The sequence below is a fragment of the Heptranchias perlo genome, chromosome 29 (genome assembly GCF_035084215.1).
Source record: "Heptranchias perlo isolate sHepPer1 chromosome 29, sHepPer1.hap1, whole genome shotgun sequence".
In the NCBI taxonomy this organism is placed as follows: domain Eukaryota; kingdom Metazoa; phylum Chordata; class Chondrichthyes; order Hexanchiformes; family Hexanchidae; genus Heptranchias; species Heptranchias perlo.
This window is the reverse complement of record NC_090353.1, coordinates 24,998,600-25,120,495: the sequence shown is the minus strand read 5'-3', so window position 1 is coordinate 25,120,495 and position 121,896 is coordinate 24,998,600. Positions and strand designations below refer to the sequence as shown.

General features: G+C 42.6%; 1 protein-coding gene across 3 annotated transcripts; it reads right to left on the bottom strand.

Annotated features, from left to right (window-relative positions):
- Positions 1-301: 301 nt before the first annotated feature.
- LOC137299520 (alpha/beta hydrolase domain-containing protein 17B-like) lies at positions 302-117,174 on the bottom strand. Of its 3 annotated transcripts, none has more exons than XR_010957912.1 (6): positions 116,636-117,174; positions 87,731-87,925; positions 69,444-69,623; positions 58,183-58,528; positions 40,934-41,019; positions 302-900 (listed from the first exon to the last, which is right to left on the bottom strand). XR_010957912.1 is itself a non-coding variant. In XM_067968325.1 (4 exons), the coding sequence occupies exons 1-4, from the start codon at positions 116,905-116,907 to the stop codon at positions 58,300-58,302; spliced, it is 876 nt and encodes a 291-aa protein (XP_067824426.1). In that variant the 5' UTR covers positions 116,908-117,174; the 3' UTR covers positions 54,946-58,299. The 3 variants fall into 3 exon arrangements, 1 of the variants encoding a protein (XP_067824426.1); XR_010957911.1 differs by lacking the exon at positions 302-900 and adding an exon at positions 35,187-36,189; XM_067968325.1 differs by lacking the exons at positions 302-900; positions 40,934-41,019 and having other exon boundaries at positions 54,946-58,528.
- Between the last annotated feature and the right edge of the window lie 4,722 nt (positions 117,175-121,896).

Genomic DNA, 121,896 nt, shown 5'->3' with positions numbered 1-121,896 from the left:
TGGTTAAACTCTAGTTGCACCTTGTGCATGCCTGGGAGTCCCTAAGCCTTCACACTGCCAACCTGCACTTGAGCTCTCTGGATTTAGGTAAGTGGGATTTGCGCATAAAGGGAGACAGTATGCATTCCATATTGGGCACATGGGGACATATGTCAGACACCCAATTGGCCAAAAGAATCTTTTCTGGCTGTCTGCACAGGACAGTGATATAGTTTTTTATTCATTGTCGTGAATGAGGAAGTTTAAACAGCCAGAAACAAAGTTGCAAAGCATGACTTTAAAAACAGTCGCACACGTAGGGTTGTTTTTTCATTTGTGCGTTTACTAGGAAAGCCAGCCCACACTCTGAATCTCGGTAACATTGCAGAGCACTTTTTAAATGTGTTTCCCTACACAGCAGTCATCGTTCTCCAAAAGAAACTCGTGTGTGAAAGAAAGCATTTTGAGATGCTTTGATGTTAAGAGGTGCTATATAAATAAAAACCCCTTTACCTATACTGTAAAGAGAAGCCATAAATTGCTATCAAAATTCTACTACCTCCTTTTTTCCTTCTAAGGCCAACGTATAACTGATAAGCATCAGTCTGAAGGGAAGGGGATGGAAACAAGTCTAGCGATAGAACACTGGACTCCCATTCATAAGCTCTGGTTTGATTCCTTGCTTTGGCGCATTTCTGTACAGGTTTCACTGGTTCTCTGGTGGGATTCTAGATTGATTGCTTCATTGATTGCTTCACAGTGGTAGAAAGTTCTAGCTTGTCAGAGGGGTGGGGGAAGGTGCAGTAACCGGCACAGTCATCCATCCAAACTTGATAAAACACAACTCCTGCCTGTTGATGCAGAGTGAAACACTGATAGTGGCTCTGGAAACATTCATGGTGGTCCATCTCCCTCATTCTCCTGGCAGAGAAGTTGAAAGGGGATAAGAACAAAACAAACCGTGAAAATAAAGCAGGGGAATTTTACAAAAAGAAAACTGGCTCCAACCACTCTCAGATGGTTTATATGCTTTCTAAACTCAGTTTAAACATGATAAGATGTTTGTAATTCTGGATTGATAACAGGTTATATTAGGATAACCCATAAGCCCATAAAGTTTAAGGCTGCTGTAAACAGATAACATGATGTGTAGTTTGTCTGTACCTCACAATATATTTTTCAACAATAATACAGCAGAATTCCTAATCCAACAAAATAAAAAATGCGCAAGTTTAATTCACTATAGGTGGCGCTTGCTGATGGCATGGGCGTGGGGGAAGTGAAGGAAAGATTTTAAACTATAGGAAGTAAAAACAAAGTGTTGGAAATACACTGCAAGTCTGTCAGCACCTAAGAGACAGGTTTATATTTCAAATGGAACACTGCATCACAGGTGGTATCATCAATGGCCAAGCCCCTTGTTTGCAAATCCCTCTATGGCCTCACCCCGCCTTATCTCTGTAACCTCCTCCAGCCCTACAACCCTCCGAGATCTATGTGCTCCTCCAATTCTAGTCTCTTGCGCATCCCCGATTTTCATTGCTCCACCATTGGAGGCTGTGCCTTCAGCTGCCTAGGCTCCAAGCTCTGGAATTCCCTCCCTAAACCGCTCTGGCTCTCTACCTCTCTCTCCTCCTTTAAGGTGCTCCTTAAAACCTACCTCCTTGACCAAAACCTGTCCTAATATCTCTTTTTGTGGCTTGGTGTCAAATTTTGTTTGATAACGCTCTTAGTAAAACATCCCAAGGTGCTTCACATGTTAAAGGCACTATATAAATGCAAATTGTTGTTTTTTATAGAACTGACCAGAACGAAGAAGAGAGGAGAGAAGAGGGGTTGCATGACGCAGTTTTGGTGTTTAAGCCTTTAGGTTTGTTTATTCGTGCATCTACTGACTGTAATGGTAACCCGTTGTTCCTGGGCTCCCGCAATGGTTCAGAGAGTTTTTCCAGTAGCTGAACTAATCAGGCCAGCATAGTTCCAGCTTTGATCCTTGGTCAGTACTGTAACTCTCCTCAGATTGGTTGGCAGTAGAGTTGCTACAATTAACCTCAGTGCAACTGGGAGGACTAAATAAATCAAGATGTGGAGATGCCGGTGATGGACTGGGGTTGACAATTGTAAACAATTTTACAACACCAAGTTATAGTCCAGCAATTTTATTTTAAATTCACAAGCTTTCGGAGACTTCCTCCTTCCTCAGGTAAACATTTACCTGAGGAAGGAGGAAGTCTCCGAAAGCTTGTAAATAAATCAAGGTTCCCACTACTGTTTGCACTCCATTCACTGCACTGGAAGTTCACATGTGTGGATGTTGGGTGAGGACAGGTTTGAGTATGGGCTATGATGCCCTTTGCAGCTGAATAGCCTGCCAGCACTCACTGTCAAGGCTCACACATGTATAAGCGCTTTTAAATTGTGCAAGATCCATGCTAGTGTCGCTCGGTTCCCACAGCGTGGGTCCCATGCAGCCAGAGGTCGCTAATACTGGCTGCTGTTCTTAGCGGGTCTCCCAAGTTGTTGGTCTAAGTGAGTCCAGGTAGTTTTACATTTGGCTTGCAACCAGTTGCATGAGACTCATGTTTGGGGAACCCAGGGGCACTAGAGCAAAGCACCTTAAAACAGCCACTTGGGTGAGATTCCAGTACCCCAGGAGAGGAAGGGAGAAAAATTGTGTCCCTTTGACATTTTCGAGAATATAGTTCTAGATACTTAGCTGTTTTCCATTGTAATTTGTTATGGTTTTGTATTTTTTTTGTAAGTACAGTAGTCTGCATATCTAGTCAGAAAGATCCCACTGCAGCAGATAGGAGGCTTCACTCTAAAACAGAGGCCTGCACATTTTACTCTTTAACCTGACTGAACACTTTCAAACAACTTTCCAGATGTTTTAGGTCTGAAGTGAGTTTACTGTAGATATTTTTGATATTTGTTTGGATTATTATATGTTGTAAATCCAACACAACAATAAAAACTGACTTTTGACTCTAGTTCTGCAGGAATCCTCCTTTATGGCTCGATCCAATCCTGAACATCAAGCTGTGCACTTGTCAGGCTCACCCAGCAGTTCAGTGGTTAGATGCCAAGCTTGATCACTGGTCTGTTCTGAGTTAGCTGATCTCAGCCAGGACATTGGTAAGGGTGTTGCAATATTTAGTCTGTGTCCCTGGGCTAGACAGGGGCAAAAACAACAACCAATCAGCCAGAGTTCTCACTTCTGATTGCTGTCCAGTGACCTCTGTTGGAGTGTGAGAGCGTGTGTGAGAGTGCACGAGCATATTTCAGGTTGGCTTTGGTCACAAGATCACCCGATAAGTACAGATGAGGAATAACATTCAACCTATCCTAGCTCATCCACCTAGAATAAAAAACGCTTGTATTCCCTTCATCACATCCTTTGCCTCTTGAATGAATCTAAAGTTTTTGCCTCCACAATCCTACCTAGAAGGCCTTTTCAAATGTTCAGCATTCTTTGCATGAAGAATCTTTTCCTGACACCTATCCAAAATAGTCTTTTCATCTGTTTTAGCCTATGCCTGTTTTAATATTGGCTTACCTTGAAGTAGTGCACTGATTTATCTCATCTACCAGTATATTGTCTGTGGTTGATCAATTTAATGGGTTTTTTTTATAAACCCAGATAGTGACAGAGTTCACAGATTTTAGAAACTCATGCCACAAAGCCACCTAGTAGCCAGAGCCTGCAACTACATTGTTATAGTTGACATTGCAAAATTGAATGTAAAATGTTGACAGAAATGCATGCCCAAAATTTATGACAACAGGAAGTGAGGTTTGTGGACAGGGAGTGTGCACCCTCTGCAAGACTTCTTAATACAATATAGATACTGTTTAATCATTTTCTATATTGATCTTGAAACATTTGCCTGAGGAAGGAGAAAATCTCCGAAAGCTTGTGAATTTAAAATAAAATTGCTGGACTATAACTTGGTGTTGTAAAATTGTTTACAATTTTCTATATTGGTACAAGGTCCCCTCACAGTTATGTCTTTTCAAGGCTAAAGACCCCCAATTTCTTCAAACAGGGTACTTGCTAGTTTTAGCATGACACCTTCCAACATATACAATTTAACATTCTATTTGCTTTGTTTATTACTGCTGCACAGTGATTTGACATGTTAAATCTATCACTTCCAGATTTCTTTCAACTTCACCTTTAACTATTTCTACACCATGCATAGCATATTTATGACACGTTTTGTTTCAGTTATATTTGTTTGTATTAGATATTTTCTGCCACGGATTTTGCCATTTGTAAATTTTATCTATGTCTTTTTGTACATCATTGGCTGCTTCCTATGACATGACTGCTTCCCTTCTTAATTTGGTACCATCTGCAAGCTTAACTAGTCTGCACTTGGTTTCTGAATTTAATGTGTTAACACAGGTTGAGGAACAGTAGGCCCCAGCACTGATCCCTGGGGCACCTCACTCAGCACTTCCTCCTCATGTTCAAATCACTCCCCTAACTAATACTCACTTCCTCTCCATCTTGACATAACTCCCTAACAATTATTCACTTCCTCTCCATCTTGACACCACTCCCCTAACAAATACTCACTGCTTCTTTCCTTCAGGCAATTCCTCATCCACATTGAGGTTTTACTTTAAATTCTCACTGGTTTTAGTTTCAGTAGCAGCCTTTCATCAGGTACTTTATTGAAGAATTTTGGAATTCTAAATTTAAAAAAAGACCTGCTTTTATATAGTGCCTTATCACGCCACTCAGAATTGTCTGAAAGCACTTCACATACAATGAATTACTATTCGAATGTAGTGACTGTTGCTGACCAAGCAAAGACAGCAGCCATTTTGTGTGCAGCATACATAACAACAGTAACTTTACCTCAGAAAAGTAACTGATTGTAAAGCTCAGCGAGGATGTGATAAGGTGCTACATAAATGTAAGTTCTTTCTTTCCTATCACGGCAAGACTGTACAAACATCAACGAGATGAATGATCAGTTAATCTGTTTTTGGTGGTGATGCTCGAGGGAATAATGTTGGCCAGGGCATCGGGAGAAGTGTCTGCACATCTTCAAATAGTGCCACGGGGTCTTTAAGAGCGGCTTTTTCCACCAATGTTTACTTGGAATGTCACTTCCTCAGAAAAGTCAATGATTTTGGCAGCATCTTCCCCTTCTCAAGCCACGGTAGCTGTTATTTACTAGAATGACTTCATTAGAGAGTAAAATCGTATGGGGTGTAAAACGGACATTTAACCTGAACCCACCCTGCTTCCGCCAGGTGGGGTAGGTTAACATCGGGGCTATAGTAAAATAAAGGCAGTTTGGTCAACACATGAAAAGTTGGTGATTTGTCATAACTTTTACTATAATTTCCATGGTTCTTGACATTTTTACCATGACTAATCCTTGATCTTCCCAAACCTTTATCAAGATAAAATGACACCCCTAGACATGGGAATTTGCAAATCAGTATCCTCAGGATTGAGGTGATAGGGAAGGGGGGCAATGTTCCTGGACAATCAAACTGCTTTTACATTGCTGGTCGGGTCCTGGAAGAATGACCTAAGTGTGTCACTTTCCCATATTTTGTGCTGGAGATATGCAGCTGGTTTCTATATAGATTGCCTGTAAACTGGAACATGTGGTACATGAGCAGACTGACTGTGAGTGGCCAATGTGAAGTACTCATGCCATGATGTCTAATTACATACTAAAGTCATAATGTTGTGTCATGACAAGGAAACTGTGCGATAGTTGGAACAGTACATTTACTGGGGCCAGGTAGACTGGTGGCAGTTGGGGAGACCAACTGGCCTTAACAGATTTGGGAAGCTTTGGGGGTTGACATCAGTTGCAGAAGACCCATATGTCAGGATCTATCAGTATAAAAGCAGCTTAAAGATAACCCATTTCTGAACAGCACAATGTATACAGTTAGGAAGCTGCAAATTCAGCACTTATTGTCATTGGTTTAAAAGCAAGACAATTTGACAAGCCAAATCCTATTTTCTTGCATTGGAAATAGACCATAACTGATTTCTTATCATGAAAGTATTTAGAGGTTTTTTTTTAAAAAAGGGCTCAGCACTTACTTTACTTGGAAAGTGATCAGGGATGTGTTATGACAGAAGGTAGGGATTTCAGAATGGTTCCATCTGATAACTCTGCATTCCTAAGTAGAAAGTGTTGTGAACTGTGTAAGTTTTTGATCCATCTCCTGGTTACAAGGATCAGACACATCCCTCTCCTTCACCTCTATGAGACTACTAGAGACCCCGATGATAACTTCAGTTATGTGGAGAGCCTAGAGAAGCTGGATTATTCTCCTTAGAGCAGAGAAGGTTAAGGGGAGATTTGATAGAGGTGTTCAAAATTATGAACGGTTTTGATAGAGTAAATAAGGAGAAACTGTTTCCACTGGCAGAAGGGTCGGTAACCAGAGGACACAGATTTAAAGGTAATTGGCAAAAGAGCCAGAGGTGAGAGGAAGAGAATTTTTTTAACGCAGCGAGTTATTATGATCTGGAATGCACTGCCTGAAAGGGCAGTGGAAGCAGATTCAATTGTAACTTAAAAGGGAATTGGATAAATATTTGATGGGGAGAAAATTGCAGGGCTTTCGGGAAAGACCAGGGGAGTAGGAATAATTGTATAGCTCTTTCAAAGAGCCAGCACAGGCACGATGGGCCAAATGGCCTCCTTCTGTGCTGTGTGATTCTATGAATTAGATGATTAGCAATTCGACCACATCCACCACACACTACCAACAGGGATATGGACACATACACATCATTACATGGTTAGTAATTGCAGGCATACTTCCTGCTCCTCCCCCTGCCCCCACACAAAGAGATGAACAGGGTTGCACTTTTCATTGGATCACTTCACCCATGAGATCGGCAGGAGCTCAGACACATAAGCATCAAACCACAATGAGAACCAGACACAAACTATTAAACCACCAGTGGAAGTATTCTTTTATGTAAATCTACTTATCTTTGCAATAACTCATAGCCACTGACACCCTCTAAACAAAGGCTTGATAATTCTAGCACACAGCACTGTTTCTGCAGGGGACACTTTGTCTATCTGTACGTGCATCAACCTTACACTTGTTTGATTTTTTTTAAAAGGGACAGGCACATTCAAACCTAGACTGGTCTGAACTGTGCCAAATTCAGAACTTTGCAAATAAATTCACTTTGGACCAGTTCAGATATTCAATTCAGATCTGTTTGCCTATCCTTATTGTTCACCAGCAGCAATGCAATGATCAGCCCCATCTTTGTGTTAAACCTTTTTAAGTCATGTTGGTGACTCTAAACTATAACATACCAGGATTTCAGTAATAAAAATATTTTTGCAGAAATATTTTCAGTATATTATTGTAAAGATACCATTCATTCTTTTAATATATTTATATGTATATTGTAAAGGATACCCACCATCAGTGACAATAGTTTAACTAAGTGGCTCCAATGATATAATGGACCACTAGTGAAACACAAGCAGTTTATCAATATCAGCAGGACTCCAAAGGCTGATTTACTGCCGTTACCTCCCCATAATCTAATCTTCCAAACCTCAATGTACATTTCAACTTATTTATTGCCAATATTTTTCTTCCTACATTACAACACTTCAAAAGTACTTCATTGGCTGTAAAGCGCTTTGGGACATCTTGAGGTCATGAAAGGAGCTGTATAAATGCAAGTCTTTCTTCTTTATATAAGGAGAGCACACTGAACATATGATAAAGGTGAAAGAGTATTAAAGATGCCAGTGATGTGGGACATGAAAGTGCGGCCTTTGTGATTTTATACTTTGTTATCTAGTTGCACATTATTAGCATATAAACTATATAGAAAATGCTGAACATGCTTGATTTTTTTGGGCTAACACCAAGCATAGTGTTTCTTTATGACTTCCCTTCCTAACTTACACCCAACTATGTTATACTTTGTACTCTAATTATTTTTAAAAATTATTTAAATGTGGAAAGAGTTAACAAGTTTTGAATTTCAATACAAATACCTCTTCTTGAATGCAAGTTGTCAAGAAAGTCCCCATGAAGCCATTGTGGCTTTATCTCATCATACACTCTTCTGCTTCTCATATAAGCCTTCACATTCTTTCAGGGTTTGTTTTGAAAGTGTTCTATTTCTATTGCATGTTGTAATCAATCCTCATCTGGCTGCCTCTCTCATTTAACTGCTGTTCATTTCCACAAACTGAGCCTTTTGAAGCACCAACATAATGTTATCCCTGAATTTGCTACAACCTCATATTCCCCATCTCTGGGTTACCTGTCAACTATGGCTCATTGTTGAACATTGATGATCCTCCCTAGTACTAATCCTCACACAGAGAATTAAGAAGCAATCATTGATTGCAGCAATAAATGCTTCGTGGGGGGACTCCAATCTCCTGTGCTTGTAACAATTTTTCCTCCACATGTGGCCACTTACATTTTAATTGTAGCAGCAATCCTTTAGGGGCTGCTGGAACACACAGTTTCCTCTGCTGGCATCCTTCAGGTCAGTTCCTAGCACCAGGCCCAATACGGGACATGAACTCACCGTGAATAATTGATTAGGGCAGGCCCAGAAAATCTTGGGACTTGACAAATATTGGTGTTGATCTGTTTATTTTAAATGGGTTAGTGCCTCCATTACATGAAGGAATTGGATGTGAACGTTTTAAGCATTTTTATGCTAATATTCAAAGGGCCTAATTTCAAGATATATGTTTTTAAAAAGTTTTTTTTTACAATTTTCTCCCCCTCCCTCCTGAAGGTGCTGATTTTCACCGTGGTACAGGTCTATGAGTGCTCGGTACCCTCTGTCATGTTGGGCAAGCAACCATGTTCAATGTGCAACTCAGGCAGTGAGTGTTGACAGACTATTCAAACATTGGAGGCATCACAGCTGAGCCTGATCCTATCCTCATCCAATGTTCACACCACACACACACACAAAATCAAGCAGAGGCCACTGGATAGTGATCAGGAGCAGGAATCCTGGCTGATTTTCCCCTAGAGCCCCTGATGCAAATTATGGTGCCCCAGCTGCTGTCTTGGCTCAGATTAAATAGCGGAACTCCACTGGGGCAGGAGCTGGGGTGCTACGATTGAATAATTGATTAGGGCAGGCCCAGAAAACCTTGGGACATGACAAACATTGCTGTTGATCTGTTTATTTTAAATGGGTTAATGCCTCTATTACATAGGTTGGGGGTGAGAGGGAAGAGGAGAAAAAAAAACAACCAAAGTTCCTGCTTTTTATCACTATATAATGATCGGTGCTGGGTGTACCCATGTAGACTTTGGGGGAGAACAGGAATAAGTTTGACTCTGATGCCCTCCACAGTTGAATAGCAAGATTATGAACATATTAGTCAGATAATTAGTAATTTATGGTAATCAGGTAAGTGGCTGAAGTAAATTGAAACATCTGGTTAGTAGAGAATATTTATCAAACAGAAACTGGCACATTCAATCCGGTTGGGTTTTAAAGGGAGATTTTATGAATTTATACAATTGTGCAGAGTTCCAGGTGCAAATCGGGAATTCAGGCTGGAAGGTCAGCAAGTCGCACAGGATTTTCTGTCCGCTAATTTTAGGGAACAGAAAATCTTGCGGAACTCACTGGCCTTGGCACCCGAACTCCTAATATATGCGCTGTCTGCACATGATGACCCTTGCCAGGAGTACAAATTCATAAAATCCTCTCTGTGGTGTAAGTTTGAGCAGCATAAAAACCTGTGCTGTTTATGAATATTTTTGACTGATTGGACACAACCATATAAATAGGAATGTCACACACGTGAGGTCATATTCCCCTATTAACTCTGTGAATTTATTCCATGCGTAGCGGAGTCATAGAGACCAGAAAGGTCCCAGGTCCAATTCTGGGTCTGTGTTGCATTTTCTGTTCTCTAATGGGTCAGCAATGGCTTCATTATCCCAGCATCAAAGAGTTCCTGCTGCTGCTCGATATCCAGCGACCCCTGCTGGAAACGAGCATGTGTGGGTGCTTTGTTGTGATGCCCCCGGTGATAGAAGAGCCTACTAATATCGTCATGTCTTATACACCAATAATGGCTACTGTGACGAGTTAGCAGAGGGCAATCGTCGCCAGTGAAATCATACCCGAGCAAGGAGTCATCACCTTCAGGGAAGGGGAGAAAACAAATAACATTTCAGTAAGGGAGTTACATTAAGAATGCATGAGATTTGATGAAATGAGTTTTTCAAATCTTATACTCCAAAGTTCTCCCCCCCCCAACCCCCCCAGAGTGCTGGGGACTGTGTGTGCACTGTGTTGTTGAACACTGACAAACACATTAGTGGGTCTCCAAGATTTTTTACTTGGATCAGGATTTTAATAGGCTGTACATTACAAGCAATTGGCACCCTTCGATTCAATTCGGCACCTGACTCCGCTGACAAATATTCCATCAGAGCCCTGTAGGGTTGCCAATCCTCTCGGATTGTACTGGGGTCTCCCGGATTTACAGATTAATCACTGCTGAGAGCAACCTGGGAGGAAAAATCATAGAGGGATTTTCTTCTCCTGTTTCACTCTAGCTGGACTCACAAACAGCAGGGCCGCAACACATCTGCGCTCTAACCAGTAAAACCCGTGATGGATAGTGCGGTTTCAGGAGTGCAGAGAATTGTGGGTATTATAGCCACCATAATTGGCTGATTGCCACAAGGATTAGCGTGTCGCTTGATTAATGGCATGATGAAACCTCCCTGAATACAGTCCAGCCAGAGTTGGAAACGCTACTACTCTATATGTCGTGTTACTTCTACTGATGAGCCCTGGGCCATCCCATCTGTCTCTTTCCATCTCACCCTAATTATTGTCAAGCTATTGTGTGCTGTAACCTGTGTAAATGCAATATTATATTGCCGCAGATTAAATTAGACAATGGCCTGACAATTACCAGTGTTGTAGGAACCCCTAATAGTGGATCAATTTTATACACATAAGCATAGTGTTTGGATTATATATTCCAGTGGGACTGAATGGAAAGTAATTGGAACAGAGTAATTGTACGTTTGGATTTGGGTTAGGCTCAGACTGGGTGTGTACAGTAGGTGGAAAGAGAAGAACTCACAGAATGAGGCTTTCAGTCAATCTGTCCTCCTCGAGTGCCCACTGTGGAACCACAGGTTCATTATTGTGAATGGATTAGAGTGTTGCGAATCTTTACATGTGGTTCAGGTAGTTTTTTCTCCTTTTAAAAAAAAATCCCTTGATCCTCCTGACCCCAGCATCAAGGAGATTAGGAAGAAATAGTAGCTTTAGACTTACATTTGATTGCTGTTAGGAAAGTGGCAACTGTAAAAATCACACTTTTTTGATCTCTCGTCGGAATAATACTGATGTTAGGCTAACTGGTCCGTAATTCCCTGTTTTTTCTCTCCCTCCTTTTTTAAATAGTGGGGTTACATTTGCCACCCTCCAATCTGTAGGAACTGTTCCAGAGTCTATAGAGTTTTGGAAGATGATCACCAATGCATCCAGTATTTCCAGGGCCACTTCCTTTAGTACTCTGGGCTGTAGATTATCAGGCCCTGGAGATTTGTTAGCCTTTAGCCCCATTAATTTCCCTAGCACTATTTTTTTACTAATACTGGTTTCCTTCAGTTCCTCCCTCTCACTAGACCCTTGGTTCCCTAACATTTCTGGCAGGTTATTTGTGTCCTCCTTTGTGAAGACAGAATCAAAGTATGTGTTTAATTGTTCTGCCATTTCTTTGTTCCCCATTATAATTTCCCCCATTTCTGACTGTAAGGGACCTACATTTGTCTTCACTAATCTTTTTCTCTTGACATATTTATAGAAGCTTTTACAGTCAGTTTTTATGTTCCCTGCTAGTTTACTCTCATACTCTATTTTTCCCCTCTTAATCAATCTCTTTGTCCTCCTTTGCTGAATTCTGAACTACTCCCAATCCTCAGGCTTGCCGCTTTTTCTGGCAATTTTATATGCCTCCTCTTTGGATCTAATACTATCCCTAATTTCTTTTGTAAGCCACGGTTGAGCCACCTTTCTTGTTTTATTTTTGTGCCAGACAGGAATGAAAGAGGAATGGGTTCAGCTGTCATGTTGTCCACAATCAGATAGTCTGCAGGCACTCAGTGTCAAAAATCACACATGAATAATAGTCCCTTGGGTGGGGCATCAGAGGGTGACTGTTGCCCATGGAATTGATCCCCAGAGAGGGAGAAATTGGAAAGTTAAAAAAAATCATATTAAACGAAAAATTTACGGGGCTATGGGGAAAAGCAGAGGCATGGGACTAATTAGATAGCTCTGTAAAAGAACCGGCACACGCACAATGGGCTGAATGGTCTACTTCAGTGCTGTAAGATTCTATGATTCTATAAATGTAAATAATAAATATTAATTTGGTGGTGTCAGCTTGTATTCAATGTAGGAAAATAACATTTCTATTTTGTACTACAATGCATGGCATTGCACTTTGCTGTGTCCAGATGATAACATGTAAACACTACAAAATAAATTTGACCTACGTTTTGTCAGTCTTATTTAATTAAAGATGACTATTCATGAGGTGTCAGTGTCAGAATTCTCAATGTACTGTGGTAGAGTATAGGTTTGCAGCAATGATTACTTAACACAGTGGGTTTCTGTTCTCAACTGTGCCATCAAGGAAAATATCAGAGGTTAAGTACTTCCCCACAGCGGGGGAAAGTCATAATGAGTCACCCTTAACCACTACCATGCAAACAGACTATCCAACTTCATTTGAGAATGACCTCCATTTTCTTACTAGCCTATTTGATCTCAGAAAAGCAGAGAGAAAATTTGAATCAGACAGAACAGGGAGACTGAGCTTGTCTGGACCAGGGCATGCAGGAGAAGAAATTTAATTTTAAAAATAAGAAAAAACATTGAAAATAATTTCTAAAATAGGAAACTAAAAATAAAGGTAGAAAATAAAACAATGGTGATGTGATTGGTCAGTGGTGTCACATGATTAGCATCAACCAATTCTGTGATCTGATTGGACTGTGTATCACATGGTTAGCAGAACCCAATCAACAACATTATAGGCTCATTACACTTTTACAGACTTGCTGACAAACATATTACAGACCCAATTTTAAAAAAATATTGGGAGAAGATTTCACTGTTAGTTGTGTGTAACAAAAGTTGCACATGAATAATGGCCACTTGGGTGGGGTACCAGAACGGTTTGCGATTTTGTAACAAATTGCATGCCGAGGGAATCTTTCCACATAATTAGAAAGATAATCGTTACCTCATAAATTAGTTTACTGGGCTGTTGAGCAAAACAGAAAAAATTTAGAGTTAATGTTAACCCAAAAGATATTATTTTTCTGACCTTTACCTAGAAAATCCAGCATGCATTGCTTGTGATTTTCTGGCCGTTTAAATTAATGGTTGGAAAATAATGCACAGCGCATACCTGAATTTCTGATCCGTACTGGCAGGAGGCAGGGCTCCCCACCAGCAGTGCATATCAGAAAAGTACCCCAGAAGCTACTGGGACCTGAAGCAATTCTTGAATCTGCAACAAATTTGGCATTGTTTCATTTCTTTGGCACTTAGCTGAGTCTTCAACCTCATAAATGTTTTTCAGATTGGGAGCATTCAGCTTAAAAACAGGATTGGCAGAGGCTTGACAGCAGGTCTCATGCCTTCCCCTTCGCTGGGGTGTGGCATGTCAGAGGGAAGGATTTAATACTTAGACTGTCAGCAGCGCCTTGGAAGTGACAGTCTCGCAGGACAGCCTTCTTTAGAAAAATTTTCAACTTACACACCATTATATTGGGATAAGCACTGATACTGCAGCAATAAAGCTATGTAAATTGTCAGGAGTAACCTTACTCCTGTAACATTAATTATACAAAATTAAACACTTTAAATACATTTTTTATTTACAAATTAAAACACTTTATTTCTGCTTATCATGTTATTCTTCTCTCCCATTGTCTCTTCTTCCTAATTCTTTTCATGGCTTTATTTTAACTTTGCTTTTTTTCTATCCAATCTAAGCTATAATAACCTTTTATTCTCAAAAATAACTTTAAAACTTTTCCTAACTTTTTCTGTCTCTTGGCTCGCACTATCTATTTTGAAGGTAGGGTGATTTCTAAAAATAATTTAAAGATCAAGCTGGCAATTTTTATGATGTGGCCACACATCAAACCAGGAAAGCTAGTTGCTGAACAAATAAATTAATCAGTAACCCTCAGAGCCCAATCATATCATGGCAAGCTAATTTATCCATGGCACAGTAAGGGTTAAGAAAAGCTGAACAGTTAGGGGAAAAAGACTATTTACAAAAGGAAGTTTTTTTTTATTACGCTTCTATGAAGCACCTTGGGATATTTTTCTACGTTAAAGGCACTATATAAATGCAAGTTGTTGTTACCTTGTGTCCTTTGTTGAATTTACAACACAGTATAAAATAATTTTGATAAGGTAAATATGGAAAAACGATTTCCACTGTGACTTGAGGGCATAGATTTAAGAACATCACCAAAAGAGCAAAGAGAGAGGTTAGGAGAATTTTCTTTTATACAGGGGGTTATGAGAACATTGACTGCCCTATCAGTGGTGGAAGCTGAATCAATGATAACTTTTAAGATGGAGGTGGATAAATATTTGAAAAATAAAGATTTACAAGGGGTTTGGGGAAAGGGCAGGGGAATGGGACTAAGTGAATAACTTTTTGCAGCAGCCAGCATAGGTGCGAAGGGCTGAATGGCCTCTTCTGTGCCAGAAAACTCTGTGATTCTATGATAGTTGTGCTGGGATACTGCATTGCTCTCCTCCATTGGAGGCGGCAGAATGAAAACAGCTTAATTTTTCCCAGCGGATCAGGGAGATTCAGTGCCCAAAGGACGAAAGGAAAATACAAAAACACAGCACCCGTTTGGGTAACTTTCAATAAATGAACACATATATCTGACAGTAAACAATGTTCAGCAATTACTCGAGCCCAAACTAGTCTGGACTCAAGATGCCAAAAGCAGGCAAATCAGGTCTCAGAAAATTAATACCTTTGTTTGAAATTTATTTAGTGCAATCCCTGATATGGCCTCACAGGATTTACCCACAGCAGCTGACAGATGGTAAAGACATTTACTAATCTATAGAGGGAAGAGTGGGTAAAAGTTCATTGTTTGTGCTGTTCACTGTGGTTACAGCAGAAAGATAATGACAGTATTTTTGTGGCTGATGATTACTCAACCCATCTGCCATTTATAATACAGGTAGCAGACTTCAGGGCTGTTTAACTAGGGAATCAAATTCAGTTTCAATTAATGTGATTCCAATTAAATTCCTCCTGTTCCACAGTCTATCCCCTCAAATCATTCACAATGTACATTTGGGTATAATCTGATTTGGAAAGAAAAAATTGAATCCTTTTGTTAGAACAGACAGAATTTAAAGAAACAGTAATCATGTTATAAGCTGTATTTAAAAGCATGAAATATATGGACACAGAAAAGATATGGACTGAGTGTTATACTCTCTTAATCACAGCAAGTGGTGAAGGATGAAGCCCTGACTAAGCAGCCTATCTACCTTAGCTTTGCCTTCCGTCTGATCTAACAGTTTCTCTGTGTTGGTGCCGTTTAACAATATTTGAAGATCTAATCAGCAAATGCAAATGAAAACGATTTCAATGTGTTTGACTTTTAAATTTTGGTTAAATGTATTAATTTATTTGATCTCCTTTATCATTGCTGCAGTGTGCAGCAAGATGGACTGGGTTATGTAGTTCTGCCAGTTTCTGTCTAAAGGCACTTTGCACTATATGAGTATAGCCAACTGAAGCCCTGCCAGTCTTCTGCTGTTGGCTACATTTCACAGGGTGGAGAAAGATGCGTTGGTATCTGTCCCGGTTTATCCCAAACAGTTCGGTAACACAGGACCCTGTGGTCTACGGACTGTTCCCCGGGGCGCACTCAGAGACAGATATCACCTGCAGCTGGAAGACCATCTACTTGGTGAAGGAGGCCCTTTGGTCCACCCGAAACAGGCTGGTCTTCCAGCTGAAGGAGCTGTCCACGATCGAGTGTTGCCACCTGGCACACTCCAAGGTGCAGGAGTACATGCTGTAAAACGCACTGCGGTGAGGTGCGACCTGCGCAAAGTCTCCATGGAGAAAGACCACCATTTAGAGCCCTCCCGCTATTGTAAACTGAAGGGCTGGAATCAGGGAAAAACCCCCTCGGGCAGAATGTAAAATGAACATAACGAAATGTACTGTATCTGTAACCGGTAACGACTGTAATGCAAGGAGGCACCCTAGGGTGCCATGAACTGTATTTACAATGTATGGTGCGTAACTATTGATTGTTCTGGGACTGTTGATTTTTCTGTATGTACCGTTGCAAATTGTATGACCTGTATTGCATTGTATGTACCTTTACAAATTTTATGAATAAAGTTTATTTTGAAATATAAAACAAACACTGCTGTTCCATTGAAACATGGATCTACAATTCTGCTGTTGGGATGACAGGGCTGGTTTTAAACTGCTTTTATATTGAGAATGGGTCAGGAGCAGTGGCAATTGGGAGGGGGATGGGGGCATGGGGAGCGGCGATCGAGTTCTCGATGTGGGGTCAGGGGGAACACTCCTGCTTCTCCCAGCTCCACATTCAGGTAAGTTACTTACCATCTTTGTTGCAGGTGATCGTTAGGGCTGGTTTCCCTGGGCAAATCAATCTTACAAAAGGGGACCTCAATGAGTGATAGGCCCCTTAATTGCACATGCAAAGGCCCTAGCTTATTTCGAGCGTGGGTAGAGGATACCTCTTCTTTGTCCTTATCCAATATAGAGGGTGGCACACTTCTCGCCGGAAATATGTGCACGCTTCCTGCCGCCATATTGGGGCCTTAGCAGTCCGAGTAGTGCCCGGATGATAGGCGCTGCTAGGACTAATTTCTAGACCAAAGTGCCTCCTGAGAAAGGGGTTTGAAGTGACTCAGTCAAGAAATCTTTAAGGATTAAAAAGATTATTTTGAACTGATTGAAATATGAGGATCAAGGTGTGGACTTGATTCATAAGTTGCTTTTATATTGGGTTGCTAGGACCCATTATGGGTATCCGGATACCGGGCTTAGTGGGGTCTAAATCTAACATTATTGCTCCCATTTTATGGGCCCAAAACAGACTCAACAATAATAAAATGTAGCAGGCAGAGGCCTGCGCTCAAAATTCAGGGGCATTTGGGCTCCTCCTGGCTCCACAAAACAACTATGGGCCGCTGCTGGCCTCCCACCTGATTACCTACCCCTCCTCCCAGACTTCCTGTGAGGTAAAATTGGTAAGGCCCCCGACAGCTGAGCTGCACTTGATTGCCTGCAGCTGGCCTGAATTATTATGATGAGGCCTGAGGACAAATTTAGTTCCGTCCTCTGGCCTCTCCATTCTGGTGTACCATCGGAATCACGCCGGTTTGGGGCACTAACAAATTTAGGCCCCAGTAAACCCAGTCAGTTTGCTTTGACATTTACCACCAGGTGCGTGAAACACCGGTTTCCGCAGCCAATAGCATTTCACTAAACGCAATATAAATTCAGTAATAGAGGCCTGTGATTCTAGGGCCCTTTCACCATTGCACAAGGACCAAGGACCCTTGGTCTTCAAGGAGCAGTTCTGTAATATGAAGGCAGCATAAACATCACTGATTTTCACTTTCTCTTGCCTTTGCGATCATTTGAGCACAGAACATTTCCATAAGCTTAGTCAAATGAATGGAATAATTAACCCAGAGGAAATGTTCTACACCCGAGTGATTTTATAAACACCATCATGTTCATTGTAAAACACATAATTTTACCTCACCCTCATAAAATAAGGATTCATTGAATTAATGAACCTGAGCTAATAATGCATTATCAGGAACATGGCTAGTGGAATTAATATTTTAATTCGACAGATCCCAATGAAACTACAACACAATGTATTTAATGTTTTTCATCTTACAAACCATTCAGTGAGCAAGATTCAGCCCGATAACCCGTTCTTAGGGCTCAGCCATTTCTACTCATAAACCACCTGCCAGGCAGCCAGGACGCATGTGATATACAAGGTGAGTTGTTTGCCACCCAATGGTTTCCCCCTGTGGGGCTCATTTGAGATCAGGCCCTAATAATGTGGAAAATTGTGGGTACAACCTTAGTTTCTACTATTCTTTGGCACAGTGTATACCAATGTTCTGTGCCAAATCTCATCTTCAATACACTAGGGCTAAATATTATGAGTGCGTGCTCCCGATATGGAGCCTTGCTCATTGGGAGGGCAGATCAGACAGTCGGGTGCTGAGATCAGTGCACCTGATATGTGACCCTCTTGATTTCTCAGTTATTAATTTTGGGTCTGCCTTAGATATTCTTTTGGGTACAGCAGTGATGGTCACTCCCATAAGTTAACCAAACTGACTATCCCTTTCCTAGGAGTATATTCTCTGTAGACACCTCATGCCACGCCCATGTGAATAGAGTTGTCCTCACCTTAATGGGTGTGAATATTTGTTGGCCATTTGGGACTAGATGATGAATTGTTTAACGTTCCCTGTCATTCAGGGATGAGACAATAGACCATTGTTGTATCAGCTTGAAATATGCTGTGAGTTGTGATTTCCCCAACACCCTGGGTCATCTGGCTTTAAAACATCTTGTTAATTCCTGCAGCCTGTGGCCTTTCCTTTTAAACTTGTGTAAATTCCCTTTGTTTTCAAACCCAACACTTAAACATAACTCAATCCCAAGAATAATTTCCATGGGGAAGAAAATGATTAAAACTCCTGAAACATGGCAGTCATATAACCTCGACTAGGCTCCTGAAGATGGCTGAAGGTTCTGCCACCAAGGGAAGGGAAACATGCAAGCGGAGAGAGCTGGAAGAATGGAGGATGCAGGCAGGAAGATAGGACTGAAGGAGGTTGCAGAGGTAGGAAGGGGCAAGACTGTGGAGGGATTTGAAGACAAATATCAGGATATTAAAATTGATGCATTGAGAGACAGGGAGCCATGATGGTCAGCAACAAACTACCAAAGATTAATAGTCAGGGTCTTTGGGAGCGGTACAGTGCAGCAGACTTGACAGTCACATCCCTTTAAATTTCACCTCAACTGCAATTTTCTAGTCCCACTACTAGGCTACTTCCTTGCACACATCGAAAGTTGCACCTAGAATTATAAATAAATTATAATAATGAGCTGATCATGGAAAACTGTTGCAAACAGCACACAAGAGGACATTATTTGTCTCCAGGACACCCCATCTGCGCTTGTTTTTGGGCACAGAAGATGCATACCAGACCATAAAGTTAGGTAAAAATCAGAAATCGGACAAGAAGTCACATATTACCATCAGTAGGGCACAGCCATGAATCCTGATTTCCGCCCATTTCAGGCTCTATTTAACTTTCCGGTTGCGCCTGGGAAGATCCTGTTCAAAGCAGACAGAAGCTTCATTCATTTATTCAAAAGGGGTTGTGGAAAACTACTGCAATATTCTGCAGCCAGCGAGCATGCTAGATGCTAAGTTCACAGCACGCACAGGAAACCTGGTGTCCAGAGTTGCTGGGGTGGACCTTCAGGTGGGAGATCAATTAAAATATTAAAAATTTAACAAGCAAGTGTTTTTTTTAAGCTATTTCTAGTGCCCTTTTGGAATTGTTTTCCATACTTTCAGGTTGTGCAGGTAATGCTACCCAATAAGTTTTCTGTGGCCTCCCGCTGACACCTGGGTCTTGAGCTAGCTCCTAAATTTGGTGACTTGGCCACAAGTTTTCTTTCTCCTCTTCCTCTCTGGTAGAAGCACTTTTCCTGCAATCAGAGCTTCTTCCAATGGCGCAGCCAAGATTATGAATTCACAATGTCAGGAATCATGGACATGAGCTCACATCTTACCATCAGTTGGGCAGGGCTAGGATTCCTGATACCCAGGGGCACCAACCTACAGTCACACAGCTGTCCATGTTTAAGCATTTTTTATTTTTCCAATTTTCTTTTCCTTTCTCCTGTGTTGACCTAGTTCTTCACTCAAGGTCATTTCATTATTCATCTGTGAGCTTAGACAGTGAGCTTTGGAAGGCTATATGATCAGGGGGTTGTAACACCTGAACTAGAATCCATGTCACACAATATCCGCACATATCTACATTCAGCAGATAGCGTTCAGAGACAGGCATCTCAGCTGGTGCCTTGCCTGAGGTTAGACAATTCAGCACAGACTAGGGATTGAACCTAAGATCTTTTGGTTTGTATAGCTCAGTATTACACCAGCTGCTGCCTTCAAGCATGTTCAAGACCCACCCTGGATCTAAGCACATAATCTATGCTGACAGTCCAGTGCAATACTGAGACAGTTGCTACCTTTTGGATGAGATGTTAAACGAAATCCCCGTCTGGTTCTGGTAGTTCAGGAGGAAATGAAAGCTCACATGGTAATAATGGAAGAGCAAGGAATTCTCATGGTGCCCTGATCAACATTTGTTCCTTAACCAGCACACAGGGAAAACAGATTAACTGGTCCTCCATCTCATTGCTATTTGTGGGATCTTTTAAGGGAAGAGTAAATAGCCATTGGAAGCTAAGGAAAATATAGGGTTACAGGGAGAGAGCAGGGCAGTGGGTAAGATAGCTGTCATAATTGTCTACATAATAACATTCATTGCACTTCAAAGTAATTCATTGTATGTGAAGGGCCTTGGGACGTTTCTAAAAGATGTGATAACATATTATATAAATGAAAGTCGTTCTTTTAGTAATAATTATAACAATCAATTCCTTAATGTTGGATTTGGAACTGCCCTCTTTATAATACCGTGTCTCAGCAGGAATGCTCCAGAGAAAATTCCCTTTTGCTTTATTTGGGAATACAAGAAACAAGGCAGATCAAATGCCATGTAAATGTACCAGACAATTCCTCTCCCATGTGTTATGTACAATGGGCAGAATGGATATGATGGTGAACCATGCACAGATCTCCATTTTGATCCTCCCCTCCTCCCACACACACACACAGCTAGGAATTAAAATTAGGACAACATTGGGTGGGAGCTTCTGTTTTGTTCTAACAGTGAAAAGAGGTTTTAAAAGTTTCCAGGTGATTCACTTTTGAAATGTGGCTTTGCACCTGGCTTCAGTTATTCTGCACCTGGTAGATAGGGTCCACATTGCTTGGCTTCAGTGCACTCAGCTTTCAGACGTGACTCCTGAGTTCTAACATTGTTTTTCATGTCGACCATCTTGGAGAGACCCCAGCAGTCAATTGGCAAGAGGGTTGATTTAGAGCACAGAAATCAGAGAGTCTACACTGACAGCTGGACAGGATTAGCACATTTTGATAATCCAAAACTGGCCAGTTGGAAGCAGAGAGGTGGTGCAGGCAGGACGTGGGATCGTGGCCTGAGAACTAATATTCAGCTTTACTGCTGGTGAAAATTAATTGAAAACTTCAATAACTAAAGCCTCTACTTGATGGACAGAGAAGAATAAAAATCAGACTTCTGTTTAAAAATCAGACTTTAGATTGTGTGATTTACACTTTAGAAATTTCAGACACAATTTAAAATTATGAAGAGAAGGAGGAGAGAGATTCGGAGAAATTTCTTTACACAGATGGTTAATGGAGCATGGGATACTTTGCATTAGGAAATAGTTGAGGCAGAAATTATTGCATCTTATAAAGGGAAGAGTAAATAGCCATTGAAAGCTAAGGAAAATATAAGGTTACAGGGGGAGAGGAGGGCAGTGGGTTTAGTTTTAGACTGTCTAACAAAGTGACAGCGCAATGGACCGAATGGCTTCCTTCTATGCTGTAAACTTCAATGGTTCTACAATACTCAAAAGCCAAAGTGTTCAAATGGAATAAGAAGGTACCCAACAGCTGAACATCAGGTCTTTCACATGGAGTCTTCTCCACCTCTTGCTATCAATTTAATCAGACTTGCAAAGCAACTACAGTCTGAGTCATGCTTACTTGACAAGATCACATTCAGCTCACAGTAGGATGATCCAAACAGGACACACTCCCAGCTGCATTTGCATTCCCAGTTCATGCACCATGCGGTATTAAATTACCAGCCTGATGGATGCACTGAGCTCGGAGTTGTTAGAAACTGCATGAAAACAAGAGATTCACATTAGGCGCTCATCTCCTGTTTCCTAGAAGTGCAGGATTTCACTTGGAACTAGGATTGCAAATATGGAGCTGTCACTGCCAAAATTAAAGATGGAGCTGTAAAGAAGTCCAGATGACTGCAGCCTGTTCTGGATACGCGAGCAACACAAACTAGTGCAAAGGCTGCCGATTCACACCTCACATCAGCATTAGGATGACAACAGTCACAGTTTGAAAGTTCATTAAAAGAGAATAGTTGGGCCCATTCCAGACCATTATCTATCTTATTACCCTCTCCATCACTCTGCAGTCTATCTTGATCTCCTAACATTATCCTCTCTTTATGCTAGTATCGGCATAACATTAAACCCTCACCTAATAACAGGTGTGTACAAACAAACTTTTGGAAAACGCACACTTTTACCTTACTGCTGCACTTGGGAGAGTGGTGCCACGTCAATTTCCCAGCACTAATCTCTCCATTTACTAAACTTGAGCACATAAACTAGATTGACACTCAGGACTGAGGGAGTGCTGCGTTGTGAGAGGTGGTATCTTTTTCGAACGAGATGTAATGTAAAGCTGGTGGCCTCTTGATGTCCTGTTACATATTAGACATTTCCAAACAGACCACTGACCAACTAGTGTGTTCAGGCAAGTAATAACTCTAACCACAGACAAATGGTCATCAAGTTGTACATTAAAGAGTCGCTACAATGCCAGATGATTAGGTTTCCCATCATTGATGACAACCTCTTGAGACCCAACATCATCAGAGACCCATATTTTTGTAGATCTCATGAGCTGCCGTCAATCGCATTATCTTAGTGGTCAGATTTGTTTCAGGAACGGCAGCATTGATGAACAGAAACAAGGGAGGGTGATGTATTGAGGTTGAGCGATTAATGGGCACCACTTTCTTAGGACCGATTATTTAATATAAAAACGCTAAATAGTTAATTCTTCAACAGCCCATAGGCCTCAGCTTGATGGAACAATCCTGTAAAGCCGGAAGCGGCACAGTGGGGGTTATACACTGTCATTACTCTATTCACCTGCCTCATAAACTAAAGCAGCAGGGCCCTCCGTTCCTGAACAGGAAACAAATTTCCAAAGGAATTTATACCTTGGCAACAATTATTTTTCTTCTAGAAATTGTGTTAGCCAGGGGAGAGAATGGCCACTTTTGTATGGCCACCGTGCAGGGCTATACTGCAACATGTAGGGTAGATCCACATTCTGGGAGCAGGGCATCCACTGAGAGTGCGGAATTACCCCCATGTCATAGCTCTACAAAAACAAACATACAGCAGAAATATACATATTATCAGCAGAACTCCTTTGGCATTGTTCCATACACGATTAGCAAGAAGCCAAGAGCTTCACAAAAGTTGGTACAACTGCCAAAACGCTAAGAAATCAGGAACAGCCTTGATATGTGAAAAAAAAGTTATACAGCCGGTGTAACTACAAGTGATAGGTATAATCAGCATTCTTTCATTTGTGTTGGAGGGATAAAAAACATAAGTACATGAAAGTATAAAAGGGGAAATCCAAATGTTGAAAGCACAAAATGGGTGGTCTGGAGGCATATTTCCCAGGGGAAAAAAATATTTTCCTTTTACATTAAAAATGATCCATCCATTTTAACAAAGGAAAAACAAAGTGACATTTGGAATTTCAACAGACCGACTAGAGAATTACTTACCCAAAAGTTACCTTAACTGTCACTCTGCCACATCCAACCCCTATCACCCAAGTTTACAAAGGCACTCCACCCCCTCCAGACCCAGTTCCCAGAGACACTACATCCTATCCACCCTTTCACACAGACAATCTTTTCTCCAACCTTACCACTTAATATTGTTACTCTTCTCCCATACCCGCTCTCTCATCTATTCAACCTGGCAATCATCCATTCCTCCAACCTAGTTAAGCTAGTACTTCTTCCACTTTTCCCCCATTCAAGCAGGAACTGCTACCCTCTCCCCATCTGGAGTTAATGCTGGCACTCTTCTTCCTCCCCCACCCCAAAAATACTGCTCCCAGCTTTTGCCCCTTTCCTTCTCTCCTTCATTACCATCTGTTTACCCCTTCTCTCTAGTGCTATCCATTTACCTCACCTTCACTTCCATTGATTTCCCCCTTTCATTTTCCCTTTATTTTTGTTAGGTAAAGGGTATTAAGGGATAGAACCAAGGCGGTAAATGGAGTTAAGATACGGATCAGCCATGATCTAATTGAATGGTGGAACACGCTCAAGGAGCTGAATGGCCTACCCCTGTTCCTATGTTCTCTTCTTTCTCCCCGTCACTACCCCATCCACTCACCCTCTTCCTCTGCCAACCACTCTTCCCCTCTTTCTCTGCCATTCACTCTCCCCTCACCATCCATTTCCCCTCTTTCCATTTCTCCATCCATGTCCCCTTCTACCAAGCATTCTGCCTCCTCTTCTTGCATTCTGTCCCCTTCTCCTTCCCATGCATTCTGCAACCCCCCCTCCTTCCCTTGGTATCCATCTCCTCCTGCCCACTCCTACCCTTTCAGCAGCTATTGGCCCGAACATTCCCTTAATACACTTAAAAGTGCTGATGGTCCTGATTGCCACTTCTGTATACTATAGACGGGCACTCCCATTCCGCAGGAAATCCCGTGATTTGAGTAGCGTGTTGATACTCACTGTCTGAACTCAAATCAAAAATGTCCCATTGAATGAAGCACTGGAGGGTAACTGGTATCTACGAAGCTGTACTGCAGCAGGAGAGGAGGACCGAAAATTGGGATTAAGTTACAAGACTGAAGAGATAATGAGAAAAGCAAACTCTGCTAACCTCAGGAGAGGAAAGACAAACCTGTAGCCATTTTCCAACTTTAGTAACTATCGAGGATAAGTACTGTAGCTTGGGAAAACATTTCTGAATTTATCAAAGGCAAGGAACAAACTTAAATAACTTGGAAGCTAAAACAGGAATAACACTGCTACCATGAATAAGATGAGCCAATGAGAATTCTAACCCACAAGGGAATACCATTTCCCTTCCTGCTTCTGACTAGAACTGTGCCTGACTTTAATGTTTTTTGTATTGAACAAACTCTTCCAACCCAGGAGAGAACAGTGTCTGCAGGTTAATGATCTTTCTGACATAAATCTGACATAAATCTCAATAATTTCTAAAGCCAGGAGAAAGCCATAATCAATATGGCGACAAAGGCTAAAACCCAACAAAGAGGCCCATCGTGGGAAAGAAGCAGGCTTCCAAAGGATAAATCCAAATCAAATCAAACCACCCCTCCCGACAACGATAGGTGCAACTAAAGGGGGGGGGGGGAGGTGGGAAGTAAAGTGGAAGTGCAACCACTAGGGGGCAATATGTTCCAAATCACAGAATTGTCCTGAGGCCTTCTCCAACTCTTTGGCCTAAATTTTAACCCTGAGCTGGAAAAACGGCTGGGGGGGGGATTTTTAAAAAAAATTCATTCATGGGATGTGGGCATCGCTGGCAAGGCCTGCATTTATTGCCCATCCCTAATTGCCCTTGAGAAGCCTTCTTGAACTGTGGCAGTCTGTATGGTGAAGGTACACACACAGTGCTGTTAGGTAGGGAGTTCCAGCATTTTGACTCTAATTGGAAACCTGAACATATGGGTTTCCCGGACATCCTTACGGTTTTGACGTAAGGACATCTTTTATTTATTTTTTGTCAGTTTCCTGCCCGACAGGACAGGCGATGAGGAAGGAAACAGATGCAAGAAGGTACATCATAGATGGGGCAGGGTGGTCAGGAATCATCGGGGTCCAGAGTCATCAGGGGGGGGGGGGGGGGTGGGGGAGGCGCTGCAGGTAAGCTTGTTGGGCCTGGGGAAAGCAGTCCTGCTCCTCCGGGCCCACAAGCTGTGTTATAAAGACACTTACCTGCTGTTTGGGCCTCCTCACCTCCTCTCACATGGCGTGAAGTAGAAGGTCCGGGAATCCCGGCCCCCAGGGGTTAAAAACAAAAAAGCTGTAAAAATGGAAGCCCGCAGCCTCCTTGAAAGCTTTTAGTGACCGACCCACCTCCTAGGAGCGGGCTGGTCGCCCGCCCCTCGTCCCACCTCCGTTAAAACCGGAAATGGGTGGGTTGGAGGTGGGTTTTAGATTTTAAAATTTTTTTTTACTGCCCCCCGCCTCCCCCCCCTGGCCCCGCCCCCAATACACCCATTTTTCTGAGTTACAATTTAGGCTTTTATTTACAACTGCTCCTCTGCCCACAGCCTCAAGAAAGCAATGGAGTGCAATCTTTCCCTTAAAAAAGAAAAACAAAAGGAATTAAACTAAGGAAAAAAGCTAGGGTGTAAGTGATTAAAAAAAAAACACTGATTAAATAATAAATAAATTGCAATAGTTACAGCAACACAAGTGCTTTTTTGTGTAGTATGACTAATCATTTAAGGATTTCTATATTTTGTAACCACAGCAATTTGACTGAGCTATTTCTCCAGAGACACCTGATGGGTAGGCAGGGAATTACAATGGTAGCACACACCACAATCTAATCATATCACCAGTGTTACAAGCTTCGCTCATAATAAGAGAGAAATTTGGAACATTCTAAACCCCTGAAAGAGGCTGTACATTAATAGACCTTTAACTGCTGGAATGAAAAAAAAAATTTTAAAAATGAAAAAACTCTGAAGGGGATAGAGGGAAAGAGAGAACCCGGGGGGGGGGGGGGGGGGGGGGTCAGAAAAAAAAGGGAGAGAACCACATACACACAGAGATGGAGAGAGAGTCACACATGAACAGGAGAAAATTGGAGCTCGAATTCATAAAATCTACCCTTGTATCCCAGCATGAACTGTTTCTTTCAGGAGAGAAGCGATTAGGAATGGGGAAAATAAAAAAACAGCTGTTAATTTTAATCCAAACCGTATGATAATTTTAACCTGACCTGTCCGGTGGGAAACTGATGGGATCATGTTGAATTCGGTTTTATACTGAGTCCAATTTTACTCTCCATTAACTTCAGGGGTGTGTAAAACCGGCCTCTGACCCGATCTATTAGTGTGTCGCCAGGCAAGAGGTTAAAATTACCACCTCAATGTTGTTTAAGAAAGATAAACGGAGCCAATTATATGCGATGAATAGGGAATGCTCACCCAATGGCTCAGTGGGTAACTGCACCATTAATGGTGTGCTATCGTGCAGACCAGGAAAGTCCCAGGTTTGAACCCTGCTCTGTATTTAGTTAGCTGATTTCAGCCAGGGCAGTGGTGGGTGTGCTACAGTTGGATTCAGTGTCCCTGGGCCTGCCCCACTTAGCATTCTTCAGCAGCCCCCAAAAAGTAAGTTTTTAAAACATTTTTATAATTTTTACAGTCCTCACAAACTCCACCTCTGTTGCCCGATCCAACCCCCCCTCCTAGAACCTTAAACTAAGGCCCCACCTCAGGTGGACGTAAAAGATCCCATGGCACTATTTTGAGGAAGAGCAAGAGAGTTCTCTCTGGTCTCCTGGCCAATATTTATTTCTCAACCAACATCACTAAAACAGATTATCTGGTCATTTATCTCATCGTTGTTTGTGGGACCTTGCTGTGCGCAAATTGTCTGCTGCATTTCTTACATTACAACAGTGACTAGACTTCAGAAGTACTTCATTGGTTGTAAAGGGCTTTGGGACGTCCTGAGGTTGTGAAAGACTCTATTTCAATGCAAGTCTTTCTTTTTTCTTACTCGAGGGCCTCTGCTGGTGGCCCAAAATTAATTTCTGGACCAGAAAACAGGTCCAGACTAATTTCTACCCTTCAATGTCCAGACACAGGGATGAAGATTAACCGCTTGGTCAAGGTATTGGGGAGCTGCCGATGCCCATGAAACTAGACTTCAACATGAGTTACATGAGGAGGGAGAAGTAAAACACCACTATTAGCAATTTTCTAGTGTTGGCTTCCCACCATGAATATTCTTGGTTTCCCCATCCTCCCACAGCTGGCTCACCCTTCCTCCCTGTTTTACCTGTATTAGCTTGGCTTCTTCTGTCCTATGAAAGACAAAATAAAAAGTGACAAAAATGCTAAAATAAATTTACTTGCATATGTATGCTCCAATCACAGCATGCTTCCAAATTCTCTTGATCCCCCATTTGCCAAAGATTCAGACTCTTACTGGGTTGGAGCTCCATGAGTGCTTGCTGCCGTCTGGTTCCTCAGCCAAGTGGCCAATCTTCATGTGTAAGTCTAGACATGGAATCCTGATCCTGTCCCATGCATTGGTGTTGTTGTAGTAGCAATAATAGGATCAACAATTTCAATAGTGTTTCTCATGTGTTGGAAGACATCTCAAAGTACTTTACATTAAGAAGGAAAAGGCTGTGCTCGCTCAGCAGGAGAGAAAAAAGAAAATGGAGAGGCTTGGAGTGAGGGCCGAAGGCATAGTTGAAGAACAGGGCTTTGAAAACAGAAGGGAGGTTACAAGATGAAGGGAACTGGGAAGGGAGTCCCAGAGGACAGGAACATAAAGGCTGATCAAGTGACCACCAATAGTGGAGCAGAGATGCAAGGGACAAGGATTGGCCAGTGTTAGAGGAACGCTCAACGCGTGCAGGGATGTCAGGCAGAAGGAATCATCAAGACATTGGTGGGGTGAGACCGCGAGTAACTTGAAAGCAAGGACAAGAATTTTGAAATCAGCGCACTGAAGCAGAGGGATCCATGGAGTTTGGAGAGGACATGGTGATGGGAGTGTGGACTGAGTGTGGGTGAAGACACAGTCTTGAGATGAAGACATGGGGACTAGGGTTTCTGCAGCAAAGGTTGGGACGGAGGCAAGGAATGTTGCAGATCTGAAAGAAAGTCATCTTGGTAATGGAACTGATGTGGGGGAGGAAGCTGAGCTTCTGGTTGAGTAGTACACCAAGGTTCCACACCTCCTGAGTCAGTTAAGGTGGCAGCTGGTGAGGTTGATGGAGTCAAGGACAGGGGCATGTAGTGGGTTATTGGGAGCCAAAGCCAAAGAGAAAAGCTTTTGTTTTGATACCATTAAGCTGAAGGAAATTTGGCTCATCGGGTTTTGACATCGAACAGGAAATTAAAGTGTAGCAACAGTATTTGGATCGATGGAAGAGGCAGAAAAATTGGGCCTGGTGTGCATCAGCATGCACATTTGATTTCCAGCAGGGTCCAATCGAAAGTGGAAACAGTGGCTGACTTCCTCCTCCCAAGCCAGTGCCTTGACGGCAAATGTAGTTCCCCAATTGCTGCCGTGCTGCGATCAGCTAAGTCAGTAAATCAAATCAATTTTTCCCTGCCAATAATCTATTCAACTTCAGGGGAAACTCAAGACCGATCCTCACTCAATGTTTACGTACATGCACTTCCAGCAGGGGACGTTGAAGAGGAACTTTAGCTAATTTTAACTTCTCCCTCGCCCAGGTTTGCAGGGCCAAATATTAGCCACTCTGTTTGAGATCAGCTAACTGAGCATGGACCAGGAATCAAACCTGGAACCTACAGCTCAGTGTCAGACTAGGTAGTGCATTTACCCATTGAACTGTGTGTGTTGGGGGGGGGGGGGAGGGGAGAGGCTTTTTTGTTTGCTTTAAAAGACAATCACTGATATTCCTAATGGAATTTAAGAAATGCCACAAAGAATGTCCTTACCTGTATTGTGTTCAGCGTTAATCCCACATAGAGCAGGAAAATGATGGGAGCATCATGGCAACTTGCATCAGGTAAAAATTGTAACATAGCTAACATGTGAAAACTGACCCTACAGCTTGTGCAGGCTGTTTTGGGTGAGTGGAGATTGTAGTTGTTGGGGTGGAGTCTGCAACATCTCAACAGAGGGATGAGAGATCCAAATGGAATTAAACCTGAAATGAAGGGAAACTGAATAAAACTCTGATTGTGTAGAGCGTTGAAAGAGGTTGCATCTTACATAACTGCTTCTGAATAAAGATTGGGCAGACTCAGAGCAAAAAATATATTTCATTTTTTTTAAATTTAGAAGCTAGACTGTCACAAACAGTTGATACAGTGGCCCTACTTATGGTTGCTAGGACACTTGTGAATCACATTTTATTGGCTGATTATTCTGATGACAACATTAATTTGGGTCTTGCTCAAAGGAAGCAGATGAAATTGCAGCATTTCTTTGTTACAAAAAGAATACTGATTTACATCAGAGATAATGACCAACTTTTTAAATAGAACAAAGTGTTCAAAGCTGGCCATTTGCCATAAAGCTTATTTAGAATTTCAGTAAAGTAACCCTTTGCATACTAGACATCTTCACCTCTTTCAAAACACTTTATCATTAAAAGAAACATACAGAAGTGACTGTTTAAGAGCGCATCTGATCCAAGCACCATAGACCGATTTCCCCTCCTTTAGTTTCTGTAGAACTTAATTTCTGTTAAAACAGGTATTTTGTTGCTTGTTGAGGTCAAAAGCAGGGCAAAGGAGTGTGCTCTTCACTTTTACACAGTTTTCTTATCCCATCAAGCATGGTACAATGAAACCTACACCTTGAAACCTACCTCCTTGGCCAAGCTTTTAGTCACCTATCCTAATATCCCTTTATGTGATTCAGTGTCAAATTTTGTCTGATAACGCTCCTGTGAAGCGCCTTTGGGACATTTTACTGCATTAAAGGCACTATATAAATGCAATTTGGTGGTGTTGTTTTAGTCTTTTCAAATCTGGTTGGTGTCTTGCTCCATGGGCTTTGGTTCTTCACCTTAGTTTCTCAATTAAAAAAAAATCGCCAGTGGCTCTTAATTTAAAAATGGTGAGAATCTTTAATCATGTTTATAATCCCCTGTTTTCTCAGAGCTTCTTGGAAGCCATTTTATGGGAGGGCAGTAACAAGCCATGTATCAGATTTACTCATCACCAACTGCATAATCCAGGTCCGTGTGAGGGGCTTTGACAAAACAGAGCTGTCATTAGCACAGATAGGCTGCTTGAAAGTAAAATGTCATACATTGCACAGTTCTTTCACATTTTCAAACATTTCATTTGGAGGTGTAGAGACAGTTTTCTTCAGTTGAAGCACTGACTGCATTTCCCACAGTAATACCAGCAGGAAATCACAGTTATACTGTTGACTCACACTGCTGAGGAAGGCAGAATTCCCTACACTTCAACATATTTATGAAACGCTAATTAGTGCCATCCAACAGCTACTGAGATTTATAATATACATAGAGAGCTGACAATGACAGTAAGCTCTTTTTAATCTTTAGAATTTGAGTGAATGGCTGCTGAGTTTTATTTTAAATTTTAATAAAGTTTAAAAGAGCAGACTACATTTCCTGTAGCCAGTGAACAGCACAAGTGAGGACTCAAGAGCATGTGGTCTCTCAATCACACCAAACATCAGTAATGCTAGACTGCATAATTGGCACTGGTGCAGTGCAAACGATTTCAACAGCAACAACTTGCATTTATTTAGCTGCTTTAACATAGAAAATGCCTCCTGTCACTTTAGAGATTGAGCAGATACCAAGCGAGAGATTTTCGCTCGCATCGCTGGGTGGAAGTAGGACGGTAACACCCCAAAACTTGTGGGGGAAAACTTACTGCCCCATTCCTGTTCTTGATCTGACCGACACCATCGTGAAAGAGTCCTACCACTAGGTGCCTGCCTGTCAGGCAGTAAGCCCCTTTGCCATTTGGGGAGACACCTGGATGGAACATGTGCCGTGCATGCTCCACCCAATTTTACCTGATGGCACAGCTGAAGCGGACCAAAAACTATAAGTTTCAAATTATTTTTGTGGGCCTGGAAGGGCAAAAGGAAGGAGGTACACAAGAGGCCAGACTCAGAGGACTGAAGTACATGGGCTAGAGACAGGGTGAGCTCATGGTGTGATTTATAAATGAAACAGCAATCAGATAAATAACCAGTTAATCAGTTTTGACGAAGGGTCATCGACCTGAAACGTTAACTCTGTTTCTTTGTCCACGGATGCTGCCTGACTTGCTGAGTATTTCCAGCATTTTCTGTTTTTAAACCAGTTAATCAGTTTTTTTGGTGGTATTGGTTGAGAGAGGAATTTTGGTCACCAGGAAAACTTCCTGCTGCTCTTCGGGTAGTGTAATGGGGTCTTTAACAATAACATATTTCTTCAGCCATTCCTCATGTTCAAATGAATCTTACAGCCCTTTATATGGAGAAGGAAAACAGTGAATAGCAACCAGGAGGGGAAAGTGAAAGTGCAGAAAGTTAGGATGGGACCAGGGGCACAGTCAAAGAAGACTTTGGAGGAGGTTTTTGAAAGCAGGGAGGGAGGTGACCGTGTGGAAGGATCTAGGGAGAGAGTTTCAGAGGATGGGGGCATAGTGGCTGAACGATTGGCCACCACTGGTGGAGTGGAAGGAGTGGTGGACAAGGACTAAGGCTGCGTCAGAGGAGCAGACAATGTCGGAACAAAGGACCGAAGGAGATCACTAAGGTAGGGTGCGGCCAAACCATGGAGGGATTTGAAAGTGAGGATGAGGATTTTAAAGTCAGTTCAATGGGGCCAAGGAAGCCAGCAAAGCTGCAAGAGGGTGGAGGTGAAGGGAGTGCGGGACTTTGAACAGGTGAGGATCCTGGCTGCGAAGGAGTTGTAATTTATGGAAAGTTGAAGCAGGGAGGCCGACTAGGAGAGCATTAGCAAAATACAAAAAATAATTTTCCTGTAGTTATTATGGCTCCCTGGCCAGCTACTGAGAGAAAATGTAGGTAAACTCACATAGAATTCCAAAACTCCGGCATAATGTCAGCTAGCAGCAGGTAATGTAACATACAGATCTGATGGCAAAAGGCTGCTATTAATCTCTCCACAGGAAACACTGGCTGGGAATATCCACACTGAAACTTCTCATGCTGAGCAAGTGAGGTAATAAAATTATTGAGTGGAAGGAACTACATAATAGGGGAATGTTCTGAACAGTAAAAAGAAGTTACCTGGAACCTAGCATTTCCCTTTTAATAAAAAGCAAGGTTGAGGCTCTGTGGCAAGTTTACTACGAGAAATGCATTGCTTTTATCCCTGCTGATGTGAGCCACAATGACGCCATCCGATCTTTCTGGTTCAGCCTCATTTTAATATTGTGGATGGTCTCCGGGTAATCTTTTGCATCCTACGTGGCGAGCTTGGGCTCGATATTAACCGCCCACCGACAACGGGTGGGAGAGAGTCAAGGGGGTGGTTAAACCATCAAATACGTGAAACGTGACCCTAACCCACCGTACAAACACCCACCACCTTTTTTCCAATGGCAGGTATCGGGGCATCTGCTATCCCGCTGTGGAGAGACGGGTCGGTCATTAACATTTTTAAATCAGGCTCCTAAAATACGATTGGGAACCTGATTTGGAATTAACGGCTGTTGCGTGGGTTTCCCGGGGATCAGGAAACTCGGCAGTGAAACCGAGGAGAGATTAAATAGCACTTTATCTGGGTGGTTAAAGGTCAGGAGGCCCGATCTGAATATAGGTTCAATGCTCGCAGCTGCTTTCTCAGTTCCCTCTGGGACACGGTTTGGCGAGAGTACCTTGTTGTAGAGTTTGGAGGTATTCACACGGAGAAGAGTAGGACGGGTGGCGCCATGGCTGCTTTTGATTGGACTTCAGACGAGGAAGAGAATGAGCATTATCAGTAGGAATGGCCTGCTGTGGAGGGAGCTGCAGGTAGACAACAGAGAGGGGAGCAACAGAGGAGTCGAGATCATAGGAGGCACTACCCACCTAACAGGGTCGACGAAGGCTCAGCTTCCTTGACCTATCAGAGGAGCAATGTTTTCAAAGGCTGTGATTGTCATGGCAGGTGGTTGCAAACATCTGCAGCCTCCTCGAAGACAACCTACTACCTTGCTGGACCTGGCGGCCATGCATTACCAGTGGCTGTGAAAGTCACTGCCGCCTTCAATTTCTTTGCTTCCAGTTCCTACTAAGGCTGTACCAGAGACACAGCGAGAGTCTCGCAATCGGCTGCACATAAATGCATAAGGCAGGTAATGGATGGATTGTTTGCCAAGACTGGGAGGTATGTAAACTTCCTGTGATGACTAAAGCCAGAATGAATGGGGACTCAGATTCATGTCTCTGCCTGCCCTCCCACAGATGCAGGGTGCCATCGACTGCACACACGTGGCAATCTGAGCACCACCAGATCAACCAGGAGCATTCATCAACTGCAAGGGATTTCATTCTATCAATGTTCAGCTCCACCAAAAAAGCTATTGAGATTAGATCAATTGAAAATTTCAAAACTGAGATTGATAGATTTTTGTTGGGCAAGGGTATTAAAAGTTATGGGTAGATGGAGTTAAGATACAGGTCAACCATGATCTAATGGAATGGTGGAACAAGCTCGAGGGGCTGAATGGCCTACTCCTGTTCTTATGTTCCTATATGTGCAACCACAAAAAACATTCATGCAGGTCTGCGCCAGATTCTCTGGGAGCTGCCATGATGCATTCATACTGCGGCAGTCCAACATTCTCGACCTGTTCGTACCTGGAACCAGCCTTAAAGGGTGGCTGCTAGGTGATAAAGGATACCCCCTTCAAACCTGGCTGATGACACCTCTGAAGAACCCCACCGTTGAATACCAGGAGCGGCACCACGCGAGCCATTTGTCAACAACACGTGTCATTGAGTAAGCCGGACAGGTCTGGAGGCTCCTTTCAGTGCTCACCAGCGACGGTCTCCAGAATAATCATGGTGTGCTGCGTTCTGCACAACATAACGCAGCAGCGAGGACTCGAGGAACAAACCCTTCAGCACTGCTGATCTGATGAGGATTCCAATGGCGAGGAGGAGGAAGATGGGGGGCACAATGCCAGACCAGCCAATCATATTGCTGCTCGAGGTGCCAGGGATGCCCCAATAGCTCAAAGGTTCAGTTAGTCACTCACACGGGACCAAAGTAACTATAACATCCCCACCCCCGCTTACACAAGCAGTCCTGTAACCATCCATCCACTCGTTCCACATGCACCAATTGGGCTCAGTCAATTCCACGTCTTCACATTCAGTACCAAACAAATGAAAAGCAGTGCGGCCACTCGCCATTCAAGAATGGGAAACACAGAAAAATTTAATGTGACTTAATAAATTAAATATATTAACAAATTTTCAAAAACACCCAAGTGCGTACCCTCTGTGAACTATAAAGCTTTTCTCATTCTTTGTCTGGCACTTCTAGAGGCAGAGGCAGGCTGCTCTGATTTTTGAGGTGCTCATGGCCGACAATCCTTGGGTGTTAGAGCCCCTGAAGGCCCCGCAAAAAACTGCTCCACCTACATCTGAGCCAGTGGGAGAGGAGGCAGCATGTTGGGTACTGGTTGAGGGGGGCAGGCCAACAGGTGAGACGTGCAAATGTTTTGGGAGGAGTCTGCATTTTCATCGCCCCTATCACCATCATCCCTCTCCTGGGCTAGCAGCACATCACTCCTGCCTCTCTGCGGAAGAGCAGCTTGGAGGAGATCAGTGACGCATTGGAAGCCCACGTCTAATCTGTCTGTCAGCCATGTTGCCCTTCAGAGTTTGCAAGGCCACTGTCTGGACCTGCAGGGACTGAATAGTGCACCACGATTCAAGTTCCATAGAGGAGGCCAGACTCCCAATGGAAGACTGTATTTTCATAAAGGCCTGCGACATCACTTCACAAATGTTTGAGCTGAACTCCTCCATCCTCTGGGTCATTGTGGTTAGTAAGCCAGGCAGGACTGCCAGTACCTCTCAATTGCTGCTGACTCTCCATCATTCTCCTTTTCATTGATGGCCCCCAGAGTTTGGCTTCTCTGTCCAGCTGAGCAGAGCTTGGAGAGGAGTGCATCCTCTGACATGGACTCTCCACAGCTGTCCCTATCACCACTCTCTGCCTCTCTGCTTGTGCTCATTTGTGAAGTGTGATTCACCTGGTGAGATCTCAGCTAATTCTCTAAGAGGACCCACTGATGTGCTCCTATTTGCACTGGTGCCTGGTATGCATGTGTCCTGTGACAGTGCACCCTCAGAAGGAATCAGCTCTTCTGAGGAATCCTTGTCATCAAAAGGCAGGGGTTGCTGTTCTTCATGTGACGGCCCTGAAAAAGAGAAGAGATGGATATGATTTAGTCATGGGAATGTAAAATGTTGAAATGCACATGATTAAGGTGATCATATTTCATTAAGTGCTGAAGTCAAGATGACTTTGTGTTGTAAAAGATGTGGGTCTGAGAGATTAATTCTGTCACCCTGCAGCAATGCACTACCAGTCTTGCCATCAGCGATGCTGAGGGTGGCAGAGATGCCACTTATCTCCAATGCCTCCTTTTCCACTGTGGTGAGCTTCACAATCTATGGGGGGTCCGCCTCCGGTCTTATCCCTCTCATTCTGTGCTCTCTTCTCCTGCAAGCGTGGCATAACAAACCTACGAGTGTCTGTAAGGCATGTGTGCATCCGCTGGCTGCAGTGCATTCGGTGAGGGTGACAATCAGGCAGATGCATCATGAGTGGCACTGGCATGCATTTGGGGAATGTTTCAACAGTGCCATTTGAGTACATGTGCTGAGAATCAGGGGATCTGACGTAGGTGGTGTCATATTACATGAGGATTGGGGTGAGTGGCAGTGATAGATGGAAGGTGGTGGATTTGGGGACGTGCATTGAAACAGAACGATGGGTGCTGCTAAAACTTAAGTTGGTGTGAGGAGTGATGTGAATGAAGTACACGTGACAAGACAGAGTGAAGGGGTGGGGGGGAAGTGGGTGGGTGGTGCATGACAGGATGTAGATGAATCTGCAACTTTGCTCACCTTTCCTGACCTGGTTAGATCATTACAATGCTTCCTACACTGTATCTACGTTCGCAATATGGTGCTTCTGGTGCCAACTTCTTGCACTGCCTCCAGCCACTTACTCTATACAGTGGCTGCAGATTTATTTTTCCCATTGCTGGGAAACAGGGCAATTAGGGATGGGCAATAAATGCTGGCCTTGCCAGTGATGCCCACATCCCATGAACGAATTAAAAAAAACAGGATCTCTTTTCTAACCCTTACTGCACTCAGCAGTAGATCTAGGGAAGCCTTATTGAACCTGGACACATCCTTTGCCCTCCTTCCTTCCACACAATGTACAAAACTCCAAACCTCCTCCTCCATACTATCTTTGAACTGGGCCTTTAAATAGTCGAGGTGAAATCGCATCAGGCAGGTCCCTATCGCGCCCGCTCATGCGCAGTGGAGACACAAAACCCAGAAGTAAAATGGTGAGGCATTAGTGTTGAAATCGGACATTCCCACGCGTCTCACGACGTTGAGCGTTTGTCACCCGCTATCAGCACCACCACCCCCCCACCCTCCGATTCTGTTTCTGCATTAATATCAGGGCCCAGGTCTCAGGTCTCAGGAAGAGGAAATAGGGGAGATAGGGAAATCTGTCACTACTGCAGAATCCGCAAGCGGAGAGAAAAGGTTGTGATGTTAGAAGTTTCAAAAGCACATCTGGTGACAACCAAGTATCTATCCTGTATCCTAGCATGTGTAAGAGTAAAGGATCTGGCATAACGACACGAATATGTGTGAAAGGAATTTCTTATGCAGTTTTTTTTAAAAAAGATGTCTGTGTGACAAGAATTCCTGCTGCCATATAGTCATGCTTGGTAGGCAATTACAGAGCTATAAAGTTGCCTGAGTGCTTTGCATGGGGCAGCAGTCAATGCATATTAGGTTGAGAGAAAACACTTGCTGGCATGCATACTTGTCCATCTATTTGGTATATGGAAATATTGGACATCCTTAACTTGACAGTTTTTTTCAGTTATGTAAACTTCTTCCTCATTTGCTTCCATGTATTCTAGGTGGTGCAGATAGCATTCACTCATGCTGCTACCTCATTGCAAGCTTGCTGCACTGCTCTCAAGAGGAAGGTGCCCTGGAGTGTCAAACAGGACAACCGTCCTTTCACCCACTTCCTGTAGCAGCAATATTCACTGCTGCATTGGTAAAACAGGATGTTCTTCCAGTGTCTGCTCTGTCACTTGCTTTGATATTCAGTTTTGTCCATATATAGGTGTTTCTACTTTGGAATTGAAACTTCACTTTAAATTGACAGTTCCTTTTAAATGGCTGCTGCAGCCCTTTAAGTAGCAGCAGAGAAACCCCACTTCCCATTGTGCAAGATTTCCATGGTAAGCAACTGTGCAGGCGGGAGCTCACACAAAATAGCGAATTAGATGTGCACTAGTGGTTTTGGTAGGAACTGCTGTGCCGAAACAGTAGGGCAGATAGCCTGCTGCTCACCGTTCCATTCCAGGGAAAACCAAGTCATCTAAAACACTTGTCAACATCCATCTTGACCGTAGTTAAACAAAACACATAACAGGATCTGAGAACCCACAGAATGAATCAGACCTCTGTAATGAACTCACACTTTTGTATTCATGTCGAGTTATGTGACCAATGTCAGTTAGTGGTTTATTTCTGGTAAACCACCAATTCCTGTTATGCTTTTTGCTTCTTCGGTAACAGCAGAAAACTAGACGCCTGATGAAAATAGTTTCACTGAACAATAAAGTTTACTTGAAAGCTCTAATCATACTTCAGAAGAACTCATATTTTATATTTTACATTTTAAGAATTAAGCATGGCATCTCCATGTTCCTCATCAAACAATGGCCTTGGTTTTAGTTGAAGAGAGTTTTATATTAATGGAGTACCACGAGCTGTAGATGAGTGATATCCCTGGCTTTGATGGCACTTGCTGGTATAAATAGACCAACCTCAGGGGATCTGACAGCACAGAGACTTGCATATCGTGGGTCTCAAGATCCCGTTGAATCACCAGTAGTGACAAAGTGCAGAATCAGATCCCCTCTCTTTTACAAATCGGCATCACAGATCTCCAATCTTAACAAGCAGCGTCAGAAAATAAAGTAATACAGGAGAGCGGTACAGTGAGGTTGCAGGGACTGACAGAGCACCATTTCCCTAGGATCACTTTGCACCCAATTTATATTATATATATAAAGCTAGCTGTAGGTTAATCATTTAATACACAAGTTCTGCTGTAGCCCTGAAACAATTAAAGGATCTTTTCTAGAGGGAAACATTTCAAATTGCACCACCTCTAGACTAGTCCAATTAATCTGCCATAGACATGAAAAGCAATTAATAATAAAAATAACTTTCCTGCTACTGCACAGTGAGATTTTCTCAGACAAAGCCAAAAGCAATGCTGAAACCTTCTTCGGATACTATTGTAATTTTGCAAGGCTTGTCTTGCTTCCCCCCCCCCCCCCCTACTCTCGCTTACTAAAACATACAAGCATACACATACCCACAAAAACATCACACACAGTATATTTAAATACAAGCTCTGCTTGAAGGTGTACTTTGAGGCCATTGTTCCAACATTGATTCCTTCTCAAGGGAAATTAGGGATGGGCAATAAATGCTGGCCTTGCCAGCGACACCCACATCCCATGAACGAATTTTTAAAAATTATAGCCTAGGAAAAGCAGCCTGGCAGTATTTCTAGTGGCACAGAACAAGACAACACCACATAGCACCCTGCATCCCTCTCACCAATATATGGAAGCACCAGCGTAGCTACATACAATCTGGATGATGCACTTAGCTTGAGGAGGTAGTATTGGGTAAGACCCAATGCATAAGTGTGTCAGAGGAGAAACAAGAGCCTGATGCCATCAATGATCCTTTGTGTATTGGGAGTTGGTGAAATTGGACAGCTGTGTTATGCTCCTGTTGCTATTTATTCAGTGGGAAAGTACGTACAGGAAATACGCAACCTGCACTCTTATGTCCTGTTGCCAAGAAAAAACACAAAACAGAAAAAAAATCTTTTGCCCCTTTATGAGCTCTCTGAACATGGGGCTTCTCCACAGGACCACCCCAGATGAATGAGCTCAGTGCACAGCACGATCTTATCCTAAATAGTGAAATCGGGTAATTTAAGTAATATTTCAATAAATTTCCGTATTATAAAGCCATTTTGTGAGAGACACCTTCTGGCTGGTTAGCAAATCTTGCACAGTACCAATCAAGCCTGGATCCCTGCCTGACTTCTCAGCACTCGTATGCCCATTCCATGCCAATGGCACCAATCTCATCAATCAGAAAATATATCCAGTGTAGTTGGGGAGGAATTTCCCCTCAGTGTTTCCTGAAATTGGATAGTTTTTTTTTGCCCTACTTGACTTTACTGGAGGTTGGGAGAGCAGCGCACAAGGATTCACAGTCTGGTAGCTACGATGAGCACTGATAGATCTACGGGCCTTTCTTGCCACTCTTTGTTGATTTGTAAGTCAAATGAATGCAAGTAAATAAAGTATTTAAAACATTCCATGAAGATGATTTGATTTCCAAGAATTTATTTTACAATGTGGGTGGGTGACTTTGGTCCACTTTGTGGTAATAGCATATGCTGTCCCTTTTCATAACCAAATGCCTGTAGATTTAGGCGCTGGAAATGCTTGTCACTTGGATTTGCCTGTTGTTGTTGGATTGACTGTTATACATTTTTTTCCAAGCAGGCTGTTAGGTTGACAATCCCATGTTTCTTGCAAACCTCTTACAAAGTGACAGTATCAATACTGGAGAAATTTGTAGTCTTGACCAGTGGAAGGTATATTTTGCTCTGACTGTTAGGTAGCAATCCGGCAATGTAAATGAGCTGGTGCCTCTCATGCTAGAGACAATGTGCACCACCAGAAGAGGTGATATTTGTGCTTAAATTGTTGCTAGTGTTCCTACCAATCCAGAATCAAATGTGAGTTTAAAAAATTTAATGCAAGTATAGACTGGAGCAACCTGTTTTATACTCACATCTGCTTTTTTGCTCATATTAGTGACTGGAGCAAATATGCACCTGGTCCTCTTGGGAAAGGTGGAGTCCATGGAGTCGAGTTTCCCTGTGTGTAAACAAATAGTAAAAACTTAAATACACGCTATAACACTCTGCTACACCATAATCTTGTCACCCATTTACAATACTTTAGGTGGCAATTCAGCAATGTAATTGAGCTGCTCTTGCCAGAGGCAATGTGCACTACCAAGAGGTGGTATTTATGCCATTCTTACATTTAAATTGTTGTCAATGTTTCTACTAATCCAGCATCAAATGATAAAGGAATAATAACGAGATTTACTATAGTTTTAAACATTTTCACATTCAGTAGCTCACTTCCAGCTTACAACCTCCACCTTGCAGACTGACCTAATTCTCCAATCTTGTTCTTACAAATTGCGTACTGATGTTAAAAGAATGTCTGTACATTTTCAAAGTCAATCTGATGTATAATTATAGAATCTGGGAGTGTCACGTCCGATTCAGTACAAACAACAACTGGCTTGCTGTTGGAATCGACCTTGTTTTTTTTGACAAGCAGGTGGTAGTTTCCAAAACATGCTTGCTCACATCATTCAGGCTGGTTCAGTGGCTCTTTAATCGCCATTCTGCATGAACATTCCCTAGCTGTTGGGAAATACCGTCAGCTGAAGAGCCACAAAGAAGCAACTTAAAAATGAGCTGCATATGAGCAAACTTAGCTGTTCCTGTGGAGTGATACCATTGCCCTTAACCCGCCCCCCTCCCAGGATCTCCCACATGCCATGATCAACACAGTGGGAGCATTAAAATATTATAATGAGCTGACCTCACATTATCACAAGGGGTCAGCACATTTGTGGGCGGGTGCATGCGGTACCCAAGAAGCATGATAATGTGTTCCCAGTGAAGTGGCTTTATCAACCCCATTAACTTTAAATCAATGTTCCCGTTAATTTGCTTATATCTCAAGCTTCAGCTCTAACAGAATTAGTGTTTTTATTTAGGAGTTATCCGCTAACGATCAAGGTTTCTAGTTTGCGAAGGCACACACACCATACGTCAAGCCCCTTTCCAAAGCTCCAGACCCACAAAATTGAAGCAGGACTAACCAGTATGTAGATTTTCCTGACCTCTGACCTGAATGCCCATTTCCCTGGGTACAAAAGTCTGGAAAACATGGGCGGAGACCTGTTTCACTGGGGTCTCCAGTCATTTTATCTTGCCCCTAGATTTCCAGAGCTTCTGGGGGTAGGCGGGGTGGGTGTGAAGCTGGGCCTGCACCTGCAGTAGGCACAGGCTCATCGCAGGCATGTTCATGAAGCAGGAGGGAGTGTTCCCCTGGGCTCCCGCCTCATTTTCCTGGGAGAACACTTGCTGGGAGCCACAGCCTAAGGGTGTCCACAGAGAATGGCCTGCTTCCGGGCCCCAACTCACCAGGGAAAGGTAGAAGGAGGAACCCCACCTGTTTTTATTTCAGGCTACCAGTATTTACACCACTCTCTATTAACCCCTTAATCTGTAATATAGGACATGGAAAGTTGAGTCACTGTGACAAGGTTTCTAGTTTGCTAAGGCACATACACCATACATCAAGCCCCTTTCAAGAAAAATCTGTAGATTACATCAGTTTATGTGAGAGATAGCAACAAGATAAATTCCCCTCTTCCCCCTTACCTCCTCATGCACCAAATCATTTTTCTTTTGTTAAGAGCACTCAGGAATGGACTAGATTCTGTGTGGAGACAAGGACACTTAAAGTCTGGAGCACTGTCAAGAATCTGGAGTTGGCAGCGCAGTGGAGGGGATGGGGGAAGAGTTGAGATGTGTCAGAATATGGCGAGAATCATAGGTTACAGTAAAATAGAACACTGGCCTCTTACCAGGTCCAAGTTACCAATTTTCTTTTTTTATATTTTCCAATGTTTTTTCTTCTTCTCTGCTCTCTGAACGGTGTTGTCACATGCCATGCATGATTCCACGGATATCAGGCTCCCTTTGGTATTTTGCTGAAGTAGTCATTCTTCAAGTTAGAGCCTTCGCAGTGTTGGCAGTCTACAAAACCATGGGACACAGCACAGCCAAGCTGATTCTATCCTCACTGAACATCCATACTTGCACATTTCCAACATAAGTTCTGGATAATGATCAGGAGTGAAAATCCTGGCTCCCTAGTCCATGGTGTGGAGGCTAATGTGAGCACTCTCCACCACTGTTTTGACTCAGATCAACTAACTGAACACAGACCAGAGATCAAATCTAGGCCTTCAGTGTGTGAGAGAGAGCGAGAGCGAGAGAGCTATGATGTACCCACAATCTAACAGCCTGCTAAAAGTCAGTGTCACAGCTCGCACATTGAATATTGGTCATCTGGGCAGGCAATCAGAAGGCACTTGACACCTGTGTAGCTATACCTTCAGCAGGGAAGGGGCGAGTAAGGGAGAAAATTGGAAGAAAACTTGGCAAGAAAAAAAAAAGGGACACCACAAACATCTCTTCTAAATCCAACTTTGGAAGCATGAATAGCAGGCTTCAACAGCCCAGTGTCAGTTCAAAGGAATTGGTTAGTGACCAGCTGAACGTGAGGACATCACGCTGAAAACTGCAACTATTGAAACAGTACGAGAGAACCATGGCTCCATTTTTCATTCCTAATTTTGCAAGAGCTAGTGTTGAGAGAAGAAAAGGTAGAACAACACTGACACTCCCAGCCACAAGCTTCCTGTATTTCTACTTTATAAAATACAGTGCTGCTAGCCATCATGTACATTGGCAAGTGTACTGAGCTGTCCGTTGTTTTTGTAATACTGCAAGATGTAGGCCTAATTTTCTTCTCATGTCAGGGCTGAGACGGAGAGAGAAAATTACACCCACAAATATACCATAAGGATGCCATCACTACTGGAAACAACATCTAGCCTTTTCCAAGAATTGTAAAAATATGACTAGTGGAATGTCATGAGGCCTTTTAAAGACATGTGTTCTTACTCAAGAGTACTGTCTGAAAACTGCAAGCTTCAGGATTTAATAAGAAAAACAGTCATGGACAGTGGAGGAAGGTTAACAAGCGTCTGCTTCACTGGTTAACTAGTTTTGTTCTTTGCATTCAGGTACCACAAGCCTTTAATATTTAATCATCCAGAATTAACAACCCTCCACTCCAAGCAGTTTGGATAATCCTGAAGGAGAGAGTTTGAATTCATGGATTACTGTAACTTAAAACTTTCAAATAGTTTCCTTCTATTTTCTTCACCTCATAATCTGGGCCCCTGAAAGTAAGTGGAATTCTGTGGTAAGGATTGTTAAACTCTGTGGCAACAAACATCTAAACTCTGTGGCAATTTGAAACAACTGTTTTCTCTCAACAACAGACATATAAAATAGCACAGTTGGCCTTTACAGCAGGACTTAAACATCCAAAAATAAAAATCAACAGACCATCAGAGGGTTCTATTAGCTGAAGGTGACCAGTGACAGCACAGTAAAAAATGCTAATTCTGCCATTGCTAACTATGGATGATAACTTTCACCTCTTGCTATTTTCCACCCCCCAGAAGTTGCTGACTCATGCTGGGGTATAGTTCCAACAGTTGCTGGCCACCCAGCACCACCCTCACCCACACACACAATAATTTTGACGTATTTATTTGTGTTAACCTATTTTTTCTTCTCCTAAAGGCAATAAGCATCTGGTGCGATACAACTCCATGGGCACTGGTCGGGCACTGGTCAGCCTCTGGTGTCTCCTCCTGTGTGAGCCCAGAGGCAGGGGGCCTATCCAACCCCATTCTGTAGGTCTTCCACTGGACCTGGGCCAGATAAGGCTAGAAATGTGGTCGGGGACCTGCTCCGTGGCATTCCCACCATTCCCCTTTTTCCAGAGGCAGAGCCTGGCTACTGAAAATTACATGAAAATGAAGGAAACACCACCTCTGTTGTGTTTCCCAACTTTTGCACTATTCCAAATGCTGGATATGTTTGGTGCAGGAATCCAGTGTTCAATGGTCAGCAGAAGGGGATCACTCCACTTGAACAGGCCCTGAGTGCAAGTTCTCAGGGTACTCCCCTGTCCACAGACTCAAAAAGAGGAAGAGATTTTTTTTTTAAAATAGCCGTCTTGCAGACAGCATGGAGGCCATCTCCACCCCAATGCTGAAGCAGGCCACTGAGGCTTGCGGTGTTAAAAAACCACCCGCTTTTTGCGAGACTCCTAGGCTAGGGAGCCTAGTCCAATATAATAACTATCTCAAGGCCAGAAAGTCAGGGTTGGTATGTGTTTCCATCGCGGGCAGAAGTTCTGTCCTCTTTCCCGCCCCCTCTGGAGATGTAGCTCAACCAAGGGGTGGAGGCAGAATGCCTAGGCTTGAGTGTCATTAGGCTATTCAACTTTGGGGGCATCACCATCATCCTATTTCCACTCCAAGATCTAGAATGGAATTTGAACCACTACCTTCTTACTCAGGTGAGAATACTACCAGCTGAGCCAAGCTGATTGAATCATTGGGTATAATTGAAACAATAAGTGAAGTACATAAAAAGCATACCTGCAGTTCTTGTATGAAATATGATTGTGACAAAGATTTATTAAGTCAGCTGTTTGTAACTTAAAGGGCGTGGATCATAGCGAGATTCAGATTTACAGTGAAGTGTTTGTGTCAAAACTAGATTATATATATAATCCAAACACGCACAGAGTCAATATGGGTACCTCTTAACTGATTGACTGCAAAGGAGGTAATGCTGTACTGTTTGATGAAAGTATTAGTATAAATCATTCCCTTCAAGAACAAATTTGACCCAAAAACTCCATCCACCCATGGCAATGAACCGCTGTACACAGTTGGTTTCCATATATTTTGTAAAGTTGAAATGTATAGAAAGAAAGACAGGCATTTATCACCTTATTACATCTCAGAAACATCTCAAAGCACTTCAAAAACAATGAATTTTTGAAGCAGCTGTGGTTACACATCCTAGAGACCGATGGTGAGCTTGCAGTCCATTGTTCTGCAGTCTGCACCATAGCCCTGTAACAGAAGCCTTTGAATGTGTCAATATTTCATTGAGAGGTGTGTTGTCTCTCCACAGCAGCTCTGATTGTGCTCACTGGGCTTTTCCAAAGAAGCTACATACTATATTTCTACTTTGGAGTTAAAAATTACAAAAATTTGGCTGAAAGAGCAGTGTGACCTGTAAATCATTAGTAACAGTAGGAATGTGAATCCCTAATAAGATTACGTTCAATGAACCCCAAATTTTGTGACTGGAAAATATGACATGCTCTATTGGGGAACTGACTGCACTTCCACATGGGTTAGGGTGGTACCCTTCCAGTTTGACAGTTTTTGACTGGGCTTCCCCTTATCCTGTCCCAAATTAGGTCTTGCTCACCCATTACCCACCCCCGTCTTCACTGAACTACATTGTATCTCTGTCCCCTAATGTATTAAGTTTAAACTCCTCATCCTAATCTTCAAATCATTCCATTGACTTGCCTATCTCAACAATCTTATCCAACCTTATATACCTTCCCCCCCACTATTTGGTCCTCTGATGCTGGTTTTTTGTGCATCTCCCCTCCTTCCTTCACCCCATAATTGGTGACAGAGCCTTCAGCTGCTTTGGATCAACTCTCAGGAACTTCCTTCCTAAACCCTCTGCCTCTCCACTACTCTGCCCTCCTTTAAATGTAGTCTCAAAATCCATCTTTTTGACCAGTCACTCCTCCAAAACTTTCCCTCCATTTCTTTCCCTTTACTTTTGTAAATAATGATTTGAAGGCTTTAGTCATTCAATTTTTTGCTCAATTTTGCAAAGACAACTTTAGAACTCAAGAGCCGTGATCATTCCTGCCAGCCCCTCTCCTGCCCCATTTGGTTTTCGATCCGGCAGAAGATGGCTTTTTGTCTATTGCCACTTGGGAAGTGTTTTTGGAGTTTTTACATTAAAAGGCACCACATAAATGCCACTTGTTGCTGTTGTTGAAACTGATACACTGTGGAATTGTGCCCAACATATTTGTACTTGCACATATCCCCTTTCTCCTCACATTAAAAATACCTTGCACTAAAATTATGAAGTGCCCAGGAGACCCAAAAGGGCCACCCGAGGACTTTATATATTCAGTTTTACACCGCACTGGAATTATATTCCAGTGTCAAACCCAAGTAGTGTGAGACAGCCTCACAAAAGTCTGATCAGGACCTAACTTCTGAGTTATGCTGCTACTTTCACGTCAATATACAACTGAACTGAAAATGGTAGTACAATTGCAGTCTGAAACCCATTTCTTTCCCCATTTACTTTTGTGTCTCATGATGTGATGGCTTTAGTTATTCAATTTTGCAAAGCAAACTTTAGAATTCGGAGCCATAATCCTTCCTGCTCACCCCTCTCCTGACCCTTGTCTGGTTTTTAAATCTGGCAGAAGATGACAATCTTAACATGAACTAATCTTTAGAACCCAACAAAAATGTAAAAGCAGCCTGAAGCCTTGGTCACCCAGCAGAAACTTTGGTTGTCCACTGGGACTTTTTTTTCCTCAAAGTTTTGATTCACTCTTCAAATGAAATTTCTTTACAAAATATCTGTAAGGTTACAATAAATTTCTAAAAGTTCCTAACAACTGTCAATAAAATAAATTGATTTTTTTTTCCTTCAATGGAGGATGAAATTATGTTCCAACGCAAAGGATGGGTCCTGCTTAGATTGGAGCTGTTTGTCATTACTGTTACACCACTTCCACATTATTGCAATCATTTGGAAATTAATTTCAATCATTCTGGCTTGTAATTTACTCTTGATCCATTCCTATAGTGGAACCACACAGACCAATAAAGTCACAGGTTCAATCCCCAGTTAGTGCTGAGTTAACTGCTCTTAGGATAGCAGCAATTAGCCTCAGTGCCCCAGTTTAGCTGTGACGCAACCCCCATCATCAAGTAATCTGCTGACACTCTCAGTCAAGGTTCATACATGAATAGTAGCTACTTGGCATGTTATCATACTATACTGCAGCACGACTTCAAGAGAGGGGAGGGGAGAAAATTGTTCAGAAATATTTTTAAAATAGGTGAAATGGATACATGACTGATCTTCACTGTCACCAGACATGAATAGTATTTTTCTGACTTTACTACCCTTATTACTATAGTGATAATTTGGCTCAGTGGTAGCACTTTTGCCTCTGAGCAGGAGGTTGTGGGTACATGCCCCACTACAGGACCTAAGCACATAAGCTGATACTTCAGTGCAGTACAGAGGGAGTGCTGCATTGTCAGAGCTGTTCTTCTAGATAAGATGCTACAAGGAGACCCTGCCTGTCTGTTCTGGCAAAAATAAAAGATCCCATGGCTCTATTTGAAGAGGAGCAGTGAGTCCTCCCGGTATCCTGTCTGACATTCATCCCTTAACCTAAAAAGATTAATTTGTCATTTACTGTTTTTGGGACCTTGCTCTGTGCAAATTGGCTACTGCATTTGCCTACATGATAACAGTGACTACACTTCAAAAGTAACTAATTGGTTGTAAAGAGTTTTGGGACATCCTGAGAGCATTAAAGGTACTATGTAAATACAAGTTCTTTCCTACTAAGAGTTCTAGTGTCTATTTTCAAAAGAATTGCGATTGCACAGGTGCATTTTCAATTTCAGATTTTTTTTTAAAATGCTTATGAACAGACGAAAAAGACGGGCAAGAAATGACCAACTGGTCCATCAAGCCTGCCATATACACATGATGCCTGGAGCATCATGATTAGACTTCCTATCCCCTAGCAACTATGTAATCTCCCGGGAGACAAAAAAAATTACTCTGCGATATATTTTCAAATGTATAGCCCAATTAATTTTGTGAATGGCATTTTTATCTGGAGACTTAATCTAAAGTTACAATCCAAACTTAGTTCCTTTGTATCTAAAACAAAGTCAGCTAAATGCAGCTTCCATTCCTCCTTGTGATTGCTAATCACACCAGACTAGGTGAATCTATAAAATCCCAGTTTAAACCAGATATTGAAAGACTGGGCCAGACTTGCAGTCAGCTACCATTTATTTTACTGAAGTTGATCTCATTTATTCCCAATTAAGAATTTCTGTTTTTCAATAAACCACCAATCATCATTAAATGTATTTGTTCATGGGTTATTGGCCTAGGATCGCTGGTAGCACTCTCACCTCTGAGTCAGAAGGTTGTGGTTTCAAGCCCTACTGTGGAGCCTTGAGCACATAATCTAGGGTGACACTGCAGTGCAGTACTGAGGGAGCGCTGAGGTGTTGGAGGAGAGATGTTAAACTGAGGCTTCACCTGCCCTCAGGTGGATGTAAAAGATCCCTGCTGTCTTTGCAGTGTACAAACTGGCTACTGTGTTTCTCTACCTTACAGCGGTGACTATGCTTCAAAAGTATTTAATTGGTTGTGAAATGCTTTGGGACATCCTGAGTTCATGAAGGGCACAATATCAATGCAGATTCTTTCGTTATTTAAAGCAGCAGCTGAAAGGTTAAATATTGAAATTGGTAATGTAGAGGCAATAATGAAAACAACAGTTTATGTATGTGCATTTAGATTTTAATCACTGAGCTTCAGCTTGTGCATCTGTGCTAAACGTAGGGGCGAAAGTAGGTATTATTACAGGAAGTAAATTTGACTCCATGGAAAAATATCATATGAAGACTTGTAATCATATGAGGACTGATAAAGATGAATGAGGCTTGTACAGAGAGTTGATTTAGTTGGAGAAAACAGGAGTAAACATTAGAAAGGCCAATTCTGAAGATTGCACAACTCTATGACAGTCAGTATACGAGCAATGACGGGCAGGAAAAGACCCTGTGGTTCATCCAGCGTATCTCACTCAATTGTAATACCTTGTGTGTCACAATATATACACTCTCCACCCCACCCAAAACCATGTGATCACCAGGGAGAGGCGAAAAACCAGATAAAACCCAGGCCAACTTGGGGGGGGGAAAAAAAAACAAATCTGGGAAATTCCTCTCCAACCCCTTAGGCGATCGAAACTAGTCCAGGTCACTCTGGTCCTCAATTATATGCATTACCTACCTTTTACAAAAGAAGATCTCCGCCCCAGCCAGAAACAGGTCCAACTCTCGCTTGAAGGAATTCAGCGAATCGGCGAGCACCGCTCGGAGCCAGTAGCCTGTTCCAGAGGTCCACTATTTTCTGGGAAAAGAACCAACACCTGACATCTAACCTAGATTTGGTCTCATACAACTTAAAATTGTGACCCCCGGTTTGCCCTAAACTATTTAATTGGAACAAACTGTCAACTTGAACACAATCTATTCCTTCCACAGACTGGAAGCCTGTGGCCAGTGGGGTACCACAGGGATCGGTGCTGGGTCCCTTGCTGTTTGTGGTCTACATTAATGACTTGGATATGAATGTAAAAGGTATGATCAGTAAGTTCGCTGATGATACAAAAATTGGTAGGGTGGTAAATAGCGAGGAGGATAGCCTCAGTCTGCAGGACGATATAGATGGGTTGGTCAGATGGGCGGAACAGTGGCAAATGGAATTTAACCCGGAAAAGTGCGAGGTGATGCACTTTGGAGGGACTAACAAGGCAAGGGAATACCCTAGGCAAGACAGAGGGTCAGAGGGATCTTGGTGTGCAAGTTCACAGATCCCTGAAGGCGGCGGAACAGGTAGATAAGGTGGTAAAGAAGGCATATGGGACACTTGCCTTTATTAGCCGAGGCATAGAATATAAGAGCAAGGAGGTTATGATGGAGCTGTATAAAACACTGGTTAGGCCACAGCTGGAGTACTGTGTGCAGTTCTGGTCGCCACACTACAGGAAGGATGTGATCGCTTTGCAGAGGAGATTCACCAGGATGTTACCAGGGCTGGAGCGCTTCAGCTATGAAGAGAGACTGGGAAGATTGGGTTTGTTTTCCTTGGAGCAGAGGAGGCTGAGGGGGGACATGATTGAGGTGTACAAAATTATGAGGGGCACAGATAGGATGGATACTAAGGAGCTTTTTCCCTTCGTTGAGGGTTCTATAACAAGGGGACATAGATTCAAGGTAAAAGGCAGGAGGTTTAGAGGGGATTTGAGAAAGAACTTTTTCACCCAGAGGGTGGTTGGAGTCTGGAACTCACTGCCTGAAAGGGTTGTGGAGGTAGGAACCCTCACAACATTCAAGAAGCATTTGGATGAGCACTTGAAATGCCATAGCATACAAGGCTACGGACCAAATGCTGGAATATGGGATTAGAGTAGACAGGGCTGATGGCCGGCGCGGACACGATGGGCCGAAGGGCCTCTATCCGTGCTGTATGACTCTATGACTCTATGACTCATCATCTTATAAACCCCAATCAGACCACTCCTAAGTCTAAGTTTCTCTAAAGTGCAGAGTCCCAGCTCTTTTAGCCTATTTTGATAACTAAGATGCTTTAAATTGGGAATTAGTCTAGTGGCCCTCCTCTGCACCCTTTCCAAAGCCTCAGTGTCACCCACCATGTGAGGAGACCAAAACTGGACATAGTATTCCAACTGAGGCCCGACCAAGGTCTTGTACAAAGACAAAATATTATGCTTTGTCTTGCATTCAATTGTCCTATAAATGCACCCCAATACTCTATTTGCTTTAGCTATCGCTTCACGGCATTGCTCATGAACCTTGAGAGATCTATACCCTAGAATGTCCAGATCTCTCTTTCTCCACCTGTTTTAAAGCTTTTCCCTGAAGGGTGCATGTATGTTGAGCATTTGATCTGCCCACATGCATAGCACCGCAATTTTCCAAATTAAACATCATTTGTCAGTCACGAGCCCAATCCCCCATCAAGATCCGCCTGAAGCAGTCGAGCATCGTCTACAGTCCTAACACTCGCACAGATCTTGGTATCATCTGCAAATTTGCAGATCGTTCCCCCAATACCTACATCTAGATCATTAAGTAAAAATAGTAAAAAGCAACTGTCCCAACACCGATGTTTAGTAATATACAGTAATCTTTTAAAATAATTTCACAGTAGTTTCAAAAACGATAAGCAAATTTCAAGGAGTTTCCTAGTAGAATGAGAAGTTGATGGTGATTCTTTTGCACCAGTGTAACGTGCGAGGTATTACAATTGCAGATTTCAAACTATCTTTTTTATTCTCTCCTTTGCTCCTGAAGTGTTGGCCTCCAGTACTTCATCTAAGTGGCCATTATCTACCTGGAAGCCTTGATACTGTGTGGCAGGAGCCTATCCTACTGTGGAGAACATCACAGCTGAGTCCAATCCCGTCCACACAAATGGGCTTCTAACAGGGGTCATCATAGTCTGGACCATAAGCCTCAGGTGATATTCCTTTCCTAAACTCGGTGGAGCAGTAGCCAACTGTACTTAGGGCTTAGAGTTAGTCTTTTCATTATGGAATCATGACACCCCAGTTCAGCTGAATGTAAAAGATACAATTCAAAGAGTAGGGACTTTTTATGGTGTCCTATCCACCAGTTATCCCTCACCCAACACCATCAGAACAGATTAGCTGGTCATTCATCATTTTCTGTTTGTGGGGTCTTACTCTTTGCAAATCGGGTGCTGTGTTTGCCAACATAATAAGAGACTACACTTCAAAAGTAATTCATTAGCTATGAAGCACTTTGCAGCCTTGTCAAGATGCTAAATAAATGCAAGTTCTCTCTCTCTTTTCTGTTGTCATGTGGAACTTACTGAAAAAGCTTTAAACATTGGTTAGAAAAAAAGGGAGTGGAGGATAAACAGAAAATGTGAGCTGCTGAAAATACCAAAAAAAAATGAATAATAAATTCAGTAGTTTAAGAAATCCTTAAAGATGGCCAAGTTTGGTAATTAAAGCAGTAGCCTGACCTGAATCAGAGGTACTTTCACAATATAGTATACAATCATATTCCACAGCAACGAAGACTTCAGTTTTACCATTTCTTTATCGTCATTATGTCCTCAGATAAGTAACTTATCTATTAATTATCCCCCGCCATTGTAATTTCTTGAACTAAACTGATTTGGGATTTGTTGCAGTAATTAACAGTTGACCAAATGACAGAATATTACAAAACCTTCAAAGGGTGAAAGGATTTATTCTGCACTAAAAAGCCAATAGTTCACCAACTGCTGTCTCATTAATGCAATTAATCAATTTTATTATATTCTTCAGCTTTACTTTCAAAATCAAACTTATTTCCTTTGTTTTAGAAGGCCTTTGGTCACAATGTGTAACATTAATCTGTTCAGTTCCTTCCCGATGTGACTCACTTAGTAGCAGTTGTACTCAATGAGAGAGCCATTTGTATCTCATTGCCCGTTCACCTGTGGTCCTCGGCAGAAGCATTGGTCCACATGTCTCTGCGCCCATTCACGGTTCTGGGATGTTAACTGACCTACAGTTCAGTGCTGCTTCCTTTCCTTTTCTGCTCTCCTTTCTTGCAAAAGTAGGCAAGGGAATGAAACTAGGAGGCAGGGTTATCTTAAAATCCACACAGCAAGTGAAAGAGCCCAAGTAGTATAGGAAGCAGAATTTTGTTTTCCCTCTTCTCGCATCCACTTGTCACATGACTGAATGCAGGAGCTCAGTGGGTAGGGAAATCACAGGTGCAGACCCATGTCCTATCATTCCAAGATTTGCATGTTGCAGCACTCCTGAGAGTGGCCTTAAGCGTGATATTAATTCGAATTTTTTTGGAACCTCCAACCCAAGCTGAGAACTCTACAGTTGTAGAGTTTCCGTCTGTCTGGTACATTTTCTCCCCATACGAGCACATCTACCAGGTTCAAAGAGCTTAGGCACAGGTTGGTAGAGCCAAAGCTCAGGGATCCCCAAGTGCATGCAGGGATACTGCTGATGTTTAACCAGATAAAACCCAGCAACTTACAATAGAGGGAACTGGTAAGTTTCCAAATGCTTGACCAGCTATGACCACCCAACCCATTAATTGCATTAATAAGGCTGCAAGGTTATCCACAACTGAGTAGGAAGAATCTCATCCCACAGTACTAGGTCTACCCCTCCAGGTTCCATTAGTGAGCCAGGCTAGCTGGTCAATGCCCTGGAATACTCCTGACCTGCCTGGTTCAGGTTTTGGATTACTGAGTCTGCCATGGAGGGTTGACTTGGTACTGAAATTCCTTCGCCAGGCATGTTACTCCCTCCCCATTAGGATAGTTACTAGTTGGTCATTAGCCAACTGACCAGTGAGGATTTGAACCGTTGCTAAGTAGACAGAAGGTAGCAGGAGCTCCTCACAACTAGCATGATGAGCAGCACAACTCACCATAAACAATGTGACTGCATTGCCACAACCTTCTGACCAAAGCATGGATACTCATCACATACCATCACATGAGGATCCACCTATCAAGAGGCGTGGAGCCTAAGCAGCAGTTGCTTGCCTCTCTTTGTAGTTGCTCGTCAGTTGTTTAATGAAATCCAGATAAATGAACACATATACCTGGCTTCCAGATAATGCCTTCCAGGATAATGTCATCCCAATTTTCTGTGCTTCCTAATCGGTTATATGGCCTACGGACAGTGTGATGGAAGGACTCATACAGAGCAGCTTGCATTGTGCCATCCACCTTGATGTTCGAAATACCACTTGTATTTTCCAATCATTACATCCAAAATATTTTGTTGAGCTGTGAAATAGCATAATAACGCACACGATGGCATCCTCCACTCTATTCCCACTGATAAGTTTATTGTTTAAGGTGGCAAGTAGAGCTCACTAGGTCTCCCGATGAGTCCAGCAAGAGCAGACTATAATTTGCAAAAAGGAGTGCCACAGTACTTTGAGAAATGCCTGGATACTCCCAAGCCGGCCCTTCTAATGCCATCCTCGGTTGGAAGAGTGGCCATCAATAAAGAATGAGTAACACTGCTTGATAAGGTACTGATATAAAATAGCAGCCAATAGTGAAAGCCATTTTCTTCCATAAGAAGGCTCTTCAGTAGCTGTCTGGATTACAATGTCTTCAGAGATCCCACAATAAAATGATAGAATAACTATTGTCAAAATTTGTTTTTAAATTTTCAGTTAAATACGTTTAATATAATGTTGCAATTAAGAATTTTTTTTGTTGTTGCAAACAATAATTGCTTCAAAATAGAGAACAATCCAATGGCAAGGTTGCCAACAGCAGCCTTAAAGGGAAAAGGACATGTGGTGACCAAAAGTACTTCAGCACGGCTGGCATAACATTTACATTCAATCCCTGTGTTTGGCTCTCATTTTACCACCTTTGACGGTTGCACCGTTTATATTTGCATATCTATTATCTAATGAACATTAAAAGGTATCATTTTAGGGCAAAAAAAAAGGCCATGGCGCCACTCTTGCGCACATCCTGGGAATGCATATAGCAAAACTGCATACTCCCAATCTGTGGTTGCCTAATTTTGCGATACGCAGTCCCAGCTCTCACCAGGGAGTGGGGCATTGGAATTCTCACCACTTAATTTCTCCATCACCTGATAACTACTAAGTTAATGTAAAGATTTAGAGATGTGCAATAAGAATTATAATTAAAAAATACATTTCACCTTAGAACCAATGTTCTATTTAAATCATTTGCATCGTTCAATACTGGGCATATCCACATTCATAACCATCATGCTCATAATACAAATATGGACACCTGTGGAGTGCAAAGAGCACCATTAAAGCCCAGAACCAAGAAATTAATCTAGCACCCTGCCCACACCATGACTGTAGTTACATTAGCCTAGAATGTAGTTTGTGATATTAGTATACAAAAGCTTAATGGATTTGTCCAATCGTTCTCTGTCTGCTGTTTAAAACATACCAATTAATTAAAATAGCAGTCTGAAGAATGTCCTGCTCTTGCATTTAGTGCTTGTTTGCTAATATCACAGACACTCACTTCTAGTCTATACAATCATTAAATTTGATGAAATGAATTTTTTTCTGTTATCCAATGTTTTCCTCTCTCTACTTGAAGGTGCTGAGCATGCACGGAATTCTGTTCCGCCAGCACCAGCTGCCCTTTGGTATCTCAGCCAACTGACCATTCTTCACGTGTGAGCTTCATCAGGCTATTCAACTGTGAGGGGCATCACAACCTAGCCTGATCCTGCCCTCACTCAAAGTCCACACGCTTGCATGTTCCAGCAAGTCATTGGATAATGACCAGGAGAAGGAAATCTAGCTGATTTTTCCCTTCACTAGCCCAATGATGTTAAAGCCATGACTGTTACCTCAGCACAGACTAGGAATCAAACCTGGGACCTTTCCTGGATTGTATAGGGTTATTAAATATAGCTGTGCTGGGCCCCACTTGATTCTGGGTACAGGACATCTGTACCTTCCTTCTCCAATTTCTTAACAGTCCCAGATATTTAAGAGTAGTCAATCCTACTATTTGCTGATATTTATAAAATTAGTGGAATATCAGCTGTATTTAACTGCTCCAGGTCCTACTGTCTGCAGATTTCAAAGTCTCAAAAAGGAAAGTTCATTCAACACGATATGTGAAAAAGCAGTAGTGTGAATTTGTGATTATGATTTACTGCACACCCTTATAGATAATTACTATGTTGATTATATTACAGTCATGTTTACCATTCTGGTGATCTTGCAGGATAATCTATTGGATGTCATCTTGTTGGGTGTCAGTAAATACGAGATGGATTTTTGTTTTTGCCCCTCCAGTTTTCTCCTTTCCTCTCCTGAAAGCGCCCGACTCATGCTGGGTCACAGTTCCACATGCACTGGTTGCCCTCACCTCATCTAAGTGAACATTCATCATTTGTGAGCCTAGAATGCAAGTGCTGACCTTGTTTTGGGAGGGGGGCGGGGGGGGGGAGGGAGGTGAGTTGGAAATCAGAGCCAAGCATGATCCTGTTCTCACCCAACACCCACGCATGCACACAATTTCTAGCAGAAGTCACTGGATAGCAATCAGGAGTGGAAGCCCTAGCTGATTTTTTTTCCTTTTTCCTTTGCCCAGGGACACAGATTTCTAGCTCCTCTACCTTATCTCAGTTGAGATCAGCTAACTCAGCACAAACTTAGACTCAGACCTTCCTGGTCTGTATGGCTCAGTTTCACACTGTGCAGTACACTTACCCGCTGAACCATTAAGGGGAGATTCTTAAGAGATGGATCCTAGAATCCATTTAATCTTGATTGCTTTGGGCAGCTTACAATACAAAATAGAGGCCTCAAGCAGCTACACTTAAACTTCAATGGATCTACCAAGTTGCTGCCAAACAGCTGAGGAACAGTTCAGTGCCCTAAGCAATCTCAAAGCACCAGATCTGTGCTATGAAAGGCACCACTGAGCTGCAATTTGGTCAGATTCTGCTACTCCAGACATTTGAAAATGTATCCCAATGAACACTGAAAAATCCTGACATACTAGCTGCAGGAATGGCAGAAGTAATGCACGAACACCAAGTTTAAGATTTTGGTACAATGAGCTGGCAACTAAACTCACTTTATATTCACAGCCTTAAACTAAACCACATTCATAAAATAAATTTCAGCAATTGTTGATTTTTTTTCTTACATAAAACATCTTTGCTATTAGACAGATTCTTTCCAGGCTGGTTCTTTTTCAATCATGCTCTCATTGATTACTGTCTCAAGTCTTCTTTTCCAACACAGATCCTATTCTACGGTGCTCAGCTGTACCATTTCTAACTTGCGCTACCAAAGAGTCACAGGGAAAACAGTTTAATACCTGCGACTTGCTGACAGGATACAATATCCTAAAATCCTCCCTGCTCCTCAGTGTATGTTTAAATGGAGCCAAGATGGCAGCTCATATAGGAGTATGGGAGGGGCTATGATACATCACAAGCTGATATCAATATGACAGATTAACATTCTCAGCATTAAAGGGATGAGCAAATAGTATGGAGTGTACTTGCCTCTTTAAGAGCAGAGTCTTGCAATGCAGTTACTGTGGTCTTTTTGGCCAATTTTTTGTAGCAACACTTCCCTCCCTTTCTTCATGAGATTATCGCCATCTTAAAACTTCTACCCAAGGATGACTTACCGTGATGTAAAGAAATGAAACTCTTCAAAAAAGTGCTGCTTTTTCTTAGCCAAGACAACCAAAGAGATCACATAATAGGCCCTGCCTCTTAAAGGGACAAGTTCATCTTTACTCTAGTTTCACCCCTACAAATTTTTATACAAATAGAAAATTAACAATTTACTATGGTTGTAAATAATTAGCAATATTCTCAAGGCTAATTGCTGCATCACATTTGTCTTCTATGCTTTACCTGCACTAGCACCCAATGTGAATTAAAAAAAACATCATGGTTGTGTTTGTGTTTCCGATGCTATCCAAAGTTCTCCTGAAAAAATAGACTTTCCAAAATGTTTGTTCTTGGTTCCAATCAATTCCGTTGCACATTGACCAGTTCGTATGAGATAAACTTTCGGAGCCGTTCCAGGTACTGGCTGTACAGTTCAATGTCATTGTGACCGGCCCCTTCCACCCACAGTGGCTCCACTGCCTTCATGCAGCGTTCGTACAACGCCAGGCCATGGGAGAAATCGATCACCTCGTCCTCGGTACCGTGGATGATCAACACAGGAGATGTGATTTTGGAGATTTTATCAATGCTGTAAAATACAAGAAGAAAACAAATAGTCACAGCATAAAAATTAAATATATTTTATTTGTTTCAGTGTACATAACAATGGAATCAATTCAGATCTGTGAATATTATTTTATTTTTAAAAGTTTTTTTTTAAAAAGAGGGGAGAGCACTTTATTTTCCTCCTAAGGTGCTGACTCTCACTGGGTTCCATTACCTCCATTCATCTTCGTTTCCTCACCTAGATGAAAGTTTTTCATGTGAAAGTCTAGACATTGAGACCTAGGTTTTCTGCTTGGCACTGTGCTGGCAGATGTGAGGTGAGTAGGCATTTCCACTCGCCTCACTGATATCTTTGTGATTCCAGTCATGTTTCTGACCCCAGGGTCACCACCATATAAGAGACAGACTCCCTGGCCTCAGCCAGGGTTACACCAATTTGGGGGCGAAAACAAGCTGCAGCAGCCAGTGTGCTGCTTGTATAAAATTCTTTTTTTCAAAAAAAAAACAACTTCAGATCCTTCTTTTTCTTGGTGGGGGTCTTTGCATGCAATGTTCCGAAAAGCTCCTCTTCAGTATTTGGCCCGAAACATCCAACGACATCAGAATGTTGGGCTCTGGAACATACTCTGCTACATCTCTGCCTGCCTCCCAGTTTTCCAGAGATCAATCCCCAGCTCTGTCCACCCAAGATCCACTGGGATCCTGGTGGACTGGGCTGAGCAGCCTAGGCCAGAATGTTGACCATGGAGGCATAACACTTTCCCCCCACTTTTCTACATATTGTCAGCAGTAAGCACTTTCAGGTTAGTAGTAACAGACCAATGCAGGGTGAAACTCCCCCTACTCTACCCTAACTTATCTGTAGGAAATCATTAGGGCGGAGGGGCGGGGGGGCGGGGAGGACTTTCACAGCAATGGACAGAGCCATTCCAGTCCTGGCTGAATTTTGTACCTGGACTGCAGAAAATGGCAAAGTTCCGAGACTAGAAAGAAGCAAAGGCAGCAGAGACAGATCTCCCCGGACATGCCCAGCTAACTAGAGACTCAATTCTTTGCATAACGTCAAATCTGCCTGTGTGCATTCTAATGGAACTCCTCCTCATCCTCCACCTCCCCGAGGGCAACAGAAATTCCCAAAGGAATGTTCATCCTCTATAATAAATAGAGTTAACACACTGTGGTAGGGAGGTGAAAAAAGGAAAACACGTTAAGTATCAAAAAGTCCACAATAGGGCAACACTGACAAAATACACCTAATCAAATGCAACATAAAAAAAAATCCGCCACTTCCAAAACGAGTCAACATATCTTTCAGAAAGCTCACTGTTAAAACCCAGGAGGTGAGGTTCAAAATGTGCCTGCTTTTACCTTTTAACTATTGTGATGACATTGCTTCTCTGGGGCAAAACCATGCCTTCGGGGAAGGGAAGCCCGAACCCTCGTCTGCATAATTTTCAAGCCTGTAATGAGCTTGTACCGTACCGCCATGGAGAGCCTTGAGCAGCAGCAGCGCTGCCCCATCGTAACTACCTGGGCTCCGCAATCCTGATGCTGAGTAGGTGCAAGGCCTACTCCCAGGATTTTACGATCACCCGGTGCCACTTGCTCCCGTTTGACTCTCCCAACTTGCTGCTGCCCCACATGACTGTCCTGATTTGCTACTGTCTCCTGCCACATCCTGTGAATCCCGTGCAAGTAGAATGCCTCAGACAAGACAAATTATTGCTTTGATTTAATCTTAATCATCTGTGATTTTGTTCTGGCCTCTGAGCAAAACTCTAATTTTAGAGTTCAGAGTATGTGTCAGCAGGAGGCAGCAGCAGGTCAAGAGAGCCCAGCAGGACACAGCAGCAAGTGAGGAGAGCCCAGCAGGAGACAGCAGCAAGTGAGGAGAGCCCAGCAGGTCAGGAAAGTTATGCAGGGGAGAACAGCAAGTTGAGAGTTGGGCAAAGGCAGCAGCAGGCCAGCACAGTTAGAAGAATATCAGAGCCTAGAAATTACTGTGATTTTAATGGAGGCATTACCCCATCTATTTTAAATGGGTTAACACCTCATTTAAAGTAGTGAACGGAGGAATGTGATATGAAGGCGCTAAGTGTTTGTACACTAATATCACAAATAGTAATTTCCAGGATCACAACTTACTGAACTTCAACAGGTGAATCAGAGTCGTCAGGATGGTCTAGGTTATTCATTTTGTTTAAACAGTCTGGAAAATACTAGGAAGTATTTGTGCTGTAATACTTAATTCTTTTAAGTAGGCTATTCATTTATTAAAGTAGCTTTCAAACATTTCTGTCAGGAACCTTTGCTAATATTGACACATTTCCAGGAACACATTGCAAATAATGACACACTCCCGAGAATCTCTAGCAAATATTGACAGTCTCGGGTACTCTGTCTGAACTTCTGAAGAGAAAGGGTAACAGTGCTATCATTGTAGAAAATGTTTTTATTAGTTTACAACAGAAATAAAGTGTCAGTAAGTTAACAAACAAGAAAGAAACACTTGCATTTATATATAGTAGTTTATCTCGTCTCACAGAAATGCCCCAACGTGCTTCACGTACAATGAACGGCAGTGACTGTTTTTGTGTCGACAAATAGAAAAAAGTGCAGAAATCTGACATGATGGGCAGAAATCTGATGACTTTACTGTGGGAGGCAAAGACCCACAGTATTAAAACCTCTGGTTTATTAGGTGATCGTTTTAAGTAGGCTTAAGTAGATTATTCTGTGATGACAGAAATGGTAGAAAGAAATGGTCATTCTGCAAAACAAGTGATTTCCTCACAAGTTTTAAAAAGAGTAGTGATTTCTGTGCTTGGCGATGTTGCATGCGGATGTTTGTTTCTGTTGGAAAAAGTAGGTCAGACAGGATTTCAGACTGGGTTAGTCCTGCACTTCCTGTTAGTAGGTTTAGACTGCACAATGTGTGTGTATTTTTGTAGCACACAGTATGTGTGCTTGTTTTGTGTTTAATAAAACACTATTAATAGGAATATATTTTATTGCAGTCACGTCCTATCATTACATTTATTATGTTTTTTTAAAAAAAGGACATGTTCCCAGTGCTTATTTCAATGGTGTGCCTAAGCTGGGCACTGGGACGTATGTGATAGGGACTAGGGATGTCTTATCCTCTCATTCTTCTTCCCTGGGAGGAAATGCCTTGGCTCCTCTTGGCATCTATTATAATGACACAGCTGAGTTCTGAATATCCATATGCAGGGTGGGGTTGTGGGCTCTGCGCCTTAAAATTAATGGTCACAAAGCTGCTGCCATAAACACACAACTCAGTGAAATTGTGAATTAAAAGGGATGATTGCTTACCCCAGACATCCAGCCATCATAAGGAACTTTTAAGATGAAAAATGCCTGGTTTTGCTTGTTTCAGTCACAGTGGAGACTCACAATTTTTTTTGGTAGATCTTTGAGCTGCTGCTGCATCACTGGCCCTGAGTCCAGAAATATTAGGCATGCAACAGAAGAGCTTTCTTTGTCCCATCCAGATCAAAAATTGATTCTACCTCAAGTTTTCTTCATTCCTATCAGGGAAGCAACAGACTTTCATTGGGTATCAGCTCCAGATAGCCTGGTTACAATTGGGAAACCACTATTCGAGAATCTGGGGAGGGGGGAGCCTATGTCCCACTAATTGGCATTTGTACATGAGGGATTGTGTGTGATGGCACAACACTAGTGAGCTATGCTATCCTACATACCCCTCCAGAACTAGCTGCGCCTCTAGCCAAGCTGTTTCAGTACAGCTACAACACTGGCATCTACCCGACAATGTGGAAAATTGTCCAGGTATGTCCTGTCCACAAAAAGCAGGACAAATCCAATCCGGCCAATTACCGCCCCATCAGTCTACTCTCAATCATCAGCAAAGTGATGGAAGGTGTTGTCGACAGTGCTATCAAGCGGCACTTACTCACCAATAACCTGCTCACCGATGCTCAGTTTGGGTTCCGCCAGGACCACTCGGCTCCAGACCTCATTACAGCCTTGGTCCAAACATGGACAAAAGAGCTGAATTCCAGAGGTGAGGTGAGAGTGACTGCCCTTGACATCAAGGCAGCATTTGACCGAGTGTGGCACCAAGGAGCCCTAGTAAAATTGAAGTCCATGGGAATCAGGGGGAAAACTCTCCAGTGGCTGGAGTCATACCTAGCACAAAGGAAGATGGTAGTGGTTGTTGGAGGCCAATCATCTCAGCCCCAGGGCATTGCTGCAGGAGTTCCTCAGGGCAGTGTCCTAGGCCCAACCATCTTCAGCTGCTTCATCAATGACCTTCCCTCCATCATAAGGTCAGAAATGGGGATGTTCGCTGATGACTGCACAGTGTTCAGTTCCATTCGCAACCCCTCAGATAATGAAGCAGTCCGTGCCCGCATGCAGCAAGACCTGGACAACATCCAGGCTTGGGCTCATAAGTGGCAAGTAACATTCGCGCCAGATAAGTGCCAGGCAATGACCATCTCCAACAAGAGAGAGTCTAACCACCTCCCCTTGACATTCAACGGCATTACCATCGCCGAATCCCCCACCATCAACATCCTGGGTGTCACCATTGACCAGAAACTGAACTGGACCAGCCATATAAATACTGTGGCTACAAGAGCAGGTCAGAGGCTGGGTATTCTGCGGCGAGTGACTCACCTCCTGACTCCCCAAAGCCTTTCCACCATCTACAAGGCACAAGTCAGGAGTGTGATGGAATACTCTCCACTTGCCTGGATGAGTGCAGCTCCAACAACACTCAAGAAGCTCGACACCATCCAAGATAAAGCAGCCCGCTTGATTGGCACCCCATCCACCACCCTAAACATTCACTCCCTTCACCACCGGCGCACTGTGGCTGCAGTGTGCACCATCCACAGGATGCACTGCAGCAACTCGCCAAGGCTTCTTCGACAGCACCTCCCAAACCCGCGACCTCTACCACCTAGAAGGACAAGAGCAGCAGGCGCATGGGAACAACACCACCTGCACGTTCCCCTCCAAGTCACACACCATCCCGACTTGGAAATATATCGCCGTTCCTTCATCGTCGCTGGGTCAAAATCCTGGAACTCCCTACTTACAGCACTGTGGGAGAACCGTCACCACACGGACTGCAGCGGTTCAAGAAGGCGGCTCACCACCACCTTCTCGAGGGCAATTAGGGATGGGCAATAAATGCTGGCCTCGTCAGCGACGCCCACATCCCATGAATGAATTTTAAAAAAATGTAGATTCTTACAATGTTCAGCTTCAAATAACACACTTTTCCATCCTTTGTTGTTGTTGCAGCCGATATCAGCGGAAAGAGCTACAGGCTGAGAACTCCCCACTCCAATGAGTGTACACACAGTGCTGCTGGGTTGAGGCAGTGAGTTTCATGAAAAGGGCTTTGACAAATCTTCTCATTTGTTTACGAATCTATGGCATGAGGCTGGTTCCTAATGCTAAAGGCCTGAATTATGCGAAAAAATTGGAGAAAGGTGGAAATGGGGCATCGGAGAAATTATCTTTTAGAGGTACACAGGATAGCTAAGGGAATGGAAATGGAAAATGTGGTTTATTACTTTAAATTAAATTGAGAGAGTAGGACAACGGGATACGGATTCAAAATAATAAAAAGGTAAACTTAAGGCTGATATCAGGAAATTCTTCATCACACACAGAATAATCAACACAGGCATTGGACTCCTAGAAAGGGCAGTAGAGGTGGAAAACCCTGGAATCATTTAAGAAGCAATTGGATGCTGCAATGGGTAGACTGTAAGATCTCTCTGGATGAACGAATTAAGTTAGGCTGAGCATAAGAACTAGGAATAGGAGTAGGCCATATGGCCCCTCGAGCCTGCTCCACCATTCAGTAAGATCATGGCTGATCTTCTACCTCAACTCCACTTTCCCACCCTATCCCCATATCCCTTGATTCTCTTAGTGTCCAAAAACCTATCGATCTCAGTCTTGAATATATTCACGACTGAGCATCCGCAGCCCCCTGGAGTAGAGAATTCCAAAGATTCACAACCCTCTGAGTGAAGAAATTTCTCAAATGGCCGACCTCTTATCTTGAGACTATAACCCCTATGCCTCTCAGCATCTACCCTGTCAAGCCCTCTAAGAATTTTAGATATGTTTCAATGAGATCCCTTCTCATTCTTCTAAACTTCAGAGAATATAGGCCCATTATACACAATCTCTCCTCACAGGACAACCCGTTCATCCCAGGAATCAATCTAGTGAACTTTCATTGCATCCCCTCTAAGACAAGTATATCATTCCTTAGGTAAGGAGACCAAAACTATATACAGTACTATAGGTGTGGTCTCACCAGAGCCCTATATAATTGTAGCAAGACTTCCTTACTCTTATACTCCAACCCCCTTGCAATTAAGGCTAACATACCATTTGCCTTCCTAATTGCTTGCTGTACCTGCAATAGAGGAGCTCTATTTAAAGGGGCAGTCCTTCACTGACTGATGCTGCAAGAAATAGGAAAAATCACAGATGGAGCAGCCCAGGGGGAAGGCTGCTCCCAGGTTTAATGATGCCTCACTCCAGGTATCATTTGATGGGGTGAGGAGGAGGGGGAGGACAGAGGAAGCGGCCTGCCTCTGCCACCAAGGAGGAGGCCTGGCTCGAGGTGGCAGAGGTCACCTGCACCACCAACATATCGCCCACCTGCATACAGTGCAGGAGGCGCTGCAATGACCTAAGTAGGTCAGCCAAAGTGAGTACACTTACTCATTCCCCTACACTCCGTCTGCCACATCACCGCCCCCACCCCACATCTCCTTCTGCACTGCCAACACTACTGTCACATCACTCCTTACACTCACTCAAACCTCATCCTCATCTTACCTGCACTTACTCACCTCGCCAGTACTCATCCTGCCACTACCACTCAACCCAATCCTCATACACTCTCATTGCTCTATCTCATACTCACCCTCTCATGCATCTCTTTCACAGTCAGCCTCACGCAACCTGCCACTACCTGTGCTGCAGCCACAGGGCATGCATCACATATGTGCAGTAGGCAGTGTAAGGCAAATGTGTCGTGAGCATGAAGGGGATGCACAAGGGTGTTTGAGGGTTTGTCATGGTTTTTACTTATATTTAATTTCTGATCAACTCACATTACATATTGTATTGGCACCACTACTGTCACGTCTTTGCGAATCTTGTCTGGTTTGTGCAATAATGCCCTTTCCTGAAGATCACAATGAAGACCCACACCTGATACCACCCATTGTGTCACTGCAGAGTGGGTGTAGGTGTACTTGCAGGGCTCTTTTGTGCAGACGACAGACGTCAGCGATGTCCCCGGTGGCACCCTGGAAGGATGCGGAAGAGAAGTTGTTGAGGGCAGTGGTGACGTTGACAGGGACAGGTAAGAAGATGGTGCTCGGGCCAGCCGGGAGCAGCTTGGCATGAAGGAGGCTGCAGATGTCCACGAGTGACGAGCCTCCGTGTGCACTGCTGCTCAGAGAGGTCCAGGAAGCTGAGCCTCGGTCTGGGGACCCTGTGGCGAGGGAAGTGCCCTCTGTGACGCATCTCTCTCTGCGGTTGCCCTCCCTCCTGCTTTGCAGGTGGATGTGTCACAGCACTATGTTGTGGAGCTCCAAGTGTCAGAGGTAGACGGCATGGCCGGCGAAGCTGGTGATGCTGTTCGCCCTCCGAGGAGGTCATGACTGCAGCTACGGCGGCCCCCATCCGGAAGATGTACATCTGAGGTCTGGACACTAGGGTAAGTGTGCAAGTTGGTGAATTTTATTGTTAGGAGGAGGGTGGTGGAGGCCAAACTTTGTCCAAAGTGACAGAGTAGCCTCCTACAATGAGTGAGGGTCTCCCCCCACCACCCCCACCTGTCAAATGGACCTTTGCAGCTGCCACAGGCTGATGGCTGCAACACGTCCATTTGAACTGGGAGTGTTTCCCCCAGTACAGGAAACAGTCCCAGTTGTTTGTAAAATCCCAACCCTCCTAAAATATCTCGTTAATCAGGTCTGTAAACCAACAGTTTTATTTGAAAATCACAAGCTTTCGGAGGCTTTCTCCTTCGTCAGGTGAGTGACGAAGGAGAAAGCCTCCGAAAGCTTGTGATTTTCAAATAAAACTGTTGGACTATAACCTGGTGTTGTAAGATTCCTTACATTTGTACACCTCAGTCCATCACCGGCATCTCCACATCAGGTCTGTAAACGACCTGAAATACCGAAATAAATACCTTAAGTGGCACCCCGCCAGCTTTATTTGCCGGCGGGAGTCCCACATGCGTGGGTTGCGCGCACATGTCAGTGCGTCAGTGGGGAACCCGGAAATGGGGCAGGTTGGAGCCGGGCTCCGGACCCGCCCTGGGAATCCCCGATTTTCGTAGCCCCCCCCACCAGGAACGCACCCGATCACGGGTGCTAAAATAGAGCCCCTAGACTCTCCTGGTACTTTTCCCTCTTCAAAAGGTTTGACAAATACTATTGGGTCAATACTGAATTTGGAACAGACATAAATTACATAGAAATCACAACATGGAAACTGGTCATTTGGCCCAACTAGTCCATGTTGGTGTTTATCCTCCACACGAACAATAGTCCTAATCCCATGTGCCTGCCCATTTTCCATAACCCTTTATTCCCCTTTCCTTCAACCACCCTATCCAATAGGAACAGGAGTATGCCATCCAGGCCCTCGAGCCTGTTCTGCCATTCAATCAGATCAGGGCTGATTTGTACCTCAACTCCATATTCTCGCTTTTGATCCATATTCCTTGATACCCCTATCTAACTAAAATCTATTGATCTCAGTCCCGAAAATTTCAATTGACTCAGCATCCACAGCATTTTGGGGATGAGTTCTAGATTTTTACTATCCTTTGTGTTAAAAAAGTGCTTCCTGATATCACTCCTGAATGACCTAGCCCTAATTTTATTATGTCCCCATGTTCTTGATTCCCCCATCAGAGGAAATAGTTTCTCCATATCTACCATACCAAATCCTTTTAAAATGTTAAAACACCTCAATCAGATCACCCCTTATTTTTCTATTCTCAAGGGAATACAAGCCAAGTTTATGCAACCCGTCCTCATAACTTAACCCTCCAAGCCGGGTATCATTCTGGTGAATCTGCGCTACACCCTCTCCAAGGCCAATATATCCTTCCTGAAGATTTATATGCATTCAACATTATATCACAACTTTTATATTATATGCCACTTGCCACAAAACTCAGCATTCAATAAAAAAATGTTTTTAATAGCCTTATCTACTTGAGGTGCTGATTTTAAAGTCTTGTGGGACTCGAACTTCCACTTTTCCACATCACCCAGCCGTCCCCCATTCAAAGTGCAATTATTACTTATTAAAAAACAAAATCTATCACCTCACATTTACTGATATTGAATTCCATCTGCCACTTTTTTAAAAATCCATTTCACCATCTGATCAATATCCTCTTGCAGCTTCCTTTGGTCCTCAGAATTATTTACTGTATCACATATTTTAGTATCTTCTGCAAATTTTAAGAAAACTTCAAATAGAAAATTCTATAAATGCAGCTTTGGGAACATAGCCGTCGATGTGGGAGGCTCAATCTCTTTGATTAACCAATATTATGTTTGTGTGGGAAGTGTTGCTAAATCTTGTAGGCTGAGAAGCTACCAGGGCTGATAGACTTTGTGGTTTTCTGCATCCCTTTCCTCTGGTTTACATAAGGGTGCAGTCATACTACAACTGTAGCATTGATGCAAAGTGGTTTGGCTTTGCACCAATGCTGCAGTTACAGTGTAAATGCAGCCTGAATCTGGCATCAGGGCCCAATCTGACACCAGAATGACCCTGAGCGAGACTCCCTGGAAGAGGGAGTTTCATTCAGCATTGCGTTGAAGTCAGTTTCGACCGTGGCACCCAATTTATACTCCATGTTTATCTTTAGTGTCGGTAGTTTTAGCTGTACGCCAACGCCTGTGGTGTGTGAATGCACCCCAAGTCTCCATAATTCCAAGTCATCCAATATCAGGAAGAAAATTGGAAATGCTATATTAAGACACTGGAAGTGAGATACTCCAAATACCTTCAGCTCTGCGTCACTGTCATCTTTATCATCCTTTCATTCCTGCCACCCTGCCTGTGTGACACTTATGATAATATATTATATTTATATTATATTACCACCATTAATGACGGCCCCAGCTTCAGTGGGTGTAATGGGAAAAAAAACTTAGAGGCAGCTTGGTCGGCATGGTAAATATAAAAGGCTACTGCTGCCAGCCACTGTTCTACTGGCCGCAGGCTTCACCAGCCAACAGGAAAGGTCTGTGACCAGAAATGAGAGTCACAATTCATAATGCACTTGTTGTTGCCGGTTTTGTGGAACCCATTCTGCAAATGAGAGGAGGGGGGGTGCAGGCAGAGGATTCATAGCACCAGAAACTCCAGCGTATTACAATTGCTTGAAAAGCTTCTGTAGTATAAAGAAAATGTGTGTGTGGTCAGCAACATAAACAAAAAAAAATACAAAATAGATGCTAGTTACGGTTACTTAAAAAACCTGAGTGGACTAGTAAATGGGGCAATATTTCAGTCTTGTGGTTCAGCTAATATTCATAACTATTTGTGACAACACTTTATTTCAGTCTCACTACCAGACATCAATGATCTACTATATCTACTCTGTAGTAATTATACAGATGGAGATCTCACAATGTAGTGGGGAACTCTTGACAGCGACTAGCGCTGGACCACCTGCAGCATACTTAGTTATGTTAGCCTGGTCACGAGTGATTTATTTTCTAAAACCATCGTTTTCCAAACATGCATTTTGTTGATAGTATTAGCTGCCTTGTGTTGTCACTGTAAAAGGGACAAGAATGGGTGTGGGATTTGACAAGAAGTCAGCCCAGCAGACCAGCTCCAGTTGAACCAGAGTTTTGTGCACTTACTTGGGGAATGCGTCAAAGCAGTATGTTTTCTTTGTGTCTGGGAACGCCACCCGCATTCCTGAGGTCAGAGGAGAGTGCAGAATAACGGCAGCACACTCATACCGGGAGGCCAAGTCTACGGTCGGAACAGTACCAATACTCTGTCCATACAATATGATGTTTTCAGGACTGATGCCGTATCTGCAAGGAAAAAAGAAATCAAGCATATGAGGGCCATTACCTAATAGGGCTTCACAACAGTTCCTACCTATTTGGCCTTTTTAATCTACGACTGTATTTGCATCCACTAAGTGCAATTCAGATTAATACCCATGATAACTGATTTTTGCTGCATTCAGTATACAATCCAACAGCAGACGCAGCTTAAAAAAAAACGTAAATCTGCAATGTAGTAAGAAAGAACTTGCATTTATATAGCACCTTCCATGGCCTCAGGACATCCCAAAGTGCTGCACAGCCAAATAATTACTTTTGCAGTGTAGTCATATTGATTTGTAAGTTAAAATAGTAGAGAATATGTTCACAGCAAGGTCCCATAAACTGCAATGAGGTGAATGACCAGTTAAATTTATTCTGGTGGTATTGAATAAGGGACAAGTGTTGGCCAGGACACCAGGAGAACTCACGCTCTTCTTGAAATAGTACCATGGAATCTTTAATGTCCATCTGAACAGGCTGACAGGGCCTTGGTCTAACATCTTATCCAAAAGACGACACCTCAGACAGTGCAGTACTCCCTCTGCATAGTGAGCTAAGCTTACAATTAATGTGCTCAACTGTGTCAACAGAGCAAAACACACCCAAGGCGGTACTCACAGATGATGCACGTCGTGTCAGATCCAGTGAAACGTGGCAGAGCTGATGCAACATCACAGAATCCATAGCAACGGGTTCACTGAAGAAAGATTTCTTTTGTTCAGCATTTGTTGCAAAATCATAAGCGTGCTCTTTATGCATGACAGTATAAATACATGCTGCAAACAGAGAAATCTTCCCCCCAATGTCTTTTTACATGGGTTACAAGGAAAATGATTATGCTAGATGTGAGGTTTGGAGGGTGAATATGAAACAGCACATGACACAGACCTAACCTTGGAGGCTGGGCAAAAATCTTCAAGGATCATACAGCTGGATTTTTAGCCCAATCCTAGGATAAAGGTTCTGGGTGACCTGCCTGATGAGATATTAACCTTTAGTGAATGCAGTCCTGCTATTAATGTTTCAGCCACTTTGTATAGGGTATCCCTTAGAAGAAACAGGCCACACTATAAATGTGAACACATGCAGCAGACTTTGGTGTGGAAGCAGGTTTGAAATTCCCCCTGTTGATAATTTTACCCAAAGGGATTTTCTGCTTTCTACACACACCAACTTTTTTGTTAAAATTTCCTGACAGGAGATGCCACTTCTACTTGTTGCAGGATAGTACAGCAACAGATTTTGGGACAGAGATAGCTGAAGTTACGATTAAAATGGATCGCATTGCTTCAAAGATTAAAATCTAACTGGTGGAATCAGAAATCCAACAACTAATTTTAGTGGGAAGAAAACAGACATGAATATAACGTAGTTGAATAGTACTTTTTAAATTCCTTTCCCATGAAATTCCTTCCCAATGATACATGAATCCAAAATACAACATAAGTGAGACTGCAATAGTCCCTTTGAAACATCTAAATCTCAACCAAAAAGTACCTATTTTCTTTATTGAATTCTCAAAACTGTATATTACATATTTTATGAAACTGTACAGATATATTTTGTTGAAGTGTATATTTATATACAGATATATTTTATTGAAGTGTACACACATACATATATATATATATTGTGAAGCATGGTACATTATGATTGCATGGTTCCTGCAGGAGGAGTGCGTCAATACATCCTGTACGTATTTTCAAAGCAAAATGCTCAAACTAATCCTTCCATCTTTGTCTCAGTTCAAGTAACATTTGTAATGATCTACAGAACAACAGATGGGTGGGAGTGTTTTACAGGCTGTGTAACACTTCTAGAAGAATATTGTTCAAAAAATGTACAAGCAACATCCTGACTTTGAGAGCACATTAGTCCTTGGACACTTTCCCAGATTTTTGCACTTGTGAATATTCTGTTCATCTTTTACAATGGAGTTTGTAGCTTCCATCTTCTTCCAACAGTTTCACCTTGGGGCTTTGCTTCAATTTTTTTTGGGAAGGGAGCACTTTTTTTTTGTGCTAGTCACGGAGGTTGTTAATGGACTACTGTTCAATTTATGTGTGTCCAACTTCAGCTTCAGGCGCTCTCAGATCAGATTAAACAAACTCAGATGCAAAGTATCAGCTCCCCTTATCCAGCATTAGCCTCAACCTCAAATGAGGGCACCTTCGGCTCTACTGTGACTTTCACTATGGTACATGCCAGCCACCCTTGTGGCACAGTGTGGACATACTCTGGCAATGAGTCAAATGACCTGCTATCTATTATGGCATGATGTTGGTTGAGGGCTAAATGCTGGACAGAGCACCACTGTTCTTCTTCAAACGGTGCGAAGGGATCTTTTACATCCAGCTGAGCACACAGAAGGGCCTCAATTTAACATCTCACTCGAAAGACACCACACCTCTGTGTGCAGCACTCAGGGTGTCAGCCTAGATAATATGCTTAAATCCTTGGAGTTGGGCTTGAACCAATGTCATTCTGACCCAGAAGTGAAAGTGCTACCACTGGGCCAAGCTGGCACTTAAAAATCTCATCATATTCAAGTTACAAGAGGGAAATGATATAAACCAGCACACACCACAAAACAATGTCTAATCTTTAGCAACAAGTATTATTTATGAAGTGTTAAAACTCCTTGCTGAGGCTGCAAGGCTGACAGCACACACCTACACTCTGCACGACAATGCAGCACAAACCCCACAGCATGCAAGGTCACAGGATAGATACGGATGAGGAAGGCTTTTTGACCCATCATGGTTAATGCATCCAGAAAAGCCTATAGAGCTGTCACCACAGCATGTAATGGTCTCTGATTCAGAAACTTTTTCCTCCACTACCCTAACCAGAAGTCCATTCAAAATGCTGATTATTTTTGTATGAAGAAAAACTTACTGACCTAGGTCCTGAATTTGTCTTTAACAAGTTTGAACCAGTGCACCCTTGTCCTACTTTCATGGCATACCTTGAAGTAGTGTTCTGGTTTTGCCTTCTCTACGCTATGTAATATTTCATATAGTTCTAACAGGTCCCCCGCAGTCACCTAATTTCAAAGCTAAAGAGCAGAGTCTTTTTAGTCTTTCCTCATAACTGAATTCTCTGGCACTGGGCATCAGTCTCGTAACTCTTCCCCGTATCGCCTCCAAAACTTAAATGTTTCCCTTGTGTCTTGTTAGAAGTTACTGAACAAACAGCTTCCTGATTTTGTGCCCTGACGTTCCAGCAGTCTACATTTATTCTGTGATTTCTTTCCAGTCCTATATTTTCAAAGGAAATTAATATCAGTATTGGAATGTGTGGATTTTTTGGAGCAGTTAAAAGTTGATTTGGTGACTTTACTATTAAGAGTAAAGGTCCAGTCCATTAACCTTCAAATCCATCGTCCATTTATCATTTTCCAGCAGTGATGCTATTTACATGCAGATGATGTCCTATTCATTATCAACTAGATCATTTATGTGCATTAAAAAATCTCGCATTCAGCATGTGACCATCACACTTTCATATTTCAGACAACACATTCAGAAGATCATGGGTTTAAGCCCCACTCCAGAGATATGAGCATAAAATCTAGGCTGGCACTTCAGTGCACTACTGAGGGAGTGCTGCACTGTCAGAGGTGCCGTATTTTAGATGAGACGTTAAACCATGGTCCCATCTTGACTGTTCTGGTGGTCATAAAAGATCACATGGCACTTTTTAAAAGTAGAGCAATGAAGTTCCTCCAATATGTGACCAACATTTATCCCTCAACCAACAACAACAACAGATTATCTGATCATCTAGCTCAATCACATTTATCTACATGACAACGGTGACTATACTTCAAAAGTAATTTACTGGCTGTGAAATGCTTTAGGACACCCCAAGGATGGGAGAGGTGCTATATAAATCTAAGTTTATTCTTTGTTACAAATGCAACAAAATCTTGTTATTTAAAAAGGACAAAAATGATCATTAATTCTTACTGGCTTTTTTTGAACTTGGGGAGGAGCCAGTACAAGTAACTGCCAAACTGCAGTCACCCTTAAATTGATCTCAGGATGCACCTAACAGAAATTAACCCAACCTCAGAATGTACCCATTTACAGCAATTAGGCCTCGCAGCCTTAAAAGGACAGGCCACACTACATATAGGTCAACTTCAGTAGCAGTAGAAGAATCTTGTGTGTTACATGATATAATGCTCCTGTCCTTATGAAACAGGTAATCCTCTGACTGGAGATCTACTAACAAGTTTAAAAATACATACACATTCACTCCAACCAATTTACACAGCGGCAATCTGCCGTCGGCTAATTTTGGTGGCATCAAAAAATTTTACAACAATTTTTGGGATGTTGACTAGGTCTGAAATCTCTTGCTGATATCTGGGGCACATTGGAAAAGCTACAGGGCCTAACAACTTATGTCAGCCACAAAAAGAGAATCTGTTGACCAGATCAGCAACTGGATTCCACGATTTGTTGACACCACAAAAAGACGCAAGCAATATGTTTTTTTTGACAATTAATCTTTATCTAAAGACTGAAGCTATAGGCAAAATTCTCCAATCTGATGAACAAAATAAGTGATTGAAGCCCCTTTTCTCCTCCCTGTACCATCACATGGAATACTCCATGCAGTTGTCAAAACACGACATCCTGAGCAGTCATGTTGACAGTAAACTCTGTTTAAATAGGGTCAATTTCATTTCTGATCACAATACGCTTATTAATTCAACCAGAATACTGCATTTTCTTACAGCATTAAGGTTGGGAACCAGGGTCCAGCTCCTTTGTAACTGACAGAATGCTGTAATGACAGCAAGCCTTTGTCAAGAACATTGAGTTGTAAAATGGCAACATTTTTCTAACTATAATTTTCTAATGAGAACAGCAAGAACTTATTCTCACCCGTTGCCATACAGTGGAACAAAATTATTCTTAAGTGATTGAGTATCCAGTTCAAGGACTGGTGATGGGGAAAGGAGAGAATTAATAATTGGGAGAGCAATCTGTTGTACTGAAAGACCCAGAAATGGCATGGTTATGCCTCTCTCCGTTCAACAGTACAGGAAGGCACACAACTAGAAATCAGAAGCAGATAGATCCCCAAGAAACATTCATGCCCAGTTCATTGCCAGGAGGAATGCATGTGCCCCACCACAGCTCTGGGTCCTAGCAGCATGTGCACTCACCTAAAGATTATTTAATTTAAGATTTAAACATTTATGCGGCTGTTCTGATGGTTCAGCTATTGTGGTGATCCAATGGGCCAGGTCACAGTGTGGTAGAACACGAGTTTGTATCAATGATTCCTCACATGGTTAATCCCAGATTGTGGCCAGGCTCTTGAGAGAAGCAGAGCACAGAGAAAACGTATCTTCAAGAAAGGGTGAAAAAAATTGGAGCAAACGAGTCGACCAGGATGCATTTTCATGCACCTTTGACCATGCCCCAATTCTATGCACTAATGATCAGAACACATTCTCACACATCTCCTAGTGAACAGTTAGAGAGGTAGAAGCATGGGAGCAGCTGTCTATCCACTTGGCTGTCAAATTATGTATGGCTTTTTAAAAAAATAACAGAACAGCCTGTCGTGATAATTCAGTGTCTAAAAGAACGATCTGGTGTGGCACTGAGCCAAAGAGACCAGATGATCCATCCCTGGTTTGTGTTGAGGGCACTAGAATCATAGAAAGGTTACAGCACAGAAGGAGGCCATTCAGCCTATCGAGACCCTACCGGCTCTATGCAAGAGCAATCCAGCTAGTCCCACTCCCCCGCCCTATCCCCGTAGCCCTGCAAATTTTTTCTTTAGAAGTATTTATCCAGTTCCCTTTTGAAAGCCATGATTGAATCTGCCTCCACCACCCACTCTGGCAGTGCATTCCAGATCACAACCACTCACGGCGTAAAAAAAGTTTTTCCTCATGTCACCTTCTTTTGCCAATCACCTTAAATCTATGTCCTCTGCTTTTTGACCCTTCCGCCAATGGGAACAGTTTCTCTCTATCTATTCTGTCTCGACCCTTCATGATTTTAAATACCTCTATCAAATCTCCTCTCAACCTTCTCCAGTCTATCCACATAACTAAATTCCCTCATCCCTGGAATCATTCTAGTAAATCTTTTCTGCACCCTGTCTAAGGCCTTCACATCTTTCCTAAAGTGCAGTGCCTAGAACTGGACACAATACTCCAGTTGTGGTCGAACCAGTGTTTTATAAAGATTCATGACTTCCTTACTTTTGTACTTGATGCCTCTATTTATAAAGCCCAGGATCCCATATGCTTTTTTAACCACTTTCTCAACCTGCCCTGCCACCTTCAACGATTTGTGCAAACGTACCCCCAGATCTCTGTTCCTGTACACCTTTTAGAATTGTGCCCTCTAGTTTATATTGCCTCTCCTCGTTCTTCCTATCAAAATGTATCACCTCGCATTTTTCTGCGTTAAATTTCATTGGCCATGTGTCCACTAGGCTAGAGAGGGCAAAGGCACAATCAGTATGGGATACCAGTCTTAATTGCAATCTACTAATATCATTTGGAAAACAAGTGTGGGGATGTGATTGGTATCAGTGCTGATGAATCATATCCCATGAAAGAGTCACCATCATCAGACAAGAAGGAAAGGGAAAGGAGAAAATTGGCAAGATGGGGAGGGGAGGGGGGAATGGGGAGATCAGCCAGTTATGCTAAGTGTTGGATGACTGCCAGTAACAATGGAACTGTATCCTAGCAAGGAGTCAGCACCTCAAGAGAGAAATTAGAGGGAAAAGAAATAACAGACCAGACTGTGTTGCTGAACAGAACAGTTTTAGTCCTGTGGTACACAAGACAGCTGTTAGCGCTGCACCAGTGCCAACACAAATAGAATTACTGGAGCCCTGCCCTTATCCTGTGCTGTCTCGTGCCCTGTATTTGAGCAATACGTCATCTTATTGAAGTACCACAGACTTTGACCTCAATATATCAGGTCAAACAATCTGGCTTCTAATTTAATAGCTCCACATTTCAACAGCATGCCATCTATAATCATCACATTAGTTCAAAAGTCTTGGTCTAATTCAGAGCGTTCTTTTTCCTCCAGCTGCTGATATCACATGTCTCTGTGTGATACCAAACTGAACTACACATCCGTTGACAAATGTCTTTGGAAAGTCAGCTCCCCCTGCTCTCCTCAAGGCACTGTCTTTTTCTGGCATAACTGCCAGTCACCCACGAGTACTTTCCCGAAATCCCCATTTTTCATGTGTGAGCCTAGACAGTTGTGGGTAGCTAACTGACTGTAGATGTTATCGCACAGCTAAACATGATCCGGTCCTCAGCGAAATATGCAGGGAAGACACCCAATTGGATCTTTACCACCAAGAGGGAGCCTGCCATTGTGCAGAGAGGAAGATGAGATGGTGCTGCAGCACTCAGAGAGCAGACAGTTTAAAGGGGGCACAGGACCATGATGAGCAGCAGGGAACTTTCATGTTAGGTCTAAGACTGAACCAAAGCCTAACAAAAGCAAGGGTTTGTGGTCTGGGGGAGGAGGGGGGGTGGGGAGAGCTGCCTACTACTATGCTCTCCCCTCCAAAAAACGTCATCTGCAGGACTTCAACTGCTGTCCCAGGGAGGACCGCCACCAGTCAACTGGAGGCCCGGAGGGCACAGGTAGAAAGCAGGGAAAGTTGGGAAGATTGTCAGGCACTGCCTCCCTCCCGCCATTCTCATACAGCAAGTTGCGAAGCGACAGGTGGTGTCTTTCCCAGCTGAGATAGGGGAGGAAAATAGTGGTAGGATTTGGAACAGGCGATAGGTGTTGCCGCCCGATCTGCATGCATTTTCTGCCACTGTCCTGCCCTATTTGTGGCAGCAGAACCAGTCCTACAAGAGAAAATCCAGTCCTTTAAAACAAAACCCAAAAGCCACACAGAGTCCCACAGGCAGACAGCATTCTGTTATATCTTCCTGTGGAAAGCAAAATCTTCCCAATTTCAACGTGCTGGTGCCATGGCAACACAAGACTTTCTCTTTCTGTACATGACTGCCCGACAAGCAGCAGACTTTGGAATAGGAAAACACTTCAGTGTAGAGTAGAGCCCTCTGTGCTTTTAGTAACAGCAGCCTCGTTCCAGTAGGATTTGCCCAAATGTTTATGCCATTTTTACAGTCCTAGTCCTCATGTGCTGAGCTTGACTTCCGTTTGTGCATAGGAACTGTTTAAATTTGTAAAATATATATTTTCTGTTGAATTTTAAATGACACTTCCATTTAAGATGTTTGATATGCTTCTGTTACTTCAATTATTAATTGAACAGAGTGGTACAAAAATATACAAGTGTCAGATTTGCCACGTATGGAAACCCTGATTCAATTACAGCACTTTTTTTCTAGCAAATTACGTAGCTAGGCATTCATTAGGATTAAATTGTATACAATCTACTAAATGTTGTCCTATATAAAGACCATGCTACACATTCTAAACAAGGATCATTGCTATTTTGAGCATGCTAGAATAGATGGTTGTTCCCATTGACATGACATCATATACAAGCAAATCAATAATGGTTTTCCAATGCAAAAGGTAAAACCGCACTGCACATTTATAAGCAGGAGGAAAGGTCCCTGAAGGCTCAGCTGGCAAATGTATTGCTCAGTGTGGAATTTAACCACACAGTCTTGGCTGAGTTAGCTGGTCTCGGAGTCAGCACTGCTTGAGAGTGCTGCAATTGGCTTCAGTGCACCAAAGTTAGGGAGGGGTAAGCCAATTTGCCAGGATCGCGTTCTGGTGATTCCTGCTGGAAAATGCATATGTGCAGATGTTGGGTGAGGATAAGCCCCCCTCCCCATAATCCAATATTCTGCTGATATTCACTGTCTTCAATAGCACTTGGATATGGTATCAGAGCATAGCAGGCTCCCGTTGAATTAGACTCCAACGTGAGTCGGGGCTTTCAGGAGAAGCAACTCTAAATACATCAGAAAGTAAGGGAGGGATGGAGCACAGTTTTCTTAAGACGAAAACAATTCAGATTAATGCAGAGCCATCCAGAACAAACAGTCTTTTCACACCCCATTTCCACCCCCCCCACCCCCCCAAGTCCCCGCCTCTTCATTATAGTGACGGTTATTAAAAATGTGAGCCGTTAACCTACAACCACAAATGAAACGTTCATCTTATTTAAACAAAGGGGTTGAGCACTGCACACTCAACCGCATTTCTACATTTTACTGCTTTGTGTTCAGTTTAACAAGTCATTTTCAGGAGCTGCTGTCACACCCTGAACAGCTTCTCAGCTATCTGAGATACGTGGGTGGATTCATGTCTCCCTAAAATCAGAAGCAAAGGTTTGCTTAGTAAGAACCAGTTCTGTGGGTTCCACCATACATCTGCCCAGAAAAAGATATATAATCTCAATTCAAATTTTAATTTTTCTATTTTGAATTTTTTTTTATATGACACTTTCTATTTCCATCTCCATTTTGCTAACACTGCCTCTTTTATACGGACGCTTGTACCTGCTATGCACATGTAATGTTTCCTCTACAACTGAAGCATAAATTACCAGCTTCTGTAACAGCTGCCCAAGGATTTGTACAGGTGAAGCTCCTAGGCCTATTTCACCAGGATATCATCTTTTTACATTAGATTAAATCCACAGTACTGACCTTTGCACACCTCATGCTCACTGAAGTGACTGACATTTCAACCCAACCCTGGCTTGCAGGTCTCTCCTTGCAGAATCAACAGTCCTACCAGGTGAGGTAGGTTTTAAAGAGAGAGAGGTAGGGAGGTGGAGAGGTTTAGGGAGGGAATTCCAGAGCTTGGGGACTAAGCAGCTGAAGGCACAGCTACCAATGGAGGGGGAAAGGAAATTGGGGATGCACAAGAGGCCAGAATTGGAGGAATGCAGAGTTCTCAGAGGGTTGTGGAGCTGGAGAAGGTTAGAGAGATAGAGAGGAGCAAGACTATGAAGGGATTTAAACACTAGGATGAGAATTTTAAATTCGAGGCGTTGCCAGACTGGGAGTCAATGTAGATCAGCGAACACAGGGGTGATGGGTGAACAGAACTAGGTGCGAGTTAGGATATGGGCAGTAGATTTGGATGAGCTGAAGTTTAGAGGATGGAATGTGGGAGGCCGGCCAGGAGAGCATTGGAATAGTTGAGTCTGGAGGTAACAAAGCATGGATGAGGATTTTCAGCAGAAAATGGGCTGAGGGCAAGGCAGAGACAGGCAATATTATGGAGGCGGAGGTAGGTGGTCTTGGTGATGGAGAGGATATGGGGTCAGAAGCTCAGCTCAACGCAACTACTGACAATCACGCTTCTTTTAGTTGAGCAACAACTTGCAATTTACGTTGGACCCCTCATATAGAAGAACATCTAGTGCACTGACAAAGAGAAGGCACAGATTAATGACAGAAAAAGAGGAAACCAAAGGAATGAAGTTTCACCAAAGCATTTGGAGACACAAAAATAAATCAGGTAAACAGCAGTTCAGATGAACAGGAAAGATCACAAATACACCATCAGCTATAGAACATAAGAAATAAGAGCAGGAGCAGGCCATACGGCTCCTCAAACCTGCTCCACCATTCATTAAGATCATGGCTGATCTTCTACCTCAACTCCACTTTCCTGCCTGATCCCCATAGAGTCCAAAAATCTATCGATCTCAGAATGGAATATACTCAACGGCTGAGTCCACAGCCCTCTGGGGTAGAGAATTCCAAAGATTCACAACCTTCTGGGTGAAGAAATTTCTCCTCATCTCAGTCCTAAATGTCCAACCCCTTATCCTGAGACTATGTCCCCTAGTTCTAGACTCTCCAGCCAGGGAAAACATCCTCTCAGCATCTACCCTGTCAAGCCCTCTCAGAATCTTATAAGCTGGACACCAGGCTGGGTCAGTCCCCAGTGTATCTCCCTGGGCAACTAGACACAGGGCAAGTTCAGTCTTTACTGTATCCTCTGGCAAACTGGACACTGGGATGGTTCAGCCCCACTGTATGCCCCTTGGGAGCTGGACACTGGGCTGGGTCAGTCCCCACGGTATCCCCCAGTGGAACTGGACACTGGGCTGGGTCGGTCAGTCCCCACTGTATCCCCCTGGGGAGCATGACAGTGGGATGGGTCAGTTCCCCACTGTATCCCATGGGGATCTGGTCACTTGGCAGGGTCAGCTGTTTCTGTATCCCCCTGCAGATCTGGACAGTGCTGGGACAGTTCCAACAGTATCCCCATGGGGAGTTGGACAATGGGCTAGTTCAGACCCCAATGAATCCCCCACGGGACTGAACACTGGGTTAGGTCAGTCCCCACTCTAGCCCCTGGGGATCTGGATACTGGACTGGGTCTGTCCCCCTCTGTTTCACCCTGGGGAGCTGGACACAAGGCTTGGTCAGTCCCCATTCTATGCACCTGGGGAGCTAGGCACTGGATTGGGTCAGTCCCCAATGTATCCCCCAAGGGACTGGACAGTTGGCTCCAGCAGTCCCCATTGTATCCGCCTGCGGATCTGGTCACCGGGCTGTGTCAGTCCCCCACTGTATCCTCCTGGGGAGCTGGATACTGGGCTGGGTCAGACCGCAATGTACCCCTGGGGCACTAGACACTGGGCTAGGTCAGTCCCCCACTGTATCCCCCAGAGGAGCTGGACACTGGGCTGTGTTAATCGCCACTGTATCCCCTTTGGGCGCAGGACAGAGTAGAATGAAAATATGTACAGCTAACACACACACTTAAAACACAGTTTTTATCAAAGAACTAACATTACAGAGGCCGATTTTAACAGGGGGGGGGGGGGGGCGCAGGGCAGGTATCCGAAGTGGGCGGCGCACAAGGGAAGCCCGGAGACACGGTTGCCCGGTCAATATTAATGGCCGGGCCTCATTTACCATAACTGTCACCTCTTCTGGCCCACAATCTAGCTCCCAGCAGGTAGATCGTGGGAAGCAGTCACTGCTCCTCTGCTGAGGCCTCGGACTAAAATAGCAATCAGATCTTGGATGACATCATCGAGCCACGATCTGCATATTTAAAGGAGGGTCCCGCCAGCTTAGGATGGGTGTCCTGCTCAAAAGAAGTCAACATTGGGACACGGCAGGAAGGCAGCAGTATCATTGGGGATAAGTCGTTCCGCTCATTTTTAACTGGCCCCATCTGGTTTCCACTTGGTGGGGGGGGAGTGGGGGAGGTGTTAAAATCAGGACCTGATGTTGTCCTCAAACTCCACACACATGCACTTTCTAAGTCACTGGAAACAATGCAGACTGGAACAGTACCTGATTTTCCCCCTGCCTAGTGCAGGCATAATGAAGTCAATTGTAGTGCCAAACTAGTGTCTCAGCTGACACAAGCTAACTCAGCACCAAAGAATCAAATGTGGGGCCTTCCTAGTCTGTATACTCAGTACCACACCAGGGGGTGCATCTTTACATTAAAACGAAACCAACATAAGTGGCAAGACAGACACTAGTTTTTCAAACCCCTCCGTCTTCTAGTTTCACATGCTGCCTCTCCATATCCCTCACCCCCCATCTATGTGATGGTACAACTTATATAACAAAAATAGGGAAACAAGCATGGTACTGTCTGACATACTTAGCTGCCCAAAATAGTGCCACTTCCTCACGCCAGGTTCTCATTCCTGGTGCCAAGAACTAAAATTCAAACACATATTACTTCTATCGGAAGGGTAGACATATAACAATTTTCACCTTTCCCTGCCTAAAATGTCCACTTCCATCTGTGGATCACACAGCTATGAACATTTCATGGCATGGTAGACATTTTGTCAAAGTAATCCGCACCGGCCACACTATAGAAACCTACAATGACAGCCCATTGGCACAGACTTGCTTGTAAATTAATTTCTGCCTCACTGCAAAGTCTTCCAGTCGAGGGATTCCTGCTTCACACCCTAGCCTGCAAAGTGAGTTGCAAATGCCGTAAAAAAAGGAAACACTGTGCGCGGTGTCTTAGTTGTGTTTAAAGTGCTTGGAGACATTTAAAATGCCAGGTTATACAATACGTAAAGGCTTCACTGTGGTTCTTGTGGGGAGAAAATGGAACAATTGCTGTTCCTTAGAGCCACTTAGGCTAATTTAATCAATTCATAAACTTTCACAAGATAATTAGATACAAGTAAGGATAATATGAACAGAGAGAGTTGACAGGTGTGCCTTTGAACTGATTGCATCATTCTTGCTGAATACAACTTGGTAATTATTTTCCACTCGCAGAGCAGACAGCTAGTACGTGTCTAGCTGATGAGTGAATTTTTTTTATAGCAAGGAGTTACTTTGAACTCCACACACAGCTGCACAGGCTTTATCCCACTGGAATCAATGAGAGAGGAAAGGGCGGGGAAAGAGCACCTTACTGCAGCAAGCATTTTGACTATAAACAACGATTGTAATTTTTTCCTTCCTTTCCATCCATCACCAATGCCAGAGAAACAGAGACAAAATGGTTTCTCTCTAAAAATGTGCATCATCATCATATTAAAAAGTAAACATTACAGGGCTGGGTGATGAAGGGAATTCTAATATTTCCCTTCACCTCTCACTTCCATGTTTGACTCCAGTCCTATTGAGATTAAAGTATCTTCTGTCTGATGACCATGAAAATTTCAGGATAACCAAGCATTGCCATATCAGCCCCATTCTATGTCTACCATACTTTAAATGTCTGGCCTGACCTTACAAGCAGTATCAGATAAGGTACAGAAAAGTGGATTAATGGCCCTCAAGAGACTGTAGGTCACATGCCACTTCCCTTCAAGTTTCCAGATCATCTCAGAGAGGGAGAGAGAAAGCAGCTGGTGAAACATCCTTTCACAAATCATTTTGGTACATCACTTTGTGAGTCCAATGCCAGTAACTGTGGAGGTGTCTACCGGTTGGACTGTTCCCACCTTCTCACCTGAAGAGGACACTACCAAGGGGAGAGGATGAGGAAGAAAATCATGGAACATTTATTTTTCCGATTGACAATATTAACAAGAAAACCAAAGATTGTTCACACTGTGACGTCTGAATGGAAAGTTAAACCACAGCGCACTGAACTCTGGGCCACAGCTGAAGGCATAGCTACTAATCTGGAAAGATGAAACTTTACCTCACCGAGACTGAAAAGAAATAAATTAAACCATTAAAAATGACACTACTCCATACAACAACCCAGTCATCATATTATGCAACACTGGTAACAGTGTCCCTGGTAGCTGAATAGAAAATTGTTCCTATGTTTTTTGATATCAGATATCTGGAATAAGCAGATCAGTGGAACAGTGGGATCCCAGTAACACTACCTGTGACAGAAACCACATTTAGTATTGGGAAAGGATCTCAAAATTGGTAGATTACACTTTCAAATTGATATTTTTGTTTAACCTTCAAATAGATTTCAGAGCAGACAAGTGGGAGGGGGAGGCACAGAACTGCCCTGTCCCTCGCCTGGTCTTGTAGTTTTACCTACTTTGCTGTTGCATGGACACTGGCCAGAGAAAAGTGAGTTTAGAAGAAAATGCTATATTGTGCATGCACCAGCACCACAGGAGAAGGTTTCCTTTGTACGTTAGGTGTAGCAAAATCAATAATCATTTATAAGGAACACATTAATAGTTTAGCAGCAGCTAGTGAGCAGCAAAAGTCTCCCAATATGTGCTTTTTACCAGAAAAAAGCAGCTTAATTTTGGGTCAGCTGATACTTTAAAAAAGAACTGGAGCAATACCTGTAAAGAAAGGGGATTCAAGGTTAGACATTTTAATCAGTTTGACTTACACAGGCGTTAGGAAGAGAATAATGAGATCTTGCACGATGGCTGTTGTGATGAAGTACTTGGGGGAGGGGAGAAATAGGTCATGGTAGTAGTCATGCATGATGTATTGTGGAAAGAGCTTTATAGGCCTAATGGCCTTTTCTGGTTCCAAGCTTTTGTGTGTGAGGCATCAGTTTTTGTTAGCATACATTTATTACACCATGTCGTTATGCCGCTTAAAGTACAGAAAGAAGTGGATGTAGTCAGAGATGCCCTGAGACAATGTCACCCTGTTTTCTGCTTTCCAGTTTCACAGTCAAAATGGATATTTACAAACTGGATGTAAAATAAACAAACAGCAGAATGACATCATCTACTTTCAAAGGAAGATTACAGAATAACAGGTTAATAATAGTAACCAAATAATTGGAATTTGCTTTTTTAAAAAGCAAACAATTGTCACTTTAATTAATAGCCTTCCAATTCACCTGCCCTTTGAGATGTGACAACATTTTTGTACTGCCGATCAGCACCTTTGTACTTTCTGTTAGAGATGCTAGATTTACACTTCATAGGATTCATGGATACGACAACACTGCAGCTCATCCTGTTATTGATTACTGCCACAGCACACTTCAAACCCAATTGAACTATATTAGATTAGATTGAATTGTAATTGAAGAGATAGTGGATTCATCAAGGGTCATAATTAATGCTGTTGTTACAATGCAATCAGAACAGCACTGGCACCATGACAGTGAGTGCGGAGGTGTTAAAGAATATCACCCCACTATCCTCCATTGGCACTTAAGTTTCAGGTAAAACCACACTAGTCAGTACATGTGGCATACTTCCCCCAATGAATACACATTCAAATTAGTTGCAATCATAAGTCTATAGCCCAAGTGGTAACAGCACAAAAATGAAGATTATTCACTCTGTCGTGCTAGCTGTTCGTGATGGGGTTATGGTACGAATGCACTGTCATGAAATGTAACCAAGCCAACAGTTCCAGAGGAATGAGTACATCCTGGTGTTACATGAATACCAGGTGAACACAGCACAAACTGGTAATACCACAGGATAAGTGAGAGGCTTTGGCCCTGATATTTTATGGGGAGTCGGGGAGGGAGCGGGGGGCAGGTGTAGTGGCCGGGAAACCTGGAAATGCGGCTTTCCCGGAGGTCCTGCCGAATTTAATGGCAGGATCTCATTAAAATTTTTTGTCTCCGTGATCACGAGAGTCCGATCGCAGGGGGAGAGAAGCAGGTTAACTTGGTGGGGTGGGAGGCATTCCTGCTACTCCTGGCCCACAAGCAGTGCTGGAAAGGCACTTACCTTCTGGATCTGACCATTCTCACCTCCCTTCAGCTGCCAGGTTTCCCAAGCCCTGGGAAACCTGGCCCACAGCCATTAAATTTAAAACTTTGCTAAAATCTGAGGCACGCAGCCTCGTTAACATATTTAAATGACAGGCCCGCCTCTGGAGAGCAGGATAGTCACCCGCCCCCTCCAACCCGCCTCCATTAAAACTGGAGGTGGGCTGAGGTCGGGTTTCACATTTTTAAATTTTTAAAACCCTCCACCCCTTCTGGGAGGTTAAAATTCCCCCCCTTTATCTTTCACTCCTCTCTCACTTGAGCATGTCTAAATTTCACAAACCACTACAAATGGTGTGACAGGATGATTTATTTCAACTTTCCATCAATTCCAACTCCAACGGCAAGACTGAGACTACTCTTGAGCCATCAAGAAATTGGTCTCTGTCTTCAGTCAATGTTTGTAGAATATCCATGGTGGGTTAATTAAATTATGAAAGGTATATTGTCTACACACAGGCTTAAAGCCAGGGACAGAGAAGTCTCTCTCTCTCTCTCACACAGAGTCAGCTGTGAGATTAACAGGTAGCAGCAACAAAAAGCTTCCTGCATTTAAAAAGCCTGAACCAACTTAGATTTGAATAGAGTAGCGAGAGAAATGAGCCTGCATTCATGGAATTATTAAATTGCATCTTTATTATTTTTCATAACCCATGAAGTAGGAAATTGAATGTTGTCACTGTGAAAACTATTTAACTGTTCATTCATGTATGTTATGTAAAATAAACCGGTTGGTCAGTTTGAAGCTGTGCCTGATTTGTTAGTGCTTTTCAGTCCACCTTCTGTGATGAGGGGAATGCAAATGGTGGCATGTGTGATATTTCAGTAGCTAGTATATGGACTAAGGATCTCTGTTATAATCCCTGGGTCATGATATTGTTTAATTAAATACTGGACAGTAAAAGGTGCACTCTGAATCATAGAATGCAAGGTCTGCTGAGAGCGTGCCTGGTGATGCTGAATCAGAGAAAATATCTGGTGCAAAAACACGAAAATTGTGACAGTAGCACTCTTACCTGAGTCAGCAGGTCATGCGTTCAAGCCCCACGACAAATTTGAGCACATCATTTAGACTAACACTTCAATGTAACACAAAGGCAGTACCACACTGTTGGAGGTGCCGTCTTTTGAATGGGATGTCAAACCAAGGCCCTGTACGTCTGTTCAGGTGGATGTAAAAGATTCCACAATACTACTCAAAGAAAAGCAGGGAGCCATCTCAGGGTCCTGGCCAACACTCAACAATCACTCCTTTCATTCAGTTGCTGTTTGTAGGATCTTGCTGTGTGCAAATTGGCTGCTTTGTTTGCCCTAGTAACAACATTGGCTACACTTCATGAAGTAATCCTCTAGTTGGAGATCTTTGGGACACCCTGAAGACTCGATAAGGTGCTAAATAAATGCAAGTTCTTTCTTTCTCTCTCCTCACTACTCCTATCCACCTGGAATAGATCGCCGTACGGACCATACCAGGATAGACTCTGTCCTGCAACTTTCTGCCTCAACATACATGGCTAACACTAAATATTATATAACATTATGGTAAGAGCATGACCATGATAATCGCAAAATAATATCCACAGTGTATGTGCAAGACTCTGCACTACTTGGCATTTTGACATAGCAGAACTATAATCTGTACTCCATTCCCCATCCCGAATCATCGCTGGGTATCACTCTGCCACTGCAAAAACAGGACCCATTCAAAAATATAGACAATTTTGAATTAACTGAAGAGCCAGGTATTTCAACACTCTCACTCGTGGATTATGCAGTCAGATTATACTTCATATGTTCTACGATCACCTGCATTGTATCTGTCAAATATGCCAGCACCTTAATGAACCATATAAAACTACTGACACTTACTAAGCAATTAGCAAAATGTGCAGCAAACTATAGTAAGATGAGAAATCTTAACATAAGTAATGAGCTCCTTCAATGCTTGATAAAACATACCTGGTCCTCAACGCCTGCCATGCAGCATCGATATCGGCATACAAGTTCTTTTCAGAAGGTTTTCCATTGCTGACTCCATACCCTGAGTAGTCATAGGAGAAGATGTTACAGTTGATTCTGGTGCCTAGACCGATGTAGAAGCTGCTCATCTGACCCAAATCCACTGCATTCCCATGGGAGAAGAGAAGGGTGAACCTGGAAGCAAAATGAGAACAACAGTTACAAGCTGATACCAAAGTCATTTCATTAGTGCAAGTATTCTGAGGTAGAAAACTCCACAGGTAGAAGATCCAAAGCTGGTAGAAAATATCACTGTAATGGACTGCATCTGTGGAGTGAATGGAAATGTTTTCTGGCACTGAGAGGAACCTTACTTAAACGGTCAAAGAGAGATTCCAAAAACAGATATTTGATAAGGCAGAATTACAATCGTATACTAAAGACCATAAACAGATAGTCCAGAATATTTTACACCATCATCAGGACCTGGACCAAGACCAATATGTCCACAATAACAGTATATGTGCAGTCCGGAGGACCTTATCTATCCATCATGCTTAAGATCCTCACAATTCATAATGAAAATCCACACAGTTAACAAGATTACATTTATAGCTACCTGATTTTTTTTCCCCACTTACTTATACAGTGCAGTAAAGCACTCATAAACCAACAGCTGGCCCGCAATTGTTGTATTCGGAGGTCAAAGCTGCTACATCAACCTATTTTTCCCCAAGACTGTACATTCACTGGAGTGGAAATTTACAGAATTTGCTCCTCTGAACAATGCAATATTCTCATTGTGAAGCAACACAGTATGCTCAGCATAATCACAAGGTCTTTACAGCCAGTTTAGTCTCAGTCTTCAAGCAATAATGTAGATTACAGATATTGATGCCATATATTAACTGAAATATATCTGCCATTCGTGGATCCACTACATGGGATCGGCCAGATGGACCACAATGGTCTCTTCCAACCCTTTGCATCAAACATTCCAACTTTTAGCTCCAGGATTCCAACTTGTACGGCAGAATCCTTCACCAACCCTTTGAAGTGCAATTTTAAAGTTTGAATTTTTGAGCCAGTGTGTTACAGACCTGGACACTTCATTTACCTCAAGTGGCTGGATGGGTCACCTGAAATCAAATAGAGCAAATTCGGAAAAATCCACAGACCACAATTCACATTGACAAGGAACAGTTAATAGGCAGAAAATTAAGTGCCGGAATGAACTTGCGAACAAATGTAGTCAGGACAGGCATGTTATAGCACCACCCACACATTTGACTGGATTTTTTGACTCCTGTTCTACAACAGGCTGGTGATGTGGTTACAGTGACTAATCAGATACTTTGGGTTTTAGTTTTTCAGCAGAACGTAAATTGCATTCAAACAGAGTTGTGTTTCATTCAGTGATGTTGTCACATCTTATGTAAGACGCTGAACTCAGGATGCCACAATTTTCTTTCTTAATATAGATTCATTGTACTCAAATATTTCATTAATTATTTTAATATATGATCACAAAGAATTGGCCGACAGTCCTAAACACAACGTATACTGGATGAAAAAAAACACAATGTGTTTGAATTCATTTTGAATTCACAAAGGCACAAAACTCAAATAGAATGAGGAATTGCCCTGCAACATTAGATTAATTAATGGCCCGGATTTTCCTGTAACAGGACATCTAATGGCATCTGCCATTAGTTATACTTGCCCTTGCACGTTTAGGTTTTAATATTTTTTGCGTGGCAAGTTACTGAAAGTGCGAGCTGATAACATCGCAGCAAGGGAAATAAGGCATCTGGGATCTGAGTGAACACGGCAAGCAACGGTGCATCTCCGTAAGCAATGAGATTGAAGGATTGTGAAATTAACAATGCAAGGACGGAGAAGGAAGTGTAAATTTTTCCCTTCTCCCAATTTCTCCGACTCCGTTGCATCTGTTCCAACAATGCAACCTTCCACACCAGTGCTTCCAATAGGTCTTCCTTTTTCCTCTTCCAAGGATTCCTCTCCACTGTAGTTTACAGGGCCCTCAATCATGTCCGTCCCATTTCCCGCACTTCTGCTGCTCCCTACCTGAACCATGATAGAATCCCCCTTGTCCTCACCTTCCACGCCACCAGCCTCCACATTCAACATATCATCCGCCGCCATTTCTGCCACCTCCAGTGCAATCCCGCCAACAAACACATCTTCCCCTTCCCTCCCCCTTCAACATTTTGAAGGGACCGTTTCGTCCTTGACACCCTGGTCCATTCTTCCATCACACCCACTCGCCCCCTCAAGGCACCTTCCCGTGCAAGCGCAGGAGATGTAGCACCTGCCCTTTCACCTCCTCCATTCCCAGTGGCCACGGCTCCAAACACTTCTTCCAGGTTAAACAGTGATTTACTTGTACTGCTTTCAATTTAGTATACTGTATTCACTGCTCACAATGCAGTCTCCTCTACACTGGGGAGACCAAACGCAGATTGGGCAATTGCTTTGCTGAACACCTCTGCTCAGTCCACAAACGTAACACTGACCTGCCGGACGCTTGCCATTTTAATTCCCCATCCCACTCCAAATCTGACCTCGCTGTCCTCAGCCTCTTACACTGTTCCAATGAAGCTCAACAGAAGATCGAGGAACAGCACCTCACCTTTTGATTAGGCACTTTACAACCTTCTGGACTCAACACTGATTTCAATAACTTCAGATCATAACCACTGCTCCTATTTTTTTTTGGACAACAGGTGCTGGTAATGGTTCTGCTCATGCCTTATACATCTCCACTAGACCCATCTTTTCTTTCTTTACTTGTCCCATTACAACGGTCCTTGCCTTGCACCATCATCCCTTTTGTCCTTTAATCACTCCTACCGTCCACCCTATCAGAGACCTTCCCTTTTATTCTTTCCTGTTTAATCTTCAACTTCTACCAGTTCTGACGAAAGGTCATCGACCTGAAACGTTAACTCTGTTTCTTTCTCCACAGATGCTGCCTGACTTGCTGAATATTTCCAGCATTTTTTAAGTTTATTTCAAATTTCCAGCAACCGAAGTATTTTGCTTTTGAGCTAAAAAGCTCCCTTTGTTGGATTCCAGGCTTAATTAAATATGCACAGACCTTAAATGGCTCAAAGACAGTTCAGTCACTTCAGACCAGCCCTAACTTTCTTAACGAGTTTATACGTATCTACCGTGCAAATACAGCAACTTCCCACCATTCAATGCATTTCAGTGGTGAGGCAGACAGTGAGATGCCGTTTTCATGAAGATAACGGCAGAGCGGCGCATCTCCGACAGCAACATTTGGATATTTGAGTTTAACCACGCATCTGCCTCTCGTCTGAAGTTGCTGTACCATTTGTGCATAAATATCGGCAAGTGCCATTAGCCTCACCATTGTTTTGAGAGCAAAATCTGGGTTATTGTAATTGGATCGAAAAGGTTAGCGCCTATTGTGAATTTCAATGCCCCAGGGGCCAATCTACTACTAGGGTTGCCAACCCTCCTGGATATAAAAAGACTAATCACCTGGACATTCCTGCAAGCAACCCGGGAGAAAAATCATAGGGGTATTTTCTTCTCCCATTTCACTCCAGCTGGACTCGCAACAAACAGCAATGCAATGCGCCCCTGCTACATGCACATTCTAACTGGTAAAATGTGATTGTAGAGTAGTTTCTGGAGCATAGAGGATTCTGGGTATCGCAGCCACCATCATTAACCAATTTCCAAGAGGATTGATGTGTCTGGCGACCAATGGCAGGAATGTGGGGGCGGAGCGGTTGGAGGCAGGGGTTCGTGTGATGAAATCTCCTGTAATACGGTCCAATGTTGGCCACCCTACCATACACAGTAGTAAAGTTGGATGACAGTGAACCCATCTCTTAAAACCCAGAAAAATGCACAAAGAACTCATTGATAAGATGTTTGTATTGATTTTCAGGTCACTGCCTGTGTTTCTCTCAATTTCTCTGGTTTAATTCAACACCGGGTTCAGAGAGCGAATGGAATTGCATAGGTATCAGATCTTTAGCCAATTCAAACTCTCCTTTATTCTTTTCCATAATGTACAGTAGAAGTTAGGAAACGCTTCAACATGCAAAGGGTGGTAAAAGTTTGGAACTCTTCCACAAACAGCAGTTGATGCTAATGCAATTGTTAACTTTAAAATCTGAGATCAATAGATTTTTGTTAACCAAAGTAATAAGGTAAATGGGGCTAAGGCGGATGTATGGAGTTACGTCACAGATCAGCTTGGGTCTCAATGAATGGCGGAACAGGCTCGAGGGGCTAAAATGGCCTACTCCTCTTCCAATTAGAACAGGTGTTAGCATAGTTCCCAAACCAATAATGTAAAGAGGTCTGCTGTATTGAATTATCTTAATAATTATTGAGTTGCCAAAATTACCATTTAGCATAGCCTTACTGTACATTATACTGTAGCCAAATTAATAATACTCTCCCACCCAAATCTCTATTACTTAACACAAATCCTACAGAAAAAGTGAGGCTTTCTCTGCTCTTTTTTATTCTAACTGTAGAAGGCCCTAGCACTAAGTGTACCAGGACTTTGACACCTATTTTTACAGTGAGTCAGCTTCCTGCATGGGTACAACAGCCAAATTTTGATTGTACAAACCTGCCTTTTTTCACAGTGATCATGAAGGCTCTGTTTACATCACTCCAGCGGCACTTTAAAAAGTGAACACACAGCAAAAGAATATGAAAACTCATAGCCCAGTTTCATTCAGCATAGCCTTGTCAAAATATAGACAACGAAAGCAGTTTTGGAGAAACTGCCCATCTACACAAACCATGTGCAGTCATTGCTACAAAGGTGTTTCATTGCATTGTGAACTCAATATCACTGTTACATCAGTCTGATCTTGGTGGTATAAAGAACAATTGCCGTCCAAGTCATTTGGTACAGTTTTCTTCAAACAAAAAGCTCTTTCTCCTGGTTACAATTTGGACTCTCCCCTAACACCCTCTATTTGTGTTCACAGCAAAATGCAGTTTCCACAGGCAAACCGTTGTCTCTAAATGACTTAAAACTTACAACTACGCATGTTGAGAGTGTTAGTAGCGTGCCACAGGGTTAACAATTAGCCTTTTACTCAGATATTTCATGCTTGAGGTTACATGGACTACCCACCATGCACTCCTACCCTCTCCAAAGTTAGTAACTAATTTATTTACACCGGTTTTTAATTATGCAGAAATAAAAGTAAGACAACAGAACTATCAGCAATACAATGCTGGACTTATAAGCTGTCTCAAAAATAATAAGTGACATATCTTGAGTCTTTTTCAGAACTTTTTAACCGAGTGTTTGATGATTGTAATGTGAATGCTTCGTCACTCGAAGGACTGGCCACCACAACATGGAAAAAAACAGGTGAAACAAGAGAACTGCAGAATAGGAAAGCCAGTCATCTATATTATTCTAAGCTAACTTTTGACATCGCAGATCAAAACAGTTCTTTCACACTCGGCATGAAAACATGTTAGTAATCAACTTTAGCTTTCAGGCAGAGTGTAAACGGAAGACTTCTGGAATCTGATGAGCTTTATTTATTTCTGACAGTTGGCTTGCATATCGAACAGCTTAGCTGTTCTCAAACAGATAACTTGGCACCAATATCAGACTTCAAGCTCACGCTGCATTAACATCTCAAAGTCACGAGGTAACATCTGATGCAATTAATTTATACATATAGGCAATCAATAATACCAAGGGAACAGGCCTTATCTTGAAACCAATAGCTATCTTGAGACAGATGTGTGTACTGTCTCACTTTCCATCATACAAAAAACAAAGCAAACTGATTTAAGAATGCTATTGAACAAAGTTTCATTTTAAATTCACAACATATTGTCCTATCTAAAATTTTGTGGGAAAAATATATTAGGAGCCAATAATGCAATCCCAGCACAGTAGCAGCAGGAGCTCTTTGAGCTCTGTGTGCCATGCGGTTACCTCATGTTATAATGTGAGGTCAGTTGCTTTGCTTAATATCGCAGTGATACCGCAGCACAACACATGAAGCAAAGAGGCCACAATATCTGGTGCCAGCAGATCCTGAAGGGTTACTGGTTGCTTTCCAGCTGTACTGCTACTGAAAGGCAGAAATGGATGCAGCAAGATCATGACGACAAATTCACACCTTCCGGGTGCAGCTTCAGAAGTCCTGCTGCAGAATTTGCTAGAAAATAATGATAATCCTTTTTGGAGCAGAGGGCTTTCATCTCTGAAGAGTGACACGAGTTATCCTGAAAAAGAGGTAGCTGGTAGAGTGAAAGCTATCTCACCTAAGCAGATCCTAAGGGCAGATGCCACAGTATGCATGCTCATACATTGTTTAATTTTGCAATGGTACCTTACAATGCATCTTAATAGGATTTCATTATAAGCTTTGTGGAGCATCACAGAGGTTGCACACCACTACAGCAAATGCTCACTTACTTTCCAAATTCATAGGTATGCCCATGTTTTAACACTGTGCTCTGTATTGAGGTCATGTCTATGTATTTGTCCTGTGGCCCATCTAATGTGACAAGGAAAAGACAGCAAACACTTAGCCAACACAAGGTACCTGCATGTTAACAGACTCACCCAAGGTGGATGATGGGTGAATCTTCTTGTCACCAGTGGCAAGTTCTCTTTTTCTCCACTTGTTCCATGACAATGACCCTTTGCAGGGTACGGTTGTGTAAGTTGCATCAGGCTGCAATCATCGTGGATGCACAAGTTGGCCTTCATTTCATACCTTTCCTGCCCTTCCTCCTGCATGAACCAACAGATAGAAAGGAATGGCCTGTGGGATACCGCGATGTCCTATTTAGGCAGAGCCCTGGTACAGTTCCTTTGGCTAATACCACACATGGTAAATGGGGTGCAGAGTTTAGCAGGTTTCAATAGCTGCAGTAGTGAAACCCAAGGACACCATAATGGGCCAACTACAGGATGCAACTATCAAGCAGGAACAGCTACCATCAAGCGTGTACAGACCAACCATCCAACACTCCTTTTGCAAAGTGGTGTTCAGGTACTGAGAATTCATTATGGGCCAAGAACGCATCAGTATTTTTCTTGGGGTCTTAATGAGGCAAGCACATGTCTGGCATGCTAACCCTCAGCCGCACAGGTGCTTTTCCACTACATTATACGACACTGTGCATTACAGGTGCACAGCAGGCCTCAGACTTCAGCACCAGATCACCTGTACCTGATGTGCCAAGATACAGTGCCAAGATACAGTGATTTTACTATTTGAAGCAAGACAGAGGTCTGCTTCAGTCACACTACAAATCTGGGTCTCCTATCCATCATTAAACTGAGGATTTTCAAACTACTGTGGTTTCCATTAGGACTTCCATGTCCAGTTTTCAGCAGCTGTTTATTACAGAAATGACTAGCATAAGGTTTTCAGACGTATGCAAGTCTAAATAGGTGAAACTATTCAATTAGGCTTGTAGACCGGCTTGGTCTCAACTAAAAAGCTCGAGTAACATTATTGAGTGTTCAATCAAAATGACAAGGACTCAATAAAGTTTACAAGTGCAGTTTCACTTATGAGTAACCACTGCTGTCATTTAAGGTCATGACGTGGAGATGCCGGTGATGGACTGGGGTTGACAATTGTAAACAATTTTACAACACCAAGTTATAGTCCAGCAATTTTATTTTAAATTCACAAGCTTTCGGAGATTTTCTCCTTCCTCAGGCAAATGTTTCAAGAGCTCCTTGAAGCCTACGCATTTATACATATAGAACAATACATGGTGTTTACAGACTGCCCCTGCAACTGCCCGTTGCCAAGGCAATCACCGTGTTCAGACAGAGAGGTGTCACCTGCAGAACCCCCGAATACACATTCAACAAAAAAACAAACAGGGAAAAAAAAGAGAAAAAAAAACAGAGAGAGGCAGAAACATCCGGAAGGCAGAGAGAGCCAGCAAATGACCCATTATATTAAAAACAGATAACATTTGTTCGCTGGTGGGGTAACGTGTAGCGTGACATGAACCCAAGATCCCGGTTGAGGCCGTCCTCATGGGTGCGGAACTTGGCTATCAATTTCTGCTCGACGATTTTGCGTTGTCGTGTGTCTCGAAGGCCGCCTTGGAGTACGCTTACCCGAAGGTCGGTGGATGAATGTCCATGACTGCTGAAGTGTTCCCCGACTGGGAGGGAACCCTCCTGTTTGGCGATTGTTGCGCGGTGTCCGTTCATCCGTTGTCGCAGCGTCTGCATGGTCTCGCCAATGTACCATGCTCTGGGGCATCCTTTCCTGCAACGTATGAGGTAGACAACGTTGGCCGAGTCACAGGAGTATGAACCATGCACCTGGTGGGTGGTGTCCTCTCGTGTGATGGTGGTATCTGTGTCGATGATCTGGCATGTCTTGCAGAGGTTACCGTGGCAGGGTTGTGTGGCGTCGTGGACGCTGTTCTCTTGAAAGCTAGGTAGTTTGCTGCGAACGATGGTCTGTTTGAGGTTGGGTGGCTGTTTAAAGGCGAGTAGTGGAGGTGTGGGGATGGCCATAGCGAGGTGTTTGTCCTCATTGATGACATGTTGAAGGCTGCGGAGAACATGGCGTAGTTTCTCCGCTCCGGGGAAGTACTGGACGACAAAGGGTACTCTGTTGGTTGCGTCCCGTGTTAGTCTCCTGAGGAGGTCTATGCGATTTTTTGCTGTGGCCCGTCGGAACTGTCGATCGATGAGTCGAGCGTCATATCCCGTTCTTACTAGGGCGTCTTTCAGCGTCTGTAGGTGTCCATCGCGTTCCTCCTCGTCTGAGCAGACCCTGTGTATTCGCAGGGCCTGTCCATAGGGGATGGCCTCTTTGACGTGGTTAGGGTGGAAGCTGGAAAAGTGGAGCATCGTGAGGTTGTCCGTGGGCTTGCGGTAGAGTGAGGTGCTGAGGTGCCCGTCTTTGATGGAGATTCGTGTGTCCAAGAAAGAAACTGATTCTGAGGAGTAGTCCATGGTGAGCTTGATGGTGGGATGGAACTTGTTGATGTTATCGTGTAGTCTCTTTAGTGATTCCTTGCCGTGGGTCCATAGAAAGAAAATGTCGTCGATGTATCTGGTGTATAGTGTTGGTTGGAGGTCTTGTGCAGTGAAGAAGTCCTGCTCGAACTTGTGCATGAAAATGTTGGCGTATTGGGGTGCGAATTTGGTCCCCATGGCTGTTCCGTGTGTTTGGGTAAAGAACTGGTTATCGAAGGTGAAGACATTGTGATCCAGGATGAAGCGGATGAGTTGTAGGATGGCTTCCGGAGATTGGCTGTTGTTGGTGTTGAGTATTGATGCTGTCGCAGCGATGCCGTCATCGTGGGGGATACTGGTGTATAGTGCCAAGACGTCCATCGTGGTGAGAAGTGTTCCTGGTTCAACTGGTCCGTGGGTACTGAGTTTTTGTAGGAAGTCTGTAGTGTCACGACAGAAGCTGGGGGTTCCCTGTACGATGGGTTTCAGGATGCCCTCGATGTATCCAGAGAGGTTCTCACACAGGGTTCCGTTGCCTGATACGATGGGACGTCCGGGTGTGTTGGCTTTGTGTATCTTTGGGAGGCAGTAGAAGTCTCCCACGCGGGGATTACGTGGGATGAGAATGCGTAGGATGCTTTGAAGGTCTGGATCGAAGGTCTTGATCAGTTTGTTGAGCTGGTGGGTGTGTTCTTTGGTCGGATCTGCGGGTAACCGTCTGTAGTGTTCCTGGTTGTCCAGTTGTCGGTATGCTTCTTTGCAATAGTCTGTTCTGTTCTGTATGACTATGGCTCCTCCTTTGTCCGCTGGTTTGATGACGATGTTGCGGTTGGTCTTGAGAGCGTTGATGGCGTTGCGTTGTGCTCGGGTGACATTCTGGACTGTCTTCTGAGTGCGGCTGATGAATCTGGCATTGACGCATTTCCTGACAGCTTGAGCATACATGTCCAGCTGAGGGCAGCGACCCTCCGGAGGAGTCCAGTTTGACTCTTTCCTCTTCGGTTGCTGTACCGCGGATCCCTCTGTCTGCTGTTCCGGATCGTCGATTGTCTCATTGGGTTCGCTGCTGAAATCTTGGGGTTTGTGGTAGAATTCCCGGAGCCTCATTCTCCTGATGAATTCCTCTGTGTCCGCCGCGAGACTAGTGGGGTCCATTTTGGTAGTGGGGCAGAAATTGAGCCCTCGGCTGAGAACTTCGATTTCGTCTGGTTGAAGGGTGTGGTCGGATAAATTGACAATAGACTTCCCTGTGGTTGCAACCGTGGTACCAGGGGAAGCTTGGTTGTTGCTGGTGGTGATGCCGAGTTTCTCAAGCTTCCTGCTCTTGGTTTTCATGTAGGCAGCGTTGTTCCGTTGCCTCGTCTGTTTGGCGGTATAACGTAGCTGGTCTGCTGTGTCCTGAGTACAGGTTGAGAGTATGGACTCTATCTTGGTTTCGAGGTTGTGGCGTCTGCTGTAGAGTTGGTGTATGAGATGGTTGCGGAGTGTGCGAGAGGTACATTTAAGGTGTCAGCCTTGGCTCAGTGGTAAAACTCTTGCCTCGAAGTCAGAACGTTGTGGGTTCAAGCCCCATTCCAGAGACTTGAGAACATAATCTGGGCTGGCACTTCTATGCAGAGCTGAGGGAGTGCTGCCCTGTCGGAGGTGCCATCGTTTGGATGAGACATTAAACTGAGGCAACGTCTGTCCTCTCAAGTGGATGTAAAACATACCACGGCGCTATTCGAAGAGCAGGGGAGTTTTCTCAGTGTCCTGGTCAATATTTATCCCTCAATCAACATCACTAAAAAAGATTATCTGGTCATTTATTTCATTACTGATTGTGGGACCTTGTTGTGCATAAATCTGCTGTCGCGTTTCCTACATTACAACAGTGAATACAGTTCAAAAGTACTTCATTGGCTGTAATAGCGCTTTGGGACGTCCAGAGGTCATGAAAGGCATAAAATAAATGCAAGTCTTTCTTTTGTCTTTAAGGGGCGATCACGGTCCAAAGTCCCCAAACAAATTATGCATTCTTAGGATTTACTACACAGATTAATAACATGTATTGCCAGTAAAATATCTATGTACCAAATCTTTAGAAATTGTTTTAACAGTTCATTCTGTATTGACAGCTTGGAGTGTTCTTACATCAAGGCGGCGGCATCAGTTATCACCAGATGGAAGGACAGATGGACAGACTGTGATAAATGTACCAAAAGACTACATCCGACACAACTGCAGTCTTAGCACTCGACACAGTCTGATTTACCCCGTCTTCATAAGAAATTTAAGAATGAAGAACAAGAAGCAGATACTGATCCCATTCCGCTCATTATGTCACTGAGGTCTTGTTTCAGGACTTGATCTGACCATTTTTTCATGGTCAATATCAATGTAAGGTGGTCAGTTAAGATTCTGCAGAATGCAATGTTCTATGAACACATATGTCAAGCCAATTGTCTTTACTTGACAATGCTGGTTATATTTTAATCAATTCACTATAACCTCAATCCTTCAGTTTAACTTTTGGAATACTGAATAATAAATTTCAGATAATGTGGAATGGTTGTCCTCAGGTTACCATAGCGCAACAGAGCACTGACCAGCAACACCATCAGATAGTGGGGCATGAGGTCCACGCTACAATCCTTTAAACTGCTACTTCCCAATTAAGATAATTATCCTCCCAGTTTTGAACCAAACTTTCCAGGTTTTAGACCACCTGGTATATTTAATAACTGAAAACATGACAGTGAAGTTTTAATTTTCAACTGCAACCTTTAAAAAAAAATAACATATGCATGCAAGCAATTAGGAAGGCTAATGGCACATTGGTCTTTATTGCAAGTACAAGAGTATAAGAGTAAGGAAGTCTTCCAACAATTGTACAGGGCTTTGGTGAGATCACACCTGGAGTACTGTGTACAGTTTTGGTCTCCTTATCTAAGGAAGAATATATTTGCCTTGGAAGCGGTGCAACAAAGATTCACTAGATTAATTCCTGGGATGAGAGGGTTGTCCTATGAGGAGAGATCAAGCAGAACTGGCCTATACCCTCTAGAGTTTAGAAGAATGAGAGGTGATCTCATTGAAACATACTAGATCCTGAGGGGGCTTGAGAGGGTAGATACTGAGAGATTGTTTCCCCTGGCTGGCAAGTCTAGAACGAGGGGGTATAGTCTCAGGATAAGGGGGTCAGCCATTTAAGACTGAGATGAGGAAGAATTTCTTCACTCAGAGGGTTGTGAATCTTTAGAATTCTCTTCCCTAGAGGGCTGTGGATAATGAGTCGTTGAATATGTTCAAGGCTGAAAGAGATAGATTTTTGGACTCTAGGGGAATCAAGGGATATGGGGATCGGGTAGGAAACTGGAGTTGAGGCCAAAGATCAGCCACAATCTTATTGAATGGCGGAGCAGGCTCGAGGGGCCGTATGGCCTACTCCTGCTCCTATTTCTTATGTTCTTAAATTGCAAGCAGATCTGATTTTTCTCAGTAGCAGCCCTTCTGTCAATCCAAGTCATGCCACAATGGAAATGCAGCGAACAGAAGCCAGATGCCTCCATAAAGGAGGGGGCGGAGACGGTGGGGGGGTGCAAAAGCATAAAATATATGGGACATTCATAACTACGCTGCTGTTGCACATGTCCAAGCACCAACTCACAGTATCACGTGGAGGCCTGGAAACAGGCTGAGCACTCAAAATGCCAGTCCCAGTTGGTGCAAAGGCTAGGGAAACAATGCAAGAAACAGGGAAGAAGAGTTCACACACACATCAAAAGAAAACAATATCGTCAGCAGTAGAAGTGCTAATGTTGTGATTCTGTTTGCCATCTACTACCATAGGTTCACCAACTAAAACATACAATAAATTTTAATACAAACAAGGAAAATACCAAATTCCACCTCCCGTCTGTCGCTGATCACAGCTTGTAGGGACAGTACAACTGGTGTCAGTTGAGCACAGGGCTCAGAGGTGATTGGCTTGCTGTTTTACCATGGAGGCAAAATCTGTGTGTCTAGGTTCATACATGAAGAATTACCACTTGGACGAAGTACCAGGAAATAACCAGTGATGCTGGAATTGTATCCCAGCATGTGGCAGCACCTTCAGCAGAAGAGGGGAGATAATTATACGGAATATATTTTAAAGAGCAGTAGCTCTACTACCATCTTGCTGAAACACATTTAAACTGTGGGTGAAGCGAACAGACTGTAGCTGTACGTGTCCTATATCCTGACGTTATCTCCCATACAGCCTGTGGCACAATGACAAAAGCTACAGGATCACTATGGCCTCTGTCGCATGCTAGATCCCAAGAGAGCCAAGACCAGCAAGACCAACTCTGCTGGCCATATCCTAACTCACACCAAGTCCCGTTCATCCATTACCCCTGTGCTCGCTGACCTACACTGGCTCCCGGTCCGGCAATGCCTTGATTTTAAAATTATCATCCTTGTTTTCAAATCCCTCCATGGCCTCACCTCTCCCTATCTCGGTGACCTCCTGCAATCCAAGAACCCTCCGAGATCTCTGTGCTCCTGGCACAATTTTAGCCTCTTGCACATCCTCAATTTTCTTCACTCCACCATTGGTGGCTGTGCCTTCAGCTGCCTAGGCCCTAAGCTCTGGAATTCCCTCCCTAAATCTCTCCACCTCTCTTTCCTCCTTTAAAACACCCCTTAAAGCCTACCTCTTTGACGAAGCTTTTGGTCATCTGTCCCAATATCTCTATGTGGCACAGGGTCAAATTTTTGTTTGATAATGGCTCCTGCAAAGCACCTTGGGACGTTTTACTATGTTAAAAGGCGCTATATAAATACAAGCTGTTGTTGGTTGTGGTGGTGTAGAGCATCCTCCAGCGAGAGGAGCGGTCAACTAATTCTATTTGTAAAATCTTTTAAAATAGAATTAGTTGACCGCTCCTCTCGCTGGAGGATGCTCTACACCACCACAACCAACAACAACAGCTTTACAAATAAGTAAAGCTCAAAAACTCTTTCCTGCTTGTTGACAGTCTGCAGGAGGTACCATTTGCATCACATATAGATTGGGGGCAGCTGGAAGACTTCATGTTTGATAATATTAATTTCGATTCCAAAACAGATTGACAGTGAATAAATATTTCAAACACAACATTGATGACAGGAGTTCAAAAATTTTGTAAACAAAGAATTAAAGCAAATGCTTTTTTCAGATCAATAATAGTTTTCCCATACTTGTCACATATACACCAATGAGCATCACTGAAACTGGTTACTAAAAAATGACCACTCTGTAGTTTAAACTGGCGTAACTCAGGTTTTCTTCATTCCCAGAATGAAACCTGATCAACTACTCAACAAAGTAAGATTGGATCACAAATCCAATACAATTGATTAAAAAAAAATCAAGTGCAAAATACTGCAGATGCTGGAAATCTGAAATAAAAACAGAAAATGCTGGAAATACTCAGCAAGTCAGGCAGTATCTGTGGAGAAAGAAACAGAGTTAACATTTCAGGTCGATGATGCTTCGTCAGAACTGGAAGAAATTTCCCTGGCTCTGTACTTGCTTAAAAACTGTTTCATTTTCAACTTCTAGTTCTTAATAGCACTAAAGAGTGACAAATCCCCAGGACCAGATGGTTTCCATCCCAGGGTTTTATTGCGGATGCCCTAACTATAATCTTTCAATGTTCTCTAGATTCAGCAACTGTCCCTCTAGATTGGAAAATTGCACATGTCACTCCACTGTTTAAGAAAGGAGAGAGAGGGAAACTGGGGAATTATAGACCAGTTAGCCTATCATCTGCTGTGGCGAAAATGCTGGAGTCTATAATTAAGTATAAGGTGACTGAACTCCTCGAGAATTATCAGTTAATCAGGGAGAGCCAGCATGGATTTGTGAAAGGAAGGTCGCGCCTGACAAACCTGATTGAATTTTTTGAAGAGGTGACTAAAGTAGTGGACAGGGGAATGTCAATGGATGTTATTTATATTCCAGAAAGCATTTGATAAGGTCCCACATAAGAGACTGTTAGCTAAGATAGAAGCCCATGGAATCGAGGGAAAGTACAGACTTGGTTAGGAAGTTGGCTGAGCGAAAGGTGACAGAGAGTAGGGATAATGAGTAGGTACTCACATTGGCAGGATGTGACTAGTAGAGTCCCACAGGGATCTGTCTTGGGGCCTCAATTATTCACAATATTTATTAACGACTTAGATGAAGGCATAGAAAGTCTCATATCTAAGTTTGCCAATGACGCAAAGATTGGTGGCATTGTAAGCAATGTAGATGAAAACATAAAATTACAAAGCAATATTGATAGATTAGGTGAATGGGCAAAACTGTGGCAAATGGAATTCAATGTAGACAAATGTGAGGTCATCCACTTTGGATCAAAAAAGGATAGAACAGGGTACTTTCTAAATGGTAAAAAGTTAAAAACAGTGGATGTCCAAAGGGACTTGGGGTTCAGGTACATAGATCATTGAAGTGTCATGAACAGGTGCAGAAAATAATCACGAAGGCAAATGGAATGCTGGCCTTTATATCTAGAGGACTAGAGTACAAGGGGGCAGAAATTATGTTGCAGCTATACAAAACCCTGGTTAGACCGCACCTGGAGTACTGTGAGCGGTTCTGGACCTTCGGAAGGACATATTGGCTTTGGAGGGAGTGCAGCGTAGGTTTACTAGAATGATACCCGGACTTCAAGGGTTAAGTTACGAGGAAAGATTACACAAATTGGGGTTGTATTCTCTAGAGTTTCGAAGGTTAAGGGGTGATCTGATCGAAGTTTATAAGATATTAAGGGGAACAGATAGGGTGGATAGAGAGAAACTATTTCTGCTGGTTGGGGATTTTAGGAGTAGGAGGCACAGTCTAAAAATTAGAGCCAGACCTTTCAGGAGCGAGATTAGAAAACATTTCTACACACAAAGGGTTGTAGAAGTTTGGAACTCTCTTCCGCAAACAGCAATTGATACTAGCTCAATTGCTAAATTTAAATCTGAGATAGATAGCTTTTTGGCAACCAAAGGTATTAAGGGATATGGGCCAAAGGCAGGTATATGGAGTTCGGTCACAGATCAGCCATGATCTTATCAAATGGCGGAGCAGGCACGAGGGGCTGAATGGCCTACTCCTGTTCCTATGTTCCTACGAAACATTAACTGTGTTTCTTTCTCCACAGATGCTGCCTGACTTGGAGTATTTTCAGAATTTTCTGTTTTTATTTAATACTCTTGATGTATCATATTTAGCATGTTTTTTGGTTGTCTTACTGTAAAAAAAGCATAGATACATCCAACCCTATCTATTACTCTTGCAAGAGTGCTACCAATTAGGCCAAGTAAACACATGATCTAATTAAACACACGAGTCTATTAATATATATAATTCCCATCATGCTGGATTCAACTGGTTTATACTGCGGGGCAGCCTAGGAAAGCAGCAGCAAAATCAAAATAACTGAATGCACAGCTGCCACAAAATTGAGTTCACAACTTCACATTCTGGCCCTAGGCCTGCCCTAATGTTGAAGGAAGATCTGTACAGGCCAGCAAAGTGGAAACTGCATTGCAGGGCCCTTATACAGCTGGGCAGAGAACTCATCCCATAGGCCAGAATCAAATTGCAGCCTGAATGGCACATGGGGTTCACAGGCACTCTTTACCTTTGCTACTAGTAGTGCTTTGCCTCTCGAGGCAGGGACCAAAACCACCTCAAGATGACGCTCCCTCCCTCTGGAGGGTATACTCTGCATCATTAATATTGCAGCATTAATTTCAGATACATATCGCAGCTTCTCATTTCACACACATGGTTTATGGTTTCCTTGCGAATAAAGAAACCAGAAAAAAAATACAGTGTGGCATACCTCTCAGAAATGGCTCCAAAAAGACAATGTTCAGAAGGATCCACAGTACTAGTTTGCACAAGTGTTACTGAGCGCTGGAGGTATTTTTTTCAAACCAAATTTATGTTTGCAATTATGACATCCCTTAATGAGAAAACTTCTTTTCCCCCCCCCCCTTTGGATTTGTAATAATTTTAGTTTTTAAGCTTTTCTTTTTATTTCACCCACCAGTAAGTGGTGGGTGGGATAAGTGCTATGTGCTATGTTCAAGTTGCCTTGCCCGAGTGGGCGGGGGAGAAGAGATGAAGTCAGAGAGAAACAGGTAGAAAAAGAGATAGATATATGTCAGCAGAGAAAGAAGCCGCAATTTGGATTGGCAGAGGTCAGCTGTTCTTTTCTAGTTTTTGACAAGCTGGTGTTTAGTGGATTCAAACGCCTAGTTAGAATAAAGGAAATAACACCCCTCAGATTTGCTTATCTATCTGAGGAATTCATCAAAGGGCATGAAACCAGTTTTTTAAATTCATTTTACATGATTTTCAGGAAAATGTGCAGAAAAAACGCACCATCGGATTTTCTAACATATAGTAACAACTATAAAAGCACTTAAAAATCCTAGTGTAAAATCTGGTGCGTCAATCATATCCTCAAACTCACAGGTCATGAAAATGTGTGAGGGTGTGACTGTTTCCACTGCAAGTCATGATTTACTATTCTGCAGAAAAGTCACAGATCCAACATTCACACTCACGTGATGACGACACCTCATTTTACAATACTCCGAACTGATTGGCTTTTCAGATTTTAGGGTGAAGTGTGCAAGTGCGCCTATTTTACAGCAGCCATTTTAGTAAAAACTATTTAAATTCCATCTGTGTATGAATCACTCCTTTATAACAGTGATTCACAGAGATCAAGGGGTTGGAAGAGAAATGGAGAGGAGAAAGGGGAAGAGCGAGAAAAAAAAAAGCAACAACTTACATTTATATAGCACCTAGAACGCAGAAAAACATCCCAAGGCACTTCACAGAGGTGTAATCAAATAAATGGATGGCAAGCCAAAGAAAAAGATATTAGGAGGGGTAACCAAGCTTGCTCAGAGCTGGGTTTTAAGGAGATTCCTTAAGGAAGAGAATCTGCATGATAAGCTTTATTCTGTGAGTATACAGTACTCTGCATCAGAAGAGTATGTCAGCAATATTCACCTTTGAAGCATTTCAAAATGTGCAATTTTCAATCACAAGCTACTATGTAAAAATCTGAAACTGTAAAAACACTAAAAACGCAACGAAACATTCAGAGTTCATCACCGATTTGGACTGTTTCAAACAGGGAGCCTGTTTGCATGCACATTTCCTGCTTGAAATCCAGATATTCCCTGAGCCTTGCCAGAATCACTCACGTTTGATGCAATATGGAATGTTCCCCTGATACTGGGGATTAAAAGGTACCTCATTCAGAATCTTTCTCCTGCAACCAATTTGTATTATTCTTAATCCCAAGTTCATTTGGTGAACCAATACACTTTAATGTTATGGGCTCTTTATAATTCTTTACAACAAATTATTCCCACCACTACCACCAACAGACCTGACCAACCAGTAATTAACACTAGTGGTATACAGCTCAAAATGCTCCAATAACACAAAGCAAGTTTGGAACAGCAGAATTTACAATAATACGGCTCGATGTTTTTCACAATTCAAGTGGACCAAAAATAAAAAAGGTATTCCATTTCCCAGCACTGGCAAGCCACAAATACAGCCCTGTACGTGCAGAGTGTGTGTATGGGATATTCAACCTTGTACACGTGCAATCTGTGGGCCATTTTGCCATTCACTACATCTACTGTTCAGGTTTTGGCCATCCATTCTCTTTATTTTGCAATAGACCCCCTCCACATAGCTAGCTACAGTAAGCTTTCAATAAGACCTGGGGAAATACAACTCCCAACAATAAACAATTAATATTTAAAATGATAGTACACATATAGTAGGAAGGAAAATGCTCACTGCAGTCAGGGTTATAAACAACATCAAATATTTACAATCTACCAGAAAAAATATCAGGTCACATGCTGTCTAAACAGTACCTAGAGTCAAACCCCTCACGTTAGCATAATTTTTACAAAATACTTGATTTCAGAATCTAATCTGAAGTGAATCTACAATGAAAAAATGTTTAAAGGGCCATTGATGTCAGTGGACCAATTTGCTGGTAGATTCAGTGTTAGGAACATCAGAACTGGGCTGGTGGGGAACAAAAGATGCAGCAGTGGATGAAACCTAGGCTGCAAAGCAACCTTCTCAGAGTATAGTGCTACAGAACAGTAGCCCCTCCAGTGGCCTAGTGAATAAATGCACCAGATGGTGCAGTACTAAAGCCATAAAGGCTACAAAGTCCCAGGTTTGATCATTGCTCTGTGCTGAGTTTGCTGGTCTCATTTGGAGCAGCAGATGATGTGTGCGCGGGCGCCCATGGAACTCTATTCCAACATGAGTCGGTGTCTTCAGGAGAAAGGGGGCAAAAATTGAAAGAAAAATTACTTTCTGTAGTCGGTGTTGTCCATGATCAGTTAGATTATAGCCTGCCCCAGTCCACGGTCACCTCTGCATCTGGATATCACTATGGTAACATGGTGGGCGCTTCAGGTTATTATGACATTCTCGCAATTCCATTACATACCCCTCACCACCATGTGATGACTCATCCCCTTTAAGTGGCAAGACAGTATAATTTGATGCTCGCTCTCATTAATCATGGAGCTGCATTCTGCTTGTGCATTTTCTTGCATTGCTCTGCAAGACGACAGCACTGGGCACTGCGTGGGCACAAGTTAAGGGGGCGGCTTTGTTAATTAAAGGGCTGAGTCATCAAATTGAGAGGGGGAAATTGAGGGGGTGGGCTTAGTCTCACAGAAACCTGAACTGTCCACGTTATTACCATAGTAACAGCTTCCAGATGCGGGGATGATCCCCAAGAGCAAGCAGCAGTAAAATCTCATTCCAGCTTACCGTCAACAGGACTCAGCAGAAAGAATAACAAACATATTAAATAAATCATACCGGAAACAACTCAAATCAGCCAACCAGAGACCAGCACTGTTCTGTTCGTAAAACAAGACACAACTGGCACACAGTAAACTGAAGGGGTAAGTCGCTCCTCAGATTAATTTCGTAAAATGTTTCACATTTTTGTTACCGTATCTTTGAAAAAAAAAATTAAAACTGTTCAGCTGTTTGCTGCTGAGGCTCAAGAGATGTCTTAGCATCATGGTTATATTTTTAGAACTTTTTATTTAAATTAAATTGAGGTAACACTGCATGCATTAAGCAGTTCAGAACTCAATCACATAGCTCTCAAGAAGCAAACAGCAGATAGACAGCTTCTTTAAAATGTCATGGACAGGTACAGAAAATAATCAAAAAGGCTAATGGAATGCTGGCCTTTATAGCTAGAGGACGAGAATACAAGGGAGTAGAAGTTATGCTACAGCTATACAAAGCCCTGGTTAGACCACACCTGGAGTACTGTGCTCAGCTCTGGGCACCGGACCTTCGGAAGGAGTGCAGTGCAGATTTACTAGAATGCTACCTGGACTCCTAGGGTTAAATTACACAAACTAGGGCTGTATTCCCTGGAAGTTAGAAGATCAAGGGGTGATTTAAACAAAGTTTTTAAGATATTGAGGGAAACTGATAGTTTCTCTCTACGTACCCTATTTCTGCTGGTTGGGGAGTCTAGGACTATGGGAGATAGCCTAAAAATTAGAGCCAGAACTTTGAGGAGTGAAGTTAGGAAACACTTCTACACGTAAAGGGTGGTAGAAGTTTGGAACTCTCTTCCACAAATGGCAGTTGATTCTAGCTCAATTGTTAATTTTAAATCTGAGATGGATAGATTTTTGCTAACCAAAGGTATTAAGGGATATGGGGCTACGACGGGCATATGGAGTTAGGTCACAGATCAGCCATGACCTCACAGTATGGCAGAACAAGCTCGAGGGGCGAAATGGCCTACTCCTGTTCTTATATTTCTATGTTTCTTTACAGTTTATTCACAGGGCTTTGCTCAGGTAGAGAGCAAAGATCCCCCACACCTGTCAGGCTCCAGCAAGGAAAATCCAACACAGTTAAGTAAGAGCACAGAACAAAGGACATGAATAAAAAGGATAAGGAAGTGCTACATTCCTCTTGTGAAATCTGTCCAAGCATTATGATGAGAGCTTCATACACTTCATTATGGCCTTCAGAACAGTTCTCCAAGGGGGCAGTAGTTTCAGTAATTCCGCCTGATTAATTCAAAACAAAAATTACTGAATTGGCATACCACAACAGGGGAACTGATGTGAGAGAGCTAGAATGCTTGTTCTGGCAACATACACAAGCAAAATGTTTAGCTTTCCCATGCAAGGTTGCAGGTGGAGAGTAGAACATTCCTAACAAACAGCATGAAGGATCCGGGTTTGTTTAAGTGCACAGAAATACATAGAACTTAACACACAAACAGGCATTCAGCCCAACCAGTCCATGTCAGCATTTACCCTCCATGTGAGCAAACAGTTCTAATCACATTTACCCACCCTGTTCCCATATCCCTTCAACCATCGATCCAATCTAATCTTGAATGATGACAAATTTCTGCCTCAACCACTAACCCTGGAAGTGAATTCCACAGCCTCAACTCTGTCAAGAAGTTTTTCCTGCTCTGTTGTAAATCTCCTTACATTTAATCTTGTATCTACATTCTTGGCCCCTCAACTACTACAAACAGACTACTTCTATCTAAGCTGTCCATCCTTTCATTATTTTAAACAATTCTATTATATCGCCCCATAATCTGCATTGTTCTAATGAAGAGACCCAACATTTCCAGTCTTTCTTTGCAATTGTATTTCCTCATACCAGGCAGCATCCTAATGGATCCGCGTGGTACCTACTCTGATGCCTCAACATCCTTCCTATAGTGTAGATAGTGCTCCAACAGAGATATTAAGGTTCATATAGTCTTATCATTACCTATTGCCTTTTATATTCTACACCTCTGGATAAAACCTAAAATTCTATTAGCTTTTTTTCCCAGTCTTATCAACCCGAGGTGCTTCCTTTAATGTTCTGTGCACCTGTACTCCTTCAGTCTCTCTGCTCTTCCACAGCACCAAGCCTACTTCCATTCAGAGTATAATTACTGCTGTTATTTTTTGTAACATATCAAAATGTATCACCTCAACCTACTGACATTGAATTCCAACCGCCACTTTTTAAGCCTATTCACCCCCATCTTATCCCTTTGTATTTTACTTTGATCTTCTAAAGAATTAACTATAACCTCCTCTTTTGGTATCATTTAAAAATTGTGACACCACTCCCTCTAGGCGTATATCCAATTCACAGATGAACACAGTGAACTTAAGTGGCCCCAGAACTGAATCCTGAGAGACACCACTACCCACTTCCAATTGCTCTAAAAAAACTGCCCTTAAAGGCCTTGTTTTATCTTTAGAAGGATCTTATACCAGCATCACTTGATCACCAGATAGAATCAGGAGGTGTACAGGAGCTCTTCATAACTCTCACATCTTCTCCAACATGACTGCTAGATTCCAAATGTGGAATCCTGTTAAAATGTGAAACATTTCTGTACTCCATTTCTCAATGAGACAATGTCTATCCCCAAGCAGATACCTTCCCACTCTTCCCCATTCAAGTGGCATGCAATACTCCTATTCTGCACAACTGAGTCAGAAAGGTACTCATTGGTTTCATAGATAACCATTTTTTGTTATCTCTGTTACGAAGTTATGTTAATATACAATGATCATCAATGGTCTGCTGTCCCTGTCCACAGAGTTCTGGGTTCATCTGTACCTGACCTGGAGTTATTGAAAATAAAGTCCTGTCACAGCACATGGTATGATCTATAGCATCCAGCACTTGCATTGGCACTGACTTCGAAGGCAATCATTCCCCCATTGTTTGTGAGAGTCACCTCAGATCCCTCTCCACATCATGAACTCTCTACTTACGGTTGCAGAAATTTTTTCCCATAATAGTGAATTAGTGGACAGCTTCAGAGAAATATAGAAATGGTGACAGATAGCCTTCCAAGCTTGTGGTTCCAATCAGTGGAGAGACCATACTGCAGAGAAATGACAGCACAGTTATGGGAACAGGACGTGAGCACTCCTGTTCTACACCCACCCACAAAATTCCATAGGGCTTTAAATCCACTCCACCAAACCCTTAATATCAGCAGCTCTCTTTCCCTACTTTTAGGAAAGCAATACAACAGGACGACACAACTCATGTGAAAACACCTCACTGTGTCACAAGAACAATATTACACCTAATCTATGCCTTATCCCAGAAAATATCATGTACACGTACTCCATGTATTCCACCTATAGTACGCGATGTGTACAAGTACTCTATGGTATTCTCTCTTCTCCCACAAATAAGACTGTGCATTCTTAAATTTTGTGTTTTGTGTTAAGACCAACTTACTCCTGATAAGCACATAACTTTTTGCCTAAAGTGCACCTCTGAACAGGCTTACATTCCACCTTCCACACAACTACTTTGTGTTACATGGAATCTATCTGATTGCATTAAATTAAAAAGAAAACAACATCTGAAACAGCTTATCAGAAAATCTTCAATTCCAATTAAAAGAGCTGTACATGTCTGACTGAATGAGCCGTGCTATCAGATGACATCAAGGACAGAAACATTAACATAAGACAGTAGTCCAAGGGAAAGCACAGTATCAAATGAAGATCTCACTGATCTGAATTTTGTTGATTTGAGCAACTGATTTCATGTGTGGGTTCAGAAATAGATAATAAAGTTAAAATCTAAGATGGATAGCTGATCAGCCCAGCTTTGCAATTGTCATCTTTGAAGTGAATTCTTGATAAGTAATAATATAATTTTCTCCCTTCCTCTTTGAAAGGGGATGCCATCTGTTGGGATACAGTTCCACAGGCATTGGCTGCCCTCTGGGACTTCACTCAAGTAGTCAATCTTCATATGACAGCCTAGGCAGTGAGTGTCAGCAGGTTATTCAAGAGGGCATCACAATCAAGAACAATCCTGTCCTGACATGACATCCACTTTCCAGCAGGAGTCACTGTACAACAAGAAGGATCGTCAACTGTGACTGATCCCTCCCTCTTTCCAAGGGGTGTAGAGGCCAATTGTAGGATACCTACTGTTGCCTCAGCTGAGATGAGGGTACTATATCACATCTGACCACTGAGCCACTGGAAGAATTCCAGGTTATTCCCTTCACAGGATGTGACTGAATCTGCAAATGGCTGATCTGCTGCAAAACTATTTTTAAAGAGTAAAACATGCTTTTCCATTAATCAGTCATTACTAAGCTCCAGTGATAGACAGAAACCATTAGAAATGGAAATTGAAAAATAAATGCACCGCAGGGTGCTGAAATATTTATAGCATAAAAGTGCTTTATTTCACAGTAACAAAAACACTCTTGGTCATATCAAGCTAGTCTCTTCAAACCACCCCATCATCAATTTTTCTATTTTTGGCTACTGGTAACCAGTAGATCTATCATTAAAATATACAAATATCCTTTAGCAGCAAGGATATTTGTATAATGTAACCACACTGATACAGCTTTTGACATTGGGTGAGTGCTCGCTGGTATGTTAAGCGTGACAATTAAATCATCGCCTGTAGTGTCACAGCAGAATAACAAGAATGCAAAGCCACATCACCAACAAAAAGTTATCCTTCAGCTTGGATCTCTGCAAAGTCAAGGCAATTTCAAACCCCTCCACTACACACTATTTAATCATTTATTATTCAGTCATTAAAAAACAGAAAATACTTAAATACACATTTTATGGTAAAGTGATCAGATTTCTAGAACACACTGCTACCGTCAGGTAAAATCTGGCAGTGGACTGGCTGCATTAAAGCATCAAAAACCAGAAAACTACAGAACATTTCATGCTTGAATCAGGATGTTATATTTAAATAGCATGTTTTCATCTGGAACTCCATTTAAAAGCTTTGAATTAGAAGTGGATTATCACATTATCCAAGATTCACAATTGAGCAACCCCTACTGTAAGTTCACATGTAGATGTTGGGGAGGAGGTGGGGGCAAGATTGGACTCAACTATGATATCTCCCCACAGCTGAATATTCAGCCAACATACCATCAAAGTTCATACAGAAATAATAACCACTTGGGAGAGGCACCAAAGGACAACTAGTACCAATGGAACCCTAGCTTAGCAATGATTCAACATTTTCGGAAAAACAGGATTTTAAAAAAAACTGTGGTTGAAATGAATGATTTTCTACTTTTTAGAAAAAGGAATTGAGCAGAAATATATAAAGAATATCGTTACTCTAATATTATTACTCTAAAATAACCACATATATTTTAAGTAATTTATAAAGGTTTAAACATTAATATAAACATTTTTCAGCTTAGTGTCCAAACTTGCAGCTATTTCATCTCATGGATTGGCCAGACTTGCCAAAATTGTTGTTGATATGTCTAAGCTGGCAGTGAAGCATCCCTAGTGTATTTATGCAGGCTTCCATGCATCTATTTGCGTACTTCCTCTGCAGAGTCTTATTCTCAGCCAACTGTCACATGAAGTCAGGTGTGATCCTGAGCATCACGTTAAAAAGGGTCAGAGGTGAGATTTCAGTCTGAGCTTCTATTAGAAGCAGCTGAAAGACAGCAGCTTGGTTTCAAGTTGGACTCAGATCATCCAGACAAAAAAAAAGTGTAAAACACACTAAGATTGAAAATGAGTACATAAAACATTCATTCATGTTCTGAAAGCTGAACTTGGAAGTGAGTCCTGGACTCTTCATGATACCAGCTATATTTCAAAAGTCACCCTCTGGTTAGACAGCTCATAATAACAATTTTTTGTGCGTGTAATTTATATTATTTTCTCTGGTCCCACAATATTAAATAATTCTCTCAAGGAGTTCTTCCTACATCCTAGCCAGCAACCATTCCTCAACCATTGCTACCAAAAAAAATTAACTGGTCATCTATTTCATTGCTGTTTGTGGGATATTGCTGCCATGTTTGTCTAAATAACAATAGTCATTGTACTTTAAAAGTCAGTCATTCATTCATTTGAGGAAAGCGCTTTGAGATATCTTGACTTAAGTGCTGCATAAATGTATTATAATTATATTAATAAACACATGAAAGTATTGTATCATAAATCTCACTATGTACCACACTCTGCATTTCCTCTCTGAACTGTTTTGATACACGATTACAAAAATCTACTCAGAAAAAGATTTAAAATATTTTAGATCAAACAAGTGATTGAAGTGAAGATGAATATTAAAATAACTTGCTATGTAAGCAGGAGGTCCACATGGATTCTAGTGGATTCCAGTCTAGGAACCCCACTTATCTTTCACATTCAAAAAGTAACCTGGGTAATCTTGGTTTTGCAGTGAGTGACCAATAAGTAATGAATAAATCTCAAAAATATAAAACCCTCTAAAATAACTGTCAGTTTGTTTCCCAGGCATGAATATGCAGCAGTAAATCTTAATAAATGCAACCTTAATAAAGCAACAGGAAACACAAGACTTCAGTAATCAGTTCTTTTTACTTAAAGAATAAAGGTTGAAGCTGTAATGGGCTATCATTATATTATAGTTTTTATATGAACTGATAGATTTTATATTTCAACTTCCCAGGAACACAATAAATGAAAAGTCATATTTGAAATCCCATCTATTTGCAAGTGTTACATTTTTTCTTTCCAGCAGAGTTGAAACTTGGATATCCATACTGGTTTTCTACACTTAATGATACTCACCTTGCATCCCCCCACCCCGACTCAAACCCAGGATTCATGGAATAAAGTAATAGTACCATATAATAATTTTGATAAACTTCTCTATCTAACCACACAAAAAAAAAATCATATTTCCTCCAGGTTCTGGCTGTATGTGGCCACTTAATGAAACTGTTAAGCATGGCTGTTCCTATTAATGAAGCCATGAAATTAATTGAAACTATTCTTTTCCATTTTTAGTCACTATATTTTATTAATAGAAATTGCTGAACATCATTATTAATTGATTAGATTGCTTTTCTCCTAGTACCTCATTGTTGGTCGTCACCTCATGTACTTTAAACGACTATCCCAGTAGATGCTTGCTAAAGACAAAAGATCCCTTTTACAAAGAATCAGTCTGTACATTTCATTTTTGAAAAATTTAAAATGGTGAGCACCACTGAAGATATCAACCTGAAGGCATTTCCTGAGCCTGACAGTTTGAGAGCGCTGAATCAACATGCATAGTTGAAATGACATTATCACTGAAGAACACTGGCTTAACAACACTAACTACCAATGCTAGAGACTGTTATCTTAGTCAAGTCATCCAATTAAGTAAACTGCACTTACCAATTTAACATTTTACAACCAAAGCAATAAATGCAACAAAACACCCCCCTTTCTGTATTTAAATGCCATTGTAATTCTTTGAGATGGTTTGATTTTTTTTTAAAAAGAGCTATCTCATAGGGGAACATTTCCTTAAAATAGATTTGTTTAGGCTTGATTCAATTACCATACAATAATTGCTTCATAGGAATGGCTGAATTATGGGAGCAATTTTTGATCACAGAATGGGAGGGCTTCCATTAGGAATTTTCTGCTGTATTACAATGGTAGTTACTTAAGATGAATCGTAATAGCTCAAAGGGCAACTTTTCTAGACAAGTCGATATATTTGTAACGCAGCTATTGACAGTCTTCAACAGATTATACACTGGAATAGTGGATTGAAATATGATTAAATCTTAAGAGGTCTGTACCACACTGTGGATGCAACAGCAATATAGACCACACAATGCAACACTTCCAAATTCAAATAGCATTTACAGAATGTGGGTCCCTACTGGGGATTGCTACCCACTGACCAGTCAATCAGGACACATTAAAAGTACAATCCAATAATGCTAGTTTCAACCTGATAAAATACACCATCCAGCTGTTCTCTGCCTACAACACTTTTCAATATCTGCACATCCTCACATTGCTATGGCATTGCACACATTTAATTGTACTATTTAAAAGTGGAAGGGAGCAAGTTTTAAATCACCAATTTTTCCAGAGTTAACATTCACAGACGTCCCATGATGACTCGTGGAATTTATCCAGTGAATAGCTCAGCCGTACAGACCAGGAAGGTCCCAGGTTTGATCGTTGGTCTGTGATGAGTTAGCTGATCTCAACCAGGACAGTGACAAGAGACATTACAATTGGCTTCAAAGCACTGATTAGAGGGGGAAAACAGTTTCCACTCCTGTCCTCATACGTAAATAATAACCACTTGAGCAAGGTACTAGAAGGCAATTAGTGCCCATGGAACCATAATGTACCGAGGAATCAATGCCTTCAGCAGAGAAAGGGAGGAAACTGGTGAGAAAAATACCAGCTGCCAAGTATTTCTGGTGCAAATAATTTTAATCTTTCCAAAGTTCCTACGTAATATTTAAGTCATGCCATTATTGTTAGAAAATATCTCTGAGAAGCAACCACATGATGTAGCTGGTTAATCTGTAAATAAATCCTGCCGTTTAACTGTAATACTGTGGTTTTATAGGAGATAGTGATGGCTCCTCCGTCAAGTCACATTAATGCTATTTTATATGATCAGCTTTATGTTGTGTCACATTACCACCATATAATCTGATGTCATATTAATGCTTTTCTGTAAGCTCAGACCTATAATGTGTTATCACATTAGCACTACACTGTATAATCAAAATTCCAGTTTGACATTTTATGGCTATTCTGTATTTTGGACCTGTACACTGGTTATCTGTTACACTGATACTATTCTGTATCTCAGGCCTGTAAACTGGTTTCTTTGTTACACTGATGCTAATCTGTATGCTCAAATCTCTAAACTGGTTATCAGTCCCACATTTAGCCTCTATGCTCAGCCCTGGAGAATGGTACCGTTCACACTGATGCTGTTCTATGTAGCAGGGTAGGGACTGGTTTCTGTCTCCTGACTGTAGAGCTGATAACGGTCACAGTACCTGGCAGTCGGGGAGCACCTGATGAACATGCAGGCGATCCTGTTTCCTCGGCTGGTCCGGGTGAGGAAGATGTCGGTGCAGTCGAGCTCCCTCTGGCCGTACTGCCACTCGGCCCTCTCCGAGAAGCGCAGGGTCCAGCGGCTGCCGGACTCGTCCGCCACCGCCGCGTAAGTGGGCTCGGGGGGCAGGAAGGCCAGCTTGGCCGCGATCCGGCTCGGGCAGGGCGGGCAACAGAAGAGGCAGCAGAGCTCGCTGAGTGACAGACCATTCATCCTGAAAACAGCCGAGCGGGATGACAGGCGGGCAGGCAGGCAGGCGGGCGGGCGGGCGGGGGGAGACCCTGCACACGGCGGGGCGACAAACTGCACTCCGCGATCTCCCGATTCCAATCGATTCAATCGACCGGAGCGCGCCCCGCGCGACCGACCGGTTTAAAAGCACCTGGCGGGGCTGTCGTTATGTTAAATGGCTCCTCCGTCAAGTCACATCCTTTTCCTCCATTTCTGGCGATGAGCGAACACAGATCGCTGTTGCCGGATGTGACGTAGGCTCTAGTGGTGGAAGTGACGCGTTTTCTCTGAAAGCTTTGCAACCTCAGCTGAAAATATCTGGGTCAAAGGTTGCCTGGGTGGTGATTCACACTGGGAAGGGGTTGGAGAGTGTTGTTAACTTGGTTAAAAAAAATAGTTACACCTCTTAGTAATGTTCTTCTACTTTATTCCAACAGGGTAGTGGAAATCTGGAACTGTCTCCCCCAAAAAGCTGATGAAAATTTCAAAGAGTACTTAAGGGTTACAGAACCAAGGCAGGTAAATGTGATTTAGATGCAGATCAGGCATGATCCAACTGAATGGCACAGCAGGCTCGAGGGGCTGAATGGACTACTCCTGTTCCTATCTTCCTACTCTGTCAGGCAATGAACATGTACACTTGCATGCTTATATACATACTTCATATATATTTTGTATATATAATAGATACACTTACAAATAATCAAGTGTACACATGCATATAGACCTAAATACACATAAATACATATACATCCATGCATACACACATTCATATTTACAAACATACATACATGCCTATATCACATACATATATAGTTCATTTCCTGGTAATCTGCTGGAAAAACAAGTATTATTACAGCACCTGTCATCTGATGCCACATAAATACCTTCAGGTGCCACATATTTATCCCCTTTCACCTAAGGCTATAATGCCTTTACTATGCTCGTTCACACTGTTTAAGGGAACTGATTTGACACACCTATGGGATGAATTTCCTCAGGGCTTTTCCCAATGCACCGCCAGAACTACAGCGGCAGTGCAACGAAATCGTCTTTTATGCACACATAATGGGTTTCTGTCGAACCTCTACCAAAGTTACGATGGCACAGCGGGAGAAGCCCCAAGGAAATTCACCTTCATAGTTGAAATGACAAACATTGTTTAAATACCCAGAGTTAACAATTATATCAGGCAACATCTGTGGAGAAAGTAACAGAGTTAATGTTTCAGGTCGGTGAGGGTCATTGACCTGAAATGTTAACTCTTTCTCCACAGATGCTGCCTGACTTGCTGAGTATTTCCACCATTTTCTGTTTTTATTTCAGATTTCCAGCATCCACAGTATTTTGCTTTTGATTTAACAATTATATCTATTGACGATAACTCAGTCACTAGCTATAACTGTTTAAACAAAAGGTCTTTTTTGTAAATGAACAGAAGGAACGGGGTCATCCCAATAGGCCAGTGAGTAAATGTACTGCATGATGTAGTACTTAACCACGCAAATCAGACCGGTCCCAGGTTCAATATCAGCTCTCTACTGAGTTAATTGACCTCTGCCAGAGTGGAAGCAGGTATGCTACAATTGACTTCAATGACTGAGAACTAAGGAGCGGGAGAAAAATCAGTCCGGGTTCCTGGTCCTGGCTGCTATTCGACCCTTCTAGAAAGTGTACATTGTGTGGATGTTGAGTGAGGATAGGATCAGACTGAGCTCTTTTGACCCTGGTCAAATAGCCGACCTTGAAGAATTGCCACTTGGTGGGTTGCTGGAGACAGTGGAACTGCAAGAGTAGCTGCGTTCAGGAGAGGTGGGCAATAAATAGGAGTTACGTAAGGAAGTAAACAGAAAAAACACCTATTCAAGTTAATCCATAATTTTTTTAACAATTTAAAATATGAACGAGGTCCTGTGGTGAAACCCTTTCTAAGGTTGGCTCATTTGCATGGTAAAGAAAGTCATCAATGGCTGGGACTTGAGTTTTACTTTTTCCCCATGTCCCTGAGTGAAGAGCCTAAATTCAGGTCGCAAACTCCCAGAAATCATCGGAGTCACTCTGCACATAAAATGGTGGGTTAAAACTCCCACGATACAGATGAAGGCTGTCCCTCTCACTCCTTAGAACAATACTGCATAGGAAGGGCAAGTTTACAAATTGGAAGTTATGGCTAAAGTTATATTTTAGAGATACATCCAATGTTTTGATTAGACAAAAGTTTTTAAAAGTCTCAGATACAGTTTTTTGAATGGAAATCAGATCCAGGGAAAAAGAATTCTTGAAACACCTTACTTGCAGCACTATGCATGGCTCTATTTCTTTGTATCCTGCACCTTTCCCTGCCCCCATTCTATGCCTTATTCCCAAGTTCCCTATCTCCATTGCGATGTTCCATTTCCCCTGCTACTCTCTACTCCTTACTGCCCCCCACCCTTTCCACTCCCTAGCACCCTCTCCTGCTGTGCACTGCTCCTTGGCATCATACTGCCTTTCCCCTTACCCCCACTCTGCTCTGCTCCCCAGCCATTTCTTTCCTGCTTTGAATCCTCCACTATTAATTATTCCCCACCCAAATGTGCTCTGTTCCCTGGACCCTCTCCCCAACTGGGCTCTGCTTCCTAGCCCTCTCCTGCTCCTCCGTACTACAATATTCTTCTCCCCAGCTCCCCTTCAAATGTGCTTTTTTTTACCTGGTGCTCCTCACGTCTCTGCTCCCCAGGTTATTATCTCTTCAGATTGAGACCATGCTAAGCGTCACAACCATGCTTCAGGCCCATGACTACTGGTGAGCAATGCCACATGAGGTCAGGCAGCATAATAAATTAATATTACACATTGGACATGGTGGGGCAACACTGGAATAACGAGTTCTATCTGTGAGTGAGTGGGGCCTTCATAATGCACAAGTAACAATGTGACAAATTAGTTCTGAATGTGTCACCCGTGACAAAGTGATACCATTCTCACCTCTGAATCAGAAGGTCATAGGTGCAAACCACACTCCAGGAGTTGAGTACATAATCCAGGCTGACATTTCAGTGCGGTACTGAGGGAGTGCTGCCTGTTCGAGGTACCATCTTTCAGATGAAACATTAAACCGAGGTCCTGTGTGCCCTCTCAGGTGGATGTGAAAGATCCCTTAGCACTATTTGAAGAGCGGGTAGGTCAGTTCTCGCGGTGTCCTGGCCAATATTTATCCCTCAACCAACACCACTAAAATAGGAATGTAGGAACAGGAGTAGGCCATTCAGCCCCTCGAACCTGCTGCGCCATTTGATAAGATCATGGCTGATCTGTGATCTAACTCCATATACCTGCCTTTGGCCCATATCCCTTAATACCTTTGGTTGCCAAAAAGCTATCTATCTCAGATTTAAATTTAGCAATTGAGCTAGCATCAATTGCCATTTGCAGAAGAGAGTTCCCAACTTCTACCACCCTTTGTGTGTTGAAATATTTTCTAATCTCACTCCTGAAAGGTCTGGCTCTATTTTTTAGACTGTGCCCCCTACTCCTAAAATCCCCAACCAGCAGAAATAGTTTTTCTCTATCCACCCTATCTGTTCCCCTTAATATCTTATAAACTTCGATCAGATCACCCCTTTACCCCTTTGAAACTCCAGAGAATACAACCCCAATTTGTGTAATCTCTCCTCGGAACTGAACCCTTGAAGTTCGGGTATCATTCTAGTAAACCTACGCTGCACTTCCTCCAAGGTCCAAATGTCCTTCCGAAGGTGCGGTGCCCAGAACCGCTCACAGTACTCCAGGTGCGGTCTAACCAGGGTTTTGTATAACTGCAGCATAACTTCTGCCCCCTTGTACTCTCGTCCTCTAGATATAAAGGCCAGCATTCCATTTGCCTTCTTGATTATTTTCTGCACCTGTTCATGACACTTCAATGATCTATGTACCTGAACCCCTAAGTCCCTTTGGACATCCACTGTTTTTAACTTTTTACCATTTAGAAAGTACCCTGTTCTATCCTTTTTTGATCCAAAGTGGATGACCTCACATTTGTCTACATTTGCCACAGTTTTGCCCATTCACCTAATCTATCAATATCCCTTTGTAATTTTATGTTTTCATCTACACTGCTTACAATGCCACCAATCTTTGTGTCATCGGCAAACTTAGATATGAGACTTTCTATGCCTTCATCTAAGTCATTAATAAATATTGTGAATAATTGAGGCCCCAAGACAGATCCCTGCGGGACTCCACTAGTCACATCCTGCCAATGTAAGTACCTACCCATTATCCCTACTCTCTGTCGCCTTTCGCTCAGCCAACTTCCTAACCAAGTCTGTACTTTTCCCTCGATTCCATGGGCTTCTATTTTAGCTAACAGTCTCTTATGTGGGACTTTATCAAATGCCTTCTGGAAATCCATATAAATAACATCCATTGACATTCCCCTGACCACTACTTTAGTCACCTCTTCAAAAAATTCAATCAGTTTTGTCAGGCACGGCCTACCTTTCACAAATCCATGCTGGCTCTCCCTGATTAACTGAAAATTGTCGAGGCGTTCAGTCACCCTATCCTTAATTATAGACTCCAGCATTTTCGCCACAACAGATGTTAGGCTTACTGGTCTATAATTCCCCAGTTTCCCTCTCTCTCCTTTCTTACAAAGCGGAGTGACGTGCAATTTTCCAATCTAGAGGGACAGTTCCTGAATCTAGAGAACTTTGAAAGATTATAGTTAGGGCATTTGCAATGTGCTCACCTCCTTCCTTTAAAACCCTGGGATGGAAACCATCTGGTCCTGGGGATTTGTCACTCTTTAGTGCTATTATTTTCTTCATTACTGTTGTAAATTAGATTATTTAGTCATTTATCTCATTTCTGTGTGCAAATTGGCTGCTACATTTCCCTACATTACAACAGTGACTACACTTCAAAAGTATCCTGAACTAATGGCCATAAATATAGCTAGTCACTAACAAATCCAATAGGGAATTCTGG

Bases quoted from the DNA above. Each gene is read 5' to 3' on its own strand.
- LOC137299520 (XM_067968325.1), bottom strand. From the start codon at position 116,907: ATGAATGGTCTGTCACTCAGCGAGCTCTGCTGCCTCTTCTGTTGCCCG. The intron at 87,926-116,635 runs GTACTGTGACCG...TTTTGCTTCCAG, and splicing joins AGGTGCTCCCCGACTGCCAG to GTTCACCCTTCTCTTCTCCC. The intron at 58,529-69,443 runs GTAAGTGCACAA...TGTATTTTACAG, and splicing joins TGCTTTGACGCATTCCCCAA to CATTGATAAAATCTCCAAAA.